General features: G+C 47.4%; 3 protein-coding genes and 1 long non-coding RNA gene across 4 annotated transcripts; 2 read left to right on the top strand and 2 right to left on the bottom strand.

The window, feature by feature from the left end:
• Positions 1 to 12715: 12715 nt before the first annotated feature.
• Positions 12716 to 13532, bottom strand: LOC125756280 (uncharacterized). The gene is made up of 2 exons (XR_007414323.1): positions 13339 to 13532; positions 12716 to 12934 (listed from the first exon to the last, which is right to left on the bottom strand). It is a non-coding gene; the product is annotated as an uncharacterized LOC125756280 (long non-coding RNA).
• A 19951-nt stretch (positions 13533 to 33483) lies between these two features.
• LOC119374815 (protease-associated domain-containing protein 1) lies at positions 33484 to 34243 on the top strand. Its single transcript, XM_037645007.2, has one exon. It carries the CDS (start codon positions 33510 to 33512, stop codon positions 34140 to 34142), a length of 633 nt encoding a protein of 210 aa, XP_037500935.1. The 5' UTR covers positions 33484 to 33509; the 3' UTR covers positions 34143 to 34243.
• Positions 34244 to 40400: 6157 nt separating this feature from the next.
• On the bottom strand, positions 40401 to 107485 carry LOC119373560 (homeobox protein SIX6). Its single transcript, XM_037643622.2, has 2 exons — positions 106019 to 107485; positions 40401 to 41266 (listed from the first exon to the last, which is right to left on the bottom strand). The coding sequence occupies exons 1-2, from the start codon at positions 106654 to 106656 to the stop codon at positions 40849 to 40851; spliced, it is 1056 nt and encodes a 351-aa protein (XP_037499550.2). The 5' UTR covers positions 106657 to 107485; the 3' UTR covers positions 40401 to 40848.
• A 30640-nt stretch (positions 107486 to 138125) lies between these two features.
• LOC119375020 (uncharacterized) lies at positions 138126 to 142233 on the top strand. Its single transcript, XM_037645220.2, has 2 exons — positions 138126 to 138488; positions 141462 to 142233. Exons 1-2 carry the CDS (start codon positions 138135 to 138137, stop codon positions 142221 to 142223), a joined length of 1116 nt encoding a protein of 371 aa, XP_037501148.1. The 5' UTR covers positions 138126 to 138134; the 3' UTR covers positions 142224 to 142233.
• Positions 142234 to 144179: the final 1946 nt, after the last annotated feature.

Below are 144179 nucleotides of genomic sequence, written 5' to 3' on the forward strand. Positions count from 1 at the left end.
ATTTTTATTTTTTGCTGCCGGTGTCTTACAAACAATCCCCCGATACTTCCCTTGCAAAAAAAAAAAAAGGAGAGAGAGTGACTTTGGCGACTATTCTTTGCTTAAAGGTAGAACTTCAATTTAACGAAGTTTCAATATAACGACGAAAATTGCCAATTTTACCGACTTCGCTATATGGAGTTTTCACGGAATACCGAAATTTCCATGGCTTGTCTGCGCCGGCGGGAAGACAACCTCCGAAGTTGCTTCAACTTGAACTCGACGCGAAACTTCCAACGTCCCTCTTTACTTTTTTTTTAATTTGCTATCGCACACGGCGACAAAGACGTCAGGCTCTGAGCAAACAACGTCCGCCGGCCACGCGTCGCGTGACCACTCTATACAAGCTATTGTCCCGCTTGACCAAACGCTGCAATACATCTCCAGCGTATATTTAATACACGATGCCCGCGCGCGCACTCCATGAAAATCGATGAAATATAGATCCGAGAGACCGCACGTATGTTTGGTGGTTGCTTGAGGCTTACTTAAAGGGCACACATGTATGTATGTACACCCGTGTCATGTTAGTCCGTATCTTCAATATAGATCCGTAATCGCCACCCCTACTCCTTTCAGCCTTGTTCCTGTGTTTATCGTGACTGTCCATTCCAATGGCGTAACAGGACCACGGCGACTTATTGAAAGCGGATCTCGGGAGTCGCATTGGCGATGACATGCCCCATAATCGATGCTTCTAAATGACGACGGTGAAAGAGACCTTTGTTCCTACGTTTGTTCTTCATTTAAACGCTAGCACGTAAGCAAGCGTGCAGCCATGCTGGCAAAAGCGGGGACGATCGAAGTACAAGGTGTGGCTGTGAGTCACGCCGTTGGTTGCACACAGTTCAAGAACACACACTGCGAACGCGCCATGTATTGTTTGCTGGCCGACACACAAGTCGGCGTTACGTGGGCTGTTTTGTTTGCCTGTCAGCCTGGTCTTCTGATCATGATTCTGTGTGTGTGTGTTTGAGGGGGGAGGGGGGAGGCGACGGGGAGTAGGAGTCGATGAAGTAAATATTACGATGACGAATACTAATGCTACACTTCCGCGGAGACGTATAGATTACTTGCTGCAGGTGTTATAGAAGGTATGGCTCTGATTAGAAGAGGGATCCTTTTGACTCCAAGCATTGTTCTTCAGTGCAAATATATGTTTTTTCTGTGCTGTTTCAAACTTTTTTTTTCTTTGCCATTTAAGGGCAAGTCTGTTGATTGGCGCTGAAGATGCTAGGTGTCGCACATTAAGACGGTTGCGGATAAGTTTCCTTTTCTTTTTTCTATTTTCTTTTTCTTGTTGTTGAAGAGCTGAATAGAACAGCCTAGCGCCTTCACATTCTAAGAAAAAGAAGAGCCTTAGACTCCTTTTTGTGAACGGGGAGGGGAGAGGTGAGGGGGAAAGGGGAGGGGAGATGGGAGTGGGGAGGAGAAGTGGAGAGGGTGTTGGGAAAGGGGAATGAGATGGGGAAAGGGAAGGGGAGAGGTGATGTGGAGAGGGAAAGGGGAGTTAGGGAGTGGAGAAGGTCTGCGCATGAGCAGTAAGGGTGGTCACGCCGCACACCACCACCACCACCACCGGATTGAACTCCGCTATAAGATGCTTCATATCTAAAAAAAAAATTTAAGCCAGTTCCACGCCTGTGAAATATGAGTAGACAGTGGAACTGGCAAGCAAGCGCCACCACGTGGCGAACGCAGGTTGCGGTCTTTCTTCGTATTTCTTCATAATCGTCTTCTTCTATCTTTCATCTTTCTTTATCTCCTTCCTATAGTTCCCTCTCCTCCTTTCCCTCCTTCTAGCCATCACATCAGCTCCTCACACACACTTCTCTTTCCCACCCCTTGCTGTACCCTACGGCACATGGCTATGCTTTTGCTTACCCTTTCACCTCCTCCTCTTCGTCCTCATTTCCCTTCTCCTCACCCTTGCATCAATCCTCATCCGCACTTCCATTTCCCATGACCTTGCTAAACTATGCTATACCAGACTATGCCATGCTGTACCCTCTCCCCTCTCCTTTCTTTCTTCCTTACCCTTCCCTTCCCTTCTCACCCTCTTTCTGTACTACACTATATACAATGCATGGCTATGCTATGACTAGGAGCTGCTTGAACATACCCGCTTAGTTTTTCTGGACAAGCAGCTCCTAGCATAGCATAACCATGCATAGTACGCAGGCCCGTAGCAGGAATTTTTTTCGGGGGGGGGGGGGGGACCCACTTGCTGAAAGCCTTGACTATTTGAGAAAAACGCCTATTTTCATTATTTATTTTCGGTAAAACACCATGTATCATAAAAATTTCGGGGGGAGGTCCGCCCCCCCCCCCTGGCTACGGGCCTGATAATATGGTAAAGAAGGGTGTGGAAAGGGAAGTGGTGTGAGGAGCAAAGTAAGGAGGAGAGGAGAGAGCAAAGCATAGCATAGCCTTGTATAGTATAGTATAGCAATTGGTGGGAAATGGAAGCGAGGACGAGGAGGAATGATGTGAAGGCAGTGAGGAGGGAAAGGAGGAGGGGAAGGCCATCAGCTCGCCTATTTTCTCAGTCTTCGAATCACTAGTTCGTAGCTGCCCCATCTTTTTTTTTTTTTTCGCTCACATGTATAAATCAAGTGGCATTCCGTTTCTTTCTTTATTATTTTCTTTTTCAGCGGTTGTCACACACTGCACCTCACAGATGGTACGTCTTTGACCGCATACACTTCATTCAAAATGTGCAGCACTTTTTCTTCTTTACCTCACTCTTTCCTTCTTTCTTCAAAGGTAGTGGGTTCGACCACAAGCTTACAATTTTCGTCTGTATTTTTAGACGTCTTCACTTTCGTCTATACGCTTACGTAGGTGAAGCCTCGCTCCATAGGCTTCCGCAGTGCATCATGTTCCTGGGACCAGCGTTACTGTATTGCACAAAAAACGATACAGAACAAATAAAAACTACACTTGGCCATTGTTCTGCTCAACTTGGCGCTTAGAGCTTCGGAACGAGGCCTGGAGTTGAAAGTTTGAAAGTTTCGCAGCTGTGATGGGTGGGGGAGGGGGAGTTTTCAGCTCTTCTCGCAAAAGCTACCTAAGCACACCTATGGCGCCACTGACGGAAATTGCGCGTAACACACCTCGGGGCAGTAAATAAACAGGTATAAAATCAAATAAATAATTAAGAAAGAAAAGTAAGGGAAACGGCCACGCCGCGGAACGCGGGGAGGTGGGAATATCCACGAAATACTTCCTCAAAAGAGCGGCGGCTCGCGTCTCCAAAAAATCAAGCGTCCAACAAATTTTTTTACCGCTCACACGTCCGCGAGCGAGCGCGTTAACTTCGCTTCGACACTTCTCACATCCGGGAACCGAGAGAAGACTTGGTCAATAACAAATAAAGCGTAACAAACAAATCATTTCTTTTTAAACGCGATTTTTGCCCGCCCAAACTTTTAATAAAACAAAAGCCCGCGCCTATAGCCGCGTCCACCTTCCTGCTCTCCCTTTTATACTCGCAACCTTTTCAAACAACTTTTTCTCTTCAATAGTGCAAAATAAAATGAAGGAATCTTGAGAACAATCGACTTTGGCGACGGAAGTGGGGGACATATTCTACAAGTTCCGGGTGTAACACGGTTGCAACAACTCGCTGTACGTATGTGTACGCACTCTGCACTTCTGACCGTCCCGGTGTTGCCAGAACGCGAAAAGCCCCTGCTAAACTTTTGGTATCCAGGCAGGCGACGAGGGCTGTCAACTCCACTCGGTTGTCAATTTAGAAAGACAAACACTGGGAAGGGTGGGGGGGGGGGGGGGGCTGAGGGCATTGCGTATACGCCATACGTCTTTCTGTGAATAAACGTGTTCGTATATTTTGTGTGTGCGCTGTTGTCGGGAATGAAGGAGAAGTTTATAGAACTTCGAGTTCTCTGCGTGAAAGCATCGGGCGCGCTGAAACACAGACGCGACGAGGATATGACTTCCTGCGTGAACTATATACAACTCAAGTGCGGATAGTTTGGGTCGTTGGTTGTACATACTTCGAGGAACAGCGCCAAGAAACGACAGGACAGCGCATGTGTGCGTCTTCTTCTGTATGTCCTGTCGATTTTTTGCGCTGTTCCTTGAGGTGTGCAGCAGAGCCCCCGGACCACTTCGCAAGAACTGACGCTGATGCGTTGACTTGTACGTACTTTCTGAGGTTGAAAGGCGCCGAGACGGGGACACGCGTGAGAAGCATGCACATATACAAGGTAAGTAGAGAGCCATACAGAACAAGATGTACAGCTGTGGCTGTACTGCAGCGCTTGCAACTATCCTGTTGTTTCGATGGGAAGGTTTTCTTCTTTAAAAAAAAAGTTATATATGTACTCGCGAATAGGAGCGAGTTTGGAAACAGGAATAAATGTAAGTTCAGGAAGAAGAATAAACAAACTAAAGACTGCAGGACGAGACGCTGGCTTTTAGGCGGAAAGTGTACATGGAAGCGTGCAAGGCGCTGTTTGCAATACACTGGTGTCTCAGTGGGAAAACTGCTGACTTCTTGGAAATAACTTGCCATTCTTTTTTTAAGAACGAGTAAGAGCACGAGACAATGAACAAGGGAGGGGTCGAACGGAGAGCTGACTGCCGGCTAGTGTCTTGCGCGGTTACTCGTTGTTCAGATAAAAAAGAAACAAAAGAAGCGTCGTTTATCAAACGGCCAAAAAGTTCGCACTCTGCGGCAATAACTCAACTAACGGTTGGAAAATTTTAGCGGAAGAACTTTGGAGCACAAGTCGAATAACAAGATGGGACAATGCTGGTTTTAGAGCAACCGAACTTGGTTCTTTTTGTTTTATGAAAAAAAAAGCGGTTCTATAGCAAACGAACCTTGTTTTTGGCCAAAAAGAACAAAGCAAAACAAAAACGTATAAACCCTACAGCACACTCGTGGCGCATGCGCGCGTGAACTACATTGCAAAAGAAGTCAAGTGAATTTAAGTACTGCAAGGGAACTTAATATTTTGGGCTGGACGAGTTGACGGTCAAATAGCGTGGTTATGATATTTTCTTACCTTCACGAAAGCTGTTCGAGATCAACTTCCGTTAGAACAGGTATTCTAAGTTGGGCGTATTTTGCTTAGTGTTATTATTATTATTATTATTATTATTATTATTATTATTATTATTATTATTATTATTATTATTATTATTATTATTATTATTATTGTGCGGAAAGGACTGGTAATACAGAGGAGTATTTTTTAAAATATTTAGTGCAATAACCTGTACTCATCCGTCCATTATTGTTTATTTTGCCGCTGCTCTATTCGGCTTTGCGTAGTTAATAACAAATTAATTTAACAGTGGATTATATGTACGGCACGTATATGGGTCTTGAAACTATCCTCTGCAGTCCCATTTTTATTTCACACATACAATACTAACAAAATCAGAGCTGCAGCGGCCTTTCGTTGACCACATGTCCACTGAAATGCACTATTTTACTCGTAATGTGTCACCGATTTTTTTTACTATGCTAATCCTGATGCCAAACCATCGTAACGACCGCAGTATAGTGTTCGCCGGGAGTCCCTTTAGGGGTATGTTGAAGCAAATGAAGAAAAAACTTCCAAATTCAACAATATCACGTGAGCTTATGGAAGGATTCGGCTTTTTATCTGCGAACTACGCTCTTTACGCCTCATGCAATAAAAGCATTTTTGAACGCCCTTAGAGACAGTAATGAAAAATTTTGAACAGAGGTTGTCGCTGGAGCTCCAGTGGCACCTCCTGTCCAAGGATTTTTCATCTCTTGAAGCTTCTATCTTCTCCTGAACTTCTTCTACCTCGTATGGATTTCCTTAGAGACAGGAGTCTCATAGAAGTGCTACAGCTATAGATGAGTGGTGTTCCTTTAACTTCATTCACTTTCTAATGCAGATATAACGGTGTTCTACCGAAGTCTAACAACTGTTCAAGTGCAGGCACGTTGTATACCATGTGTATCAGTCCTACACTCTATATATATAACTTCATTGTTATCCCGGTTAACCTAGAGAGACATTCTACGAGCCACGAACAAGGTGATAGCACCCATTCGCTTGCGCGTAGCCCGCGCTCATAGAGTGAGGCATCACTGCATTTTTTTTAATCGTACAGGTAGCACTCTGGAGTGGTATGCTATACGTCCATGGACTTGCCGCCAGTCAGACCTCTCTAGTATTCACTTAAGACTCTTTCCTCCATTCTCTCTGTATGCATGCGTTTTTATCGGAATATGTGATACTTAAGTGATGAAATGTTCGGGACCCTTTCCCCCTCTCTCTCTCCTTCGAGGTAGAGAAAAGAACACCAACGTGGCTCAAACAGTGTACGCATCGATCTAGCCACCCTTGCTCCCCAGAGGAGTGCACCGCGCGAGGGACAACAGTGTTCCGTTAAGCGCAGACTCCGGCTGGGCCACCCTATTGTCTCCCGCTGATAGCCTACAGCTCTTTCCGGTGTCCCGGCACTTTTCCCCCTTTCTCAGTCCCCTCCCCGTACGACAGCCAGCGTGCTCGAGCAAAAGGCTCGCTTGTTTGCACTCGCTTCTCGTCGAAGCGACGACGTTGTGTTGTGTGTGACGAGGAACGCGAGGCGAGTGTGGGCCAAAGTGTTTCGGTGCGGCGTCTCTGTCGTGTACCGTGTGGTGTGTGTGTGTTTGTGCGTGTGTGCTCTTTGGGAAAGAGGGAGAGAGTGGATAGAAAGTGTAGTAAGAGGGTTTCGTAGAACAAGAGGCCATACAAGCGAGAAGGGCCTGGGGCCGATCAAAGATTAAGTCCCGACCCTGGCTGGCTTCACGGGAATTGCTTCAATATGTTCCCCGGTTTGTTCCCCCGGGTGATAGGCTGGGGAGACGTTGACTGGCTCGTCGGAGTCGAGACGACTACGTCGACGGTTGAGTTAGACACAGCTAAGGCAAGGAGAAGTACGTGGGCCAACACGCTCTTCGTTTGAGGAGCCTGTCGCTGTCAACAGAGCCACGCCGCCTGTGACGCGTTCTTCGGTTCTATAGAAGGGCGACTACGTGTGTAGAGGAGTTTGTTCGGTGTAGGGAGATGCGTGGAAGGTGGCGTTGGCTTGGCCACGTACTGTACGTAACGTGGCTGTCTTCAGGCGGTGTTTTCTGGCGGTGGCCTGTGGCAGTTCTTTGACGCGACGACGAAAAGGGAAGACGTGCCTCATTTCAGGGTTGAGTGGAGCGTGTGTAAACAGCGTAAACAACGGGTGCGGAGAAATGGAACAAGACGGTTTATAGCTCCGAGAATAGTCTTTTTTTTTCAGCTTGTTTGATTATAACGCGACCAAGCTTTCCGCGTCATTCTCAGTCGAACATTTTGTCACTAACCTGCAAGTGGTACTGACCTGCAAGTGGGAATGACAGTATCGGCCTCTCCGATGTTTATCTGTCTCTCGGGCAGTAGCGAAGCCAGCAATTTTTTTGGGTGTGTGTGTGTGGGGGGGGGGGGGGGGGGGGGAGTTCTCATATGCATGTTCGTGTGTGTTTGTATGTGTGTGTGCGTGTACACATACACATGCAGAATTGGAAAATTTCGGAGGAGGGGAGCTTAACCCCACTGGCTACACCAGTGCTCTCTGAGGTGCTACAGTCAGGCGCTATCGTAATACGAGAAAAAAACTGTGCCTGGAAAAAGTTCATCAGAAGCATATATTGTTGCAATTATTGTATCAGTATTACTTAAATTAATGAATCTGCGCTGATACAATCCATGACTTGAGCAGTCATTTCAACTGCTCAAAATGACAAGGCACTCACTCCACGCTGAAATCCTTTCCTTCCGCCTCCGTCGGATGCGTAATGTGGTGCCATCCCCCTTTCTGGAACAAACTTTATAACCTTGCCTACTTGTCAGTACTAGATCTACATATGTGAAAAAAAAGAAACAACGGACAGCAATAAAGCAACCATGCGCCTAATTCCTCCCCATGGCGTTATGGACACATTCATTCACTCATTCATTTTTTCTTTCCTTCCTCTCACTTTCTTTCTTTATTATTAATTTATTTACTTCCAGTATATTCTTGTATCAGCTTGCAAAGACAAGCACAGAAGTGGCCACCTCCTAGCAGGGGCGTAGCCAGAAATTTTTTTCGGGGGGGGGGGTTCAACCATACTTTATGTATGTTCGTGCGTGCGTTTGTATGTGTGCGTGTATATATGCGCAAGCAAAATTGAAAAATTTCGGGTGGGGTTTGAGCCCCCCCAACCCCCCCCCCCCCCCTTGGCTACGCCCCTGTCCAAGCACATATTGAAGAGGTCGTTCTCAGTAATCTTCAAGCAGCTGTTTCATACCAATTCCTTCCATTGTACAGCGAGCACATATTTCGCCCAGCTGTTCCTCTGACGTCATCAAGATAACGGCAAGCTGATATACAAAATTCACCCTGTTCCCGACAATCTTCCATAGAATACCGTTTTATATAAAACTGCCTTTCTATCGCACCTTGAAGCCGCAAACATTCCTACAGCAAATGACTCTCTCCGTTTTAGTTCCTGAGATCTCGGCGTAAAACACGCATAGAGGAAAGCACCGCCCTCAAGTCCGACCGCATTGAAGATTCCAAGTGCCAACGGCCGCTTCTAACGACCTTAACACATGCCTGCTGTAGCCAAAACAAGAGAGCGCTGAACGACACAAGTAAAACCCTTCAATAGAACTTTCCAGCATAAATGCACATCAGTGTTGTTATACCGGTAGTCTTTCGCGTTCCTTCTCTTTGTTAAATCACACAAGAAAGGAAGAAAGAAAGAAAGAAAGTTTGCCGAAGCAAAAGGAAACGCGAGCGCTCCCTCGTACCCGCCTCCTACGTCTTAATCGGAACTCAATGGCTCCAAATTGCGTCCCGGGGACGGCGCCTCTTCCAATGGGCTTGCCGGGCCGTCGTTTAAGCCTCGTACCGCACACCGTGTTTATTATGCTGCGTGTACAAAATCCATGCGCAAGATTGTTACGCTGAGAGTGCCGTCTTCTTGCTTGTACAACTGCGCCGCTTCTTGCACCGTCATTCCTTTAAAGAGAGTCTAGTTCCCCGGATCTGCACCAGAGGGCGCACAGCCGGGTTACGTGCTCTGCCGTACATCACAAACACTCGTTTAGCGTTGTATGCATGTCGCCTAATGCGGCCGGCTTTGTTTCTTTTTCAAACGCGTAGCCCTTCAATGAAGTGGCGAACGGTCTCTCAATAAGGGCGCCTCTCGCTAAATCATCCCCGCCTCGCCACACACGAATACATCGGCACGCTATCTGCCTATTTGCGCGCGGGCGAGCGGCTAAGTGCGGGCCCGTGCTGATTGATTTAGCCGCAGCCATATGCAAACGCTGGTTGAACCTTTTCTTTCTTCATTTTTTTAGCGTTATGCTCTTGCACTGCTTTCTTTTATTTTTACTTATTTTTCTCTTTATTCCTCGTACGGCTGTTCCCGGTGTAAACCTTGAATCATTTCTTTGATTCGCGTGTCGTTACGCGCCCAAAGAAATACCGAAGAAGCAGAGGAAGAAAAGCCGAAGAAGCACACGACGTGGAACACCAAAAATTCAAAAGTGTATGCGTGTTTTTAGGGGGGGGGGGATTTGATGATTGCGTTGTCACAAGAAGCAGCTTGTGGAAGACGACGAATGCGTTGAAAGGAAGCTTTTTTTCTTCTTTTTTCATTGAATGTATATAAAGAGATGTTGGTTCTCTTCCCTTGCGTAATGGTTGCCGTCTCAAAGCAGTGAACAAACGCATAGGTATATAAATAGGCACATTGACGAGCACTCAGGCACTACAGTACCCAGTTCTTTAATACAAAAAAAAAGTGTTTATTCAAGGAAGTTCATAGAAAGCTATACAGTGAGATACAGAAAGAATTAGAGGTGCGAAGAAAATGAAAGAAAAGTAAGCACAAGAAAAGAGGGTGCACGCGCGTCCAACAATGACATGATTACGCGTTCTCAAAGTGGTGGAGGATAGCGACGACGCTATTCCTGTACAGATAAAACAAGAGACGGCTGCGTACAGCTATTGTCGCTTCGGAATGGGTTCGTGACTGCTTCACTTCTGCAAGGAAGGTGGACTTGTGTACTGGTGTGAGAGACAGACGCGGAGAAGCGAAAAAGAGGAAAAAAATATGTGTTGTTCAGCTCGAACATCCTGTCTCGTAAAGGGACACTAAAGAGAAACAATGAATCGGTTTAGATCGATACATTGTGCACTGAGAACTCTATTGTGGTTAATTTCGCCATCACAGGTTTATTAATAGAGGAGAAAATCAAGCTCAAGGTTTCATCTCCTCGCGTGACATCACGGATTTCAAAGTGTATCTGTCGTATTTTGGCGCCATTGACTGAACAAAATTACCCCAAAGTTTGTATGTTAAGTCTATGGCTCCCTCAGAGGACAATGTACTCCATTTTTACCGATTAGGAACTACGTAGTAGGCGCCGTCAAAACATGTGACGCCACGGCGAATGGTGCGGAAACTTCTAGGTGGTGTCGCCATCCACATTTGTTTTTGCGCGTTGTCTAGATTACTAAGCGTTTTCTCACAGCATGCGTGGTGTTTTTGGTGTCGTGAAAGAGTACTTTACTAATATGAGAAAAATGGTTTTGCTCTTTAGTGTCCCGTTAACGAATACAAAAAAAAAAAAATCACAGCATATCCACGAAGTGAATGATCATGACGAGTGGGCGAAGCTCCGGGGGATCAGTAACCGTGAATCCCCCCGTACCTTGCCCGCTCGATCATGCAAAGACGTGACAACACGTGTGTACAGTATATACAAGGTTGTTTACTAATCACACTGCGTATATGGTGTTGAGATGTGGGCGGCGTTTTCCTTTCATTATGATCGCCTTATGATCGGTGAAATATAAAGCCAAAGGTTTTGTATGCGTTCCAACCTGAAATTTGAGAAGACGAGGTCAATGCAAGTCCCTCTGATCGAGCCTGAAGGAAGTTCGGAGCTGGGCAGCCTTCTTTGTTTATCTTCCGTTTTCTATTTCTTCCCTCCTCTCTTTTTCTCTTTTCGATTTTTCTCTTTATTTATCTTTATTTCTATTTTTGTTCCTTTTTTTTATTTCTTTCTCTCTATTTCTCGCTTGCTTCCTCTTTTTAAATTCTTATGTGTGGTTTTATATGTGGCTATGATCATCATTAAGGCGCTCGAAGAACAAGAGGAAGAATACTTCTCTTTGGCACGAGCGCGAGAGCGAGCGCTTCCAGTACTAGCGTGGCTACAACGGACAACGGACAAGCCTCGACCCTAAGGAGCTTCGCCCCTAAAAATCTGGACTTTGGAGGCGACTTTAATCCCTGGCTTAGGTGCCAGGTAGCGGCACTCGGACGTCGTAGTTCGTGTGCACTGATGTATTCCTTGGGGTAACTGTATGTTTCGTCGCGCTGCCGCGGGGCGGATCTCTGAGGCCACGTAGAAAGAAGTGCGCGGTTCAGATCTGCTCCGCCAGGGGCCGCAATGATCCTAGCAGCTCTCAAGAAAAGCCGTCCGCCCTTTCAGTGAACTCCTTCGATTAATTTCCATTAATTAACCTTACTGGTAATTGGCCCTTATCTTAAGTAAACTTACGCGAGGAAATCATATGCATCCAATATAGCGTTCCACTTGAACAACAACCGTCGATTCTGTACCAGTTGTATTTTTTTAAACAAATTGTCTGAATATTCGGAAAACCGGAAGCAAGCGCTGGACCGGAAGTGCTCTGAAGAGAAACGAGACTGTCACTCGCTGCTCGAATTGGTCGCTCGTGGCGCTCAAGAAGCGCTCTTTTTAGGGAGTGTAACCAGGGGGAGGTTACTCCGTATACCTCCCATAGGACGTCTTAATTCATGACGTCAGCGCTGGCAGCGCCAAACGTCCCTTCAGTTACTATCCTGGCGGCTGGGATTCAGAAGCTCAAACTGCAGAATGGCGGCGCACACGGTATGCGTCGTCATGGCAACACCAGCCGCGCCTTGCACCTCCTCTCCTAGCTCTCTCGCAAGAGCCGTTTTTTATTCTCTTTGTTTTGTTTGCGTGCGCGTGCTGCGCAGCCTCCTCCCCCACTTTTTTTCATGAACCCGCTCGCCCGCCCGCTCGCGCGTGCTGCGCCGGCGTTTTTTTTTCTTTTTTGCATCCGCTTGCGCGTGCTGCGCCGCGCGTTCGTTGCGCGTTTGAATGTACGCAATTTGCAATCAAGCATTCTGAACACACTGCAGTCGTGCAGCATGTGCCAGAACGCAAAAGAATGAATTGCACTCACAACACAAAATATCTTTGGTCTCGTTTTATTGTCCTCGTTTCCGAAAATCAACATTTTCATCAAATGTGGTGCGACAGAGGTTCAGGAGATTAACAGAAGTGATGAACAGGAGATTCACATAGACGTGTTCATGACCACTAAACAACACAAAAGGTATCGGCAAAGTTAAGAACTTAAAGAAGAGTGGAATAAACAAACAGCATAACATTAGGGCACATAATAAAAAACAATTTTTATACTGACAAAAGTGCAGAAGAGCTTCTGATATATGCGCACGATATTGCACAAAATTATCATAACTAACAAAATTGAACATTCACTGCAATGCAAAAACAATGAAAGCAGTTGAATACCTAAAAATAGAATAATCATGTAAAGATCATTTTAAAGATGTGAAAACGAACTCCACATATACCACAACTAATATTGGCCGCACTTTATTGACTACATTTCCAAAAACGTTGATTTTCATAAAACTAGTGATGATAAACGCGAAGAAAATGAACAGATGGTATCGGAGGATTCATGGCATCTCTTCTTGAAATGCGCCGATTCTGCAATTCTTCAGCTTTTCTCTGGGCGCACCAATCAGCTGTTTGGCGTTCCGGAGTACTTTAAAAACGCTTCCGCCCTGAAGAAAAGGAACAAGTTCCAATCAGATGAAGAGCGCCGTCGACTCGTGCAAAAGTGAATTCGTTTGTTCGTCTCAGAGCAACACAAGTTTTTATACATTTACCTACAGCCTTAGAAACGCGGTTATAGGCGATGGCGAGTAATTAACCGGAGATAAATGCAAAGCACACATTCAAGCACGCGGTTCTGTGAGAGTTGTAAGCCTGTAACTATATAGTTACGTCGCATGGGCTTCATGTCCGCTGCTTGTTCGTATAACGATTTAAACGCAGCATCGTGCCCTTTTCGAATAAGTCATTTTTGAAAACAATAACTGTAGCCCCACTGCAGAGAACAGCTACTCGGTATGGACGTCAATTCAAACTGACACAATGAAAGCCGCAACTCAAAGGGCACGCTCACCTGTTGTTCTTTTGGGGGCCGGCACATATATTCCGGGACGTGTTCTGGAAGTATTCGAACAACAAAGCACTATGCACGAACATCCCGAGTCGTAAAACATCGCGTCGCACAAGCACACAGCGAGCGCGCACCGTCAAACGGACGAGCGACGACGGCTAACGCACGCCTTACCAACGCCAGACACGAAACTTTCCAACGGATTTCAAAGTCGGCGGCGCCAGCAAGGCGGCGGAAAGCGCGCCTCCCGGGGGAGAGGGAGTTGATCCCGCCAGAGAGGGGGTTGAGGAGAGTTGGGAGAAAAGAGACGGAACGCAGATTTTAACTCTGATCCCACTCCATAGATGGCGGGTCAATTTGCCATACCAGTCACGTGGGTTTCTTTCACTAGCCTGGTGTAACATTAATTTAAGTACAAGCACAAAAATTAGACGTGAGCTACTGCAACATTTTTACGTGGCGCTTTCGTGCCCTATTCGGTAAGTAAGAATTGGGGCACGTATACCCAAATAAAGACTCAAAGCGTAGGCAAGCTAGGAAGCCCATGACAGGAGGAACAAAGAAAAGAGCTATTACGCGATTAAATGGCTTTGAATCGCGGGTGCTTCGTCCACAGGAAAGTCTGTAGGTTCGCGGCCAACACCTTCATCGCAAGAGCGGGCATTAACTGCTTTCCGGAAATTTAGCGGTACTGTGCTGTTTTCTGCTATTTCTCGTTTTGAGCCACGTCGCTCCTAGTACTACCAGTGCTACCTAAAGTCCCTCTAGTGCTACCAGGGCGACTTATTTTCTTTCCCATACTCCCATTTACCATACCAGGGAGCACAAAATTAGGCATCGTGGTGTCTCTTTTAGATGCGAAGCATCTTATAGCGGAGTTCAATCCGGTGGTGGTGTGCGGCGTGACCACCCTTACTGCGCATGCGCAAACCCTCTCCACTTAATCTCTCCCCTTTCCCCCTCACCAATCCCCCTCTGAAACGCGGGCTCTACATGCCGAAACACTGCTTCGCATCGCCTCATGGTCCCCTTTAGCGGTAGATGGTGTCATTTTTTATTTAATTTAGCACTGGGAGGTAATTGAAAACCACCCTTGCAAATATGTATCCAAGGGGCAGTGTTGCCAGTTCCGCTTATAATAAGCGGATTTGGGCTTTCTTTTCTTTTTTTTGCCGAGTCGCTTGCAGAATTTTCTAGTCGCTTGTCGCACTTTTTGGGCTTATTTGCATTCTTCCAGGAAATGTAGTTATTTTAGTGATCATCACGGTCACCAATAGCGTGATCGTCGATGATTCTGAGTAGTTGAGCTTGAAGACAAACATACATTGAGGGAATCAACAAGTAACGTTAATCATGTATACTAGCAAACGTGCATTCAACCGAATGGAGACTACCCTGGAGACAATGTTAAAAAGTAAATATGTGCTTTCGTTCATAGTTGCGCATATTGTCGCTGTACAAGATAATTGAAGTGATTTTTTTCAACTCCCCTTCGTATCTGAGTGATATTTTCATTATAATTAAACCTATTTTCAAGAAGGGGAAAATCCCTTAAGTTACCGCGCCTTTTGGTCTTCTGATTGTCGATGATTATTTGCTTGTTAGCTCGGTAGCATCTGGCAACTCTGCCAAGGGGGCACAAAGCGAGACGATCATTATCGCTGTCAGCAGCCATATATAACTACTGAAAAATACCGACAGGTTCCATTCATTTTGGGATTCGATGTAATGAGCAACAATAGGCGAACAGCAGCCTATATCGCATTTTTTTTATTGCTTGTAGCCAGGCGTTGCGAGGTGGACCGACATCTTTGTGCACTTTCAGTGGTTATGGCTATACCACGGGCTTACCAGGCACGTTTACTACGCTCTCACCGAAAGGGTATCTTATGTTACGACGTAACGTCGGAACTCGCGTTAGAGCACAGATGCCCCTTTCATCGAAACGAACTGCACGCTACAGTGTGACGATGGGCATATCGTAATAAGCAGAGGTTATTGGCGTACTCCTCCGTGCTCTAGCGATGGTTGATTATAGCATGGTGAGATTATGGTGAGTCACAGTTCATATGTAATGTTTATTACATTATTATGAAAGCAGACAGTCAACAATGCAACCACATCTGACGTTGCCCCGACATCACGCCTGCAAAGGGTTTGTTTTCTCGACGCAGTTCTGAGCCCTGGCACGGCTCTAGGCGTGACTGCCACACAGAATGTCTTTGTTGGATTCTAATTTTTTTCTTTGCGCCCACCTGATTTTCCGCTCGCCAGCAACGTTGCCCACGCCGGCACCGGATTCTCTACAACACAGGCTCCTTAAAGCTATCGCGTTAATGCTTCCAAAGTCTGTCATCACTATTCGTGGGTTGATATAAGTGTGAATCACCTGTGGCTCATGGTCGCATTCCACGGTTGTAACCGACTATATATAGTACTCAGTAGTCGGTCACAACCTAACAATAAGTGTAAGTCCCGCCCACTGCCACCGTCTTACCAATACAGAATTTGTATAGATGCCCTATCCAATCACATTTCCTCATCAAGCATCCTTGACTTATTTCAAGCATCAAGCATCCTTGACATCAAGCATCCTTGACTTATTTCAGGTAAGTGATTTTCACATAAAGACACATGTTCGTGTCGCTGGTTTTCGGCCAACTGGAACTTCCTGCCCAATGCCAGCAAATATTCCGACGCCACTGCTCAGCCAAACATCATATTCTAAGTATGGACGACGAACCTTATATTTTTATAAGCGTGGTAGTTACATTTGCATAGAAAAATAACTTGCGCAGATCATGCGCTTTCATTACCGCGCAGCTCTCCCCGCTATCACACTAACGCAGAGTTCGGGAAGATCCGGTGCTGCTAATTTCGCTATAGCTGTGACTTCACTATATCCATGTTCGCTGCAGCCGGCTCCGCTACTAGATGTTAATCCTGCAATACTTTCGCCGTTCGTGCACTTATATCCCCCGACTCTCCCCACGTTATCGCACGATCGCGAGCAGAATTTGGGAAGGCCCAGTGCTGCTAGCTTCGCTATAGCCGTAACTTCGCTATATGCATGTTCTCTGCAACGGGTGTGCTAATCCTATACAACACCTGCGCAGGCCGTGCACTTTCATCCCCCGACTCTTGGCACGTTATTGCACTAACGAAAACAGAATTTGGGAAGATCTCGGGCTGCTGCTGCTAACTTCCCTGTATCCATGTCCGCAGCAAAGTTCGCCGCTAGTACTAGAGTGCTAATCCTACAACTAGAGTGCTAACCCTTCATTACCCCCCTCCCCCCCTCCCCAGGTTATCAAAATAATAATAAATGTTGGGGTTTAACCTCCCCAAAATCCTCCCCCCCCCCCCCGCTTATCGCGCTAACGCAAACAATATTGGGGAAGAGCCGGTGCAGCTTGCTTCGCTACAGCCGAAAATTCGCTACACGCAGATTCATTGCAGTAAGCGTCGACACTCGATCGCCAGTCGTGCAACGCGTGTGCGATCGCACGTTTCTACGTCTCTAACTTCGCGCACGAAGACAAAATGGCGGTGGGGGAATATTGAGCGCCAATCCATAAACCAACCACAGTATTAGGGAAGCACACGCCATTTATCCCTTTTCTTTTTCAATCTCTCATTTTTCTCCCGCTCTTTTTTTTTTTTTCGGTAACCATCCAACGTTTAGGTGTATCAGACCGAACATCGTTGCCCAAGAACAGTATAAGCGTGCCGTGCGTGTTATCCCTCCATACATCTGCGAACTACTTGCTTCAATAGAAACCACACGTGGATCATTTCCCTCCTCCTCTCCCGCCCTCTCCGTGTATCATACGTGTACGCTGGCCGGTGAGTGATTTGGCAGGCATGCAAGTACGCATATATACTCCGCTCCTTTTTTTTTCTCGGTGCCAGCGTTGCATATCCCTAAAATTTTTGTTTCACTGTGCGAGGGAATACGGGGATTTCGACACCTGGCAATTAGGGAGGAGCTCTCGCGTGCCTCGGCTTCAAAAAAAAAAGTTTTTTTGCTTACTTCTTTTTTCTCCTCTTCCACTTCAATACCTCTCCAACCCCAAAACGCTCCGTTAAAGATTTCATAGCGGGTACCCTTTGTATGTAAGCGCGCGTTTTTGTATCAATAAAAACAACCATGTATTCCAACCTCCCCACGTATCAGAGTGTGTCGTCCCTATAAAGCTAACCTAAACTTCGGTGCAGGCATTATATATATATAATGGATCGGACGCGGGGCTCCCTAATTACCCCCTGAAGTAGAACGCCGCAATGCATATCGGGAATAGATTACGGGACGGGTAATTGTTTTCGCATAGAGAGCGTTTTCGAAACACCTCATCTAGGTTTGGGAGGCGGGGTTCCTCTCCTGTCGAGAAACAAATCCCCAGGTTTAAGCACGCTACAAGGCGCTTTGCTATGTTCGTTTGTGCGCTCGCTGTTTTCCTTGTAATCATTTAATTTGCCTTCGCAGCGCGTCGCTCTTCGTGTTTTTTTTTCTTCGTTGATGGGGTGGCCGTGGCGTTTTCCTGAAGAGACGGTTTAGTAATGTCCTTTTCTTTTGTTTTAATCCGTGTGGTTAGTGTTTTTTCTTTATGATTAATAATAGTAATAATAACCTTTAGGCATCTCACCCTTTTCAATAATCACCTGTTTAATAATAGTGTTCGTTGGGAATTTACGTCCCCAAAACCACAGTTTGTTTATGAGAGACGCCGTAGCTCCATGGAGGGCTCCGGAAATTTCCACCACCTGGGCATCCTTAACGTGCTTTAAAGCACACGGGCCTCTATAGTATTTTGCCTGCATCGAAATGCGGGCGCCGCGGTTGGGATTCGAACCCTCCACTACTACCTCTTTGAGAGCACAGGAGAATAGCATTACCGCAGTCATATCGAACATCTCAAATACATTTAATTTAGGCGGCTGCGCGATCTCTGAGGTGAGGCCTCATTCTGGTATGTCCGAGTTAATTATACAGACAACGAATTGTAAAGGCATGCGTCACGTAGTTTGCCCTCAGTGACTGCCTGCCTTCCACGCAAGAAGCCGGTTCAGTGATTTACACCACATCGAGGCGACTGCGTGCAATGAACGCTCACTACACGTATTTTATAAACAGGTAACGTCTGGAAACAATTCTGTGCTTTCTCTGTGTCCAATATTAGTATCTAACTGTAAAATGTTCTCTCTTATCGAACTTACTTTAAATAAATGTCGAGGAGAGCTCCCGCGTGCTGTTTTCAGAGCGCCGACAGCCAAACCTATAAGGAGAGTGCTGGCATTCATTATACACAGCACACGAGCAAGGCTCCTCCGAGAGAGGGCGACTTCTCCTCCCCAAATTTTTCAGGACAATCTCAAGTCCTTCCTTAAAAATCCTCAAAGTCTCGGTAAATTTTAGTGGAGATCAAGTCATCAATGCCCATCTCGATGTGTTACTCTCGTCGGTAGCACGATGCGCTTATATTGTAATTAAGCTATCATTTAGATCAACACAGCAAAAAAAATAATAAAATAAAAAATTGCGCAGCTCGGACTATAGTGGCGCAAGGCTGGAACCAAAATCGGCGCTGGGGCCATTCCGTATTTCTCTTTGTTTCCTCCTCTCTGTTTTTTCATATCGCTCTTTTGTCTCTGTTTCTATTCCTTCTTATTTCTCTCTAGCCATTCCTTTCTGTCTATTTCTCGCTATCTCTATCTTTTTCTTCTCTTTCTTTCTCTCTCTCTCCTCTATTTCTTACGTCCGCTTTCTTTCTGTATCTCAGTCGATTGTATTGGACCCGCCCGAAAAGCTTTCCGCACCCAATGTGGTTTTGCAAAGCCTCCGGGATCGGAGGAATTGGAAGCTTTACGCACACATAGCTTTGCAGTGCCTCCGCGATCGGCCCACCTTTGACCAAGCGTCGATGACACGCGATGACGTCACACACTTTGGCAACCTGTGACGTCGCGACTGGCGTCATTACATGGAGATTTCTTTTGCATCACTCTTGCTGAAACCCCCGACGCCAACGGTCATTTTTCGCGTTTGACGAGGCATCTAAGGCTTTCGCCTTAAAACCTCGTGTGATCTGTAAGCGAGCACCACTCGAAAAGGGCATGTTTCCGAAAAATTACACCATCTCCCGCTAAGGGGGACCATGACGCGATGCGAAGCCGGAACACTTGCACGATCGCGTTACGTTGGCGTTCGTTGGACATGCTACCGACCTCGCGTCGTGGAACGCGAAGAAGAACGCTACGCGCGTCGTGTCTTCCCTTTAGCCTGGCCGTTAATTCTTACAGGGCGAGCGGGGAACGCGGTCGACAGGCGCTCATCGCGGCGTTGCGCAGGAGAGAATGAGGCACGCGAGTGGGGGAGGGGGGGCGTAGGAAAGGAGGGGGGGGAGGATGCGCATGCGCAGTAAGGGTGGTCACGCCGCACACCGGATTGAACTCTGCCATAAGCTGCTTCGCATCTAATTAAACGGGTGGTCCACCGCTGGCTTCTCTTTGGCCGGTACACTCTAAGCCGAAAAGGACTAAAATGGGGTATGGCATTGGTCCTTCAGGGCTCTAAATGGGCTGCCACAGATTTTGAACCATTTTTGGGCCAACTGCGAGAGTAACCACGGGGGTTCAACTTTTACTCTCCAGCACTTACTCCAGTTGGTTTAAATGTTGGTCCCCGGAGAATGCTCCAGAGGGTCTAACAGTTGAACCGTCTGGACTAACCGAGAAAAAAAAAAGATGGCGATTCTTCGCCATGTCGGCCTCATTCTTGGTATTTCCAACTGAATCAGCATTGAATGATGCAGTATTGACAGCACGTGCACAATTATACAACCACACACAACCGAAATGTAACCATTGCAATCGAAACACCACACACAGCTACCACCCGCGCTACACAGCCGAAAACCAACCATCGGCTATATATAGGCACAGTATCTTGACCTCCCATGTAGTCCCGGTGGCAGACTTCTGTTCGGCGTAATAAAACAATAAACTTTCGCAGCGTACGTGTAAACTTACGTGGGCTCAATGGTAGCACCGCAACACACCGATCTTTTAATATGAACCCGCAGTATGTTTAACCCCCTTTCAGTCAGTGAATTCGCATTATCAGCTGGTACTCTATCGTGTCGGCCGAACCAGCGTTAGCAATGCTGCACAAGTCCGTAAAATGCACTTATGCACACACAAACATACAAGCGGCACTTATGCAGGAACGCCGGCGAAGCAGTGAGGCGCCCCGCCGATGCCGGCTTCTTGCCGACAACGTCGCTAGGCCTTTACGAGGAGCACGGCTATGAGCTAAACGACCGCTGGCGATCACAACGTGCGTCTCCTGTGCAATTTTCGTCGTCGTTATTTTACATACAAATGAAAAATAGATGTCCGCTGTCGGCGGCGTCTTACGGAGTGATGTAGATATATGTATACCTACAACGACGAGACGGCGCGCAGGCACGGTTCTTTCACCGTGATCGTGAGTCGCTCGCTGTACACCGCCGGCCACACGTTGATTCGTATCGGCACTCGCCTTCACGCTAGACGTTTGACAACAGTTGTCGCATGGAGAGACAGACACAGATTGAACTGTGCTTTATTCCACAAGACATTATTCTCTGTGAAACAAATTCTACGCAACGTTTCTTTCACCTGCACCGGCAACGAACTCGCACCGGCCGCCGGCCGGCTTGGTGCCGACGACGTAGCGAAGCCTACTTCGCTATGGTACATCGTGCCCATTTTGCGACGCTCCAATCAGCGACGTAACTGTCACACACCTATTGTGGACATGCACGGGTCTACAATTAAGCCGTCGTCGTCACCTACGTGCAACAGGCCTCAGGCCTGGCCGACCACCCGACCTTGACCGCTGGATTAGTGGACCTCACCACCGCTCGTTACTGGACTTCATACACGAAGCAAATTTATATGTGTATTTCTGAATAAATATTATGCCTAAGGGCAGACTTTCGAAAAAAAAAAAGTATCGCTTCGTATATATAGTTGTAGCCGGTTACTCTGCGGGAATACAACCGCTGGCGAACACCTTACTTTTGTTAGCGCTGGCAGTGTACTTCGTAGTTCTTCCTAATTCGGCACATTGAAGCGAGTTATCCGCGGTGTCCGGGCTCGAAGGCTTACACTTGTTTGGGTCCGGCAGCTCGATCGGGAAGAAACGTGGGTCAGCGCGCTCGCTCGCTGTGTGCGCCGGTGCGAGTTGAACTTGACTCTCATAACTGCTTCTATTTGTTGTAACAGTGCTTCGCTTTCACTCTGGCGTGTAACCGATATAACTCGTGATCGTGCTAGCCGACAGGGCCGAGAAGTGCAGCGCGGCAGCGGGCGATCGGTGCGCATGCAGTTACACCCCCCGTTGGTCCCCTTCTTGCCGGGCGTTTGCGCACGACACGCACTGCCTCGCATTTACACCCTGTTGGACGAACCGTTGATCCTTTGGTTTAACGACTGCAGTTAGTCCAATTTTGCCCAGTTTTGGCTTAGAGTGTAGGGCAATGCGAGAGCTTCCAGTCCCCGACATTCTTGCGTTTAGAACAAAACGCGAAATATTAAGTTCCATTCTCTGTCTTACTATGGGAGAAACCCTCCACAGCGTGCTCGACTGATCCCTGTGACTCATCCAAAATATGGTCACTGTGCCAGAGTTGAAAGTGTCGTTGCCTTAACGTCAAGCTTTGTGGCGTTGCTGGTTACTCTGGTTAAGGTCGCAGTTTTTCCGCGTTTATACGTGTTCGTCACTGCCTTATCGGCGCGAGTGTCAGCAGTTAAAGGCGCTGTTGATGTCCGCGGACGCCTTTAATCCAAATATCGCGAAAGCTGTAAGTCACTTCTAATAATGGCACTATGTCGCTAACAACTCTATAGCTTAAATTCCTACTTCTCTGTCAAACTTCTTATATTAAGGCGAAAGCCTGAGATGCCTCATCAAACGCGCCAAGTGACCGTCGGCGCCAACACGAGCGATGAGAAAAATAATCATCGCACGACGACGTCACAGTGACGTCGCAGGCCACTAAAACGTGGCGCCACATGAGGACATCATCACACGACACCGTCGCTTGGTCAAAGATGGGCCGATCCTGGAGCCACTGCAAAACCACGTGAAGTGCAGAAAGCTTCCATTGCCTCCGATCCCGGAGGCGGTACAAAACCACGTTGGGTGCAGAAAGCTTTGAAGAAGGAGGGGGGGGGGGGGGGGAGATGAGATTAATAGCATCGGCACAGAAGAAAAAAGAAGAGGAAGATGGCTTTCGTCTTCGTGTCGTCAAAGGCGAATGCTTAAAGGACCGTGCTAATTTTTGTTTGAAACGCACCGCAAAGCTTCTTTCGCAGCAGCCTAATGCCTTTTCAAAAGTTCTAAAATTGTTAGTTTCGAGCGCGTAGAAAAAAAATGAAAAAGCCACAGCTGATGATTTTTTGCATCATTCGTGTTGACGCCGGCGCCAGCGGTGGTCTGTAGAGTGTGACTCACTTGGAACAAGAAAAGAAGGACCGAGGAATGAAGAAGCGAGACGCGCGCTCCAGGCTGGTCGTCACATCACAAAAGCTTCCAGACTGCTATATACGGCGTGCCCTTTAGAGGTACTCTATGTGAAGGTGGGGGGTGGGAGTAATTGCTCCCAATCGAACGCCTCTCGGGCACCACCGGCATTTTGTTCGCGAAACAACCTCGCGAGTCGTGCACGTGCGGGTCGTGAAAGCAAAACACATAATATAGCGTGTACGCGTCATGGCGGGCCGCGGTGCCATGCTGTGCGAACCCGTGTCAGCGCTTAAAATGCCCGTGGACTTGCAAATGATACTCGCTGACACGACACTGCAAGCCCACTATATAGCACGTATAACAACCATCCAGCCCACGAACTGTTGCGGTCCTGCCGAGACGGGTACGAATAACACGGATGGGTGGATATGTGTGTGTCTGTGTGTTCGTGTCTGTCTGTCTGTCTGTATGTATGTATGTATGTATGTATGTATGTATGTATGTATGTATGTATGTATGTATGTATGTATGTATGTATGTACGTATGTATGTATGTATGTATGTATGTATGTATGTATGTATGTCTCTACATGTGTGTATGTGTGTACATACGAGTGTAAGCGCGTGTGTAAATGAATGTATAAGCACAAACGGCTCGAGTGGCCTCATTCGCGCGGGCAAACTCTGCATGTTGTGCACGTATATATTATAATAGATCGCTTAAACACGGGTCTCAAGCAGCTCCCGCCCCCCCCTCCCCGAGCCAGGTGCTTGAAACACTCGATGAGCCTTTGCCGTGACCACCGGGCTCTGGAGATGTAAAAGAGCAAGATGTAGACGATGTGTGTTTGTGAGAGAGAGAGAGAGAAATAAAGGGGGACGTAGCACGACTGCGCACAGTGTTTGAAACCTGCAGTGGATCCGTTCATTCAGTGCTTCTCGAAGAAAGGCAAGAGATAATAAAACGGTGCAGGTAATGGATTCTAATCGCCACTTTGGTATTGTGCGCACGCAAATGCGAGCTTATAGTTGTATACACACACGAGGGGGCGTGACGTGTGTGAACCGAGAATCTGTTTCGGCTGCGTATCGTTGCTGTTTACAGTGAGACGGTTATACCGACTACCGATATCTCTTCACAACGCTGCTTCTGTAAGCGCGCGCGAATTTGGTATAAAGGATGGGTATGCATAAATAAGCGCCTGTTAGCGCGATAGCGTTAAAGAGCTCGTTTCGCAGAAATTCCGGTGTCGGTGTCGGCGGCGTTGGTTGTGAGCGAGAAATCATCGTCTTGTCTGTGACCTAAACACCGAGAAAGATACAAACAAAGTAAATAATAAAAACTTTGGTTCGAGTGATAATCGAACCCAAGTCGTCTACGTGGCAAGCAGGTGTTCTAGCACAGAGCAACGCTGTTGCTTGAAACTATTTCAAAAAAAAAAAACACTATATGAATGACATGTAGTGGAAGGAGTCTCCTTAACGCGTGTAATATTGCGTGGCAGAAGCGTATAGAATCGCGCCAGGCGTCAAAACATGTGAACTGAGTAACGAGCGGGTGTTTTAAAGGCCCACCCTATACAAAACCCTCAGACATATTTAATCATCATCATCAGCTGCAAAAGCACGAACAAAGTGAGCAGTTGCGTAGGTTCACGTGTTGCCCTACGGACGCGTGGTGGGCCCTTCGCTGATTCGCAAATGGAAGAATTATGGCGTAGTGGGCACTTAACAACTGTACTTGCAGTATATAGGCATTCTAGGACAGTTTGAAATGGCCAATGTTACGCGCACAGCGATTCGTTTCCTCACGGCACAGTTGAGGCATGCACCGAAAACCGCATCCAGGCTAGCAATTGAAAAGGCGACGTGCATGGGGACCGATTACGCAATCTCGTTCCACTCTCGAAGTCGAAGCTCAAGCGTCCTCCAAGTTTTCAGGTTTTCGAGCACGCGCGTTCGCCGTCTCGTTTTCAACAGACAGTCTGCGTGTGACGTACCTGGCACGGCACTACACCGGACTAGTATCCAAATATGGTAGTCATCATGACGTCATGAAGCATTGCATTTATTTAAGTTAAAGCCACTAACCAAGTAAAAAAGAACATTATTGGCGTTTCGGAACTTGTACAAACTTATCGTTCTCGATTCAATGTCCACTAGTACACTAATGTGCGCATATACTGTGTGCCTAACTGGACAACGTTGCTACGTCCCCAAGGCTGCAATTTGGGCCCGTTGGTTTGCCATTAGTGGCTCTAACGCGTTGCGCATAAAGGACACGGACACAAGAAGAGACGACGTAACACATAGGGCGCAAACTTTCAACGGTTGAAAGTTTGCGCCCTGTGTGTTAAGTCATCTCTTCTTGTGTCCGTGTCCTTTAGGCGCAACGTTATACCCACTAAGGTGCTACGTCATCTGTATTGTGTAGAAGGAAGCTGTATAGGTTTCCAAATGTCAAAACCGTTCCTTTTGACTCGGTCAGTGACCGTTATTTGCATAAGTGCAACATGCTACTTTACCACACGAGCTTTTATGCAACTATTCACTATGAGCATACCACATAATAATATGTGGGGTTTAACGTCCCAAAACCATGATATGATTAAGAGGACGCCGTAGTGGAGGGCTTCCGGAAATTTCGACCACCTGGGGTTCTTTAACGTGCACCTAAATCTAAGTACACGGGCCTCAAACGTTTGCGCCTCCAGCGATAATGCAGCCGCCGCGGCCGGGATTTGATCCCGCGACCTTCGGGTCGAACATACCACATAACCACGCCCTAACCCGCATCTGCCAGGAGCCCCCCCCCCCCTTTCTTTTTACCTGGAGTTTGGGGCTATGAAAAGTTCACCCAACAATTTGCGTTCTTTTTAACAAAAAATAGAAGTAGATTGGGTATTGTGCATATATATATGAAAAATGAACTGTAAAAGAATATTTCCGTGATAAATAATCACTAGAAGTCGTCTGCTATAAACATAAAACAACAAAACATGTACTCACACCAAGGTATGCACCCGCCGTCGCATCCACACGGGGGAAAAAAAAGTAAACGAGAGAGGTAAGAATTTGCGTCGACAAACGTTTCAGGCAACACGCTCGCGTACAGTGTGTTTATATCTAAACCTGGCCCGGCAGCAATGAGTGGTGGGCGTGGCGAAGGTACTCGTTTGCACTCGTCGTGAGATCAGCCGGCCTCGCGTAAAAGTAGAAAAAAGATAAAGAAAGCGATGGTGCGTTAACGAATAAATAACACGAACCCAGAAATTGAAACCGAGCGTTTGGGATTACAGTAGCAGCCAACGCTGCTCTGCTCCTCTGGCAACATGCACGCCCTCCCCGTGAGCGCCCGAAAGACGATATTCGTCTATTTTCTTTCTTTTTTCTTCATTCCTTGATACTTTCGGTGGCGGCGTGTTGGGTGGAAGAACGCCCAGCTGACTCACATGCGCGATATTCGCTCCGTTTATTGAATATATAGAGCCGCTAGTCACGCTAGTGACGAGCGTTTTGAGCGGCGAGGGAACGCGTAAGCACGCCATATATAGTATATATTATAGCTGGAAATGCCACTCGCGCGGCACCCGCATTTTTTTTCAGGCGTGCGGAACCATTTTACGTGGTGGGATAAGAAACTACCTTTGTTGAAATATTCCCGTAGTATTGCTCAAAGCACTGTCGCCGTCCTTTTCATGAGCGAACTGCAACAAATCTTTTGACGCGCGAAGGAAGAAAAGAAAGTAAAAGCCTGCGTGCAGTTTCGACCAAATCCCCCTCGTGGGTATGAGCGAGTTTCCGTAGGTGACAAAAAGACAAAATGAACGCTCATAAAGGATCTGCCACTGCGTATTAAGTGCGGAGCACTTAAGGGTCCCAGCCTGTCGTATGCTGTCGTATGCTGTCATCGTATATGCTGCCGTAGCTTGGCCTAACGCATGCAAAACCACGAATAGCATAGCCATCTCTAGCATATTTAGAGGGGAAGAAATAAACAGAATTAAAGAAAGAAAGAACACAAAAAACGGGAGAAGTGAAAAAAAAAAGAAAGAGAGGCGGAAGGAAAGAGAGAACCGAAGAGAAACAAAGATGGCTGCCCAGCTCCGCACTTCCTTCAGGCTTGGCACCCCTAGGGCGAAGCTGCCTTTATTTTTATTTTTTTTTTTCACTTTCGTAGATCGAGTGGATTGGTAAGGTAGAAGGCTTAGACAAACACAGATTTGCCACTAAAAATTAACAAAACGCGCTTTTGTAAACGTTTGCAAGGAATGATGCAAACCCAGAATACCGAGAACCAGCACATCAGATGGCATAAAGAAAGCTGGGATAGTTGGCCTAAGTATATCCTTACGTACTTGCAGTGCTGTAAGAACGAATGCATAACACGGAGGTGGGCAGTATGAGCACTGACCAGGGAGCGTCCCCTCTTTTTCATTTTGCGTTGCAGCCGCGGCAGGGATCGCACACGCAACCTCAGACTCAGCAGTGCGGAGCGATATAGAGAAGAAGCTGTGGAGCCCGCGCTGCCGCGGGCTGACCTTGATGAAGCACAAGAACTCGAGCCAAAGTTCGACCAATAGAGCCCGGTAACTATAGAGCCGGCGTTGTGCCATCATAGCCCAGGAACTAGAGAGCCAACGGTGGCTCAACGCATTCCAGTTACTATAGAGCCAGCGACGGGCCAATACAGACGACGAACTATAGAGCCAACGTCGTGCCAATACAGCCCAGAAAACAGAGCAGACGTTGGGTCAATACAGCTCATGAACTGGAGCTATCGTTGGGCCACTACAGGGCGTCACGTTGGGCTAAAGCCCAAGCGACGCAGTGTTGGCGTTGGGACTTGTGGTCACATGACTCCACACTGAACAAGTCAAACGTGTCCACGCTGACTGAACCCGTGACTTGTGCCACCTGAGATGAGCAAGAAGTTGAGAAAAATGTTCGTGGACAGCTCCACAAGAGACGTTTTCTAGAGATCCAGAATCACGTCGAACAAAGAACACTTCTTAGAAAGGAAGACTGTAACACCAATGCCAGATCGCATCGTAGAAGGAATACGTTGAACTTACCCAGGCATTCATCCCGACAGTAAACGGGCCATTAATAACAGCTTAAACTTAGAACTAGTGACGTGAGCACGTGTTGTGATTAGAAGTACAGAGCACGAGTTTCGTGTAATAGAAAGTATCCCTTCAAATTGGTCGCTCGCGTGCCTGCCAGCCAGAAAACGTTGCAGCCAGCGCTGTCGTACCAATCGACTGACTGTACACATATCTCGGAACGTATCCGCAAAAGACTGGCGTGTACGATCATTTTTAAGGCGAAAGCCTTAGATGTCTCATCAAACGCCATAGCTGATCGTCGGCGTCAACCCGAGTGATGCAAGAAACCATCATCACGTGATGTCGTCACCATATGAATTCAGCATGACGTCACAGATTAGCAAAATGTGTGACGTTACCATGACATCACTTAACGAGACATCGCATGATCACGTGATCACTGACATCGTCGCTTGTTTAAGTGTGGGCGATCACGGAGGTAGTGCAAAAACATGGTGAGATGAAAAAAGCTGACAATGTCCCAGATCTTGGAGGCAATGCAAAACCGCGTTACATGCAGAAAGCTTTCGAAGGGGGGTCAGAGACGGATTATTACATCCAATGAGAAGAAAAAGAAGATGGCTTTCGCCTTCTAGTCATCTTAGGCGAATGCATAAAGTGTGTGTGTGTGTGTGTGTGTGTGTGTGTGTGTGTGTGTGTGTGTGTGTGTGTGTGTGTGTGTGTGTGTGTGTTTGAGCTGCAGTGAACTTACCACGTTGAGTCATTTTCCAACGATCATAAACGGGGAAATGCCTGACAGGCTTTTTTTTTTTTTTTCTCGTCGAATGCAGGAGCCAGAGAAAGCCATTTCTAAAAACGATTTTAGACCTTTTTCGTCGCTGGATGATGCACGCGGCATAACACACAGGGTGTATTTTCATAGTGCACGGCCGTCACGCAAAGGTGTAACCCGATATCGCCGAGGAAGGGCCCGTCTCTTCCACGAACAAACCGCGAAGCTCGAAGAATCAGACGCCGAAGAATGGCGCGAGGGAGCAGAAGAGCGCTTTCATTCTTCTTACTTCTTCTAGACGTCTCCGGCGAGACCTCTCAGAGACCTCTCGTTTCGAAGACCACGTGTTTTTCCCCTCTCTCCTCCTCCTCCCGGCATTTCTCAGCTGTCAATCAAGTAGTGTACGTCGTGGTGTCATCTTGTCCGCGGAGACACGCGCGCAGTTTCCTACCGGCGTTGTCATCTCTTGCATGCATAGTCCTGTCAACCTCTTATACAGGTTTCGTGGAAGCTTTTTCCCTTGCCTAAGAGGTCGCAGCATTCATCTGGTCTTACGACGCCGAGATATTCGCGGAAAAGAAGCCCCCGCGGGGGTATCCCCGTGATCCCGCCCCTTCTTAGATGTGTAGGACGAGCATTTGGTCCCATTGTGACGTAGAAGATACAGCGGTGGCAAGAGGGTGTGTTCGACCTCAGCCGTGGAGGCATTGTCGGGAATGAAGCATAGAGACATGTAGAGAGATAGAAAAGAAAGGTAACGAACATCAACGAAATGGCGGGAACAAAAGAGAGGCCCCCGATTGTACTGCGGGGTTATCGCGTTCTCGTTAGACTTGCTCTTCGGGCGCGACAAAAGGCACCGCCACCGTGTGCAGGGAGTGGGGCGCATTAATCCGTAGGCCTCTCCATCGCGGTGGCGGATATGGGTGTCTGTACAGAGAATGTGCTTCGTAAGGCTTGAGCAATGGCTGGAGAGCGCGTATACGAGTCCTCGCGAGGCATTATCGCGAGGCTCGCTCACGGTTCTCGTAGTCGAAATAGGTGCACCATTCTTTCGTTCCTTTCACATACGGGGTGTTTAACCTCACTAGCCCCAACAGCACTTTTTGATTTCGTGCACTCCAAGGAAAAGCTGGAAAATTATTAAAGGTGCAATCATCTTATATAGCATAGATTAAATAATACGACGTCCCTGAGCAAACGTTACAACTTTTCTGTTGACCTTTTTCCGTTATGCTTACTACTTCAACGGCTAATTAGGTAATGTTTGTAAATTACCCAGCTTATAAAATTGGCAGTTACCTTAGCATGAATGAAATATTCCGACGTTTCAGAACAAGTGTTGCAACTTTCGCACTCAAAATGTTTCGCTAAGTTACTAATTAAAAACGTAATTAAAAATCTTGGTTAATTAGCCAGCTTGAAGGATTGGAAACAACACCCTGACGCGCTGCGTATGGCAATACCGGATGAATTAGACACGCGTAGCGCTTATGTTTGATTTTGTAATACCAGGCGCAGGTTGGCTCTCTTAGGTTCGATGCCTTTAGTCGGCATATCTTAGCTTATATCCTTAGCTTATCGAATCTTTCCCTACTACTGTATACGCAACTCGACACTGACTGTGTCATGACCGAATCTTTGCATATTGATTTGTTTTAACTGCGAAACTGTTCTTGGTCGAGCATTTCATGTCCGGGATCCGTGGTAATTACGCTTGTGGGCATCATAAACGGGTACGCGCCACAGACATTGAGTAAATCCCAATACTTGCCCCTGATCCACTAAAAATGAAGGCAACAGTTAGCCCAACAAACGGGTATGTGCCACAGAAATAATAATAATAATAATAATAATAATAATAATAATAATAATAATAATAATAATAATAATAATAATAATAATAATAATATCGGCGGTTAACGTCCCAAAACCACGATATTGACCCGTGACGTATGCAGTTGGTCACTGAAGACGCTATCTTTATAATTTGTTGCATCCTTTCATTTCGTTGCACGCGTAGAACTATGCGCCCAGTGTGTCGGAGTTTGTGTTACTGCTTTCTTTTTGTGTATCAGTTTACTTGACGTACCGATAAGAAACGTCACACATAGTCCACGCCTTGTTTTAAAAGAGCGGGTAGCAGCGAGGCGCATGTATTCTTTACGCTTACCAACAGCCGCCCCTGTCGACGTTACCGCCGAGGAATTCGGGCACATGTTCGACAAATAAAGTGGTCGCCTCCCAGACTGTCTTCGGGTTGCTACCGCACTAGTCGCAAGACTACGTGACAATGCGATTAGCCGCAGGAATTGGGTAAATCCCACTGCACACAACTTCCACTAAAAAGGAAGAAGGCAGCAGTTAGCTCAACAAATGACGTGCGCGTTACCACAGTCACACCACTGTTACGTGATACGTTGTGGTTATAACAGGTAGTGACTATACTACCATCTCAAAGCTTAACAATGAGTGTTTAATAAAGAGCAGTGATACAAGATATCGGAGCATCTTAAGCGAATACTTCTTTGTAGACCTGTGTATAAGAGTGGTATGGTCAAGATGCAATGAAACTATACAGCCGCCTCAAAGCTTAACGAAGAGTGTTTAAAGAAGAGCAGTGATACAACATATCTGGAAGACTTGCAAAACATAGAAATGCGTTAAACTGACGAAGGGAACGCCACCAGCTTCGTTCTTTCATCGGTGTCCGCAAAGCTGAGCTGGTTGAATTTTTCTCTCGTGTTTTTTTTCGTCAAAATGTCGTACTTGTATAACATGTCAACTTAAAGCATTTGTTTCTTTTTATCGTTTAATATGTGTTTCGGTGCCCAAAGCTCTTTCTGTGTTATCTTTGGCACTGTTGTATTAAATAATGCTAAATTTACATAATCTTTGGCATTGTTGTATTGGACGACGCTAATTTTGAGTAATCTGTTACACTGTTCTCTATCAAATGCTATGGTCAGTGAACATTCTTATGTGCCACTCTATTTTTCGTATTATCTTTGCTCTGTTGGATTGGACAATGTTAATTTTATATACTTTACGTCGTTTTCTGTCAAATGTGCTGCCCAGTGGACACTTTCAAGCCCAACTTAGAGGCTTTTTGTTCACTGCAAACATCATCATTGTACACCGATGCTAAAAATTTTTAAAAATCTATTGTGAGGCAGGGCTGGAACAGCGGTATACTGGGAGGCCCTCCTTGTTTCTCATTACGTTTGCCTTTCTTTCTCTTTCTCTCTTTGTTTGTGATGACACTGGGGCAAACTGAAATTCTGAAAACAGCGCTAAGACGAGACATAGAAAGAAGCGACAAGACCAAGCGCTGACTGACAACAACGAGCCGTAGCGAAATATATATACCGTCAGAAAAACAAGAACGAGTAGAATGATATGAAGACAAGCACTCCTTTATAATGAGTGGTCAAGTTATTCACGCTCCTTTTTTTTTTTTTTTTCAGCAAGTCTACGGAAGCCATGCTTACGGATGAGTCATTGCGCGTGTGCCTCGACCGTCTCTCTCGTGCATTGGTTCTTGTATCTTTTCAAACGAAGCGCCGTGCTTGGTTTTTGGAGCAAGATTTTGCAAGAACTTCTGGCACATTCACTTTGACACACAATCCACTTGGTTTGTTCGGTGCGCAAAAAAAAAAAAAAAAACGACAGAGACTCCGACTGGAGCTGCAAGCCTTATTTTAATCTATGGGAGACACCACGAATGTATGGGATGACTGCCAAGCCTCCGTTCAATGATATCGCGGTCGTTCACAGGTTTTCGCGTACGAATTTCTTTCAGAAGCGCGTCACAGAGACTGAGCAGCATAAGTGCGGGAAATCCCGCCTTGGTCAATCGAGCAGTCTGCGCAGAAAAACTAGCGCCTATTTGATGCGAGCAGGATCGGCTGAGGGTATTCCTATAAGCGCTGATATTGCAATACGGCTTCCGACGACCTTTGATCGGGGTGAAGAAACCGGCAATAAATTCTTGTTTGAGGGGGGCGAGTACTTCCAGCACAGGTGTCCGGGGCGCAGGGTCAGCTCTATAGGTCGAGGAACCTGGGGCGGTCATCGTTAGGCTCTTCAGTTGTCAATGTCGTTCGGAAGTATAATGTACATATACCGCTATCTTGTGGAAAGTCATACACCGGGCAATCAGGGCGTTGCCTTAATGATGCACGCACCATGAAGAATGGAACGGGCAGTCATCTTGCTCTGCATTGGGCAAAGTGTGGCTGCACCACACTTCGATCAAACGAGGGTTTCGAAAAGATGCAAGAATCAATGCACGAAAGAAATCTTCGAGGCCCGCGTGATTCACACGTGCAATGACTTGTCCGCAGGCATGGCTTCCGTAGACTTGCTCAAAAAGAGCGTGAATATCTTGACCACTGTCTGTAATCTTCGCACACGCCTTCATATCATTATATTTGTTCGTGCTTTCCGAAGATATATATACTCCGATACGGTGAAATAAACTCATTGTTGTTAGTGTGAGCTTTTTCTTGTCGTTTATTTGTCTGTCCCGTCCTAGCGCTACTTTCAGAAGTTCAGTATGTACCAACAATCCCACATTAATACTCTATATCGGGGCAAAGTTTGGCGTGTCTCAATGCGGTTCAGCCAAGTTTGTCGAGCGATGTAGCTCTGTGTTTCTCGGCACTGACGTTGTTCGGCACCATCATCGGCGCGAACGCGCAGGTGCTGCTCACGCGAACGGCGCATAGAGGATGTGGACGATCTATAAGCGCAGCGCAGAACGCCTCTTGTATCGCCAGGTGATGGTGACGTGTGGTCGTTGAAAGGCAGAATCTTTGCAATGCGCGAGTGGCTTTTGCGGAGCACGGCGGGTCTACCGCTGGCGTATCGTTGCTTCCTCGTGGTTGTGCTGGCGAACTTGGTGTCATCCGATGGCCCGGAAGAGGACATCTTCTTCGAAATACTTCATCCCGAGAGCCTGCGGTACACGTTTCGTGTGAGGCCAGCGCGCGAGTTCGGTTCGCCGTTTGCCGTCCAGCTATCCCACGTGGGCCTAGTGTTGTCCGAGCCGCTGCAGGGCTGCGGCAGCTTCGTCAACCGTCTCGAGCTTCGCGACAATGCGGTGCTCGTCGAGCGCGGCGGTTGCTCGTTCCTGACCAAGTGCGTGGAGGTGCGCCGCCAAGGAGCGCTGGCCCTCATTGTGGCAGACAGCGACCCGTTCAACGCCGATCGGTACGTGGACATGAGGGACGACGGCACGCGGCGTAACTGTAGCATACCTGCCGCGTTCCTGCTGGGCAGGGACGGCTACATGATTCGCCGGGGCCTGGAGGCACACGGCCTTCGCCGAGCGCTCATCAACATCCCGGTCAACGTTAGCGGTGTGTCTGGTCAACGGCTGCGTCAGCCACCGTGGCTTGGATGGTTGGCTGAGTGGGTGGAAAACGCTATTCGGTACCTGCACGGCGAGTGAGCGCGCAGCGGGCGGCTCCCACGCCGGGACCTTCAGACCAAGCCTGCCGGCAGCTCCGCGGGCATGCTGGACGACCCAGAGTTGGTCGGCCAGGAGGCGCGCTCACGTGTTCTTCTTTTAGCTTTTCACTCGCGCGACGCCGCAAAGGCAAATTGGACGAAGTACACGCGTCGCGCGAACTTGGCTCAGCTTGAATGTCAAAAGCATCCACAAGGCCGTTTTCCGAGTTTTAAAAGGAATTCTCCACATTCGCTGCCATGGCCGCGAGTGGCGTTCGGATACCGTGGCACCGACACCCCGGTTTGTGCTAACATCTTGATATCTGCTAGCTTTTTGTCCTGCCTTCTTTTTTCAATGTGAAAAAAATAAATGAAAAAGATTGATTGATTGATTGATTGATTGATTGATCTAATTAAATTTGTACTGAATGTCAGCGTTCAACGTGACGATCAGAGCCCGAAGCATTTATTTTCATGCGGATAGAAGTTGATGGGTGCAGAGCCGTCTGTTCGATGTTTCGACAAGAGGCAGTAACAAAAGCACATGTGGTTCGCTTAAAGGAAACACTTTTTATTTAAATAATAATTATTATATAACATATATTTCTCTTTTTTCTTCTTCTTCCACGCCTCCGCTTTCCTTCCTTTCGCAATTTGCGCGTCGCCATTTCGTCACACAAACACTGGCACACGCAACACACCACCACGTAAGATGTGATTCAAACAAAGAAAAAAAAACACAGGTGCAAGAAGAAAGAAGACAAGCGAAACAATAGTTCGTCACCGCCGCAGAAAAAAAAAACAATAAAAAACACGGAGTGAAATCCAGCAGTGACGAAGCACCTGACTCAACGTACATGCTTGTGCACTGAGTGACTTTAATTATAAGCCCTTGACATTGATAAATTTCATAACTTTGCATGCACCTGCGTGGACTATTTCGAGAGTCTATTCAATTGCAGTGCCATTTTTTCTTTAACTAAGGCCGTGTTGCACCTTTTACAGTTTCTGGGAGTATAGCATACGGCGAGACGTTCGCAGCATCACATTCGCGCACTGTGCGCATGCGTTACGACAGCATATCTAAAACCGTTCGCGCGCTGTGGATCTTATCGCAAGGAAGTTCCAACCTTATCCAAGGTGCCATACCATACAACAGGGAGGTACTGGAGACGATTAGATTCTGAAAGCCGCGGCTGCTATATTTATCAGATGCGTAACAATTCAATGCGGCGACGCAATTACGGTTCATGAGAAAACGTGAGCCGGCCTATAACCTTGAAAGTCAAACACGGCGATCCGCAAAACTTCGATGAACAATAAAATACTACCAAAACAGCTACTGGCTGGGACATTGCCTCCGAGATCGGTACACCCGCAGGTACCACCACAGGATCTCTGAGGACACGTTTTATGTACTAAATTCGCAGTCACTGAAAATAACATAGGTGAACACAGTGCCAGGGTTTGTGATTGTGGACCGTGTAGGACATATGGTAGTTGAAGCCAGTGCGTTCTTTATGGGTAGCGTGTATGTATACAGTAATGCTCAATTACACAGCAATTGAACTACGTAACGTTACTACATCTTTCTGGCCGTAAGTTACAATGTCGACTACTGCGTTAAACACTTCGAAATTCGTTCATTCTTTGTTTTGACAAAAAGTATCTTGAATAATTGGAGTCATTTAACTCGTATTTTTTCTTTCACGCTATTTCCTTCAGAGCCTCGCGAACAACTGTTTGCAGAATTAAATAATTATGCGCACTCAACCGTACTTACACAAATGCCACTCTCGTACAGAAAAACTACTTGCGAAATTCGTCGGCGGCCCCTTTAAGAAGCTGGTTCATGTGAACAAAAGTACTGATAAAAGAAACCGAGATGTGCTTCGCCAACAAAGGTGTACCAAATTCATGCGTCAGGCCTATCCCAGGAATACCTGCAATGTTTAAGCGAATGCAGCGCCACTTTTCCCTCTAGCCACTCTGGTACGAAATTCTAACGGCCGTTGCGATGAGCTCACAAAGGAAGGACAGCGCCATGAAGGAGGTACAACTTAAATACAGAGTAGCAGCCAAGGATCTCAAAGGCTATGCTTTTAGATGCTGGGAACTACCGGATTCAATAGCGGACGCCGGAAACACGTCATGGACGCCATGTTCTAGGCACCACTTATCGATCATAGCCCACATGCGAGGGATTAAACCCAAGCTCGCGCAGCGAAAATAACCTAAACTTGCACTGAGGACAACTACAGTACCTGGATGCGTAGTATACGGGTTCGAAAATGTCCGGTGAAGCTTCGCGTTGTCAGATGACGTCACGAATGCTTCCATACGCGACACTGGTAGGTCTGAAAACCACGCCCCCTATACGCACTGCCGCCTGGTAGGCGAATGAAAACTTCGCGCTTGGGAGTTATTTACAGAAAAAAAATTATTTCAACGCACTCTTCTTACACACTCCGGTCACCTACGTTATGTGTATACCTATATTTACACGTGGTTGCGCATGCGCTGTGCGATCAAATGGTGCTGCGCTTCGCATCGCGATTTCGGCCCTGATCACATCGCACATTGTGAACCTGATGCCTACTTCAGAGTCATAAAACGACTGTTGCAAGAAATAGGACGTTTCGGCCTTACATAACATGTACTGTGAGTTAGCAAAAACAAAATAAAGCTTAATAAGCTAAAATGTTTGCACGCCACAGCGCGAAGAGCCACGAGCTGTCGTCGGAGTTATCGAATGATAGATGGCAGCACAGCCTCAGATATGAACAGTAAGTGTTTAAGGAGCGCTTTAATGATTTTTATCTCTCGACATTTTCAACGCAGAGCAATGTAGAAATTGTACGAAATGCTTACAAATTTCTTGTAGACACCTTTGCATTCTCTTATTGGTATCGTTTTGTGCCTCCCTGCCTTTCTTCTATTCTTATTCTCACTCTCTCTACTTCGTAGACAACTAGTCAATAACAAATGTAATTCGTCGGGAATATTGTAGCTTGTGCATGTGCAAACTTGCGAAAGAGATGCCTGCAAGAAGACCTGCGGGATCGGTCTACAAAACAGGTTAGGACTTGCCCATGCAGTGAAGCTTTTTCTTTAGGAATAATAACAAGAAGTAGCACGCGTAAAAGTTTAAAGGAGCTTTTCTTTTTCGTAGGCCTCTCTTTTTAGCGAGCGTTGATATGGTCGAGGGACAGAGTGAGTGGTCTCGACAAAAAAAAAAAAAAAAGAGAAAGAAGAAGCGTAGTCACCAGCTATTATTTTCGTGTCGAGGAGTCATCTAAAGCACTGCTGTCTCACTCGCTATGCGGCTTCGAAACTTTTGACAAAGACTGTATATTGCAATACTTTCTTATTCCACGCAAAGAGAGCGGCAAGAAAAAATACAAAGTGTTGCACTCGATAAGGTTCCGTAAGCACTATAAAGTATTATAACATCGCCGCCCAAGCGACAGCCAATTTATATTTTTATCTATACAAACCCTTCTGTACAGACGCGGCAAGGCCGCCTCGCAACACAGTATGCGTGTTTATTGCACTTATCTTATCTGCCCTACATAAATTATAGATAAAAAAAAGGGGCGAGGAAGGGGATGATATGTGTACACTCTTCCTTTCGCGTTGTCATCTTCACGCAGAGCGAAAATAAACGCTTCCAAGAAGCGGTGCGCATTATCTAGGCTGAATGAAATGCACCTCAAATATTCTCTCACTCTGCAAAATTTAAAAAGCGTACTCACTGCAACGAATAGCCTTTTCAAAGTCTTATTTAATTATTCCAACCAGACAGTCAACTCTGTCGAAATGTTCATCCTTAAAGAATGCTTTCCTTGATGCATTGACAATGTACTGAAAATTCCATTCCGTTCAATCTCGCTGTTTTTGGTTTTGGCTAGGTGCAGCCGCAGTGAAAAAGGATTAGCACAAGCGACTACTGTGCGCAGCGGCGAAAATCGCGAAATGCGGAGCTCTTTCAACCGAGCCTGCCTACAACGAGTGGCAGGCGCGATCCATTGTTTCGAAGCCAGCCTCCCGCCCCCTCTCCCCTGCCCAAATGTAGACTGCGCAATTGAGAAGACTCGGACACATAAAAACAGAAGCAAAAGCGCACTGAACTGCCGAGTGCGCAGACACACACATACACTTTCACACACGCACACTCGCGCGCGCAGTTCATTACACTGCAAAACACCTCTCACTGTTCAAAGTTAGCGCTAAGGTTTCGTAAGAGGGTTCGCAAGCATTTCACGGTGCGTTGGATCCGCGTGGTTGTGCCGTAAACGCGCACCGACTCTCAAGGCTTTCGAGAAATTCGCAACAATATCCATTTTAAAGGGACCCCAAAGTGAAACAATAAACCAGTTTGCTCCGACAAAATTATTTAAGAAAATTACTGTCCCTGAATACGTCATGACATAATCATTATTAGGAGGCCAAAATAGGCCAAAGTTTCGTTTTTTTTTAAATTTCACGCCGCAATTTAAGCACCTGAATGTTAATGTGCGTCACAGATTCCAACATTAAGTTGTTTCATTTTCTGCACTTTGGCCACATTGCCTAAATATAATATTTCCTTAAACTTTCTCAGTAAAGTCCCTGGCTCCCGTAGAACGCAATGCAATTCATCTCTACCTATAAATAATTGCGTAGGCTTTAGCGGGTGCCTTCAAAATCTGTGACGTCACGTCGACTTGTTGCGCGAACATCACGGAAGCGTCGCCATCTGTACTGTCTTCTATGCGCGTTCTTTGACGCACAAAGCATCATCTTGCGACAAGATCGGTGGTTTTGGTATTGCGAAAGAATAATTCCCGAACACGAGAAAAATCTGTTGTTCTCTTTAGTGTCCCTTCAATGGTGGCGTTACTACGGCACAAAAAAAAGAAAAAAAACAATTTTCGCGGAAAGCGGGGCCTCACTGGTGCCTATCGACAAAAGGCCGACAGTCTTTCATCGTCAAATAAAAAACAAATTGACGATCCTCAAACACTTATCGGGTGGCGAGAAGCTGCTCTCTTCGTAAACCGCCGGGCTGAATTTACACCGGTATTTAAATAAGCAGGCTCTGCTGGATTAAAACGACCCATAATCGCAGTCGCGTTATTATAGTCTCGAATTACATGCTAAATCTGAATAGAATAGACGATCGCCTTCTCGGCCTCTCGATTAATGTCCTGAAATCTTTAGGAAAAACAATTTTCAAAACAGAATGCATATTACACCTCTTCGAGTTTACTCGAAGAGGTGCAATCTCGACTTAAACCCTCACAAAACACACCGAGGAGCTTTCGGAATCAACTCGTAACACTGGCACCGTAATATAAGTACAATCACGGCCACCTATACAGCGTCAGATACATAGTATACATAAGAACCCCCATGACTATACACGGAAGCCACATAGAATATGATGTGGTGGCAACCCGCATCTCGAGTTGCCAAGTCATTTTTTTTTCATCGGTGGGAGAGGGCAACGTTGAAGGTGTTCAATCGTCCGTGATATACGCGAAGATATAGGCTTTCACCCCGCGAATGTAGGTCTCTTTTTTTCTACACACCCTTTCACACGGCGACAGGCTGTGTGTTCGCTAGAGATACCGCGCGGATACACACGCACATACACAGCTCAGTGCGCTCACTCGTTGCAAGAATGTCCCTTTCCGCTAGTCGAGCGTTTGGGGAAACGTCCGAGTGTCCGTCACAGTCAGTTTAGTTCAGCACAAAGAAACTAAAGCAAAAAAAGGCGGGATTGCCGATAAGTCGCTCGTCCGGTGAAGCTCTATAACGCGCACAGAGACACGTCACAAGCGCGTGGTCGTCCCACATTCTGGGGTTCTCGAAAACCGTGACGTCACTCCGGAGCACGGCTCACGTAAGACTCCAGGAAGCTGGGACGGCGCCATCTTCTTTCATTGGGGCGAAAGGTGGTACAGATATCACAGCGCAGAAGACAAGGACAGACGGGGACCGCTTCGATGCTGTCTGGCAGTCCAGGACACAAGCTGATGTCCTGGCGGTCTCAGCCACGAAGACTGCTGTCATGTACCTTGTATAGTACAAACTTCTGCAGCATTCTAAGGTGGTGAGGGGGTTGAACAACTGGGGAAGTCAACGTAGGGCCGCAGATTACACGGACGCGGGGAACAGAAGACAGGATAGTAACGTTCCAGCTGTCCTGGTCTTCTGTGTGGGCTTCTGGTCTTGCTGTAACGGCCTGTCCATCATGCGCGCGCTGCGAGGACTTCTCACAAGGATATACGTATTCGCCTACTTGTCCAACAAGAGTGTTGTCTCGGGCTTCACTTCTCTTCATCCGACACCGGCTCTGGCGTGGAGGACACCACGTCGACTTTCTCTTCGACGTCGTCTACCGTCGTTTCGGCCACGGCTGCCTGCTTCTTGAGCAGCTGCTGCTGCTGCTGATGCTGCTCCTGGAGGAACTGCTGCTGCTGCTGATGCGCCGCGGCGGCAGCGTAGAACGCCGTCGGCGGCGGCGGCAGGGACATGAACAGATACTGTAGGTACTGCTCGAACGACGGCAGAGCGTCGGCCAGTGGTACGGCCGTCGTGGTAAGCGGAAGTCCTCCCGTCGGCATGGGCACACCGGGAGCCGCGGGTCCACCTACGAGGCAGCTGGGATTCAGCGCAAGCCCACCGCCCGCCCCGGCCATGAGGGCGGGCGGGGCCTCATGTCATTGGGGCCCCTGGCGAGGGCTCGGACTCCGGCTAGACTCTGACGTCGTCGACAGAGGCGTCGGCGAGCTCGGGGCCGCCGAGCTGTCGCCGTAGCTGCCACAGCTGTTGTCGTCGGCGACGCCCCCTGGAGACTTGGGCCCACCGCCGCCGCTAATGGACCTCCGGTTGTTGTCCGCGGTCGCCGTCGAAGAGGAAGAAGTCCGGTGGTGATGGTGCCCAGTTCCGCCTCCGGATCCTCCGCCGCCCGCCGCCGCCGCCGAGGATCCCTGGTGGTGGTGCGAGCCGCCGGAACCGGAAGTGCCGTTCTTGCTTCCGTGGTGGTTCCGGTTGGAGCCCGTCGAGCTGGTGCTGCTCGAGCTGCCGTAGCCCTGCTGGGCGAGCTGCTGTTGCTGTTGCATCTGCTGCTGAAGCAACCTGCGACAGAAATGAAGAAAAAAAAAATCATGTGTTATTAAATAAGTGGACGCATGGGACGAAATTAAACAATGTATAATTGACACGAGTTAGTAAGCAGTTGGCGCGGAGATATTCGTGAAAGGAAAGGTACGGATTAAGTTCGTAATAATTGTTGATGTTTTGAATGCCAAAACCATGGCATGAGAAGGAGGCACGCCGTGTAGTGTAACACTCTAGACTACATGGAGTTCTCTAAAGTGCGCCTCAACCCGAGTACACTGGAAATGCGACCCCTCAGGCTGGGACTTGAACCCACGACCTCGAGCTTAGCAGCGATACAATTCAGTCTGCTAAGCCACAGCTGTGGGTTAACGCATAGGGAACTTAACTAGAACGGTATAACTCGCTGCTGGCCAGGTGTCTTAAGCATATTTGAAAGAAAAAGGTTACGCGAAAGAAACACTACCCCACTCTCTTCCTTGTGAACGTTTCTCGTTTCGCGCAGCCTTTTGCCTTTAACTAGAACAAGTATCTGCTTCGCTACCCAGGTTATTTTCTGTCCCTTCAAAGCCTTCCATCCCTGAACTTCGGTCTTGTTCAGATTAGTATGTCCATGCGCGTTTACTTGTTTTGTATTATTCGGATAACATGATTCCTTCGACCTGCGTTTCCTACGAAGAAAGTGCAGAGCAGGTAATTAATTTGCACTTTTCTCTTTCTGATGTTCTGTAAAGCGTACATATATACAGCGAGCCATTATATATACATTTCCCCATGCGAGTGCGACCACATACAGTTCCACATCTGAATGCGGAAATCGAACAAACGACCTGTTGCTCAGCATGTTCAGCAGGAGAATGTCATTACATAACGCGATAAGCGCTTGCGTGCCTCCTCCATTTTAATCATCCGTTTCTCGCTGCGCATTAAGCCGATATAGAGTTTACCTTCGATATATACCATGCAAGTTTCCTGCGCGGAAGCTCCGCCGCGGGACCATGCCCCCTACTAACCGTTCACTCACGCATTCACTCGATCAATGGCTTCGCTAATCGACAAGCGAAGCAAGCGGTGTACGTACGCCAGCGGCGGCAGTTGACCGGTACAGCGCATGCGCCACAAAACGACGAGACTGGATGGAAAGTTCAGCTGCTCATTTGCGTGACCGGCTCGTCCATCTCGTCTTGCTTTGTCTGTTTCCTCCTTCCATGACAGGTCGCGCGCATGCGCACACGCGCATGTCATTTAGCCGCTCCTTTTTCCGCAGCTTCTGCGCATGCGCCTGTATAGCCGCTACCGTACACACACGGCGCGTCCAGCAGCGATTACGCAGATCGGCGAGTTCGATAAGGCACGCGTCCTCTGAGCGCCTCTTCTTCTCTCGGACGGTTTCCGGGTTTCCACACGATGGATACACCTGCGTCGCCGAGGTCATAAGCGCGGAGTTCCTAACGTCCGCCGGTAGGGGAAGCATATAAGCGCCTATCGACTTTGGGTATCTACCAAAATCGTCCTGTCGTGTATGTGTGCGCAACGTCGGTGCGTCCACGGACGGTGAACACTATAATATTACGTCTGAACAGCGCGAAATACCGGACATTGAAACACACAACGCGGCGGTGTGTCCCGTGTGTGTCGCCGTCCCGTGTTTTGCGGTGTCCTGCCATAATGTTAATAAAAAAACGAGCCCAGTTAAGAACCCTTGTAATAACCGGCACACGTCCCTCCCCCTCACTGTGCTCATTTGCTGCGAAAGCAACTGTTTGGTCACAACGAGCGCAAACGCCTTTGCAGTAATAATATACTCAAAATTTCGGTATACAACTCAATCGTTGGATTCAAATCCAATAACAGCAAGAATTGAGAAAATGTTGATGTTATAACATCGGACAGTCAAAATTAGCTAACAGTTACAGCCATCTAGTCTACACAAGCCGCCATGCGCTTGTATAGTTTCCCGATTCTAGCCAATACAGGCAATAATCATTTACCCGTCGTAAGGCGTCACTAGCGAGCACTTGGCCAACATTAAAGCAGCAGGGTATACGCCGGGTAATTAGAAGTGATGACTAGTGCGTAAGGCGAATTTCGTATGAATTAAGGTGAATTGAACGGAACCACGTGAACAGAACCAGCGGTGAATTAAGCTCATAATGAATCAAATATCAATTACTAGTTCATCAAATGTTAAAGTGAAGTAAAGGGTGACTATAGTTAAACAATGAATATCGGTTTAGATCGATAAATTGTATACTCTGAGAACTACAATCTCGTTAATTTCACCATCATAGGTTTATTATTACAAGCGAAAATTGAGGTCACGGTTTCATTAATAAATTTCGCGCCGAAATCACCGCTAGTGACGTCACGGATTTCAAAGTGTATTTTTCCCATTTTGGTGACATTGGCTCAACGAAATTTCCCGAAACTTGGCGCGTTAAGTCAATGGCCCCCTCTGGGGACAATGTAGTGGATTTTTACTGATTAGGATCTGCGCAGAACCTAGTGGACACCATCAAAATGTATGACGTCGCGACGATTTGCGCGGGAATTTCAAGGTTCCGTTACCACCCGCCTTTTCTTTTTGCGCATTTTCTCTCTTATCGAGCGTCTTCTACAGGCATGAGTGGTTTTTTCGGCAGTGTGAAATCGTAATTCACTAAAAGGAAAAAAAAAAATAGTTCTCCTCTTTAGTGTCCTTAAAGCACCGCCGTCTTCGGCCTTTAAATTTAACGGTAATCTCGATTTCATCATTGCGAGCTCGCTTTTTCTTTTTCATTTTTGTTCTTTCTTTCCGAATTGCGTCGGATCATTCCTCAACAAATGGTACTCATGAAGAATAACGCGCGATCAACAAATAAAAGAGGCAACAAAAATATAAACAAAAATAGCAGGAGTTAGTTTCGGTGGGCGGGTCACCGGGACTTCCGGCCGGAAATCCTCTCAGAAGCCGAGATTGTCATCACGTCGACGAGGCGGGCACAGCCGAGTGGAGAGTCCGTGCGCTCACATACGCGGCTCTGCGTGCCCGTGTGTATGGGGAGTCACGTGACTACACATAGAGCGTATACGGGCATTATATTGTGTGTAGCACGCATTGTTTGCAGTTGCTCACACGTCACGCAAGTCGTCGCCGTCGCTCCTGCGAGATTTATGTGCGTATGCTTTAGATGCGCGAAGTTTTCACAAATTACGGCGTTGCGAGGATTGCGACCTTAGTGATGCTGGAACGACGTCACATGATGTAAAGCTCGCTGCCCCGACCGTTGAAAGTTATCTGTTTTTGTTTTGTTTTGTTTTTTCATATCGACGATTGATACTTGTAGTTACGACGTGGTAGTTTTTAGCGCGGCATAAATGTTAACGAGAACGATGGGTCTGGAGAAAGTGCCTCAGAGATGCAAAATATAAGTTGCGTATTCCGAGTTCCTTAGAGTGATTGTCGGCTGAGTGTCAGCAGGTATCTGTGCGCGGACGCTGGTTCAAACGCACGATTGTGTTCGATTCTGGGGTGTTATACGATACCCCGATATTATTACGACGTGCGCCGTGCAGTTGTTGGGGGACCATCGGCGTATCCGTGAGGGGAAGTGGGTTGGGAAATCAACCTCCACAACCCTACGGGCTACGCATGTAATATGGACATTTTGCATATTACATGCGTGTGCGTGTAATATGCACATTTTGCATGTGCATATTACACGCACACATACAAACACAAGCACGAACATGCATAAATACCAGCCTCACCCCCCCCCCCCCCCAAAAAAAAAAGGTTTCTGGAATGCCCTTGTGGGAGAGACTGGATTAATTTTGACCATCTGGAACATCATGTTGAACATCTGAGGGTAAAACGAATGACTGATTGATATAATAGGACAACTGTGATGTTTTAGACACATAAAGAACGTGTGTGAGATGTGAGATTTAGCGACAGTAAAAGAACTTTTGAATTAAGATAGATAGATAGATAGATAGATAGATAGATAGATAGATAGATAGATAGATAGATAGATAGATAGATAGATAGATAGATAGATAGATAGATAGATAGATAGATAGATAGATAGATAGATAGATAGATAGATAGATAGATAGATAGATAGATAGATAGATAGATAGATAGATAGATAGATAGATAGATAGATACCTCTACCCGGACTACAAAGGGGCAAGAACGAACATCGTGATCAAGCCGCCGGCTCACGGCCTATATAGCAACATCAACGACTGAGAGGCACTCGTAGTGAAAAACCTACAGACACGGACGGCGTACAAAAAGGCCAACCGACCGGTTGCATGCATGGCCCCCGGGGGCATTTGCCGCAGTGTTATAGGGAGACGGGAACGCGGCATACGGGAGGTTACACGGTCGCTCACTCATGGCTGCTCTTGATATATTGCGCGGCAGCGGTTGTCGGCGTCGGCGCTTGCTGCGGCCATTCAGGCGTGAAGGCACACATTATACGTGCAAACGCGAGCTCTCGCGCGGACTGCGTTTCCAAGAAGAAAGGGAAATGACCCCTGGACACATTGTCTATAGATCCCCCCCCCCTCCACCACGCACGCACTCACACACACGTGCGCACGCACGCACCCTTTGAACTTAGCTCTTGACTCAATAGCCTGCAGTATCGCATGCATACGTATAGGAGACGCCTCGGGCTGTGGACAACGGATGCGCTCGCCACTGCAAGCCGGCTAAGCATGTGAGCTCTTATGCCCAGCCTCCGGTAATACTGATTGCGTGAAATGGGCGAAGTGTTGTTTGCCGTGAAGTGCGTGGGTATATATGAAGAGCTGGAGAGGTGGGTGCGTTCGATATAGGTGTAATTCGCGGCCTGGGAACACACACATACGAGAGAGAGAGAGAGAGTGAGCGAGACATACAAGGAGGAAGAGAAAAAAATGGTCGAAGAAGACAGCGTTCGGCAAACGGATGTTCAGGTGCTCTTTATTTTTACTATTACTTTTTAGAAGACAATGCATGTCTGGATCGCTTCCACCTTATTTTTTTCTTTCTATTTTGTAACGCAGTATGATGGCGATTACTAACCAGTAGCAACTTGGTCCCAGCAGGGCCTTTCCATAGTTAGCCACCGTATTTACTTGTAGAACCAGCACGGACTATTATTCGCTAATGTTAGCTAAATTGTGGAGTATATAGGTTGGCTAAATGTTCTCTATATATACTGTTCGGTAGTGTTGCCGGTGCGGGGTATGACCAGCTATAATGCTTCGCACTAGGGACAGTTCACTTTTAGATACATTTGCTGCGATATTTGTAATGGGAACTAATTCATGAACTATTTGGTATCTTCTCTATGACACCGACTTCAGCCTAGACATAATACAAATCTAAAGACAAGTGAAATCGCGCATATGCCTGCGCGCTGCAATGTATGCAAGCGTGAGCCGCGGTTTTGCGAGATGAAGATACTCGGCAGAAGCAAGTATCAGACAGCGTGTCATGTAATTGGAGCCTTTTGCATGAATATATAAGCTGGATGTCGCGTGCATTACTGACACGTCGATGCAATTGTACGATTTGGAACAGATTCAAAGATCCCTTACAACGATTCGAAGTCCCTTACAGCGAAGTCGTACACGGCTAGGTGATGGCGGATCACGCCCGCGGACAAAACGACGCGTTGAACAACAATTTTCGGCGCCCCTCGTGACAGGTGCCTCTCGACCACTCGCCACCGCCGATGTCTCTTTTGCAAGTGTCGCGACACTCGGCGGCGGCATCTCCCAACAATCGCTGTGCCTCTTTGTCATGTGACGTAGAGATCGCGCTAGCGCTGTTATCAGCAGTTGCCCATTGGACGCGCTATGAGACGGACTCTCGGAGGAAGAAGAGCGGCAATTGAAGGAGTGCCGAAGCGCACAGAAGCGAGAATGGGCGCGAAAAGGACGTGAAGCCGCTGCCGCAGATCGTGCAGCCTCACCCGCTGGCGTCGCCCTCTTTTATCTTCACGGTATAGTGGAAGGGCTCTGAATTTTTTTTCTGCGCTTGCGTTTCAATGTGTACTTATTCTGTGATTCGCACCTGGAAGGACTGAGCAAGAAATATGCCAACGCTGTGGTTGTTTGTGTTGATTTCAAGCGTTGTGTGCGTCATGTTAGAGGCACTTGTGTCATACAACATTTCGCATACTCAACTGAAGCAAATGAAAGGTTCAACAGCCTCTACGGTCCTCGAGAAGAGCCTCTAAAGGGGGTGATGTAACGGGCCCCACTATTAGACTATCTTTGTTTGTGCTTTGGCTTGGCGCTAAACGGAACGTATACACGAGCGATACACCGTGCATCCATTACATAGCTAGCCAGCGGTTAACCCGAATTATCCGTATATCCGTTCGCGCGTGCGTGGTGTAGGCAGCTCATTTGCAAGCGTAATCCGAAAAGCCGGCAACTTACTGCAGTGGGGGCTCCGCCGCGAAACCCCGAACGTTCAATTGGATTGCGGAGCGGGCGTTACGATATAACAGGTTGAACACACATGAGGCCAACTGCGTAACGAGATTTGCGGCAAGTGGGGATGAGAATGCAGTTTTTGTATATAGTGTATGAAACACAGCGGATTGACTGCGGCCGATCAACGTAGCTCTGAAATGTTACAATGAAGATAACATAAAGAAATTAGTGAAACACAATAGGGGTACTGAAAGCCATAGGGAACCCAAGCTCAAGTTTGGACGCGACGCTCGCGCGGCTGAGCTATGCGTTACTGGGGGCACACGCTGCCCGCGAAGACGGTTTGTCGCCGGATTTGCCAGCGGCGGCGGCAAGGAAACGTGCGCGCATGCGCTCCTCACTCGGCCCAAAGCACTGCTAGTCAGCAATAGTTACACTGTGACGCACCACAGATGCAATCCGAGAGCTCTGCGCGTGCGCGGAAGCGGCAGTGTTGTGGCCATCCATGGATGCGGTCCCAGTTGCGATAAGAGCAGTGGCGCCGCTCGACGTTGCTTTGGAAGCCTATATAGAGCTACTACTGCGTACGTGCGAGCTCGTGAATGCTCCGAATAAGCTTTATAGCTGCGAGTAAACGCTTGCATCGCGTCATCTCCGTTATCCCGTCTAAAGCCTGCGTTTATCGAATCTGTAGGAAAACCTCATAGTGGGTCTTTGTGAATTACCTGGCTTTGAACTGCCGTTTTGCTCCATGTATTGAAATTCTTGTTTTCAGAAATTGAGGTAACGTAACAAGGTACGTTTGGTATGTCGTTATAGCGTCTTGAATTGGGCTGGTTGGTACACACTGATTTTGGAACAAAGAAACAGCGCTAGAACAGGACGAAGACGAGAGAACACAAACACGGCGTTGACTAACAACCATATTTTATGGCGTTTGCACGTCAATATATATACAGGGGAAACACAATCAGTATACACATCTGGGAACAAGATATCGCTGTAACGTTGCTAAATCAGCGTTTTGAAAGATACAGCATTTCATTTGTTGAGAAGCGATAGCGAAGCTGCGCTATAACACAACAATCTCTGATTTGGCAATGTTTCAGCGATATCTTGTTCCCCGATGTGTATACTGATTGTGTTTCCCCTGTATATATTGACGTGCAAACGCAATAAAATAATGTTGTTAGTCAGCGCCGTGTTTGTGTCCTCTCGTCCTTGTCTTGTTCTAGTGCTGTTTATTTGCTCCAAGATATGTCGTTTATTGCTGTTGTTGTTGTTGTTACTAGCTCAGCTGATTTGTTCAATTGCTGTTGTTGTTGTGGTGGTGGTTGCTAGCTCAGCTGATTTGTTGAAGAAGTAGAAGATTTAATCGCCTTCTCCTTCTTCCTATTCTTACTTTTCGGCCGGGAAAAGCGATCTCACAGTCACGATCGATGCCATCGCAGAGAAGGCATCCGAACACGCCGCCTACATATACGTATACCTCCGGTTCGTGACTATACATATACGACAAGTGCATGCATGGGAAAAGGATCGCAAGGGGTCTGTTCCGCGCGACGGAGATACACCACCACGGAAACCGCGTTGCACCCGTTCCTGCAAAACCAACGAGTCGCTCGCTCGCGCCGCACACTCCCTTCATGCGCTAATCCAATTTAAAAGGAACGACGAGCTGTGGAAGCGAAAGAAATTCGTGAATGCAAGGTACTCGGGGCTCGCTTCGCGTAGGTTCGTTGCGTAGGATCCAAGCACCTCTTACGTGGAGACACACGGCGAATCATGTATATGACTACGTATAAAAATAAAAAAAAGGAACGGGAAAAACGGAGACGGGGTTGAACCTCTACGGTATGACATGGCCTGTATGGCAGGTTTCTGTGGCTCGCACGAGTGTAGACCGTGTAGTATATATAGACCTGCTCCTGTTTCCTCCGGGCGCTTAATTTTCGAGCAAACAGCGCGCTCGGGCTCGCTGGCGATGAGGGCTCTATATGCAGAAGCAAGCAGAGGCAAGCCGCCAAATCCCGTTAGCGACATCGGACGCGTATTTTCATAGAAAACTAAAACGGGGGGGGGGGGGGGGCTACGATGAACTATACAACACGCTCAAACGTCCTCCGTTCTGAAGTCTACGTAGCGATGCCCTCTCCTCCCTCCTCCCCTTTACTCCCCAAACCTACTCGCTTCCCTGCAACGTTCCATTCTTCCCCTCTTTTTCCAACGCCCGCTACCCGATCTCGAGCGCCGACGCCGTACCCCTTCAGCGAGAGCGTCCAACTCATTTGCATGTGTGATGGGAGTGGAACGGCTCCACGGGGAGCCTGTCTTTACTCGTTATACGTTTATCCGCGGTAGCCTAAAGTTTCCCTCCGGGTAGCTTTTTACGTTTACTTTTTTAATTTCGCCACCGTTAACGGGAGTTAAAAGGCTGTTTGAAACTCAGGTCACTGACGTCCGCTGTTACATTCATGCGCCACCGTGTTGCGTCATTAGAGTTACTGCACAGATATACAGTGACTGTACGGGTGTCGTGTCTTCGTCAGGCCACCTGGCGATCAGTGTTCTCAACTCCCGCGTATGTGGCGAAAGAAAAAAAAAACATGTTGCCCATATCAGCCGTTACTTGTACGCGCACTCAGTGGTGATTGAACGCATACCCTTGCGGAAACGAGTGTACGTACGCCTCGGTGGTACAGTATAGCGACGGTGCTCGACCGCTCACTCGAAGGTCACGGGTTCGATCCCGGCCGCGGCGGTCGCATTTCGATGGAGGCGAAATGCTAGAGGCCCGTGTTCTGTGCGATGTCAGTGCACTTTAAAGAACGAAGCTCATCCGGAGCCCTGCAGTCCCTCGTAGCCAGAGTCGCTTTGGGGCCCCACAAACCAACCAAGCATTGCTTCTTTTCAACGGCTGCCTGCTTCAAACCAGCATCTATCTTTGCTATTACCAGGAGAGGGAAACGCGTGTCACGTGATCAGCTCTTGAAAGCCAAATATATCGAGTAACGAATAAGGAAAAATAAGAAAAGGCGGATCCGTATTTGGTCTTCGATAAAAGAACGATAGACTCAGTCCGTACGCGAGCATTCTGCGTAGCAGATATCGTAAAACGATTCCAGAGCTATGGATCGCATACTGCATGCCGAGGTGCGGCATCTAGTGCAGGTCCTCCTATCTCATGCTGCATTTCCAGCAGGTGCAAATGGGCTGCCAGGAATACTATACGCGTCGAGACCAAAGACTAAGAAAATGAGAAGGGGAGAGGGCGATGGTATAGTCGGGCGTGACGGCGTGATCATTTTTCACGCGCCATGATACCGACACGAACCATGAATCCTCCGCGGTGGTGTCCAAAGCTATATACGTGGCGGGACGTGCTTTTCGCACGGATACACACCGCGAAGTAAATGAAGACGTTAGCGAGTACGCGCAGTTCGTGCCATGTTATACGAACGTGCGTGAGCAGGCAGACACCCGGGAGAGGTGTATATATATGCAAAAGGCCGCGGATGGAATTGCGCGTCGTTTATCTATGGCGAGCGAGTCGTCGCGATTTGCACAGCTTGCATAGCGCGCACGTGTGTATGTGTGCATTCGGGATGTTTCATCATGTGGTATATGCTGCGATGAACGAGACGCTGCGTAGTCGTTGCCTGTTTTTCTTTCCGCGTTCTCACAAGCAGTTCCTTGCATGATAGACGCAAGTAACTACTTCAGTACTTCTTCAGTCGGTCAATACAATCGACTAAGAAAGAAATTCAAGCACCTTCACTGACTTAACGTCGCGAACAGTGGTTAAACGGAGGAACTGGTGGCATATTGCTATTTGATCGCTTGACTTTGCTCTGTAGTAGTTTTGACCCCACTGCACTGCTGAACTAGTCTTCGCGACGTTAAGTCAGTGAAGCGGCTCGAAATTTCAAATTAATAACATTTAGGCGGCCGGAGGTGTGTAGCTTGCCGAATTCCCGTGGCACATACCCGCTGCGTTACGCTCTGCAGGGATTCACCTCGACCTTAAACAGCGCGGAGCTGTTAAAAGAAGAGGGAAAAGAAGATGATGGCTTTCGCCTTCGAGTCGTCTTAGGACAATGCGTAAGGGACCGCACGAGTTTTTTTTTCTTTTTTTCATAAATGCTTATACGTGTACTGCAATCCAGTAAGAAGCGCACACGGCTATTAATTCTCGCGTGATATACGCAATCGTGGGCACCTACAGCTTCCACTTTAGTCATCAAAAGACGACTCCGACCCGCTTGCTACAGAGCTCTTTATAGGTCGCCCGTTCGATTTCCAACCACGGCAGTCGCAATCCGATGGGCGCGATGTCTGCAAATACTGGCCCTGTACTTAGACTTAGGTGAACCGTAAAGAACCTCAAGTAGTCAAACTTAACCCAGGTAGAGTCGAACCCGTATATATCGAGTCTAAAGGGATCACAAAAGAGTTCTATATGTAGGTAATTCGATATATAAAATATATCACATGTCGAAAATATACTCAAGGGAATAGACCCTTTTCATAATCCGCAGGCACGCTTCCCTGCGCTGCACATTCGCCCCACTAATGGCGGCACCTGTTGTACTTCAAGTGGAGAGGAGGTCATAGTCGCACGTGCTGGGGCTTGTCTATTATGCGTGCTTATATAAAAAGAGATGAGTCTACATTTTCCACGTCAGAACGCAAGCAAACTGCACTTGAACACGCTGTTTGCAGAAGTGACTAGCCGCCATTAGTTGGGCTAACTGCATCGCCGGAAAGCTAGCTTTACAGTTATGAAAAGGGTCTAAACTGTTCGATATACGCAATAATTCGTTATATGGGGTTCGATATATGCAAATTCGACTGCATACCATTTGCTCCCGCTACCGTACCACTGGTATACATAAGGCGTGCTTCATAATCAGAGCGCGGTTTTTGCACGTATTGGGACGGTAAATGTTTGGAGTCGCTTCCAAGAAGTAAGTAGCTGCTTAAACAGACAACGCCTTTAAGTTAGCTGCTACCTTGAAAAAGAGCCACTCGTAAGTGAATATATTGGACGAAACCACCCACGTCGAGATGATTGAGTACTCGCAGCGGTAGCTTGCACACCTGGTCTTGCACAGTATCGTTCTGTGTAGGAACACGTTTCCTGGGATTGTTTAACGCATATACAAGGCCTTGCAAAGCCATGGAGGTCCGTTCCGCGGGTCTACGGACGTGTACAGAATGATTTACCAGGTGATAGTGGTCATTAGGTTTCTCCCCAAGGCTGAGGCATTACAAAGGCCTTATAAGGCCTGAGTATAGGCTAATTCGATGACTAGAGTCAGAGAAGTAGCTTGGTAGGATTCGCGATAACGTTGAAGCTTTCTCCCTGTGTGCTATTAGGTGTGAAGCGGCCGTGCTTGTATACCATACGTACAGTCGCGTTCCATGTGACTTGCAACACAGGAGCGCGTGGCCTCACAAGCTTAAAGATCACCCACGGCATCCACTATTCCTCATTTCCACAACTAAACGCTGTTCATCAAATCAGGGGATGATCCCAAATAAGAAAATATAATTTTGTCATGGAAATTAAGGCAAGTTGTTGCTACGCGCCATCTTCGCGCCAACACGAGCTCCCATGTTGCGAGTCATATTGAGCGCGACTGTACTGACACTCTTACGGCACCCAACCACTTCTAAACATTAAAAAAGGCAAAAACAATACCGAACAAGAAACCCGCAGTGGTGATCGAGACATTATGTGGTATTGCGCTGATAAGTATGAAGGTGCGGATTCGACCCCTGGTCATTCGGTCGCGCACTTCGATGGGTACGGAAATGCAAGAACGCTTTGCAGGCAAAGAAAGAAAAAATTCGGCTAATTGACAGTAATATACAAAACTGTAATAGAAACCATGTTCATTTTCAGCGCGCATCTACCGGCTACCAAAATAAAAGTTATGTCTCTCTCTCTCTCTCCTTCTCTCTCTTTCAATTCGGCTTTTGGTGCTGAACATTCTCAGCCAACTCGCAAATATCTTCATCAAGGTTGCTCACCGGCAGACGCAGAAAGTCGTGTAGGTGTTCATCGGGTAGTCGGGAACGCAAGTTTGATTTAGTGAACCTCATTCTCGAGAAAGTCTGTTCGCACACCTATGCACTGCCGAACACTGCTGTCATGGCTGCTGCTAGTTGCTTCAAGCTTTCTTTCTTTGTTCCTGTAATTCCTCTTCGTTTGTTCCTGTCGAACCTCATTTGATGTCAAAACTGCCATGTCTGCCTTCAGATAGGAAGTATATAACAGGTAGGAAGGGTGTTCTGACGTCGTGCCGGGGGCCGAATAATACTGGGTGAGGGGATCTACACAATCGCCTGAAAAAGAAAAAAAAAAAGGAGATGGTTTTCGCCTTCGAGTCATATCAGGCGAATTCATAAGCGACCACGTGATTTTGTAGAACAGGTGAAACCACAACACGGCGTATACACAACGCACAACACGTGGCCACACTGTCTGTGACTTCCTTCGCGGAGTCACATGGCCGCGGCGCCGTCCAAGTCTCAATTTCAAGGCCATATAGCTCTCTACACACTCCGCAATAACACTCGTACCAAGGGCATATAGAGACATCCCGGGGAGTGGCGCATCCCTCTGTATATATGGAACCCCGAGCCATGCAGCGAGAGCTCGTTACGCACCGAGGAGTCCATTACTCTTGTGTTTCCCGGTGTCTCTCTTTCCAATGGCCTGGTGAGAAGACGATGATACCAGGGGGCCTCCCACGGTGACATGATATATGCCCGCACTCGAGGCGTCAGCGGACGTGAGAAGGAATTGCTTCTCTTAGAACGTGTGCAACTGCTTACAGGCATGCCGAACGAATGAAGCTATAGAGTGTGCTATACAGCCTTGAGTCAGCAGCGCATAGCGAGGGTCTCGTTCCGGCAGACTTGATGCCTACAGGTATTATGCGAGGGCTTATTGGTCCGCTGTCAGCTCGTGTGAAAAAGATCACGTGATACGGGACGCCAACTGGCAAAAAAAAGTGTTCCACACTTGCCGTCATGTCTAAGAGTGGCGCTGGCAAACACTGTGCAGGTTTGCATGCACAGAAATACCCGGTGAAGTGGACGGGAGGACGACCGCCGCCGTAGCTCAATTGGTAGAGCATCGGACGCGTAATCAGAAGGTTGCAGGTTCGGTCCCTGCCGGCAGCAAGTTGACTTTTCGTCCGCTTTAATTTCCTCACATTTATAGCATAATTACTACAATACAGTTAAAAGACTACAGACAACGCCCCCTATACCTTGCTTGGATTCGTTGTCTGCTTGTTTTCATTATGTGCCTAACAAAAAAGAAAAAAAAACGAGCCCTCAAATATTCCCTTCTTTCGTTCAACACATACGTGTAATACGTGTAGCTTATATATGCATGTATACGGATGGGGGGAAAACAAATCGCCTACACTACATCTGTCTCCGCGGGGTGTAATAGAGTTGCCCGCAAGACAAAACGCGTCCGGCAGTCACCGCGGCGATTGAGGCGATGTGCATAGGGAAAGAAAAAAGGTGTGCACTGGCGGTGTGCAACTAAATACATGGCGACTTGATTTCTCGGCTGAGACGTTATCCGGGTGTCGATAGAACCACTTGCGGGAAACGTGTGTACAGGAAACAGGATGTGGCTGCGTAGAGAAGTTATTGGACGGGGCAGTGTAGGCTGGAGTGGTGTTAATTGCTTGTACTTGCAGGGAACGGCACCATAGAAGTAATCTGTAGGGCTGGCACTCAGCGACATTTTGTGTTTGTTGTTCAGTTCTGGGTATCGCTGTAAAATATCGTGTATTATGCAATATCGCGCCAGTTATGACGCGTGATTATAATCAAAATGCGTAGAAGAACGAATCCGAATATATAAAAAAAAAAACTCACAGGGTTTCTTCTGCATTCGCCTAAGACGATACAAAGGTGAAAGTCGTGTGCTTGTTATTCTCAGTCCACATATTCATCCTCCCCCGCCACCTTCCGAAAGCTTTCTGCACCTAACGTGGTTTTGCACGGCCTCCGTGATCGGCCCACCTTTGACCGAGCGACGATGTCGTGTGATGACGTCATCGTATGACGCCATAGTGACGTCACAGACTGTGGCGACCTGCGACGTAATTATGACGTCATGTGGGGGCGTCATCACGTGATGATGATTTCTTGCATCACTTGTGTTGGCGCCGACGACGCGGGACGCCGACTGTCAGTTTTCGCGTTTGATGAGGCATCTAAGGCTTTCGCCTTAATAAGCCCCAGAATTCGCACTACGCACCGCTGAGAATCTTTTGTCATGTGGTCGTTACAGACGCGGGAGCTGTGAAAGGTGGGAAAGTTAATCAGGCGCACGTCCGGTTTGCTACCCTGAACTGGAAAAGGGCAACAAAGGGGCGAGGGAAAGAGAGAGAGAGAGCGAGAGAGCGAGAAAGTAGAGAGAGAGAGAAAGAAACAACACTGTGTAATCGCGCGCACATCTTCAAGGCGCACATCAAGTCCACAGGTTGTTTCGAAGAGCTCGCTACTACCTGTACAGTATAGCAATAACGACTTGGTTGCTTTCTGCGTCATCAAAGAACACGGCCACGCAAGCTTGGCCAATGCCGTATAGAACGTGGTCATTCGCCCATTAGGTATTCCGCGCGTCGGGCACTTAACGCCTTCGCCGCAATGGCAACACTGTTTCTTCGCTACCCGCAGCGAAAACTATATACATATACGAAGGGCACGAAAAGCAAAATCAGGACTGAGGGAAAGTGGTTGGGGGAGGGGGGGGGTGCGGTCGTCCGGCTATATACCTTTGTGCGCACCGACTGAGACAGAGGGAGAGAGAGAGAGAGAGATACGAAGGTAAGAGAACTCCCATTCGGCGCATGCCTTTGTATTATAGACTTGTGACCTCGACGGCGGCTTTGCAACCGCGGTGATGGATCCTTCCCAGCGGTTGGCAACTCCGCGGGTCTGTGCGCACTTGACGTTGCTTAAAACCACGAGGGAGGCTGGAGGCAACGCGAAAGCGGTGCCGGATCAAAAGGTATATACCCCTACGCACATGGCCGTCATGGCTGCCCGTGGCTACTATATTATGCATATTGCGAGGGTCCATTCGTGTGTATATATACGTTTCCTTCCAGGATGCGCATCGGCTTCGTGCACAAGCTACGTATAGGGGAGTGCTTAATATGGACAGCACACAGATCCACTGACCACCACGAAAAACGCAAGTGGTTGCGTCAGATGCGCACAACGTGCGAGGCATATGGGTTCGTATTTATGCACACGAAGGGTCTAAGGAAACGCGGTTAGTATACAGTGTATTATGTATAGTACGGCGATGCAGTCACAAGGACACGTAATGAGGGGAAAGAGCTAACCTGTTAAGCAACACTGTTACATAGCCAGTGGGCACAAAGAGCGAACACCGATTGTATGTTAATCGTGTGGTGCAAAGATTGAAACACTGTGCCATGGGACGCGTATGCGTCGGAATTTGAACGTTGCTAGCATCAAAGGATAGGCGAAGAGAGGTAAAACGTGTTCATAGTGCACGTATAGAACGCTAAACAACATGCGGGCTAAGTAGCGACCAACTGAATCGTTTCCAGCAACAACCGGACCTTGCGAAGGTTTTTGGTCAGTGCCCCTCCAGCGCACCACATATCAAGCGCGCAATGCAGCGAGAACTTCCTCGCATCTCAACGATATGCTGCGGTTGAATATTACACGTACTCTTCGAATCGTTCGTCAAAAGCTCGAGTAAACTGAGCATTTCTTCGGCAAAACATTTCCCGCTCATCTGATGAAACCTACAGGGTCTTCCCTAAAGTAATGATGCTGAGTCTGGTAAAAATATTGTTTTAATCCGATCGGTACGCATTATTAAAATTCCTCAGTACAGTTTCCTTGGGCGACGATAAGCCGCTTCCAAAACGCGATTGCGACGCCGCAAGGGCTCCCTAAACGTCGACTGGGCCTCTTTCGGAGAGACGGTGAAATCCCGTTGGCTGGCGGGAACACCGTCGAAACGGTGGCCTTTCGGGCGTCTCTTGAGCTCTGGGTACAAGAAGAAGTCTGCCGGGTTCACATCAGGACTGTAGCGAGGCTGCACCAGCCCTGATATACACCCCGTGTATTTTGAGGGCAATACAAGGGCAATCGCCTTTGCCGTTGTACTGCCCTCGTGAGCACTAACAACGCATATTCAAAGTAGCACCCTATTTATCTAGAGCTACGAATAATTTATACGTCTCACATATTTCTCAAAGTCATTTAAGTCCGGTTCATCATCATCAGGCATAAAACCGCAACGCATAAAGCCTAGTACAAAGCGACCTCGCGGACGTGTTGGGCATCTACCGCGAGAGCTGTTCTCGCACGTGGTGACCGGAAGCGGCGATGATTGAAACGACGTTTAGGAGTCGTGAGTCCGGGACGCTCTGGGACTACTTGCACACGCAGTTGCGTGCAAAAGAAAACCGCCCGCCCACACGGAGCGCCGCCGTCGACCGTTGGCGCGCGCTTCTGTCGGACGCGCCGCCCGCCGCCGCCCACGGTTGAGCGCCGCTGAATGTGCTGAAGACACCGCCGCAGCCACGCCACCCTTTCATTTCCCGTCTCCCGCCTGGGGGAGGTATAGATTACAAGCGCGGAGCGGCAGCACGAGGAAAATCACATTGTCTGAATGAATTGAATTACATTTTACCGAATAAAGTGCACAGTGCGAGAGAGAAGTAAATGTGGGAAGGGCAGGGAGGTGAACCGGAAGACAGATATTCATTTTGTTACCCTGCATTGGAGAAAGCGTAAGGAGAAAGATAAGTAAGAAAATGATGAGACAGAGAGAAAGAGAGAGAGTCTGAGGGAGAGAGGGAGGGAGCTGGTTATAAACACACACACACACACACACACACACACACACACACACACACACACACACACACACACACACACACACACACACACACACACACACACACACACACACACACACATGCGCGCGAACACACACACAAACACACACACACACGCGCGCGCGCGCGCACACACGCACAAACACACACACAAAACACACAAACACGCGCGCGCGTACACGCGAGTGTCGTAGTCATTCAACAAGGCGTGCTGCCCGCAGGGAATCTACAGCAGCGCCTTCGTCGGTTTCTTATGGGAACCTCGAACGTTAATTCCGGTATTGCAATATCGACTGCTGGGCAAGCGGCTGGTCGTCGAGGCGTGCTAACACTGTTGTGAGCGAATGTCTCTGGCAGCAGAAATAGGGACAAGTTTTTGGACGGGTCTGTTGCCGTGTATAGATAAAGCAATGGGGCCAATTAAGCAAACGTTACTCACAGAGCAGGGATTTGCTTGCGTCTCACATCAATATTCTGCTGTTACAAGAGAACAATTGACTAATAAAGCTTAAGTGGGTATTCATTAATAGCCTTACTGTAATGTGCATCGCTCTCTTAGCTGCCCCGGCAAGGTGTATATAGTGTTCAATGAAACACCAACAGTCGATACGGTTCCCTATTACGGCATAAATGATACTCCAAAGGTGGTAATAGTAATTCTGCAGTGTATTTGCTGGCTCTTGTTGATATCAGTGTACGTTCAGTCAACAAGCAATAAAATGCTGCTCACTAACTTTGGAAAGGCGCACGCTGCGAGTTAATGAGAACTCTTTACTAAGGATCACACTTCGCCTTAATTGGGAAGAAGAGAAGGACGATTAGGTGTACGATGAATAAGCCCGGTTTTAGTGACGAACACCATTAGCGACTGCAGCACAATCTTGCGGAGCCCTGAGAAGCCAGCCCGGCGGACCCCTATATACGCAGTCATCGTATAGATTGTGATGGTACAGTAGCCGCATGAATTGGACATGTGCGTATGTTGAATACAGCTGGTGCTTGAGCATAACAGTCTCGGCTGAGGTATAACAGGCTGCGGGCACATGATGTCTTCGTGGCAGTCGGCACAGGGGGGTTATCGCTGTCTCGTGGTATACATCATACGTTGATGACGAGGCACGTCTCTGTGACCGCTCTCTACGGCACCAATGGGAGCCAAGTCGGCACATGGTAGGACGAACAGAAGAACCTCTTGATGCTGTCCTGCAGCTCCTTCAGGCCTTTCGTAAACGGCATACAAAAAATGGCGTCACGAACTAACTCGAAGCCGGCACTTAACGTTTAGTTGACGTGACCCATATAACTATGGCAGGGTGCGTGTTGTCCCACACAAAGACCTAACCATATACTTGTCGACTCTGCGTAAGGTCACACATTCTGGACCCCGCGTTTAAAGCAAACCACCGCTTTAAGATCTTTTTAACCCTCTCCCCTTAATCCACCTTTCCTTTATCATTTATCCCGGATACGGTCAAGCTCTCCTCCTGTTTTGAATGAACGTCCGTTTCACGCTATACGAGTCCGGCAAAGAACGGTACAGCACTATACATTCGAGGAAGAAGTCGCAGCAGTTTTGCGGACTGCTTGTCACCACGTTTATAGTATAACTATATCCTGCCGTGACACGAAATAGATTCTGTCGCCCCGACTTCATACGCAAAGAAGGACGGTGGACAATCCAGCGAAAAAAAGGACAGTTTATACCGTCGAGGAAGAGGTCGTATAGCAGTTCGCGGACTGCTTGTCACGGGGTTCCAGCATAACTATACCCTGCCGTGACACGAAACGGATTCTTCATACGGAACACGCGACAGCTTCCTCGAGCAAGATGGCGACCAAGGAAGGGCTTCCACGTACGTTTGACCGCCACGCACGCCATCTATCTATACGCGTACATAAGCCTCGCACGCGCGCCCATTGACGCCTGCGTTATAATACGCCGGCTCTGTGCGCAAGAGGGCGCGACAGTGCGGGAAGTGTGCGATTATAATATACGTCAGCGCGAAGGGGGCGTGGAAGTCTATAGTCACGGCAACCGGCCGTCCAGCTAGAAGCCAAACGCAACCGAGCTTGTATACAATGCTGCTGTTCTTTCTTTCTTTCTTTCTTTCTTTCTTTCTTTCTTTCTTTCTTTCTTTCTTTCTTTCTTTCTTTCTTTCTTTCTTTCTTTCTTTCCTTCCTTCTTTCTTTCTTTCTTTCTCTCTTTCTTTCTTTCGTTCTTTCTTTCTCTCTTTCTTTTCCTGCTTTCTTTCTTTCCTTTTTTTCTTTCTTTTCCAGCTAGAAGCCAAACCTAACCGAGCTTGTATACAATACTGCTGTTCTTTTCTTTGTTTTTTTTTTCTTTCTTTTCTCAACGTTATGTGGCGTGCGTCTGAACGCTCGAAAGAACCAGCTCAACACATTGTGACGTGAGGAAATGCGAATAGTAAAATTCTCGAAAGCCTGTACGTCTTATATGTACAAGGAAGATACGTATTTTTCATATGAACTATAGCAGTGCACGAAAACTCTCGAAGCATACTAGGTGGACAATGGAACCAGAGTCACAGGTGAGCATTACTTGACAAGTCAGCGCGAGGTGGAGCGAAAAATGACAGGCGTCACGCTCAGAGATAAGAAGAGAGGAGGAAGGAATAAAACAAAAGTGTGTAGGCAGGGAGGTTAACCAGAAACATGTCCGGTTAGTTACCCTATGCTGGGGAATGGGAAAGGGGAACAGAAAGATGAGGGAGGGATGAGAGAAAGAAATGAGCAACAAGTGCGCTGTCACGTACCTGTGGGTCGCACTATCACAGAACCGTCGTCCTCAAAAAGCACAGTAGATCTGAGAGCAAATTGTGGTCGATATTCTTGTTAACATTAAGAGGTCAAAGGAGCCGCTGACAGGAAAATTTTGCATCTAGCTTTTTCTGTTGTAATAGGTAGCCAACGACCCACTTATAACGGCTGGAAAGCTCGTTTGCACGAGCGCGCGATGGTTAATTATTTGGAGACGGTTTCATAGGCGCTCACTAGCAGTTTCGGTTTCAGAGAGTGCCGAGTGAGGTGGGACCCAGAGTGTTTTTTATGTAAACATAGCTGGCTACGTGAGCACCGTGTTGACAACTCTGTCTAACGAAGGCTTCCTGGGTGTTGCTATAATCCCCTCTGAGGCGTTGTAAATATGCGTGACCCGCCTAAAACGCACTGCCGGGGCAAGGACGTCAGCCTTTGTACTCCCGTGCAAGTCTGCTCCCTCTTTCCGCAGAAAAGTCCTGTTAGGAGAGAGCGCTCGCAAGGATCATGGCAGCCAACACAAATTCGTGGCGCAGGGGGCGGTTACACGGAAACCAAAGCCGTGTTTCGCGCGCAGTGGCGTGACACGCGCTTTAAAATTAATTTTAAATATGTTCAGAGGCTATGTTATCCGTTGATGCTTCGTATATGATGCGTGTGTGTCCACACAAATGTATCCCACAAGTTATCTCGCCTTCAAAATTTTTTGTCAGTACTCCGTTAAAGAAGTAGACTCGGGCGGGTAGTGTAATCCGTATTGAAAGCGACGTATACACATATATGTACCAAGTTGTGGGAAATGAAGCACAGGACAGCAGTGGGTTAGGCGGAGTGATGAAAAATGAAAACAGCAAGTTCGCAGGCATAGAACGGTACGAGATGGCGCAAGACACAGTAACAAGCCTTCGTCTTGCAGTGGGCGTGAAACAAGCCGAAGATAATAATGAGGCCTCTGGCAGAAAATCTTATGCCCCTTTTCTTGTAGTTGCATGCAACTTTTGTTCAAATCAATGAACGTTCTGTTTAGAGCCTATTGAAATTCACAGTGACTTTCGTATGCGCGTGCACGAGGTATATAGGCGCACAGAGGACCAAAAACTCACAAACAGGAAACTACTGGCACGATTAATCTTCCTTAAGGCGTATATCAAGATCTAGCCTTAGAAAAGAGACTACAAGGTAATCGGGCACGTCTTTAGATAATTGTACTACGCATCCCCTAGCCGAAAATCTGAAATTAAACTGCATCCTCCTCTGCCATCTGGCAACAGCGCGCTTCATTGGCCGAAAACACTGTGCAGATACTTCACCAGGGTGTGACAACGGGATTCTGACTTGTGCGGAGTTGAGGGCAGCGGCTGGTCGCACGCCGCTGCCTTTTTGCGGAGCCAACTATGTATCCAAGCCACGCAACCAAACTGTATGATTGAAGAAGCGAATTATTCGACAACTGTAACTTCTTTACCAAATTAAACGAGAGCTTTGCAAAAGTTCGGTCATTATCTGTCAGGAAGGAAAATGTGCTTGGACTTCTCCGAGCGCTGCCTTCCAGGCCTGAACAAGAATGTTAATCGAATGCATCAACACACAATGCAAACGCAATGAAAATTATATATCATTGTTTTGCCTAAGCGGAAGAAAGACTGCATAAATTTCGCGAGACGAATGTTTAAAGTAACAGCGACGAGCTACATGACTACGCATCGCTGAGCGTGCCGCTGCAGTTCAGTCTATAGTCACGCAAGAAATCGGTTCTATACTTTCAAATTCCTTCCTCCTTTCAGCGTGATTCATCTTTATTGCTTTCTATTTTGCAAAAGACTATCCGGGTCTCACTCTGGGCAGGATTATATGGTTGCATCGACGCTCTCATGCGATGATCACTTCAAAAACACCTTTTTTTCTTCCTCCTTATATACCGCTGAGAACACAATACCCCGCAGAACGAACTGCGCAAGCGGTGCGGTGTGGTGGGAGCACGCACACAGTGCGACCCTGAACCGCCCCCACGCCGCATCAGCTGCAAGCGTGGCCTTCCGTGGAGGCACGCAACAATATCACGAACACACGTATAGCGTACACAGCATATACGCGCCACGTGAAGTGCCGCTGCAGACACCAACGACGAAAGCACGATATAAAGAGATTATAAGAAGCGCGATATAGCACCCATACTCTTTTCAACTCACTAACACGGAAACTGTATAGTAGCATCAACCAGACGAGCGTGTTGGAAGTGAACGACATCTCCATGAATTCTCCTTACTTCAATACCAGGGCCAAGTTGTGACGTGTCCTTCTCCGAAGACAGGCTTCAGCATGTCGATGTACTGCAGGTTCGACGAAGACAAGTTTTAGCAGCGAAGCTGCCGTTGATGCGATTGTTGTTGTGATCGTCGTCGTTGTCATTTTTAACGACGCTGTTGTCATTGCTGTTGAGACCATCGTCCCTGAGAGCATCATCATTACCGCCGGTGTTGCGATGGAAGACGATGTACAAGGCCCGACATCACGAAGAACGAAGCTTATCGAACCCGCGAAGGCGTCCCGTTTATTAAAGGAGCACCTATATAAGCATATCCACACCACCACTGCATAGACAGGACGCTCGCCGAAGTGCGCCGTCGATCAATTAGACCTCATAGCTAGACTGAAGGCGTACACGTAGAGTTATCAAAAAAAGATATACAGAAAACACCAGGAGAATAACCTCGCCCGCACGAAGCGTCCGGGAATGGCTTCTTCGAAAAACTTTCGATAGACCGGCTAACAATATTAGCAGCACCCATCTCTCAGCATCTCTAATCTTATACCAAAAAGTTATTCAGGGAAGCTTACACAGACTCGGAGACGTTAACGCGGTATGCGATGAAAAGGACCGGCAGGGTACAACGACAGCAGACAAGAACTCTTCCTGCAAGGACCCCTTCTTTACGTAAGTTATTCCTAGGAAATTCCAGGCGCCTGGTATATTTCGATAAACTAATTCTGCGCAGCACTCCTTGGACATCTTATAGGAATTTCCAAGGCCCTTTATGCAGCGTTCATGTGCAAGATGTTACGCAGTTCTTAACCGGGCAAGATTACGGAAAGTAGTTTCCATCGGTACACGTTAGCTGAGGCACAGTGATTCATCTATAGCAAGCTATAAGAGAGTCAGTTGCGACTTCGGTGCAACGTGCGGCCTCACCAAATACATGACACACGACTATTTCATCCTGCTCTGCCCGCATTTGTACGTGCGGTAGCCTTCCGTACCAATGCATGTAATTAGGTAACGAGGAATGCGAGAGGTCCATCGCTGGTACCAGGCACGCGCGTAGCAGACTATGAACTCGGAAACTTCTTCAATGTCTCCTTTATATCGCAAACCCTTGGCCACGCGCATAAAATGTCGGCTCCTAACTATATACGGTCGAAAAAAGACCGCCGAAGAAAAGAGACCTGTCCCTTCACACGGACCTGCCTGCCAAGTGCCCGCGGTTGGCGAAGCACCTCTTCACTCAAGATCCCCGCTTGCTCCAGGAGCGGGACCACTTCTGAGAAACTTGTCTAGTACCACCCTCCCTGCGATTTCTGCGTCAATCCCTCTCACTTTCCCTCACGCTCTCTTCTCTATTTTGTTCGGGCCTCTCGTTCTGTAAACGTGCGACGCAACGAATTTCGCGCACAACTCGTCAAAGCGCTTTCAATGACCAGGGACTCTCGCAGAGTGCCCATCGTGCAGGAACCGTCGGAATTGTCAATTGCGCCGCCTAGCGGTCACCGCGAGTACTTCGGGAGTGAGGACTCGGAGAAATTATGCACGGAGGTTCAAAAGCAGAAGAAGAAGTGGTATACGCTCTCCGCCGTAGCGTTCGCGGAAGGTTCTTGGAGTAAGTTTTTGATACCGCTTCGTACCTATCTTTTTTCGTTGTGTGTGTGTGTTTACACAAACACACACACACACACTTTTATGTATGTATGTTTGTGCGCACGAGCGTATGTATGCACATACAAAATGTCAAAATTTCTGGGGGGGGGGGATATGGAGGCAGAATGCTAGAAGCCCGTTTGCTTATTAAAGGTGCACATTAAAGAACACCAAATGGCCGAAAGTACCCGAGCCCTCCGCTACGGCGTCCCTCATAATCATATCACGGTTTTGGGATGTTAAAACCCCCCATTATTATTGTAAAGAGCGACTGCTCCAACAAAAAAAAAAGGAAAATAAAAGAAAAGAAAGAAAAGAGTCTCATAACTGCTATACGCAGGTATATCACTGAAAGGTGTTAACATTATTGTACAGCTGACAAACTCAAAAGCTGCGAGCTGTGTAAATCGCCTCCTCTCTCAAAGTACAGCGAAAGCTGCATAACTATAGCAGACAATACGCCGTACGTGACGTCATGCAAATAATGCATCATCTGACGCTTCCATGTGGCCAATTCTTCTTCGTCAACACTTTGACCCTGTCCATGCATCTAGCACTCATGCATGGAAAGGGTGAGTCGAAAGGGTCTATATTAAACTGCACTTACGGCAGACACGCGAAGCCTCATAATCACGGAAACCAAAGAAGAAAATAAAAGAACAGACCAGAGGTAACGATCCGTGTCACGATCGAGGGCCAGCTTCCCATGCACGTCCGCGTACATACAGAAAAGCGCCCGTGCATCGTACACGAATGTCCTGATTCATCAACAATCGCCACCTTTTCTCCAGAATGTTGTGTCAACGACACGTCGATTGTTCTCTAGTCTGTCTCTCTCTCTCTCTCATCAGTTTGGCGTCAGGCGAGTCACGTGTGAGACGACCCACCGCGAACTATATCTGCGGCTTTAGACGGAGACTAGTGTGAAACAATAAATTAGTTTAGAACGATACTTCATACCCTAAAAGCTCCAGAGTCGTTAATTTTACCACGATAGGTTTATTAATAGATGAGAAAGTCAAGGTGAAATGTTGCACTTTTTAATTTCCCGCCCCAATCTCCGGTGGTGACGTCACGGATTTTCATTGGTTTTTTTTCGTATTATGGCCATATTGGCCCAAATATATTTCCTGAAACTTGGTGCCTTAAGTCTGTGGCTCCCTCAGAAGACAATGTACTTCATTTTTACCGATTAGGAACTACGCAGGCCCTAGTAGATGCCGTCAAAATCTATGACGTCACGGCGACGGGCACGGGCACTTCAAGCTGACGTCGCCACCCGCATTGTCTTTTCGCACGTTTTCTCGCTTACCAAGCGTGTTCTCGCAGCAAAGAGTGGCATTTTTGGTATCGTGAAAGAGTAATTGACTAATATGGGAAAAATCGTTATTCTCTTCAGTGTCCCTTAAAGACATATACATGACCCAGCTAAAGATAAGAACAGAGAGCCAAGATGAGCAGGATGGATGCCTTCACCCTGCCTTCTAAGATGCTCTCAAGAAAGGTATAGCGGTCAAGTCAGCGTCAGGGCAATGATGGGGGGAGGGGTGGGAGTAAGGAGGAGGAGGTGATGTTTATTCTTCGGCCCAAACGAGGCGTGATAAGCAGACAGAAGAGAGGGGAGCGACAGAGCACGGCCACGAAGGGACGCTGCACACACACACACACACACACACACACACACTGCAGTGACGGCTCGCTCCTCTCCGACAATGGTCCCTCTATACGAGGTCGTCTCTGTTTCAGCGCCGACTCCCAATCCCTGTATTAGCGCACCGGCTTCCCGCTAATGAACTTTTGACATGCGAAGCGTCAGTGTGTATACGTGCGTGTGTGCATCTTCTACGTATACGAGCACGACTGTGTGTGTGTATGGAACAGCGTTCATTCCGCGCCGCGTCTGTACTCCCTAATAGTTCCAAGCACGGCTACGATGCTGCTGCTGCTACACCAAGAGCCACCTCCTGGCTATCCACCCCCCCTCCTTATCCCCCACAAGTTATCGTGACCCCCCTGCCACCCCTCGCGCTACTTTCCTTCGCCATTACGTTTTCATTGGACGCACCAGAGAACTCCCAGTGTGGTCGTTCCGTCGCCACACAGCCACACAACACACACGCGCTGCTAGCTGCCGCTCCGTATATATACAGGCTTCGTACACTTTTTACCCCCCTCGTTCTCATCTCCCGCCGGGTTAACCTCTCTAGCGGACGGAGCGCGCTTTCCCAAGGCGCGACTGGAACGCCGCCTGGCGGAGAGGAGAGACCTCGCGCGCGACAAAACCTGGCATTAGCGTGCGCAGATCGTTAACTCACCTTTCTTTTTTTTCTGTCTTTCGCCTCGGTTTTCTCGCAGTGACTCGCGACTCTCCATGCGAAGAGCGGCGCCCCTTAGAAGCTCGTTTTCGCTCCTCGAGAGGCCTTATTAGGGTGGCTAGAATTGGGAGGTGTGAAAACCGGCCGCTCTAAGTTGGCCTCCATTCGCGATCCCGCAGCGGTGGCGCTGTAGTCGGAGGCGCTGCCAGCTTGCGCTGTAATAATGCACTCGCGCATGGGCGTCGGCAGGATTTTGTCTTCAGGGGTGCAAACCCGTGCTGCATCGCGTATGGTGGAGCGGGGGAACGTTGGTGTGGCTTCAGGGAGGCGGGGGAAGTGCCCTTTTTACGCCCCCTGCCAATGACCATGCACTCGCGTCGGTCGTTGCTAGATTTTCGCCAGTGAAAGAACTTAAAATTTATCAACATAAACATTTTTACGAATTGCCAATACACTTATGTCTCACTCAAGGATCACGGCATTAGTGCGAACCTTTCTGCAGCCAACAGCCAGGCGTAATTCGAGCCTCCATAATGAAACCAATCTTCGATCCCGTGAGCTGCTTCTCCGTAATGTTCTTTGTCAGTGTGTCGATGAAGTGTTATTTCGAATGAACCAACGTTTACATGTTTGATGAAGGCTAAACTATCTTAATCTTCATAAGATTTATCTACACATTTACGGAGTAAAAAAGAAAACTTCTTCCTGCCGGAGCGTTATATCCTTGACGACGTTTTCTAACATTATCACGCGATAACTATTGATACATTGTAGTTACTCGTACTACTAAATATACCTCGAGAGTGCGCCTTGCATTGTCCATTTGTTCCTTGTCATTTACTCAATGCTCAATTTGCATTACACTCGAGGTCGCGCCGTCACGGAGCCAGTACGCTCAAAGTCGAATAGAAATTGAGACAGCAATTAGTTTCATGGCTTTAACAAAATTTAATTAGCATCATTTTCTGAGCAATACACATGTGGATATTCTTGTAGGTTATGCGCATGTATTCAATTTTTTTTTATTTGTCCTCGCTTTATGCCTTGTTGAGCCCCTTCAAAGGAAAATGAACCCTCGATCGTGATGCAAAAGAATTTGACCACTTATTTTGTCAATTCTTCACATGTTCGACGTAGCCAATTTCTGCAGCACGCTCCTTACAGAGCTGCAACAAGCTGCCTACTATCTTTGAATGCAAGCGCACTGTGCCAGCCTGCTTTACATATATCTGTGTCAAGTTGTATTGTAACTTTGATTGGTACAGCAGCCCTCAAATATCCCATTTTCTAGTTATCTGACTTTGCAGCTCTCATGCACTGCTTTCTATTAGCACGACCACGGCCGGTCTGGAGGCGCGCGCTCGCTCCTTTCCTAGCGAGCGCGCGCCTCTAGACCGGCCGTGGCACGACACACGCATTTTTGCAGTGTGTGCAGCCCGATAGCAGAATGCGCTTTGTAACTGCGTAGCGCGTGATTAAATACACAAGGTGAGCATCGCTGCGGTGCTCTTTATAGATGATGAAAGTATAATAAATAAAATAAAACAGAAGAAGAAAATAAAACGTTCAGATTAATTCATTTATCACTTGCCCGTGCTTGTCACGTACACGCACGCAAAAACCTTTGTAGCACTTGAACGGGTTCAGTACATTTACCTTTTGTCAAAATGTTTTATCACAGGTGGCCGAATTTTCAGTGTATCGCTCTGTCGGCCTTTGGGATTGCCCGCTTCCAAACTGTGAATCTGTCTGCATGCCGGCGCACGGAAAAGTGACACTTTCCGCCCGGCCCGTAGCCAGGAATTTTTTTCGAGGGGGGGCCACTTGCTGAAAACTTTGACTATTTGAGCAAAACGCCTATTTTCAGTATTTATTTTCGATAAAAAACCATGTATCACAAAAATTTCGGGAAGGGGAGGCGGGCCCCTCGCCTCCCCCCTCTCCCCCAACCTGGCTACGGGCCTGCTTTCCGCACATGTTCTGTACACCAAATTGCAGCGCCTGGCACAAAACACGGTCCTTGTGTATATCTTCTTTGTCTCCGTGCGTTTGCGCGAATCCGTTAATATGGTCGCTGAGTTTCTTCTTTTCTTGTACACGTCATTCCTCTCTAGGAACGCTAACACAAGGAATTCGTAAAAGCACGTGCACGCCAACGAAGCTGACAAGCTTCCGCCGCAAGCGGCTTACACTGCCGTCTCCCCCATCCCCCGTGCGAGCAGGCAGCGCCTCCGACTGACGCGCTACACCTCGACCTAGCGGAGGGATCGCGCAACGCGGCACCTTCGGGCAAGGGAAACACGGCTCGTTTTTCACACCTCCCCATTCTAGCCACCCTAGCCTTATTAAGCAGGGGGAGGGGGGGGGGGATGCCTTAAGCCTCGTCTCCTTGGTGCCATCCCCTCTTTCTTGCACAAAGATCGAGTCTTTATTACGGAATTAACGAAACGTCATCGACTTTTCATTCAGAAAGTTGGGTGTCAAAGTAGGAAAGGCAGCATATTGAACGTTATACGTAACTTTCGACGCAAAAAGTTGGGGGTTGCACCAGGCAAAAAAGCTGTCTACGAACCCTTCTTATGTCTATAAACCTATCATCTATTTTTACAGCCCAGCTGTATGTGGCTTGAAAGTGAGGAAATGTGGTGGTCTGTGAGTCCGTGAGTGCGCGGACACTATACTGAAGAAATAGTGCTAGCGTACGCTACCTCGAAGGGCCTCCGCGCTTGCACTGGTTTATATTCAGGTTTTGTCAGCATATATAGCTGGGGATGACACCTGCCGCCGCATAAATCGCTACCCACAAAATCCTTTAGGCGTTCCGGATATGCTGTATAGGGTAACTTCACCAAACGCGAAGTTTGAAGTGTTCATTTGTCAGCCGTGGTGAGATATAAACCAAAAGCTATACGACAGAAGACACTTAGATTCCAGCTCGTGATAAACGTTTCAGCATCGCTGGTGAACCGTCCGTACGGCGTGCTTAAGTAGTGGTTTTTCAAAAAGACAGTTCTCTCTTTATAGACCACTCGCTTTTAAAGTTGGTCGCTGTGTGACAGTGCCAAATGGTTAACGTATAATCCGCCAAATTGAACGTTTCTATCTTACTTCATTTTATCTTTTCTAAAGGCACTCACTCTTTCCGAACTCCATTCGCTATACGGTTTCTGAAAGCAAACGCATGCATTGCACCGTCTTCTACAACGGGAATAGTTCTCTATGCTGAATAGACCAGACGACAAAAAAATAAAGAAAAAAAAGAAACGGAAACGCGGCCGGATTCGCAGTACACAGATAGAACCTTCTGTAGCACACTCTACGGTGCAGGCTCGCGCGTCGTCTACTACAGTTCGAAATGTCGTCTGTTGCAGAGAAGCAGGAGGAAGGAAAGAACTAGCGCCTTCAGTCAACTGCACATATATGTCTATCACAAACCGTATACGTATGCTCCCTCTTCAGCAGCAAGCAAGATACTATTCCCGACTAGATTTTCGTTTTACATTCTTCGGTTTGTCTTCCGTGTACTTGTGTACTTCGTACGGCGGGGGGATACGCGGTTCTTGTACCTGAGAGCCGCGTATACAGTGTTTGTGTTCGTATCGACTCGCCCGGTCGCTCTGCCGTCTTTTCCTGTCTCAAATGTAAACGGACGACAGGCGAAACAGTCCACGTCTAGAAAACCGAATCGGAGTCTTACTCTTCCGATGCAGGAGCGCCTCCATTGTATACTGCACTCGCGTCCGCTTTTGAAACAGCATATCTGCCTGTGCCAGCGCCCCCCCCCCTCCTTTCGCCGACATTTTCTTATAGCCTGCTTCGACTGAACAAATGTGTACCGACGCGCGTCACAGACATGTCATATTGTGTTTCTGCACCCGCTCCAAAACGAATAACACTATAAGCCCCCCAGTTCCGAAAAAAAAGGAGCGCGAAAAAGACCCAGAAATCCTACACACGCCCAAAAGAACGCCACAACAAGCAAACAGTGCAACAATGCGACACAACCGCGCACTTCGGGGCGCGACCACTAGGTGGCGTGTTTGGCGCTACGGGCAGCCCAGGAAGTGCGTCTGCACGCGATGTGCCCCCTCACCGGAAACAGGTCGTTTGGTTTCGTTTTCTGTTTGGCGCGTCGCCATTGTTTGGTTGATTCACGTAGGGCCTAAGCGAGGACCTCGCGTTAATATACGGCCTCACCGCGTGGTGGCGTCGAGTGTAATACACGCGTGTGTAAGGGTCGACTTGTATCTGTCGTGTCGCTGTTATTGAGTGCTGCGCTGTTACGTGGTCATGTTTGTACAAGGGACCGCGGGAGCTGTTCGGAAGCTTTGTTTCTTTATTTGTTCTTGTTTTTCCTTCGTGCGAAGCTATACAGCTCACAAAATAGCGTGGTTGGCACGAATGCCAGCTTGTACCGTATTGTTGGAGGAGGGACCGTTCACCAGAGTCATTTCTCTTTCGCCAACACGAATTTTGTTTCTTGTTTGTTTGGTTTGCGCGCTCGTAGCCATGTCGAAGGTGCGCGAAAAGCAGCCCATTTAGAGGTGTAAAAAACAAGGCTCCGGCTCTGTGGGCTAAACAAGGCACGGTACAGGAAGGTATCCATTCTGTTACCAGGTGTTTGACAACCTCTAATCAGGGCTTGGAGCTGTGCCGCAAGTCACTGCGGCACAGAAGCTAAGACGGTGTCCACAACATGCAACGCTTCTGCCGCTGTGCAAAGGGAACCCTTAAAGAGTATCAATAGTAGGCTTATAGCGCCGAGGTTTATACAAAAAAGAACAAGCAATTCGTGTTTTGACATTGATTGCAAATAAGATATGTTTGAAGGGCCTGAAGGCTGCTTTCTTGGATATGGAGGTCTGCACGTCTAACGAATCAGGTCACTGCTTTTTTGTCTCTCTTTTTGTTTTCGACATAGTGAACAAAAATGTGGCGATGTTCACGTCATTATAATGAGTCAGGTGATGAATGATGTAGTGTACTGCCACACGTTTCGAATGCCAATGAGTCCGCGCAGTGTATGATGTGCATTGATGCACCTGTATGTTCGAGTAAATCCCCACCATTCACGCAACACAATAACGAAACGATAGGTGTTTTTTCTGGCTCGGAAAACTGACTCGACCATTAACTATACGGAACTACCGCGCGACCATCTGAACGCACGGGCACGTCAGTATTGTTGAGAATACTACTGGCTATATACAGCGGGTAGGCATGAAATAATATAAGAAAAAAAAAAAAGACACCCGGATCTCTAAATACTGCATGGCCATCGGATTCGAGGACATAATCGAATAGTCGAATCAAATCGAGTCGAATCCCCGTTTTATTCGGCAATTCGAATAGGCAAGACGTGAAGGGGCAGTTGGGTTCGGCACTTTGAATTGGCACACCTCGAGAAACGAATGGGATGTACAGAAACGCTATTAGTGGAACGAGCAACGAATGAGACTCTTGTCTCCCTTCAAAGCACTGCCCGTCGAGTACTTACTCCCAATTTTCCGAATATTCGGAAAAAGTCTCGCAAAAGATAAAACCCGTGTGAAATCTCTGGGTCTGGTTCAGGTTGAGAATTATATTGGAAACACGTGATACCGGAGAATAAGTACACTTAAAGGCCAAATAACAGTCATGAAATTATTGAAGATTAATGGAATGAGTTCACTCAAAGAGCAGACGGTTTTCTTGTGAGCAACTGGGATCTTTGCGCCGCCTGGCGGAGCACATCTCAACCACGTGCTTCATTCTACGTGGCCTCCGAGATCCGCTACGGCAGTGCCCGAGGAAAGGCAAAGTTCACCCAAGGAATACACAAGGGCACACGAACGGCGAGGTTTCGCAGTGCAAAAACCTAGCGTAGTTTTTGCACTGCCTCCAGGATCGGAGGCATTGAAAGCTTCCTGCACTTCTCCTGGCTTTGCACTGCCTCCGTGATCGGCCCGCTTTTGACCTAGAGACGATGTCGTGCGATGATATCATCTTGTGACGTCATGTTATGTAAGGTCATAGTGACGTCAAATTTGGTGATCTCGGACGTCACTGACGGCGTCATGTTACATTGGGGACATGCGACTTCTGGTACGCCGACTACGCGCACACATTTACTTGAGTATCACGTGACTTTTGACCGACCTTCGTAACTTAGTTCTTCTTTTCGTCATTCGCGCTGATGCCGACGCTGGTCTCGCGATGTATCGTGCCAGGTCTCGCGAACAAGTATCGTCACGTACGTCTCGACAACTTTCGCAGACTTCTCGACTCATGAGACGTATAAGGGCTTTCGCCTGGATAAACGAAACTCACGAACAACCCCACAGGCACGTCGCAAATGACAGTGTTCACTTTTTGGTCCAGAGACGACCAGTCGCACACACGCACAAACTCACGCAAAAAAACGAAAAATAAACGCCCGTCGTAATCGGCCCCTTAAGCGACCACCGGTCGTCCCCGCAACATGCGACAAAACACGAACCTACCCCGTAGTTTACGCCAAGCAATGCCCCCGGCGCGTACATAATGACAATCTTGGGGCCCCACACAAGAACCACCCATGTACGCCACCGACGACTCGCTATATATATATACGTACAGGGGGGGGGGGGGTGCACTCACCCGCAAATTGTCACCACATTTGCACGCCTCATACCGTCACGTAAGAAAAGCAAAGAAACACAGGCATGACAAAGTAAGCATAAAAAGACACTACACCTATATTTTTCTCTCCGTATAAACACACACGTATACTCATCGGTGTGGACGCGTAGTGTGTTTTCTTCCGTCTTGACTTCGCTGCAGCGTATCGCCGGAGGCATCTTGTGACATTATACGTATCCACCTCATTAAGATCTCCACAGACCGTTTTCAGCCCGGATAATTCATTTTTTTAGCCTCTTATTCTTCTATCCGTTTCGTTTGTGTTTTGTTCTGGGTATTCGAACCTTTTATTTCATCTTTCCTGACCGCATGCGGTCACGGAAGCATGGCAATTAAAAAAAAAAATGAAGCTTCATGTCGTAGTAAGCGCAAATTAGGTATCTCTACAGGGGCGTGTGTCTGTGGGGTTTGCGCGAGGAAAGCCATAATTAAGCGTCCCTTCCTCTCACCCCCCCCCCCCCGCAACTCGCGTAGTGATGATACAGCGTCGTACGCGCGCGCGTGGTGCGCAGTTGCTCGGCGACATGTTGACAAAAACACACGCACATGCATATACAGTCGCACAAACACACACATACTCGAGCACACAATGACAAGCAGTCACACACACACACACACACACACACACACACACACACACACATGCACACGCACACACACACACACACACACACACACACACACACACACACACACACACACACACACACACACACACACACACGCATTTTCCTTCCAGTTATTTTTGCACAAAAGGGGGAGAAGAAAGCACATTCACACGCACACACAAAAGACAGCCACGCCCGTGTGTTTGTGCAACCGCGGAACACACACATGTGTTTAGCGACGCCCGCAGGTGATGTTAAATCACCTCCTCCAGCGCGAGCCGGTCACCTGATCCGGGCACTTTTTGAAAAGGAGTCCCGAGCGGCTAAATACAGGCCCGCCGCGTGTGCGCCTAAGGCTGTGGACAAGAAGAGGAGTCTCGCCCGAGAGACAGAGAAACGAGAAGAAAGAAAGAAAGAAAGTGAAAATTAGCCGTCCCGTGACCATGTCATCGAGACTGCAGAATGCAGGAGTGCGCGAAGGCGGAGTGCCGGGCTGGCGCGCCCGGGGGATATTTGAAGCCGAGATGAGAAGCAGCGCGAAAAAAAATATATATATATGAAAAAAAAAGACAATTAAGGAAAGTATAGAAGGATCCACGCGACTAATGAAGATGACAAGGGCAAACAAGATGTTAATAATAGCCCGTCTCATTTCCCAGGCTTAGTCTTGGTCTTTTTAACTTTGCCTCTTGAAAAAAAAATGCCTCTTTCTTTTTCTTTTTGGACTGGGGAATTCTTAAATGACCATACTTGAAAAGGGACAGTCTCGGTTGGGTGTGTGTGCGGGTGAACGCGCATGCGATCACGCGGTGACTTAGGCTTAAAGGTGACATCACGTGACGTCGATACGGCAGCGCGTCAAATCTTGAAACAAAGTTTCTTACGAAATTTAACGCCTTGATAAAATCTCCTAGTGACGTAACTTAACCTGTCCGGAAGTGTAAGCCACTCAGCCTAGATGTGTGTATGGTCGACTACAATGAGTTATTATTGAAGATGTATTTCCCGGCTTTCGATCCAATGCTCGTCACTAGTCGCCATATCAGGTATTCTCAGTCGTTGGGGTTTACCATCCAAAAACCACGGTATGATCACGAGGGACGCCGTAGTGGAGGGCTCCGGAAATTTCGACCAACTGGGGCTCTTTGACGTGCACCTAAATCTAAGTATTCACGTGCCTCAAGCATTTTCGCCTCCATCAAGAATGCGGCAGCCGCGGGCGGGATTCGGCGGTTACATACGGCGATTTTAGACAAAAAGATTGATATGTAATGATTAGGTTAATTAAAACACCTATCCGGAGACGCATATCTCAAAAAAGTTTATGTTCTCAACGACGCTGTAATTAGTGATAACGTAAGCTACATTGAAGTATACAGACTATGTTAAAAATTGGCGACAAGTCAAATGCGAAAACTTGGAGGACGCTTGAGCTTCGCCTTCAAGAGTAGAACGCGATAGCTTAATCGGGCACCGGGCGCATCGCCTTCTCAATCGCCAGCCTTGGTTCATGCCTTAACCGTGCCGTGAGGAAACGAACGACTGTGCGCTTAACGTTGGCTGTTTCAAACTATCCTAGAATGCCTACTGCAAGTACAGTTGTCAAGTACCCACTACGCCATAATTCTTATACTTCTGCGATCTGCTAAGTGCCCACTGTTTACGCGTTCATATGGCAACACGCGAACTTACGCAGCTGCTCACTTTGTTGATGCTTTTGCAGCTGATCATGATTAAATATGTCTGAGAGTTTTGTCATTGGTGGGCCCTTAAAACACCCACTAGTTGCGTAATTCACAGGTTTCGACGCCTGGCGCGATTATACGCTTCTGCCACGCAATATCACACGCGTTAAGGAGACTCTTCCCCGACATGACATTCATATAGTGTTTTTTTCCGAAGCAGCTTCAAGCAATAGCGTCGCGCTGTGGTAGAACACCTACTTGCCACGCGGACGGCCGGGGTTCGATTCTCACTCGAACTGAAGTTTTCTGTTAATTATTTTATTTGCATCTTTCTCAATTTCTCGGTCAATTTCTCGCTCACAACCAACGACGCCGTCACCGACACCGGAATTTCTGCGAAACGAGTTCGTTAACGCTATCGCGTTAAAACATTTTAGCAAGCTTCGCACTAATGGCACTAAGCCTGAAGGTAGTGCGGAGCTTGGAGGCCTCCTTTGTTTCTATTTACTTTTCTATTCTTTCTTCATCTCTTTTTTTTTTCTTTTTCTCTCTTCTCCCTATTTTTCTATGTCTTCTTTGTGTCTGTTGATTTCCATTTCTTCCTTTTCCTATATATATATATATATATATATATATATATATATATATATATATATATATATATATATATATATATATATATATATATCTTTTACTATTTCTCCCTTCCTCTTTCTTTCTATCTCTTTCTGTCAACATGCAAAAAACATAACGTAAGCGCAACTGAAAGAGATACAAATAGATACGCCGTAACAGAGTCGCGGCAACGACTGGTGATAACGTAGTGACTGCCGAGTTGTAACGAAATTCCAAAGGTCAGCCTTTACCCTGTAGACAACCGTTATTTTTCTTCAGCTGCACAAACACGTCACAAAAACAGGCATCGTATTCGTTAAAGCTATAGGCCTCCTTTCGCCAAGTTTCCTTGTAATAACGTGCAAGGCTGAGATGCGGAATCGGGTGGCTCTCTCCGGGAAGACACCCGAACCCATTTCGTGCAACCTATGACCTCCATTCCTCGGGCACTAAACATCAGTGCAGGGGCGGTAGTTTCGGAGGTTCCGCCGTTCAGTGTTATGGCGACCCCGAGGCGCTGCAAACAGGGCACGTAACGTCGCTTCGCTAAAGCGCCATCTTGCGGAGGTTCGTTAAGCCTTGTTACGGAATATTATCCCTCGCGCCCATCAATGGCGGGTGTGCGCAGTTGGCAGAAGATTATTTTCTGGGAGTCGTCAGCTATATATACGACGAATGCCGCGCGTGTCTCTTCTGGGCCCACACACGCACACCACCGAACACGCAGAAGCAATTCCGCGAAGCCGCAACACCCACTGCGCGTTATTTAGGCTTAAGCTTGAAAGACAGACAGCGCCCCCTGGCGACAAGTCGACAAAGCTTGGCAAAAAAACGCGGACCAAATCGTGTGGGGCCCCACGTGTAATCTTGTGCCCATAGACGGAAGGAATGTGTATTATATGTGTACGCCTGTATACGCTGTGTATACGCCGCTGGAGGGCGGCCTGAACGAGGCATTAATTTGGGGTTTCGCGAAGTGCAAACTGGCGCCGATGAGGCGGTTCCGCCGCCATTTGCATGATGGCGGCGGTTGTGTTGGGCACATACATACGGTGCGAATATGCGCGTGCCCCAAGCCATACCGAGATGTCTTTTAGACCACTAACGACGACCAGTGAGCTCGCGTGACGTCTGGCAGTCGTCTGGCAAAAGACGTCTGCTAGAGCTTGAAAGCAGACGACGAGTTGGGACAGACGGAAAGAAGTGGACAGTGCGGCAGACTCCGGGACGGTCGCGAGCTACGGCGCCCATGTGTTGTTTGTGAGCTTGTTTGTCCCGAATTTCTTGATGTTGTTGTCGTCGGTTACTGCACAACTGAGGTTGCAGTGTAAGGTAGACGTATACCCATATAAGAACGCGAATCCAACGCTGCGGGGTTAACGATCTTCCGCCATCTTATTAGCGAGCTAGGTGCCCTGACAACAAGACTGTCCTGCCACGCAACATCATGGTGAACGAATTCGACACAACTTTTTAAATGAGAAGCGAACACACCTGTGAATTGTCATGTTGGTTCTACAGCATGTTGGTTCTCAGGGCTTAATATGGGAAAAATGACGACACTATTTTGGAAGCAACGTTTAGTATGTATTCGAGTGGTTTTACATTTACCGGCGGGTAGTATTCACAACATAATACACCGTAACAACTCCGAGTTTAAAACTGTACCCACTAGTTTTCTCACGCGCGCGCGCGCGCGCGCGCGCGTGTGTGTGTGTGTGTGTGTGTGTGTGTGTGTGTGTGTGTGTGTGTGTGTGTGTGTGTGTGTGTGTGTGTGTGTGTGTGTGTGTGTGTGTGTGTGTGTGTGTGTGTGTGTGTGTGTGTGTGTGTGTGTGTGTGTGTGTGTGTGTGTGTGTGTGTGTGTGTGTGTGTGTGTGTGTGTGTGTGTGTGTGCCCCCCCCCTCCCTTGAGATATAACTTTCAAACATCATACAGCATGATAACTATGCTAGTCGAATGCATATTTTGGTCTCTTAGCTGGTTATTACTCACACTGTACAGCACAGTTCGTAGTCAACTTTGTTTTACTTCGGTTAACTTCAGTGGTGAGTGTGTTCGATACCCTAACTTCTGTAGGACTGTATTAAAATATTACAACTACGTCAAGCGTGAACCCACGCTCGTTTGAATTTTTATATAAATAAAAATAAAACCTATACTTATAAAGCAAAACGTCCACCGTAGCAAGATCTGTGTCCCCCCTTGTAATTTTTTCGGGAACAAAGAGCTCTGGCTCGACTCGCAAGCAAGACGCCGTGGTATACGGGACTTCGTCCGGTTCACCAAAGGAAACTGATCTTGTCTTCAACGACCAGCCGACGTGCGTGACGGCTCGAGAAGCGTGTCTTCGTGCCATGGGAAAAAAAACGAGAGAGACCCTTTCCATATAGCTACGGCTGCTGCAAGAGATCTCTGGGCGCGATCTCCTACCATAGTCCCTAACCTTGCGCGTCGTTACTTCCATCAGGGTCTTTGCAGCGTGGCGTGCATGGAAGCATAGCGCACGTCATACACTCCACCATGTATACATGCGTGGCGCATACGGGCATCTCGCCTTGTCTGATGCCGGCTAATGATACTTCGTGCCCATCTCTCTCTCAACTTACAGCAACTGCTAGGAGCGGCGGTAATCAAGGCAGGCTGAATGCAGATACAGAGACGTTATTGAGTCAACGGAGGAAGGAGCGGTGTACAGACAACAAGTGGGGCTCTGGAGTGGCACCGCTTGCGTCGAAAACAAGAGAACAGGTTAATTGGTGAGGCGTACTTTGAGACCGTAATGAGACTTGGGAGGACAGCGATGGAATTAAGGGCTGAGTGGAACACCACGGCCGCAACGGGACTTGGTGTCTGGAAACGAAGATGCAACTGCCCCACTTGGGCTAACATTGACCTGACGTTAGGGACAACGCTGGCCTGTGTTGGTTGTATGCGCAGAGGAACGCCTAGACAAGGGATACTCAGACATTAACACATGCGATACGCTTCAGTCGAAGGCGAGAGAACTATATTTACGGTTATTTATTGAAATTTTTGATAAGAAAGGTTGTTGCCTTTATGGCGGCACCGGCCACTCCTGTTTGCTTAGCAAACGAAATGTGCCATACTTAACGCATATAAAAAGGGCACAAAACATTTGGAACACAAAATGTGAAGACACAGTACAATCTAACAGAACATGCGTCACAAATATTTGAGCACGAGTTCAGGTAGAATAAATTCTCATGTTTTTATGACTTCACATAAGCAGGAAAAACCCAAAAGCCAAATAATCACACATACCATAAAACACACGATCACAACATTATACGATTCTCACAACGAGTTAATTGGTAACGGGTACCTCGTTCGGAGGTATAGCGAAGCAGAAGGCTGAGTCGTACACTATATATATGTAACAGGACAACTGACGACACCTCTAAGTAAAGATACAAACATCATTTGGGCCAACATTGGCCCAACGTAATGGACAGCTCTAGGCTCACTTAGTTCTACACTGGACAATGCTGGACCACAAAATGGCTGAAATTACACAGTGTTGCTCCGCCACGCTTGTGTGCAGGTACGGTTGCGTAAAAAAACGCTCTTTTCAAGTAAGTATGTCAGTCTGATTTGGGGCAACGTTGGCTCAACTGTTCGCGCAATACTGGGGCTACCTAGTCCTCCAATCTCTTTTATGCTTTCATTCTCTGCGATTCGGTTTCGCTTATTGCCACCTGTATCCTTGTTATATCGTGGAATACGAGAGCATCAAGGCTTGTTTCCTGTGAGTTGGTTCTTGCCACGTTCTTTAACGATGATATTGCACTTATTGCTTACACAAGGAAATGAATCCACCTTAAGCTTCCCCAGCACTTTCCCTTCCTTAGTTAATCCCTTTGGACACCTCAGCTGTAATTATCGATGGAGGAACACGAAACTAAATCGCAGATTGACACATCCTACCAAACAATGCCCGCGCCATACTGATTTCGAACGGCCGAAGCAAACGCGTATACGTGTGCGGCATGTAACGCGATGTAACAAAGAAGGAAAGAGGAGGGATTGATCGAGGGCTCGTTTCTTTTGTCAGACACAGGCTAGTGAAACCAACAGACAATGTGACAAGGCAATACAACCAAGGTCAGCCGGGGAAAAAAAAAAAAGAAAGACACTCTCACATTCTGCAGACGACCGGCATCATTTGGAAATGAGCTTGCCAATTACCGTCGCGTCGTCGTGGGAGGTCACGTGCCCACAAGCCATTCCAGGCCGGAGATATACGGACATTATATCGTGGGCCGCATACATACAGATATATATACGCAGCTATATGTACCACTTCGTGTTCTTACTCGCGCGCATTATACAGAGATCCGGAGTGCGTGCACGTATGCATATGAGCGACGATCGCGACGATGCGTCTCTGCATACAAAGCACGGAAGATGACGGGTATATTGTACTTGATCGGAGGCTCAAGGTTTCCTTTTCCCATGCACGATTCTGTTCTGTTGCTGCTATTGTTTTCAGTGAATGACAAAAGCCGGAGGTCACGGAGGCTATAGTTTATGTATATTTAAAAGTCCGGGGTTCCCATAATCACGAGGCACGCCTTAGTTGGAGGCTCCGCGTTAGTTTTGATTGCGCGGTGTTCGATAACGTGCACCCAAATTTAAGTACCGCAAGGGTGTCCTTGCATTGCGCTCAACGCCGGGACCGGGAAGCGAACCCCCATCCTAGCTTGGCGGCGGTATACCTTAGCTGCCAAGCTCAACTGTCCTTATTTTCTGCGCTAAAGTCTATTAAGATGCTGAAGCAACTCGCCCAACTCGCCCAACAAGCTGCTCTTCTATAATAAGGCATATACTATACCATTAAGATGTACAGTCGCGCTCAATATGACTTGCAACACCGGAGCGCGTGGCCTCTCGAGTTTAACGACTGCGCACAGCTTCAACTTGCTTCATTTCCGCAACCTAATACTATTTTCTTAATTGGGAACATCCCCCAGTGAGAGAACAGCGTTTAGTTGTAGAAATAAGGGCTAGTGGATGGAATGCGATGTCTCTAAACTCGTAAGGCCACGCGCTCCCGTGTTGCAAGTCATATTGAGCGCGACTGTACAGTATCAACGGAAAAAGATTGGCACAAGTGAGCGGTTGCCGGAGCGGCAAGACTGCGACACGCGGCGCTGCGTTCGTCCCGAGCGCGCCGTTATCGAGAGTGCCAAGCACATTCCATTTTCCAAAGCAGGGGTGGCCGGCGGAAAGCACTCCAGCAAGCAGCTTTTTCTGGGCAAATGCGATAAAGATACGGTTGCTCGCAACTTCAGCGAAAAAAGAAGAACAAAAAAGGATATCGTGTGCATAGCCACACCTGGCGATAAGCAATGAACAAGCGTTTCTTTAAGATATGGGTTTTCGGATGGCCTAGAAGCAAGACGGGCTGCTTTCCGACTGTCCGCCGGCCACCCCTGCTCTGGAAAGTGGAATGCGCTTGGCAATCTCGCTGTCGGCGTGCTTCGTGAACAACAGCGCCGCTTGTCGCAATTTCGCAGCTCCCGCGGACACCGTTCACTTGTTTACTGAAAAAAGTTAGGCGGGCAGATGAGATTGAGAAGTTTGCGGGGATAACGACACACGGGAACGGGTTGATTGGCCAAGCATGGGAGAGGCAAAGCAGCGGGTCTAGTCAGACTGATGATGATGATGACCACGATGATGACCGCAGCTAAGACCGCTAAATACACCACCGTCGCCGACAATCCTATATCAGCGGACCCAAAATACTCGCCTTAATTACATTCGAACGCCGACGACAGATCGCCACGCCCATGCGATACATGTTGAAGATGACACACCCAAAAAAGGTTTCAAGCTCGAGCGCGTGCACCGTATAATTATGCGTATAATATGACACCGCCAGCGGGAACAATTTTCCCGCAAGGGAGCATCTGGAGGCAAGGTATGTACAGCGTAATCCGGAAAGCGAAAAAAGCGCGCTAAAATTAAACAAACAATGAAAACAAGGACGTCAAGGTATGCCTTTATATATAAGCGAGGCAGAGAGCACCCTTATACACCACAGCGCCATATCATACACGGCAGCACACTCCCGACCACTTAATAAAGACGATGCCCCCATCTTCCTTTCTTTCCTTCTTTCTTTCTTTCTTTCTTTCTTTCTTTCTTTCTTTCTTTCTTTCTTCGCTTTGCGAGTGAAAATTAAAATAATCCTGAACGCGGCGTATCCAGTGAGCCTTCGCTACGCGCAAAATAATTACGAAAACAAGGTGACGCCGGGTAGACCTGACAGCGTATTTCTGGCTCCGCTTATCATCGTATAAATATCTTTCTTTCGCGCTACGCGGCGCGATGCTCGAAGCGGAAAAAGGCCTAATGGCGACGAGCTGTTATCATCATTAGCGAATCATAGGTCCGCGGAGTGGCGCCCGCAGCACTGAGAGATTCCCGCTCCCGATAAGCGGGGATGTCAATTTCGGCTTCGACCGCGCGCTTCTCCTTAATCGGTGGGCGTTTACTCAAGCTGAGCCAAGACAAAACCGAGGGGAGCCAAAAGCGACACGAACGTATATACACGCAGGTACAGTATATATATGTGTACACCTGTGCAGCAGACGACGCGCTTATACGTAGCAGACGACGTAAAACTGAAACCGGGAAAAGCGGTTGACAGTATATGTAATCACTGCGTAAGGGGAAAGAAAGTAAACGTGGAATAAAGTGTCGCCGACATCTAAAGTGGCTTGGCTTGTCCAGTCTTAGGTGCTAGTTGCTTTCAGCAAATAAGTGCAGTGCAGCAACTGAGTCAATAATTGATACGCGTCCACCAATCACAAAAACCGCGTCGATGCGGAATGCATTCGCGGATTCGCCGTCTGTTTGTGAATATACAACAAGCAGACGACACTGTAAGAGCCACTCTATGATGTTCAAGCGTATGTTTTTAATTTGCAAAGTTTGTCTTTAGGTATAATTAAAGAAAGGCGTCGATACGCGAACTAATTTCGATTCGTGAAGAAAGTCCGGAAGAATGATATTGCACACGATTCCCAACATTCAGGGGCAGAGGCCATGTTGCATCGAAAGCGACGAAGAAGGCTTAGATGACGACGCGAGATATTGTCCACAGCAAGTACATGCTGGATTGTGACGTCACAAAAGGGGTAGAATATGCGCGCTATAGCAGGGCCCGCGCTATAAAGTAGTGGCGAGACAGCAGTCACAGTTCGGTTGCTTTGTCTCATGAGAGACAGTATAACGCGCAAAGTCGACGCCTTTTGACGGGTTCCTTCTAAAGGTGCTAAATTCTGTGGGAATCCCCGTGTCGTCTTAACCCGCAATGCGGCACTGCTTTAACGAGACCTGCTTCGCGAGCTGTCGCAGATGCTATCACCAGATACGCCAAAAGTACTCCTAAAACGTAATTAAATTACATTACTAATAACTTCCATAAACTTTTTGAAAATGTAATTGAATTACATTATCAATTACAGTTGGCCGAAAATAATCACATTCCATTACTATTATCTTTGCAAAGTAATGAAATTACTTTGCAATTACTCTAACGAAAGTTTGTCATTCATGCAGAACTTGTGTACACTTTGTTTACAACAGACATAGAGTGAAATTTCAGAGATATTTGTTCAAATTCCCACGCTTGAGGTTGGGCACTCGGATGAACTTGTCCTTTTTGGTCAATTTTTTTTTATTCCACAAGGGAAGCGGACATGCCACACGAGTCTTCCTGTGTGTGTGTGTGTGTGTGTGTGTGTGTGTGTGTGTGTGTGTATATATATATATATATATATATATATATATATATATATATATATATATATATATATATATATATATATATATATATATATATATATCTTAGGGTAAATGGACAAATGAGTAAATTTCTTCAATGTAGTACAGGGGCGTAGCCAGAAATTTTTTTCGGGGGGGGGGGGGGGGGCTCAACCATACTTTGTGTATGTTCGTGCGTGCGTGCGTTTTTATGTGTGCGTGTATATATACGCAAGCAAAACTGAAAAATTTCGGGGGGGTTTGAACCCCCCCAAGCCCCCCCTTGGCTACGCCCCTGCTGTAGTAGTTTTGAAGTACTTCATTACATTACTGATTACAGCGAAAAGCACGTTAACTACTGCAACCTCATTACTGCCAAGTCTGATCGTCATGCAGCGAGCCACTGTCGACAACTCCTGCAGAAGGAGTACGACAACCATGGACTACCGTAATACTGCGCAGTTTTATAACCCGAACGTGCTCCAGCCGTCTCAGACACTATCTGCCAGAGATCGGTTGCGACTACATAGCAGCGGACAGCACGCATTTAGAATGCGGAGGTGCTCTTTAATACATGGGGAAGACGAAAGCGAAAAACACAAAAGGGAGATCTAGATATTCGATAGCCACGCAGCTTAACACCCTCCCTTCGCTGCGCACCGGCAGCTGCCGGTGCGCAGCGAAGAGTTCTTTCGCGGTAAAATAATTATGTCGATGCGACCGGCAGAGCGCGTGCGCGTGTGGTTCGCGACCGCAGCGCCGAATATCAATGAGGCGGCGGTGGACGAAGGCGAGCGCTGGATCAACTGGTCGGTGTGTCACCCCATCTGTTGCTTCCGCGCGTGTCACTGGGTTGCCCACACGCCCGCGGTGCTTCTAAGCGATAGTTCCAGATAGGAGCCGTTAGGTGCGTATCATTATCGTCATCATCATCAGCCTGAATGTATGTATGTATGTATGTATGTATGTATGTATGTATGTATGTATGTATGTATGTATGTATGTATGTATGTATGTATGTATGTATGTATGTATGTATGTATGTATGTATGTATGTATGTATGTATGTATGTGCGCAGATTACGCTTCGCATTAACCTAAAGGCCGAGTTCACTGTAGGGGCAAAGTGACATCGGGCCAGTCCCCTTCCCCTTAGCAACATCTATATTTCATTTGTGCTGTCGCCACGGGGGCAGGCGAAAAATTGAGAAGGCTGAAGGGTGGAGAGAGTGAGTCAAGAGGAGAAAGAAGGGCAATGCGAAAAGGAGGCGCAAATTCGAAGTGTGAGGACCGCGCATCGCGAGGCGAAACTGGTTTTTCCACGCTGTCGGCAGTAGCAGCGCGCGCAGCGCGCGTATGAACCTGGAATACGCTGCGAACGATTTGCCAGGCGTCCAGGAAGACGTCTTTCTTTTCGCACCGCCGCTACATGCAGTGTCGATCGACGTCGAATTCCCTTCGAGTCAACGTTGCGACGTCCCAACGTTAACGCCACGCGCGAAGTTGTGACCTGCAGGCATAGGTCGGCAAACTCACCCACGAGTCGACTTAGACTCACTCAGACTCAGACTGAGTCCGAGTGAGTCCGGCTGAGTAATATGTTAGTGAGACGTGAGTCCGAGTGAGCCGTAAGAGCAAAATATATTTCATGAGTGAGTCTGAGTGGGCTGCACATTTTTTGCCGACCTATGTCTGCAGGTGATAAAAGTTGTTGAAACTCATCTGGCTTGGTATAAACCACATCGCCCAAACTGTCATCCTCTTGATGAGCCACCGCGCTGGTACAGCCGACCCGAAAGTCGTGGGTTCGATCCCGGCCGCGGCCGTCGCATTACGATGGAGAGGCGAAATGCCAGAGGCCCGTGTATCGTGCGATGTCAGTGCATGTTAAAGACCACCAGATGGTCGAAATTTCCGGAGCCCTCCACTACGGCATGCGTCGTAATCGTATCGCGGCTTTGACATGTAAAACCCCAGATATTAGTATCATTATTATTACTATAACTGTTCGGGTTTTACGTCCCAAAACCACGATATGATTATGAGGGGCTCCGTATAGTGTAGCATCGGAAATTTCACCCACCTGGGGTTCCTTAACGTGCACCTAAGTATTATTATTATCAACATCATCACGCTTGGTATATACCGTGAAATCCAAACAGCCATTTTATAAAACTCGGCTGAAGAGTAACTTTAGCCGCGAACCTTCACGCTTACAAGATTGACAAGAGCGGCGTTTATAACCGAGCCTCACATAATTTCTTCTCTCAAAATAGCGAAGCCCAGACAGATCGAACGGAATAACAGAGAAACAGTGAGAGACAAAAGAGCACCGTATGCAACCACGGCCATCGGGTGTGAAATTCGCCGTACATCCTGTCCGCTATAAAGAGAGTAAACAGAGAGAACCGACGCCGGCAGCTTCTATATGCACTTCCAAGCCAAGTTCGCCAGCTCGGCGTTGCAGCGTTTTGAAGGTCTCTCACGAGGAGCTGTGTCTATAGACAGAACATCCTCACGGTTTGACAGCGCGGTTGCTGTCTTCATTAAAAGCCAACCCGTACATACGTGCCACATAAGTACGTTCGCATATATAGATATATATACAGATACGCGGATGTCTCTATCCACTGACTGCAGCAGCTTGTACATGTATATAAGGCATCCTTACGCCACGTAGTGGACGCCTGCGCGCGCGCATTGCGTGTCTGTATGCTCAAGATCACCAGCAACTCAGAAGGTGGCGAGAACATTGCCGCGCATATATATATATATATATATATATATATATATATATATATATATATATATATATATATATATATATATATATATATATATATTATATATATATATATATATATATATACGGGTGTGTAAGTGTGTGTGTGTGTGCACGGACACAGAAGACTCACTTTTCTCAAGCGGTGCACCAGCAGACATTAAAAGAACCCGCGCGGTCCGGTGGTTATCAAAGGAAAAGAATCAAACAGAAGAATGCAACGAGAAGAAAGGAAGAGCAAACGAAGCAAAAATGGCCGGAAAGAAAGACGGAGTGCGAGTTCCAAGAATGGACAATGGCTATCGAAGGACAAAAAGGCGCTTGCGTCATTGCCATACACGTTGCCTATAGACTCCTCATATACCATGACGCGTCGTCTGCTGCAGCAGTGTGCGTATAAGTGTTATAGCCGATAGGGCGGCCATGTTTCCAGAAGACAAGGCTTAGCGCAAATAAAGGAGGGAGAGAGGGAGAGAGAGAGAGAGAAAAGGCCTTATATCGACGTCCATTCTTTCTTGTCCTTTATTTCGCGAGCGCTTCTATAGCCTGCGTTTCGACATCGCGCCTTCGGCGTGATCTGTGTGAGAGGAAGAGAGAGTTCGAGAGCGCGGAGTCTCGGATCTTCAAAAACGATAAAAGAAAGAACAGGACGCGCGAGGTTGACGTCGAGAGAGATTATCGTTTCAAGATGAAAAATGGATTCGGTGTCAACAGAGTCAAGTCACACCGTTCCCTCCCCTTGTACTCCTGGCTGTTACAGCATTCGCTCGATTCGTTTTGTGTGTGTGTTTCGTCTGCTGTGGGTGACTCGAGCAGACGACGAAGCGAAGCAGAAGAACGGCGTGCATGCCTTCTTGGAAATGTGTCTTGGTAGCGAGTCAACAAAAACAACAAGAAATCCCTTACGAAGAAGCGAATTGATAAAATTAAGAAAGAAAACCAACTCAGTCACTCACGTTCAAACTGAGTACAAAGACGATCTTGCTCTTATGAGTTGGGGCAGCCATAATTATCCAAGATTAACCAGTAATTAACATCATTTAGCCAACAACAGTCATCGCTTGGTAACGCTGGCCTATATTTACGAATAGTTAGCCAACACTATACAGGCAGCACTATCGATTATTTATCCACCTTTAGACATCACCAGGTGGGACTAAGCAGCATTGAACATCACATAGCCAAGACTAGCCGTCATTGTAGCCAGTGATAATTAGCGCTGGTACTATACGAGAAAATGCGGTAGTTAAGTTTGGTCAGACGTATTCGTCGCAATATATTACAAAATGTGGGTAGGAGAGCGTGGCATGAAGGCATGGTCTTTAAAAAACAACCGGTTTCTCGTTCTCGAGCTCAATGAAGGTTCAAGAAATGAATACAAGAGGTGTACTTAGATAGATAGATAGATAGATAGATAGATAGATAGATAGATAGATAGATAGATAGATAGATAGATAGATAGATAGATAGATAGATAGATAGATAGATAGATAGATAGATAGATAGATAGATAGATAGACAGACAGACAGACAGACAGACAGACAGACAGACAGACAGACAGACAGACAGACAGACAGACAGACAGATAGATAGATAGATAGATAGATAGATAGATAGATAGATAGATAGATAGATAGATAGATAGATAGATAGATAGATAGATAGATAGATAGATACATAGATAGATAGATAGATAGATAGATAGATAGATAGATAGATAGATACTATCTCTTCTCTCTGGGCTTTTCACTCAAGGTGCACAGAACACAGAGCGCCAGTGTCGGCCCACTTAACGTCAAAGCAAAGCCGCACTTATTCGCGCCAGCGCGCGTGCAGGGCTTCAACATTCACGTCCATTTGTTCCCGTTCCAAGAGCGCGAAAACAAGAACATTTACGGGGCAAATGGAAGGAGCACAGAAAAAAACATAAAAACGAATAAGGTCTTTCTCGAAACCATCAGAGAGCACAGCTGTACTGCGCGACCTTTGATAGCGATGAGACCTCGTCCAAACGTAATACATAAAAGTGTACGCGCGCCCGGTCAAGAGGGTCCCTCGCGTCGGCTTCGAAGCAGACTCGGCTTGGCTAGATTCAGTATATAGTATAAACGCGGAGGGAGAAAGCGGTCGGGATGCGAGCGAGCGAGTGAGCTCTTTGAGCTTCTATACAGCCAAGGCGGGCTCGCGTCAGAAATTGAGTTTGACGTTAAAAAGCGCCCCGCAAACCTTTTCCCCGACAGCCGGCTCGCTCGGCGAATGGATATTTTGCGACGGTGCTGGAGCCGCCACTTCAAGTGCGCTGTATCCTCGCTGGCTGCGGGTCGGATGGCTGGGTATAAGCCGTCACTTTAGAACAGCCCTCTCCCTCCCCCTCCTTTCCCGGTCTCGCTCTTATGCCATCATCCGTATATACATACGTACATACAGACTGCCATGGAACAAAAGAAGCTTTCAGCGAGCGAGCCGCATAGCGTAACTACATGCAACGGCGTTCGCGCGTCGGAGCGCGTTGAAGCGTCGAGACGCGTATGGGTGTCTGTATCGCGCGAGGTGGCGGCGTGAAAGTGCGCAAGCGAGACAGAGAGCATAATTGAGTTTTTAAGCGATGCCGAGCGGCGGGCGCCGCAAAGAGTTTGGTGCTCGTGAAAAAGATTGCGAGGAAAACAAAGTGTAACGAAAGGGAACAGAAAACTCATCCAAAAGCGGAGCCGGTGCCGGTTCAATCAATATCACGCGCGCTACGCACCGACACCATTTGTCACGGGTCTGATCTTTTCGCAGCCGATCCGTTACCTCTCTCCCTGTCCCCTTACTTTTTCCCCATTAGTTAGGTTTAACCTGGTTTGTTTCTTTCTTTATTTCGCCCCTTCCCAAGATCTCAAGCGAAAGACCCGCCGCGGCGGTCTAATGGTTACCGTGCTCGACTGCTGGCCCGAAGGTCGTAGGATCGAATCCCGGCCGCGGTGGCCGCCTTTCGAATGGAGGCGGAATGCTATATAGAGGCCTGTGTAGCTTAGATTTAGGTGCACGTTGAAGAACCCCAGGTGGATCGAAACTTCCGGAGCCCTCCATTATGATGTGTCTGATAATCATGGTTTTGGGACGTATAACCCCAACAATTATTATTATTACATTGTTATGGGAACGACACAGACTGGAATATGTATAGATGTATTTATAACTGGTTAGGCGAGCAGCGCTGCCGATACAAACAGCTGGAGCCGGCCCTTGCTCTTGTTCTTGTTCACCTTCAACTCTGGCCCACACCCACAGTGGGGATCGGCCAAGAATTGAGTGGATTTATATAATGTTATAGTACCTTAGAAGGGAGGCTACAGAATAGAAACATTATAAATTTGATAGGAAAGTTTGACGCTTGATCCTTCTCTTCGTCTTCTTCATCGCGATTCCCCTGGAACGTAGCAATATCTTATGCGAAAGCGACCAGGGGCGGGGGTGGGGGGGTTCAACCATACTTTATGTATGTTCGTGCGTGGATTTGTATGTGTGCGTGTATATATACACAAGCAAAACTGAAAAATTTCGGGGTGGGGGTTGAACCCCCCCCCCCCTGGCTACGCCCCTGAAGGCGACGACAAAAGAAGAGCTGCAGCTCTTCCTTAACCAACTAACCACGGTTTTTTTGTTATAGTTAACGGGGTTTAACGTCCCAAAGCGCCTCGGATTGTGTTTCATAGGAAGGTAATCATTTCCGGGGCTTCGTGAGAGGCGCCTATCCAGGGAGTATCTTGTCGTACGTTGAGACCGGCCGAAATGTATACAGATGCCAGATGAGGTGAAGTTGGAGAGCTGTAGTGGAGGGCTCCGTATAATTTCCACGCCATGACATCGACCGGCGTACACCGTGGAAACTTGCACAAGACGATTGTCGCCTTTGTTGTTGACGTCATTGTCACTGCTGCTGTCGTTGCTGTGATCGTTGATCTTGATATCGCTGCCAATTGTTGTTGACATCGACGTCACCGTCCGCAAGCAAATACGAAACTATAGGCCTGTAGACTAGCTTATAGCCGGTCGGCTGCAGAAAGCCACAGCTAACAAATCGACATATCATCCATAATGCACATACGTTTTACCTCCAGCTTTAACGCTTTCGCTGTTAAAATAAAATGACGTATTCCAGCTTTGTAGTGACCAAGTGTAACTTCACTCTCAATTCATTTTTATCTTTCTTTTTGTGTTTTTGCGGGGCATCATTCGTAACTTTATGGAAACTCACTAGAAAAGCTCTCACGCTAAATACTCCTCCCACTCGCTGTTTCTGGTAGCGAAAAAGTAATACAAAAAAGTAAATAAACTCGCACGAAAAAAAAAAATCAAAGCTGCCTGCTCCTCGGTATACCTGAGTATAGGCCTTAACTTAACCCTAATGCGACACTGAGCTGTGATGCCGCTTGTATCAGCTCACGCGCTCGGATACCTTTTTCTCCCGACACCTACAAAGAGGTATATAGCGCCACTACACTCTCCGGTAAAAGCCATCAGACACACCTCGCCTCTACGGCGCCGGTAACTAAACGAAGTTTTGCCATTAGGGGGTCGTGTCGTTGAAACTCGGCGCCACTACACGGCAAGAACATATGTATGGACACTGCTCTTGTTTTTCCTTTTTTTTTTGTTCCAAATGGGTGGACTCTTCCCCGCCCTCCTATCGAATACACTGCAGTATATAGACCTTTCCAAGAGAAACAGCTCCTTCTAGGAAATGTGGCGACAATACCATGACGCGGATGCAATTTTCTATCCGTCGCCGAGGGGAAAAAACATGAAAGGACACCGCACTCTCTTGAAAGACACCGCGTCAGCGATACTCTCCTTGTTCATACACATACTGCACGTAGACAGTTTCTTGGAAGGGGGGGGGGGGGAGGGGGTGATCCGATTTCACTTTAGGTATGTTCGTGTGTGTGTGTGTGTGTGTGTGTGTGTGTGTGTGTGTGTGTGTGTGTGTGTGTGTGTGTGTGTGTGTGTGTGTGTGTGTGTGTGTGTGTGTGTGTGTGTGTGTGTTGGTGCGTACGTACGTGTATGCGTGGACGTATGTACAACAACGCGACATCGTATGTTTAACATAACAACTGCTACGAGCCATTGCTCGCGAAAAACCGCATCACGCCGCTGCAAATCTGGAGGTAATGGCTCTGGTTTAAGTGTTCGAGTCAAAACGATGACACGAACTGTAGGCGCTGGAAACGAAGGTACGCGCATTACGTAGCCCTAAATTTTCCGTGATTACTGTACGTATATAGAAGACGAAAACATTTCGGGGATGAGGGCGGTTGATCCCTCAACTTCTCCACTGAGTACGCCAGTGAAAGCGCTTGTAGTATGCGCTGCCGAAAGCAAACAGTCAGCATCATATAGTGTGCTACCAGACGCTTGTATATAAAGCTCATTCCAAGAAAATGGCTGCATGTCCTGATGAGCGAGTTGAAAGTCCCAACCTGCAGTTGTCTATACTGTATCCAAGACCTTCATCTGCTTCTAAAAAAAAAAAACCCCACTAAAGTTCAGCGGTAAACAACATCTTTCACGGCGAGGTGTCATTCCCGTATGCATATAATGCTGCTGCGCGATAATCATCGAATAGCATTTTACTTTCCAATATGTTATCCTATATATACAAACTTTAGAGTGGTTACCTTATGGCAATTGTGGCGATTGTATATAGGCGACGAGCTCACCGACATCTATTAAAGACTTGTAATTTAAAAAGCTAGCATTTAGAGACATTTCGAGATCTTATGCTGAATTTACTGGATAACTGGCTATGGTGTATTGAAGAGGTATACGAATAGGAGAGACATTCACACAGGAAAGTATCAGACACAAAACACGCGCACACATTCCTTACGTGAATGCATACAGGACCATTGAGCGCCCATCGCCATTAAAGCTTTGCGTATACACAGCCAACTTCGAAACGCTTTCTAAACGATTATTTAGTGCGTTTAGCCTTTATTCCCAGCGTTGTGGACACAGACGGGCTATGCGTTTGTTGTGTGGGACACTTGCACTCCATGTAAAGAAATACAAGGGGAGGGAAGGGGGGGGGGGGGAGGGAGGGTCGAAGGTTTTGCAACGCTAACAGAATCTGGCGTCACGCTAAAAGTATACATACTTTCTGTCGACAAAGCAATCTACTATGTCTTCTATATGTCGTCCACGGTGCACTGATGGATACAGTCGCTTGTTTGATTGACTCAAACAACTCTCGCTCTTTACGGAGCCCTGCCGACACGACCCAGTTTCTTCATCTCCGCAGTAAGGCATACAACCCATGTACAAACACAATAGGAACGCGCGCGAGAGTTCAAGGACAGTATTCAATTCACGTAAGGCTCGTGGCCTGTACATTTAAAAGGTTGCACGCGCGATAAACGTTAGTTGATGACGTCGTCTCTTCTGATGATGTGCGTCTAGTGTACTGATGGTGCGCGTACTGAGGGTGCGAACAATAACGATGCTGTGCGCTGAGCCAGAACATAGCGCCACCTCCATTCTATAACTTCAAGCACACGCCCCAAATTATAGGCTATGCTTTGTGTATATACACGCATCTGTGTGCCGTTAATTATACGCCATCGTGTTCAGGTCATCTTTCAAGCCTCACATTCGTTAACCCTGACTCACACGATCAAGTCTATCGTTGTCATCGTTTGTATACATATATGGGCTTACATATCACATGTACTCTAACACTACATTTCATATGTATTACGTCATCGTTTATATACTAGGGCAGACAGAATTATTAACATGATCAAAAAATAACAAAAGTTAATTTAGAGGGAATTAGTTATTAGAAGTAGTCGAGGAAAAGAATATTTCGGCCATGAATATTGCTCTATAGGCACATTGAAACATCATGCTTGTGTCGTGTATTTGGACGTCATATTGGTCGGGGCACAACAGCGGAACGGCATCGTCGAAACTTGGACGAAGTCCTCCAAAGACTATTCGATGCCGGATTCCGATTGAACCGAGAAAAATTCCAGTTTCTATCGGCCGCGATCTGTTACTTGGGACACACCATTTCTGCAGACGGTGTTCAACCTTTACCTCAAAGAATAGCAGCAAACTTCCCTACTCCAACGTATTTGAAGCAGGTGCAGTCATTTTTAGGCCTCGCGCCGTACCTGCGCATGTTTGTTCCCAACTTCACATCGACAGCTCCAGTCACCAATATGCTTAAGGAAGTGTCGACTTATGCGTGGGGTCCTTCACAAGATGCCGCCTTTCAAGCCCTCAAGCACCAGCCGACACAGCGGAGATTTGTATGGCGGGGTAAAGTCAGCTTCGAAAATTGGTGTCAGAAACCGTTTAAGCGTGCACCTCAGTCTAAGTACAGATGTGTCTTCCCACTTCGCGCGGCCATCGAAATGAAGCCGACCTGGCGACCAATCGAACCCGCGTCATCAAGCTTAGCTACGCCACACATAACCCCTAAGCTGTATGGTGCGCCGACCAGAGGATGGTAACCAGACAGGGATACAAGTTCTCCCCGCCGTCACGTCGGCCTTGATGTCAACTCATCCACCAACCGGACGGTCGAGGTGACGCGCTTTCTTTTAGGTCGGCACTTAAAACACGCGTCATCACGCGCCAGCGCGCGCTGACACTCGTATATATATGTACATACACGTTGTGTGCACATGCGACTGCGCAAATCCCGGCGTAGTGTATACGTGGTCGTCGAGATGACAGCTTAATTGCGCGGCTTTTTTGGAGACTATGCAAGCGTACAGATGACGTTTTCGCGCGGTCGTGGCGTTGCCGAGTGCAAAAAGAAATGCGTCGTGTCTACATCTGCGTGCACGAAAGACGCGCGTTGATGAGACGTGCGCAAATTATTTTCTCGCTCGAGGTTGACACTTGAGGCATTACTTCAAGAGCTTTCCTTTAGAAAACAAAAAATTGAAGCAAGAGGTCCCTATACATGGGTCTTTTTACACCATGCATTATTCTAGATGCTATATGACGCAATTAATATATTATGGATTAATTATTCTCTGTGTCTTTCTGAATTGTGTATAAACGATTACAGTTTTATGAAAGAAGCCTTCAGGTACGTGCATACGTAATTATAGCGGATTCTAACATTTACATAACGCAATAAATAAAGTTTTGAATGTGATCGCTTGACAAACTCGTAAAGTCCTTTTTTTTTCTTTTTACGCTTGTCAGTGATCTCATCAGCTCACGTTACTGTGATTGTGAGAGTGCTTATGCTGGAGGTACGCAAGCCAAGAAGTTAAAGCAAGAAAAACGGGCACATAGTGTGCAGTCCTGAGCATCAATGTGCTACCATTTAAAAGGGTGTTTCAGATAGGGCGCCAAAAGAAATTGTACAGTGAAAATACAAACAAAATCACCGGACAGCCACTGTGCCATTCCACTGTGCTAGCCGGAACCCTGGCTGAAATTATGACACGGGAAATTTGAGAACATGTTATATGCAAAATAATAGTATTGGTGTGTGTGTGTGTGTGTGTGTGTGTGTGTGTGTGTGTGTGTGTGTGTATGTGTGTGTGTGTGTGTGTGTGTGTGTGTGCGTGCGTGTGTGTGTGCGTGCGCGTGCGTGGTGTGTGTGTGTGTTTGTGTGTGTGTGTGTGTGTGCAGATACTCTGAGCGTTGAACTGCACGTCTGAAGACAAGAGGAGATTTAAGTACGCGTGCATAATATAAACAATCAGAACTTGTACAGACATCAAAACTTTAGACACGCGTTATCTATGCGTGTATATTTATACATTGCTATAAAACTTCCTTTATGAAAAAAGATAATAGCGCCAGGTTCCCGCACCTGAAAGCCTGAATATCAATGTGCATTTTTTTTTCGTACGCTGAATAGATGAAGGTTCCAGAATGCTTCACACCGCAATCAAAGTACAGAACCTTTCTTCCTCACTTTTTGCCACTCACTTTTGCGATTCGCCGGGCGAAAAACGAAGCGAACCATAATGGAGTTGACTTTGTAGAACACATTCGCTCGTATACACACACTCAACTTTTTAGACAAATCTGAATGTGAAAGAAAAAAAAAAACCGAAGCAAATAAACACCAAGCCTACATATCCGAGAAATAGACGATTTTTTTGTATTATGCAAATTACACGCGGTAGTCCATTCTGAGCATATAAAACACGCTTTCTAAGCCAGAAACGGTTCATCGTATATTTTATATATACATGTATATGCGTCAATGGTACTTGAACACACACGCTCTCGTGGGATGCATTTGAAGTTTTCTCGCGAGGTGACACGAAGTGTGTGTATGTATATATGAAGATATCTATATGTATAGACTGGGGCGAAGTAATAAAAAACTCTGCGGACCCGTATCACGAGCGTGCACGCATACATATTCACGAATAATAAAAAGTCTAGATATTTGAGGGTCGGAGGAAACGATATATAGAGAGAGATGTATAGAGTTGTGTTCGGGTCGCTGCCAGGGCCAACGCCGCTCAAACACTCGGGCCGACCCGGCGTCACCTGGGTACTGATTAGGAATACACTGGTACCGGGTAATTCCCCAGAGGTGCATATGGGACTCAAAACCTCCCGTTATTGTACATTTAAGCTTTACAGAAAAAAGGCGGGGAAATGGACGGCATATATGTACTGTATATAGAATGTGCGTGGATCTATATCGGTGAGAAGTTATAAATAAATAAATGAATAATAAGAACAAATGGAACGATTTTTTCGCATCTGCAACTGAAACCGCCATACTTTTAAGGAAGAACTTGCGGGTGCCACGCGCGATGTATAGACTCATGTATGTTCACACATGCAGCGTGGTTTTGTATATCACTATGCTTGCAGCGCCTGGGGCGTATTATTTATTTATTTACTTATTTCATTACGCCATCAAGACCAAGGTATTACAGAGGGGAGTACATGGGTAAAAAGAACATTCAGAAATAATTAACAATGCATCAAAAATGATTGACAATGGAATCAGGGAGCGATGATGTCGGATATACGGCTGAAAGAAACTGAGTTTTCAGGGAACCGGTCAAATTTCGTAACCAAGAGCAACCGAAGTGAACATTTATCGAACTGCTGCAGGTGTATACCTATATGATATGCGCAGCGCTCGAACATGAAAACGCTTGGATTTACGAATATCGCGGTCGCTTCTTGGGCATGCACATCCTCGTTCGCCATACATGTTCATCATCACGTGGCGTTCTTTCATCGTCATCGGTTGCGGGGGCTCGTCTGGTATGTGATCGGAGATGCATCACTATATACAACTAACGCACATCTTCAGCACCGTCTTCGCGTGCACATGTCTGTGACGTCATACCATCCAGTAGTATCTGGGACTTTAAAGGGACACTAAAGCAAAACGATCTTTCTCATATTAGTAAAGTACTCTTTCACGATACCAAAAACACCACGCTTGCTGCGAGAAGACGCTTAGTAAGCGAGAAAACGCGCAAAAACAAAATGTGGCTGGCCACGCCGCCTTGAAGTTTCCCCACCATTCGCGGTGACGTCACATGTTCTGACGGCGCGTGCTAGGGACTATACGTAGTTCCTAATCGGTAAAAATGAAGTACATTGTCTTCTGAGGGGGCCATAGACTTAACATACGAAGTTTGGGGTAATTTTGTTGAGCCAATGGCGCTAGAATACGATAAATACACTTTGAAATTCGTGACGTCACGCGGGGAGATTTCAGCGCGTAATTTATAAATGAAGCTCTGAACTCGATTTTCTCCTCTATTAATAAACCCATGATGGCAAAATTAACGAAATTAGATTTATAAGAGCACAATCTATCGATCTAAACCGATTCATTGTTTCTCTTTATAGTGTCCCTTTAAGTGCCAAAGACATGATATGATTATGCGGCACACCGGCTTCGGAAAATTTCGATCATCTTGTGTTCTTTAACGTGCACTGACATCAAGCCAGTACACGTGCATCTACCATTTCGCCTCCATCGACATGCGACCGCGGCAGCCGGGATCGGACCCGCGACTTTCGGGTCAGCTACCGAGCACCGTAACCAGTGTACCACCGAGGCGGACGTCACACCATCCAGTTTTGTGTACACATGTGTTGTGCTCATATATATATATATATATATATATATATATATATATATATATATATATATATATATATATATATATATATATATATATATATATAAGCAGCGAAACGTGATATAGCCGTTACAAGCCACCACGGCGCGGGTGAACACATGACATATAACGCAAAACGCGATGTGAGCACGTGACGGGGCGAAAATCCGTTGGGTGAGATGGCAAAACCTGTACATATGTAAGCGTGCTTACACAGAACACGCTAAACTCACGTTCACAAAACCAAACTTCAGAAGAAGACAAAAATAGAGGGACGATAGCAAATAAATAGAAAGTGACACGGCACGGTCACGAGCGAACGGAACACAACACAAAGGGAGCGGAGGACTGAGAGAAGGAAAAAAAAAGAGAGAAAGAGGAAATGGAATATATAGATGACAGGCCGGAGGGTGTAAGGGAGGGAGGGTACACATTATTATAGATAACGACAACGCCAGCTGAAAAGTGAAGCCTCGCCGGTTTAGGAGGCCTTCGGGAGGCTAAAAGGGGGAGAGGGTGGTGAGGGGAGCATGTGAAGGGAACGAATTAATGGGGCGGGCTTACGTTCGGTTCGCGCGGCGTCGTAATGAACAGCGAATTGAGCGTAATTTGACGACGATGATGTTGAAAGGAAGAGGAGGAAAGGAGGAACTGTGATGAGCGAGTGAGAAGGGGCGCGAGGGTGCACGTTTTCGTTTTGTGCTTTATAATCATTTGCTGTATGCTTGCACTATAGTGCGCTTCATAGATTGCGTTGAATGACTTCAGTATGTGTGTGTGTGTGTGTGTGTGTGTGTGTGTGTGTGTGTGTGTGTGTGTGTGTGTGTGTGTGTGTGTGTGTGTGTGTGTGTGTGTGTGTGTGTGTGTGTGTGTGTGTGTGTGTGTGTGTGTGTGTGTGTGTGTGTGTGTGTGTGTGTGTGTGTGTGTGTGTGTGTGTGTGTGTGTGTGTGTGTGTGTGTGTGTGTGTGTGTGTGTGTGTGTGTGTGTGTGTGTGTGTGTGTGTGTGTGTGTGTGTGTGTGTGCGCCCTCAAACATGTTCAACGAACAAAACGAAGAATGTAGATAGTGTATAGTATAATTCGATGGTGCCTCTTTGCTCCATGCATCGCGATTCCATACGCCGTCGTCAGCATTACTAAAGAGAACACTCGTGCGTGCGACCAACGGGGTGATCAACGCTCATTTGTGTGCGTGCGTTCCCTCATAGTTCGCAGCTTTCCTACCCTCGTCATGATTCAGTTCCCTTTCCCCAGTTCAAGGTAGCCAACCGGGCAGAGCCTGGTTAACCTGCCCGGCTTTTTGTTATGACTTCTCCCTCTCTATTTATCTGTCGAGTTGACTTCCTAACATTTCTTCGCGAAGTTGGCTTCTCAGAAGTATATAGGTCTTGCATTCTTTCTTTGTTTTTTTTTGTTTCGTTTTTTTTTTCGTCCAACATAGTGACCCACTGAGCATCTTATATTGCGGGACGTATGTGTTAAGACACTCTCAAAACGCAATGTGGTGCGTTCTCTTCTCTATTTCTTCAAGAGGGTATACGTTACGCGCACATCAATACGCATGCGCATATCGCATGTCACTGGCGCCATTTTGGTGACGAATGAAACGGTAGAGATTTCGGAGAGAAATAAGGGATCCGACGAAGATAGACGCAAAGTACAGGTAATGATGCGCGCACGGGAGCGAAGTAATAAGACACCGGAGGGGGATTGGCTTCCGTTCCACCACGCAGATCTACAGCCCAGACCAGGCGGGCGCAGCGATTGTCCATTGTTGCAGCAGGCTTGCACAGCCTTATACTAAGCTCGTTCGGGCAGCGGCTCCGTGCCAGCAGGAGGCGCTGCTGACAATGCGAGAGGGCATATAATACGCATAGAGAGATAAAAGAGGGGGCAGGTGGTGGTAGTGGCGGTGGGGGCGATATTATGGACTCCGTTCTCGTACTCTTTGTATTATAGGCATTCGTTTCTCTGTGTTCGTGTATTATACGACGAAGAGAATACGCGAGGGAAAGGCGACGGGGAAGGTGGGACTGGGCTGTATGGTGGAAAGCACGGTATAATCTCGATTCCATCGCGTTACATATACTCCACAAAAGATGCTTTGCATTTTTCGTGTTTTGCTTCTCGTGGCAGTGTTATAAGTACGGGTATGCGACTGCCGACCGATGACGGTACTGTATAGAATACGTAATGGAACCCTATGAAGGTGAAACGTCAAAAACACGTGAATATGTATTTTGACATGAAAAGGAAAGATGGACAACTCAATTATTGGAGTGCGATAAAAGGTAACGACAGCGTATAACCAACATTAGTTGCCACTGACCAACACTAGCCATCGTTCAGCAAAGCTATAGCCGGCGCTAACAATCAACGAGCCATATCTAGTAAAATTTATCAAGCACTAGCCAATAGTCCATCATTTAGCCGACAGTAAACAAGAATATAGACGACGAGAGACAATAATGGCCTGCACTGACGTGCGCAGGAAGCGTACGCGCAGGCCTATGCGAGCACCCTTGAATGTGCTGCATTCCTTTACTGCATATACCAACTGAGCACACCTCGGCGAGCGTATATTGATCGTCTCTGTACAGTTTTATTCCCATAAGACACCAAGAAGCATGAAAAAGTATCAGAACAGTTCAAATGGAAACTGCCGGCCATGCCAGGAGTGGAGCTAGTAAAAACACATTGCGTGCAACATGCAACGTGCAGGTCAATGTATATACTCAGACTGGTACCTCGATTATATACGACCTGCACGGGAATCTGGAGATGAAACGTATCATTCGAAAATCGTATTATCCATACAAAGCTCTGATAAGTGTGAGAAACGCAATCGCAAATGTCCCTGTGGAGTCGAGTGATACTGCTCCGCATAACATCTCACACTTAGCGCGGCTGCTGGCATATAAGACGTTCGTCGCGATCGCTGGAACATTTTTGTAGGCTAGTATACACATGGGATGAAAAAAGCTGTAAGCTTTAGAAACACTGATAATACCCGACTTCTCACTCGTACTTTCCAATTTCATTTGAATACTCAATCGCATATTTTAATACTTCGTTAAAATACATTCCTGTATCGGACCTAGGTAGGAGAAGAAAAATACAGAGTCCTTCAATTATCTGTGAAAATGGAAGCCAGCGAAACCGTGATTATTGTAGGTCTTGTATAGTGAATATTTTTGTAGTAAATTTATATATTATGATTACTGACTATATCGAGCGAATCAACAGACATACAATACAAATATCCCAGTATTTCTCTTACGAATGACGCATATTATCTCGTCAACGGTGGCCTCAAAATAAAATTCTGTAGTCAGGCCCGTAGCCAGAGGGAGGGGGCCAAGGCCCTTCCCCCCCCCCCCCCCCCCCCCCCCCCGAAATTTTGATGACACATAGTGCTTTATCGAAAATAAATAATGAAAATAGGCGTTTTTCTCAAATAGTCAAGGCTTTCAGCAAGTGCCCCCCCTCCCCTTGAAAAAAATTCCTGGCTACGGGCCTGTCTGTAGTACATATGAAACCCCGTTGTTTCGAAAGTTATGTACATACATATATGGCGTGGCGTTCGTTTCTCGTGCAAGGGGTCTTGTCTATGAGGCGAAATTGTTCACGTCATTCTGCCACGTCGGCGAGATTCCACACTCTTATGTTTACATTTACGCCATGCGCATTTTCTCGACGCAAGAACGCTGGATTAGTCGAGTTAATCGGTTGAGCGAAAATTGTTTTTCTACGAAGCTTTTGTCAGCGGACGCGATCCGCCAGAACCTACCTCCGCGCAGCATCGCTATAAAAACGTGTCATCCGGGTTAACGTATTACGCGGAAACGTACCAACGAGACTCTAATATACATATCGGATTCCACGTTCTGGTTGAACTCCCCACACTCACCCTTTGATAGGGGTGTGCGAACAGTGAGTTTTGGTGATCGGATCGAATAGCACCAGAACAGCGAATCGAATCGAATACTTTCTGGAATATTTGCTTTGTTTTCGAACACTGAACAGACAACGTAACAACAACATAAAACGATGCTCGCATCCTAGTGTTCGAAAACTTTAGCATTAAATAACAAAGAATAATCGGCTGCGAGAAATAAGCAGCTTTTTTCATGCGCACAACTCTACTAAATTTAAAGGGAATGCGAATAGTCGTTGTATGAACATCCGTTAAACACCGGGGCCCGTACTCACAGAAACGTCTTACGCAAAAAAAAAAAAAAATGGTAAGAGGATATTTCAGCCAATCACGATGCGGGACGCATAATTAGTGAAGTCCGCTGACCAATGAGGGAAGCGCACATATGAAAGACAAGTTTTGTAAGTTCGGGCTCGGCTTCCCGAACGTTACGTATTGCTACTTGCATTGTGAAAGCTATCACTTTTTGGTGCACACGCTATTCCCGTTGGGATGAAATTTATCGTGCTAATGCCTCAATTTTGTGTTTATATTCGGCGAAGTTAAGGTTTGGAAATTTCTGATAATAAAATACTCAAGACCGAAGCGAATGGAGTCCTATTCTAATCAGTGGTGGTAGTCATGCATTTATAGTCGGTTAAACAAAAGACAATTTTGTATCGTTCGTCTCGCTCGCAAACCGTGGATGTTAATTGTCACAATTTTCTAAAAAGTGTGGGCTATACAGGATATACTGCGCACATATGTGCGTGTCCTTGTATACTCTTATGTGTGCATTTTTCGAATCATGTGCAGAAATACCCTGTTGTAGGTCGACTTTCTTATACATTCGTTATGTATATCTACTAACACCAACATGAAACAATCAGATTAGAGTGATAAACTATTAGAGAACTATATATATATATATATATATATATATATATATATATATATATATATATATATATATATATATATATATATATATATATATATACCGTGCCTAATATCCCCATTACGAGTTCATTATGAAACGAATAAACGAGTGTCAAAATTTCATTTCTGCATTTCGTGCCGAAACACTCACACTTATAAGTGTCGCGTCACGGATCTTACAGTCTGTCTTTTTTGTTACATTGGTACGTCCTTTTTATAAAATTTCCAGAAAACTTGTTATGTTAAATTGCCGGCTCTCTCAGAACGCGGTGCAATATAATTTTTACCGATAAAGAGTTATAGACATACATAGGCCCTAGCAGACAGCGTCAAAAATCTATGACGTCACGTTGAGTACGTGAGGGAACCGAAAGAAGTCATCTCCCCTGTATTTTTATGTTGCGAGTTCATTCGCTTACCGAGTGTGATTCACCGATACGCATCCGCAACACTTTCAATACAATAAATATGTTTTTCTCATTTTGTGACAGAACAAAACGATACTTAATGTAACATATATAGAGTTACATAATGCGTGAATACAGTTCCATGACCTATAATGCTTTTGCGTACACAGATATACCCCTACGCAGTGCAGTGACATGTCTATATATTTACAGTGTTCATATATAAATGAAAGAGAAATGACATGATACCCGCTTATGACTCTCTTTCTGAAACTACATGTAACGCGTTGTGTGGTATGCGCTGCTGATTTGGCCCACATCGGAACGTTGACACGTGACCACCAGGCGGACTTTAATGTAAAACATGCGGGACACCTCGTGTATTGTGTGTGGCCTCATCTGTAGAGACCTTAAGCAAAGCAGTTAAAAGCGGCACATTGCACCGCGGTTCTTGTGAATACAAAGCGCACTTTCTGCGTACGTTTCGAATTATGTGTCCGTCTGAGTGCCACCTTATAGCCATGTCGTACCCTACGCAGCCATGTCATACACCAAATATAGCCCCCGTTGGCATATTCGGTTGAGCGTTGGTCTCTGTAATATACTACAAAGCTTTTCTTTGCCTGCTGCCAAAGCTGATAACATGCATCACCTCAATATATATACTTTACTGACACTCTATTGCACGTTTGCGTGGAAAAAATATGTGATCAGCGTTTGCTTTTCAATATTTTCGTCAACAAGTTATGCCATCAATGTGTTTTATTGACAATTATTGTTACGCATTAGGCGTTATCAGGCTTATGCGTATTCCTAAAATTTTCAGTGTAATAATTAAGCACTGCAAAATTCGGTACACATAATTTTGTAAGAATATATGTATACAATTAATTTCAGCGTACGGGATTCGTCGTTTCAATGCAGCAGGAACATATTTGTTCCGAGTGTTTCAAAACGAAAAGAATTCACAGAAGCTGTTTCAATGGGAACAAAATTTTAAAGACAGCAACGAAAATGGTAGGACTATGAATGTTCGTGAAGTTATTGCACGCTTCCTCTTGGACGATTTCACGGTCTATGATGAAATTGCCACGTGGCTATCTCCTATATACTGCCCGAAAACTCGTTTCAACTGTCTGAATCAGTCAGTTATTCACTCAATGAACCAAGCAGTTAACGCGACTAAATATAACGCAAGTATTACTTTCACTATGCTTGGTGACATGTGTTCAAACGCACACACTTAACCGTATAACTGCCATTTCAAGCTTTCGATGTCTGTGTAATACTTTCAGCAGGTTTACCCAACTTGAGAGAATATATGTGCGAAGAGCTACATTTTTGTTCCTCGCAACGATGCGAATGCGCAGACTGGTATGCATGCACGTTTTCATTATTTCGTTTATTCTAAACGTAACATAAAGAGAAATTAATGTTCAGATAAATACGGGGAGCAAATTCCCATCCTCCACATTACATGTGCCATACTTGAACGATATACAGTGCATAAAGATATTTCATCTGAAACAAAATACCCTGAATATGACTATACAATTATGGTTGGAAAAGAATATGTGCTTTGTTTGTGCGTGTGTGTTCATTCTCTCGATTTTCTGACGTTCTGCGGCGCAGCTTATGAACATTTCACAACCGTTTTTCATATATACTATATGCTCTTCATGTCACGTACCCGACTTGAATGCAATTTTTAAAAATTATTTGAGGGTTCGAACACAACTCGGCGTATAACATGAGAGTTCATCAGTGAATCGACGATAGTACAACTGAATATATCATCGACGCGATTAACGGTCCCGAGTTTAGAATCTATAGCGCGTGACAAAACGAATCTATAGAAATGAAATAGACCGTGCAGGGTGCATATAGACTCACCGGTTCTTTGCGGCCGCCGCCCTGTCCCTCTGGCGCCGGTTCTTGAACCAGTTGCCCACCTGGGTAGGCGTCAGCCCCGTAGCTTGCGCCAGCTCCCGCTTCTTGGTCGGGTTCGGGTACGGGTCCTGGAGGTACCACTCCCGGAGCAGCGACCGGGTGCGCTCCTTGAAGCAGTGCGTCTTCTGCTCGCCGTCCCAGATGGTGCGCGGCAGCGGGAACTTCTTGCGCACCCGGTACTTGTCCACGGGTCCCAGAGGCCTGCCGCGCAGCTTCTCGGCTTCTTGGTAGTGCGCCTCGAGCCACATAGCCTGCAGCTTGGCGTGCGAGCCTCTGGCGAACCGGTGGCCCTCCAGGATCCGGTAGAGCTCGCGGAAGTTGCCCGCGTGGAAGGCTACCAGCGCCCGGGCGCGCAGCACCGCCTCGCTCTTGTTCAGCTCGGCGCAGTTTGGGTGCGCCACGGGCAGCGACCACAGGAAGCGGCCCAGACGCTCAACGTCGCCGCTCTCCTCGAGCGTCTCGCACACGGCCGCCACTTGGCCCACGGAGAAGTTGAGGGTGGGAAGCATCAGCATCGGCGGCGGCGCAGCGGCCGACGCGGGAAATACGGCCGCAGGAGCGGGCGCGGGCCCCAGCGCCATCGCCCACAACACGAAACACACTGATCTACAAGTTCACTGCGGAAAAACAAACACGTCGACTGCTCCAGAGAGGGGAGTAGCCAGATCGTTGGCTACTCTCGGGAGCGGCAGAGTCAGCGTCGTCTGCTCTCGATGGCTACTCGCGCGCGGCGCACACCAAGTCAACGACGTCGTCTGCTTCTAGTGAAGATCAGGAGGAGCACAGAATCACCGTGCGTCGTCGCCTGCTCCAGAGAGGGGGTAGCCTAGCCGTTGGCTATACAGGGGAGCAGCAGAGTCAGCGCATCGTCTGCACTTGATGACTACTCGAGGAGTGGCGCGCACGAGTCAATGACGTCGTCTGATTCTTGCGCGGATCGGGAGCTGCACAGAATCACGGTGCGTCGTCGTCTGCTCCCGGATTGCTGTGGAGCGATGCATTCCAGACGATATAGCCAGCCGGCAGTAGTAGCGCTACTCTGGAGCGGTACATGGAGTCTCACTCACTGCGAAAGGCGTCGTTTGCTACGAGAGTGAGCAGACGGGACTAAAAACCAAACGGCGGCTCACTCACTCACTCGCGGAATGCGCAGCGCGCGCGCGCGCGTGCACACAGTGTGCGTTGTCGAACCGACTGGAGGAGTCCGAGGCGGCTCAGTTGCGGAATCGACGGCGCGGAGGGAACCATACTTTTTTTTTTCTTTACGGGCGGGGCCAATCAGCTCATGGCCGGCTCGACGCGCAGGCGGCCCGCTCGCTGGCTCGCGCTCCACTGTGCCGGCGATGATAGGGCCGGGCTTGGGGGTAGGCGAGCCGGCTCATCGAGGCATCGGTGGCGCCGCCCCTCTCCTCTGGCTGAGTCGCGTACAACCGGCGTCGCCGTGGATACCGGCCCCCCTCCTCCTTCTACCGCCAATGGCATATCACACTGCGTAGCGAGATGACCCCCCTCCGGTATACCTTCTTTCCACGCGTCTCTCTTTCCAGCGCTGCCGAACCGGCGTGCGCCCTCCCCGAGGTAACACAGACCGCTGCCTCGCAAACTGCCGCGCCGTAGCCGTTCCGTACCGGAATGCGAGATGCGTACTGCGCCTGCGCGATGCGGTGTTCTGCGCGCGTGCGCAGAAGAGGCCGGCGATGCTCCGCTCTTCGTTTTCGATGAGGCGCGCGCAACATGAGAGCAGACGGCTCAGAGCCGGCGGCCAGTGTGGGTCACGCGTGTCGTGCTTCGCGTTCGCTGCCATGTTTCTGTATGTGGCGCCTGGCCTCTCTAATGTGTGAAGAGAAGCGCTCGCCTAACAGCTCCCTGCCTGTGGCGTTACTGTGCTCCACGAGAAAAGAACAGGTAAGCGACGGTTTGTGAACAATATTCCCGATATGGAGTCTCTTGAGCTGACTCTTTCCTAATGGTATCAAGGGAACGGAAGGCCAGCACTGCTTCTGACAGACTACAGATCATTCCATTAAGGACGCCAGTTCTTCGTATCAAAATGTGCCTCATAATTAATGTTAAAAAGTTCATTTCTCAATGGAACCTTACAGGCATATGTTTTAAGAAGGCGTGGCCGTTTTAATTATTCGTCCACTTCGCTAGCGAAGCTTAGTAGTAACGTAACCTCAGTGCCCGATGGTGGCTTGCGCAAAAGACCTCACTTGAAGCGTTCCATGGCGCACCTTGTTCTCACCTTGACTATTGTAACTAGCATCTTTCTAGTTTATCAAAGTGTGTCTTCACGCATGGTTTTGGTAACCACGTTGTGGCATGGTGAACGCGCTAGCGGATAGGCTTCCTAGCAGTGAATGAAGTTCATGTAGGATCTTGTTTGAGCTCGTTGAAGTTTTTCCGTATGGGACCTCTGAAAGTTTTCTCAAAACGTCTGTGTACAGCGTACCGCCAACTGCAGAAGTAGGCTAACCGTGGGATAGAACGGCTCGCCGTGGGGTAAAAAAAGTTCGTTATTCTAGTACACAGCCTCCCTAGCCAGCTTGGCAGCTAGTACTTGTATATAGCATGTAACATTGCACATGAGAGTAGCACATGTACTACTTTCGCGTGTTTTATATGTGGTCACAACATATTCATCTTAACATCAAGAGTTTTCACTTGTGTGGTCTATATTCTGTTGCCGAGTGTATACACGGAATGGATTGTGTAGATTTCATTAGAATGTGTCTAACAAGAGAAACGAGCCCCTCGAACTATTCCCCTTCTTTCGTTCTTGTACATACCAGTCACATATAGAGAAAGAATACTAATACAACATTATTGATTGTGACGTAATGCGGCTAATGTTTCAAGAGCGCGAGCAGATATATACCGGTAAATACCAATGTTGGTCATCGTCTTGCTCGGGCAATTCATTTCGTTTACATCGGTTGTGACATGTGTGTAGAATTCTTACAGCAAGGAAAGCAAATACTTGAGATAATCTTGCCACTGAGCGCTCGATTACACCGTATATTTTATTTATTTTTATTTATAGAATACTCGAGGCCCTAGCAGGAGTGGATACAAATAAATTTGACTAATACATTTCACATGATATACAGTTAGATCAACACAAAAATGCCAAGCACTGGAATAGAAAAAAAAAATAGAAACTAAAATAGGGTGCTCATATGCGCCTATAAGTTCTACAATAGATACCAACACAGCCGAATACAACAACTCTCTAAGCAACTATATATTAGATTAGGCTAGTATGGAATGAGACAAATACTGCATAGAAGCGAGGAACCAATGTCCAAATAGTGGTTCTCTCGCTTGAAGCTAATAAGCCATATCGGACATCTTCCACGAGCAATACAGCGTCTTTTCATGTAGTTTTCCGTCATTTTCGAAAGCGTTGAACAGGCATGCGTATACCAAAGGGTCGTTATGTAAACAGAACATGAAATGAGGACAATCTATAGATACGTTTAAGGTCCATATATGTTATCTTTCGTTTCACTATTTGTTTTAAGCGGGGAAGTGGGTTTTTAAAACTCATCAAGATTCCCTTTACCAAATTTAATGAAACTGCACAGCCTTGCTTAGTTTTCCTTGCTGATTCCAAATATGCAATTATTCTTCAAATATGTCAATTAGTTCCGAAGTTAATTAAAATTAATTAGCATTGTTTCCGGGAACAATGGAGCAAGAACTACTCATCGAAATCTTGCTTTAGGCACATAGCCGGATACTGGGAAACATAAGCTTCACAGGGGTAGGAATACTTTTTTGATGTGCGAACTATTAAGAATTATACAGCATATCAAAGCTTTCTGTTCAAGATGTGGCTAGGTAGTTTAATGCACGGACAATTGAAAAAACATTAAAACTGAAATTCAAAAGTCTCCTGCTACCCCTGTGGGCAACACTCATGTAGCTCAGTAGTACAACAAGAATTACAATTCTAGGTGCTCTGATTACTGAAAGACCACTCCCGAAAGGTAGCAAGGAGTAAAAAACTCAGGTTTTGAGAAAATGCAGAAAAGCAAATAATGCCGATTTTGAACCTCATGCAACACAAAATGTTAAATTTTTTTTTTTGTTAGATGATCAGTAGCCACCAGGGATATAACCTGCATGAGTACTGCTGCAGCATGCATCATTCAACAGCCTCATAGCATCAACAGCTCCATTTTCGTGCTGTTTTTTTCATTTAGAATGTAGCCTGTTTATGCGGTATAAATTGACGCTGTGGCCGAAATATCAATCCAAGGTGTAAGAAACTTGATCAGTACTTGCGGCAATGCCTGTATCTTACAAAATTGCTGTTTAAAAAAAAAACTGATTTTTTTCATGATTTTACATCTTGAAAGACCAGTGTCCCCCCTTAAACGAGGCGACAGAGGTGTATACTTTGATAAGCTGAAGATGATATTCCGTATAACTGATCACCTGTAATAATATATTCCAAGCGCTGAATAATAATTATTGCAAAGAGATCAAATCAGAGCATATACAAGCTGTATCATACAACATGCTTGAGAAGAAACCTATTCACAAGCTTGGCGACGTTAACACAGAAATGACTCGTTATGAACAGCTCTTGTGAAGTTATTTTTAATAACAGAAAGCTGTGGTCAAAGAAACAGTAAGAGATCCAATAACCACAACGAGTGGTCAGGCGATAAACGAGGCTAACATCTCCGGGGAACAATTGATATCTATCTTTATATGTAAACGTGCATAAGCTTAAAAAAATAAATAAATGAGAAATCGACTGGTGTTAATCATCATATAATCAATGCGAATATGAATGAAGACGACTCCACGACAACTAGACTGTTGCGGAAGCTGGCGATGCGTCTTAACGTGTTAGTTTGCTCGAAGAAGATTCCTAAGGAAACCATCAACGTTGAGGAAAGCGCGCCAAGCGTCCGAACGCGTTTGCTTGCACGCGGTGCAATCTTTGAAATGGTGCTTTGTTCCTTCTGATGCGCCTGGTGTAGTGGTCACATTAATCATGAGACTTCCTTACTGTGCAGGGCCGAGTTCGAATCCCGCCATCAGAATATTGAACGTGTATGTTTACCACGCGGTATATAAGTAAACGCTGACGTTTTTTTGTGTCCGTGTACGACGTCACACCGGAAGGTCGATCGCCTAACCGTATCCAGAATCAGTCGTCATAACCGACGAAATGCAATTCGCGTATAAAAGAGAAAATAACATAACAGATGTATTATACCGACCTCCAGCAACTCTATACGTCAGGGATAACGGATTTGTGTAATATCTTAATCCTTTCTACGGAAGATACGAACCTCTGGTCGAAGTCATGACACTTTTTAAGTGTTCATTCCATCTGTCATGCCGCCTTCAATAATGATAAGTCTAACATGAGTATCAGCACAAGTTCTGTATATGCAATTACCATATGTCGTATGAACACTTTGCGAATAGCGGCCCAGCTGCTTGCTGGCATTTCTTCGTTATAATTAATAAGCAGAATGTGGTAAATAATTCTTAATAAGTTGTTTTTCAACCCGTTAATTTTCTTTGGATTTTTCCTTGGATTTTCCAGCGATGATAGGCATCCACACATTTCGCGCGAGCGTGCGCATGCTACAGTTAGCTATGCTATATATGTGGTTTTGCCTGCGTTAATATCATCATCAAGGCGCTCGAAGAAGAAGAGGAAAAAGACTTCTCTTTCGCGCGAGCTGCGCCGGTAGCGGTCGCGTCTGAAACTAAGGTTATGCTTACGACGCGGGACTTTGCCCCAGCTTAAGAACCTGGCGAGCCAGCTCCTAATATGATTATGAGGCACTCCGTATACATGGAGGGCTCCGCAAATTTCGACTGCCTGCTGCTCTTTAACGTGCACTGGCATCGCACAGTACGCGAGCCTCTAGCATTTCGCCTCCATCAAAATGTGACCGCTGTGGCCGGGATCGAACCCGCGACCTTCGGGTCAGCAGCCGAGCACAAAATAGAGTACAGGCTTGCCGTTTGTGGCGAACGGACATGCGTAATTAAGACGCGCCTAGAGTATGAACCGCATGTCATAGCTGCATGTATAAAGGCCGCTGAAGCGCATTAAGAAGTGCACCTCGAACACAGCGTTGCAATGTTTAAAAAGAAAGCAGATTGTGCGTACACACACTGCACGTTTCTTAAACTTCTTCGGCTAAGACGAGCCTCACTACTCCGTCCGAATTTCCCGATATAAGGAACGTTCGCGAAGCACTGAATAGACGGCAACATTTTACAGCTTACACCACACACACACACCATATATCCATATATATATATATATATATATATATATACACACACACACACACACACACACACACACACACACACACACTGCCACGACAGTATGACGGGTGATCCTGTTTGTTCAAAATGACATACTACTGAAAAGTATTGTTAAAGCAAAATCAGATAAAACGAAGCTGACATTGAAGTGAAAGTTACACGTATACCCTTGATTCATCAACTAAGGATTGATCTTAATTATATTTTATTTAGTCATCACCACACGCCTTGTATTCATATCGCTGTTTCGGCACGTATAAAGCTTTAGAGCTTAATATAAATTAGCATGCCGTTAGCATGCAGACCAGCGACTATAGCAATGACCGCTGGGATGCGCGTCCAGTATGCACGCGACGCGCGCTACAAATTAAGAGGTGTCCATCGCACGTTCTGAAAATAGGTCGAATACACATCTTCGGGCAATATAATTGTGGTCATACACAATGGGCGTTCTCCGCTGTTCGCATTTCGGTTATATAGACATTGCAAATGTGCACATGATGTACACTGAACCGTCCACTGTTGACGAGAGCTACATTCTGTCATATTCTACATTTGATTACGCCGCCGACAGATAGAAGTGTACAAAAGCTAGATTGTAGATACATCTCGAATGCTTTCCCTGCTATACGTGCGCCCGCAGAGCGTGCGTCTAGGACCGTACGCATATTGCATCGTACCCATTCTGCACTGATAGCCCGCGTATTACACTGTATCATATATAGATGTATTAAAAAAAAGAAATATATGTTATTTAGGAGATGTCAGCGCTGTTCTATAGCACCGGCTACTCCATTTCACCGATAATTATATTTGTGAAAGTCACAGAAATGAAAAAAAAAACATAAAAAGCACCCATAGTTCATGTAAGTTTGTTCTGTTCTAACATGTTTACTTTAAAGAAGTTGATGTTTATATCATCTCGCCTACTCCATTTCTAGAGGTCCTGCAGCTCAAGAAAAAAAAAAAGATCAGTCAAACCGCAAAATTTATCACATATTCACGAAGTCCATTCACGTATACCGCCGACAGGTCTTCGTTATGCTGCAGCGTGAGTCCCTCATGCCATCTCTGCAGAGGTACACGCAACTACACATGTGTGATAAGCTACGGAGCAATATTATTACTTACCGTAGTTGGGATCGGAGCAGTGGAATGGCAACGCCGAGGAGAGCGAGGTGTCAAACACAGCGCCATGTTCGTTGTGTCTGTGTGCAAATAATTGAACGTATCGATTATCGAAGCAAATAGTTGTCCTATGCCACATTCGGTATTCCGATCGAACAGACGCCATTGGCACACACTAATGTATATTTCCATGATGGTGAATCACTATAGAAAGACCGGAGACTCTTGAAGAACACGGGACAAGGCGCTATTAGCTACTGAAGGTTTTATTTTGAAACAACGCCCCCATATAGATAAAATAAATGTACGTCATGGTTAAAAACCAGAAATAACCGCATGATCACAAAAGGAACAAACAAGAGATAAAAACCGCGCATGCGCTCTTGTTTGTTTGTTTCTTTTGTGATCACGCAGTTGTTTCTGGCTTTTAACCATGACGTACATTTATTTTATATATATGGGGGCGTTGTTTCAAAATAAAACTTTCAGTTGCTAGTAGCGCCGTGTCCTGCGTTGTTCAAAAGTCTCCGTTTTTTCTAGTGATTCACCATGATGAACGTTCACCTACACGCCCAACTGGCAGTCATTCTAAATGTATACTTACAATGGCTTACAAATATTTCAAATCGTCAACTGTTGTCAAATAAACCCTCATACCTGGTGCAAATATACAACGCAAGTTATCCCTGAGGGCGTGCATTCTTATAGACTATATTCTACGGATGAGTTTCAGAGCCGCCATACTGGGCTAACCTTGCCGTTTTATATATTTAACAACTAAACGGACATCGTTATACAGTTGACGTATACAGGCGAAAGCGGTTGGTTGGCGCATTCGGCGTTTCGTGACCTTACATTAATTCATGTCGCGATATACAAAAAATATGGCAGCTTCAAGCTAATGGTGCCAAGCGTGAAGGAAGAGCGTATCTGGGTGACATTCCCTGTTTGTCTATTTTTTCTTTCTTGACTTTCTTTCTCCTTCTCTCTGTTTCTTGTATCTGTTTCTTTTTCTATTTCTTTCTTGCTCTCTGTTTTTTTCTATCTGTTTTTCGTGTCGGCGTCTTTCTATCTCTTTCAATGTCTTTCTGTTTCTCTCTCTCTCTCTCTCTCTTTTCTCTTTCCTTCTATCTCTTTCTTTCTCTCATTCGCATGTTTCACGTGATGCGTTTCGAAGAACAGAGTTCTCGTTTAACGCTCGCACTTGCTGTACTATAGTCAGGCTTGCCCAATTCCTGTGGCTCATATACTCTCAAGCTCTCATGTTTCATGGATATATATATATATATATATATATCCATGAAACATGAGAGCTTGCTTATGCAGTGCAGCAGGTTACACGTCGTTCGATGAGCCCCCGACTTTAAAACCACGCTGCATGGATATAGGGAACGATTATGCGCACTATGTCCGAAGAGTCGTCCGCATGCGGAGAATCAGCTTATTGGTTCTTGAGGCTGAATTTCCGGCTTTAACGCACTGCAGAAGTATAAAAGCTGGGATGTGAAGTTAGTTTTGTACGAATTGCAAAAAACTTCTCTTCAATATTGAAAATGCACCGTCGACTCGATTTGAACTAAGCACTGTTCAATTGGTTCTCATGCGTCAATATTCCCACTTCCCCATTTCGATCAATGCGTCGTTAATTGACCCATACGCTTCTCACAAGACTAAGTACCAAAGATTATTGACGCTACAATTTTGTATCCTGTTTCTTTTTTGTCTGTTGAAATGAGTATAGGTAGCGACTCAGTTAGCATGGAGCTGGAAACCTGGTTGGCCTCAGCACGCGATGGCTAATTAATCGGAAGCTGTTTTTATGGCGCTCACGTCGCAAGTTAATCGATTTCAGGGACCACGGAGAAGGGTGCGGGTGCAGCAGGGTGGCTTGACTGTAAACGCAATTTGCCACGTTAACAATACTTCGCGAGTCCAGAGCCTCGTGACGTCATCTAGTCGTATAGATTGCTGTTTTTTTACATTCAAAGCAAGTAGTTGTCGATGTCGCGAGATGCTTCGTTCTGAGCTACATTTGCAGTTTATATTGGTGTGTCTGCGGATGTGTATTATATTTGCAGTTGACGTGATGTGTCTGTGTGTGTCCATCCCAACAGGTCTCACAAGTTATGTCGCCTTCAAAATATTCTGTCATTACTTCAAACGACTTGGCAAATTCTATGCTTTTTTCAACGTATCATTCCAGCCACACGGTGAATCAACTACACTGTTAATCAGGTCCTGGCTAAATGCTGGCTATATCCAGGAAACTAGACGAAAGACGTCCGGTTTCCCGGTTATATCTAGCACTTTAAGCGGCACCTGATTAAGAGTGTATAAGAGCCTAACGTTATTCGCTCAATGGTATGTTTACTGGTTTTTCTTTGCATTTGTGTTGCAGGCACACCAACCTGAAGGAAGCAACACTCTGCGAATTAGATGTGGTGCCACACTACGAGCTATACGCTTATCAGAAGGTATAAAACGCTGATCGCACAGCGTGGTCACGAATAAATATTCTTAACTTGTCTGTCTCGTTCATTTATTTCCTGGTATTTTCGTGCACAGCCTCGATACAACTCATATTCGCAGATTTTTGAAAACATATAGCCGGTGGCGCCAGACATTAAAGCGTTGTAATGTCTGTATAGTTCGGCGGAAGCTTGTTTGCTTGCTTGTTCCTTGATTCTTGGCTCTCACGCCCACTACGGGGGATTGGCTATGAAACTAGCGGGTAATATAAAGGGAAAACGTTTTCATTTGAGACTACTGATGAACAATAAAGAGAGATAATAAAATGAGAGAAAGGCAGGGAGCTAAACCAGAATTCTAGCATTCGGATGGAAAGAGGAGAGAAAAGCAGACACGCCTATAGGGCATGAACAAAAATTGTAGTCACTAGTTTATATAGCAGTAAAGATAAGCTCTAATACAATAATATGAAATGCAATAAACTAGTCAGGTGAATTCCGAAGTAGTAAATTTTGATTGGGAATAATATTAACGAGGAATTATTATTGTGTCACTGAGACAATCGCACATGGCCAGGCAGACGCTCCTGTTGCTGTAGGCCAGAGAAGACGCAAAAAAAAATAATATTTTGAGAATTCAGAGTAATTTTTGAGTTTCGGAATAAAATTTCAAGCTGCTTTTTCCTGCGACTACTTGATATTCGAGCGACCGACGTATTGAGAGGGACATCTTCCTCCCTGTTTGCTTGCCCTTTAGAGGGGCCCTGCCACACTTTTCTTAGTTATAATGGAATTGTCTCACTACTAGCGCATGACGTTTCACGAATCACATGCCGCAAAATTTTTGGAATCCGTCAAGTACGAGCGGAATTACAGGGATTTGTCGCATGCTCCAAGCGCTTTCTCTCTCCTCTCGTACCAAGCGCGTTGAAAGCTACGCAGGGACGGGGATGACAAGGGGACAAGAGATGCGTCCCTTCATTAGCGCGCATCACGACCTTGAGCACCTTCCTTTTTTTTTTTTTTTCTTCGAGCGCGCGGCTTACTGTCAGTCTGATCGCGAGCGAGCGTGGGCACGTGGCGGCATCCCGCGGCTGCCACGGTAACTACGCAGCTCAAATAAGTCAATGGCCGCGGACTTTGGTATACGGCGCAGAAAATTGGGTATACGGCATCATTTGTAGAGAGAAGAGGGAGCGATTTATAGCTGACTTTGACAAATAATTTTGAATTCCAGGTCGCGTGCAGTGCTATAATATTTGGCTCGTGTGTTCTCGGGAGCCTCGACTACCGATCGGCAGCGTTTTCTGACCATGCTAAAAATGTGTTGCGCAGGGCCCCTTTAAAGCGCAGCTGTAAATAGCCCACCTCCTTGCATTTGGACCATCCGTCCCCGAACAAAAACAAACAAACAAAAAAACCCACGTGACCTCCTTCGAGCAGGCGATGACGTCACATAGCGACTTCACAGATCATATTTCTTTGTGCCGTCGTCATGACGTCACATTATGTCACCAATTGACATCGTGGATCGATCGCAGGTGCGCCGATCCCGGGAGCCTGTGCAACACCAAAGTCAGGTGAAGAAAGCTTCAGTGGAGCGGTACGCATTTCGCACGTGTTTCGCCACGTGAGTCGAGTCTAGGCGCTGCGTTGGCGTGGTCGTGCTTCGCAAGTGCGGGTCGACCGCGCATTGTGAGGATGCCCTATAGGAGCAGCGCGTTTACAGCAGCGTGCACCGGAGTCAGCTCTGTTGGTCGCCCACATTCGCAGAGTGGAATGGCTCCAACTTTTATCGTTTAACACGCACGCAGAAGGAAAGTATGTTTCATTAATATGTGCTCTACCATGCAATCCTGTGTTTCATTCTTAAATCCCAGCTCAGTACCTGATGCCAAAACCGGGGGTGCCAAGCAATTGCGTCTGAGGAGACGCCGATTTTCGGATAACTGAGCAAGTCAACCACTTTTCGTCGCACGTCAGCCGGAAGCCCAGGAGCCAAGCAGAGCCTGCATTACTACAAAGCTCGCTGTTCTCTAGCAACAGGTAGCGGGAAAGAATACGACCGCCACAAAGCAGTGGAGCCTTGCAATGCTCCCCTTGCACTGCATACAGAGTTAGAACAATGCTGACACGGATTTCGTTACTTCATTATATAAAATTAGGCGTGGCTTTGCCATCGCAAACACCAATGAGCAGCGGAGCTGAGGGGAAGCCACAGCAAAGTTGTGCGAATCAAGGCGAATAGCGCGGTTTAGCCAAGCAGGATCAAAAGTTAAGCAAGGTTCCTCCTCTCCCTCGCCTCACACATTCCTTGACGTGACACTCCATCGCTCTACTATGATTTACCCTTGCGCTATCCCTTCCTCCAACCCTTTCGCTTTCCCTTGCCATCGCCCTTTCCCCTTACATTTCTCTTTCCTTCACCCTTGCTATGCTTATGCTTTCCCTCTCGCTATACACTTGCCTCCTCTCCCGACTTTCTATGCCGCGAACATCGCTGCTTACAGAGCAAGCTTGACTTTAACACCTCCGCTCTGTTAAACTGCGAGATTGTTCATTCTATTACGCAAAGCTATATTACGTCAACCTGAAAGAACGGCGAACGGTAAGCGCAACGAGACTTTGATTTGTTTCTGTGCGTTCTCCCCGTGTATGCTGAAAACCACAGGCTTTCATTCATTACGTCTAGGCGCTCGATAGAAACCCTTATATTCACGCTGTCCGAGACACTGCTTGCTCTCTCCCTCCGTATATATATATATATATATATATATATATATATATATATATATATATATATATATATGCATCAGGCCCCTAGCCAGGGGACGGCCCTAGGGGCCCGGGCCCCCCCGAAATTTGGTGAAGTAGGTGTTTTTACCAAAAATAAATAGTAAAAATAGGCGTTTTCCTCAAATCGTCATGGTTTTCAGCAAGAGTCGCCCCCCCCCCCCTGAAAAATATGCCTGGCTACGGGCCTGATATGCATATATATATATATATATATATATATATATAAGAAGAGAGAGAGAGAGAGGATCTTTGTCGCTATATATATAAGTGGCGTATAGCCAACGCGTGATTTAGCTACCGCCTATGGACACCATGCGTGGTGTCCATCACGTACAGTGCAGATCAAAAGTTCACAGACCACTATTTCGTGTATTCCATATGGCGGCGTACGTTCTCTCTCCTTGAGCAGACTAAACTATATAGTCTGATGTTTGTGGCTGCTGTCCGGAGGAAACCAACGCGTGGGGTTGGTGGGGGCTTGGAAACCACATGCTGGCGGAATACTCGCGAACCTCCCGCCATCTGGCGTATGTTTACTACAACTGTACGTTCCACTCTCGCCAAAGCGGGAACACTGTTGTACGAGGCTGGCTCAACTCAACATGCCTCAGGGTTGTTCAAGCGAAGCTGGTCACGAGTTACAGATTACGGTGGCGGCGGCGGCGGCGGCGGCGGCGTAGTAGCGAGAAACCCGGCGCCGGCAAGTGTACGGAAATGCGGCCCTGGAGACGTATTTGTATGCGCCGTTTTGTTATTGGAAAAATAACTGGTGCTCTCACAAATCTTGCGGCCTTGTCGGCGATCGGCCGCTTCCGATTTTCTTTTTTTCATGGTGACATATACAGATTGTCTTTGCCATACATTGTCCCGTTTTGTTTTGTTTTCTCCCTTGAACAATGCACCGTCACGAACAAACTAAAACTCGAACAATAAATTGCAACGTATAGTAGGTTTCGCGAGTCATAAATCGAGAGGAGGAGGATGAGAATGAGAGAGAGGAAAGACAGGGATATTAACCAGTTTGGCATAAGCAGTATGCTACCCTGCACAGGGATAAGGGATGGGGGAGATTGATAGAAGAGCAAAGAAAGAAAGAAAGAGAGGGGAACGCACACACGCACACACAACTTCACAGCGCAGAGCGGCAGTCTTGTGCGGTATGCGGCATCATTAAGAGTCTACAGCCGCTCGTGCAAGTCTGTTGTCCTTGGGAATTTGAGCAATGCCTTGGTTGTTCGAATTCTCGATGACTTTTCAGGATGACATTGGAGAGGAGAATCCCGGATCACCAATAACGCGGTTGCCAAGGTTGGCTTAGACCTCAAGGTAGGGTCGCAAACCGAAAGCATGCCTACATGAAGCGCACTGGATATTGCCAATCAGTTCTGCGGAATCCCGCAAGGTGGTAGAGGAGTCAAGAAACGCAAATTGACAAACACCCGCCTGTAGAATGAGGCTACAAAGTAATCCATACGAATTCGTCAGAAAGAAAGCGTCTTACTTGCCGAAAAATTCATCCGGGTCCGGGGATCGAACCCAGGACCAACGCCTAATCCGTATAGATGCTGCAAACGGGTGCATGAAGCGCGCTGTTTCGATTGTCGACGAAGGTCTAAGCAGCTTCCGCATAAAGCGTCGCGTTCCTATAGCATGCGCTGTAAAACGAAGTGTAGAAGAAGCCGAGGGCGAGACCCAGCCACTCTTTCCGTATCCCAACATGCCCCGCGGTCAAGAGAGTTGGTGAAACAGACTCACAGCCTATCAAAACACAGGTTCGCTCTTCGCATGCGGACGCACGCGGGGCATGCCGCAAAAGCGCTCAGTGAACCACCGCGACAAGGGCTCCACGACTTAACACGTAGGCGGGTGTCAGTCGAGGTTCAAGAATTGCTCGAGTGAACAAGTAGCAGCCCCCTTTGTTCCCCTCTTTCCACCTGGAAAGAGAGACGCAGAGAAAAAAAAAGAGAAAGTAAATCGTGCGCGGTGTTTCAGGAAAGGAACGGCGCCAGCAGCTCCATCTATAGATCGTGTCATAACCGACGCCTCGGGCGATGAGCGGCGAGCCACTGTTTTATTTATGGGGGCCGGCGACGGATATCTCCGTCGAGAGCAGCGCCCCATGCGGTGCGAGTTGTCGTACTGGAGTGGAAGTGCGCGCGCACGGACGATTTGGGATGTGCGGGTAGTGCTTAAAGAAGTCACCGTTTTTTCAACTGGGGTCAATTATGCAATGTCCTAGACATGACGCCGATTAGAAAGCTAAGCGAACAAAGGACCCATCCCAAACCCCCTGCAAAAGACCAATCCCAAACTCCCTGCAGATTGGCGGCCAATTCCTCAAGAAGTACTGTAGTAGTGTACGAAGCATTTTATGCAGTAAGGCGTAGTTGAAGGAGTTCACATGTATCATTTCGTGACTTCGATAACAGAGTGGCTATCCAATATTATCTTTCAGTGCTCCCGTAGCCCGAACATTGGAAGCAAATGACTGAAACGAGGAAGACCATGGATATTTACAATTGTTGAAGAAAGAAATAATGAAAGAAAAATAATGGAAAAGAAATAAGACACGAAAGTCTAATACGATAACACAAGAGGTGGCGATTTACCAACTGAAGCCTTAGTTGGTTTCCTGAGGACAAAGACATACCGGAGCGAACATGGGCAACAAGGTAAGACATCTGTCTGTTAGAACAATAGAGAGTTTTAGTTAGTCCGCAAACTTGTTTGCGTTAGCGATATAGCCGATATCGTAGCCGTAATCATGACAGGCCGGATAGGTGGCGTCACCTGGCGGGGCCGAAATGAACCAGGCAAGCATAGAACTGTTATTGCAAAAGCCCAGCGCAATGCGCATTATCCTTCTCTGCTGGTGTGACCCTCGGCAGCGGCCTAATACCGAATGAGTTGCATTTTTAAATTTCTATTCTTCAAGGACACAAGGCGCGGGCAAACAAAACATGCCTATAATAGTGGTTGCACGAAGAGTCACAAGATGTCAGTGCAGCTGTTCGGTAAACCGGTATTCCGTAAACCCCTTTAAGTATACCAGCTGGTATACCGGAGAAGTTAAAGACCTCTAATCTCAACGGAAACCACTAAAAATGTACTAGTGGAATGCGCGGGGTCTTCATCCAAGATCATCCGCAGAAGGTTTTCATCCGTACAAGGTGTTTATGTTTCAGTAGCAGCGGGTTTCAAAGTGAATGGAAGTGTTTAACTGTTCAGCTGTTGAATGAGAAGAAACACAGGGACAAACAACAAAGAACAGGGAAGAGACAGATTTATATAGAGCGGGAATCGTAATATATGAGCAGATAACAGCTATTCACAGAGCGTGTATGAGATGAGACGTATATGATGCACGAGATGAATAAAATAGACGCATGAGGTTATATGTATTCATAGAGTATAGTGAGGAGAAAATAAAATTTTAAAGCAAGAGAAATATACGTCAATCTTATCTCTGAAAATTTATGTCCAGCAGCTCGAGCGAAATAGATGGAACAACACCTCACTGTAAAGAAAAAGTTAACAAGAAAGTCGAAAAAAAAAAAAATCATGGGCTCCCTTATACATTCGCCTAGGTCAACACGAAGTCAGAAGCCTTCTTCAATTTTTTCTTCTCATCCGATGTATTGATCCCTCCCCGTCCACTCCTCTGAAAGCTTTCTGCACCTCACCTGGTTTTGCACTGCCTCCGTGCACGGAGGCAGTGCACGTCGAAGGTGCACGGTCGAAGGTGGGCCGAACATGTTCGGCCCACCTTCGACCAGGCGCCGACGCCACGTGGCGTCACGTCACGTGTTGTCATAGTGATGTCATATGGTGACGTTATCACGTGATTTTTTTACATCACTCGTGTTGACGTTGCCAACCACGGTAAATTTTCGCGCTTGATGAGGCGTCTAAGGCTGTCGCTTTAAAGCAAGCCTCGATGTCGCTACTGGCTACTTCTACGTTTCAAAGGGTAAGGCAATAAATATAGTAATCATCATCATTACAGTATTACGCAAACGTTATGCTAGACGTATCTATAAAAAAATTCTAGTTATATTAGTAAACACACTGCCACTCTGTCACGACGCATCTATCCTTTCGAAACGGACAGAGCGATCTAAAAAAATAAGCAAAAAAGCCGTATGACAAAGGCGAGAGAGCCCGCTGCACGGTCGGGTGGTGTCGGCGACACGTCGCAACGATCGAGAATTCCGCCTAGCGGCGATGGTGTCAACTACACTGCGTGTCAACTCTCTCCCAAGAGAGAAAAGAGCGAGACACGTTGGAAACGATCAAAAATGCTGCACGAACCGCCGTGGGCGCCAGGTTGTGAACACCGATACGCGCATACTGATGCAGATACAACAGGGCTCTCGTCCCGCATAACACCCTCCCCGTTCCCGCGTGGTAATACGCGCTCCCGCGTGGTAATACATGCGAGGCCAGCGCCACCGCGCGGACGTGTACCTCATACACACCTGCGGCGCGAGCGATGCGGTCGATTTCGTCGCGCCGTTCGCCCGAGGCTGAAAATGATAATGATGCGACGCCGGGCGCGCTCCGGTGAAACTCCATTGTTCGACGCCGGCGGTGTTACTCTTTTGTTTCTTTAGCTATACCGCTTTTTCATCCGCGCCGCTTCTCGATAAGCGAGCTGTCAACACGTACAACGTTAAATACTGCACACGTATACGTCTATTCATGCGTGTATGCATATATGGGCTTTTATAAGCTTCCTCACTGCGGACTAGATGTAATAGACGCAGGAAAAGGACGGCGAAGTTTTTTCAAATTCGTGTTAAATGAATGTTTTCGGCTGGTGGACGAGCCGAAAACGCTAAAATATGCATGTTCAATAAAGTTTGCCGTAATTTTCGTGCGTATCTATCTATCTATCTATCTATCTATCTATCTATCTATCTATCTATCTATCTATCTATCTATCTATCTATCTATCTATCTATCTATCTATCTATCTATCTATCTATCTATCTATCTATCTAAGAAAAGATCGAGTAAAAAGGGCGTCTTTTTGTCCCACAACAATAATCGTCATCTGGCTTGCTTGCGTTTCCTTTCTTGAAAACTCGGCGCTGGCCACTTTCCTGCCAAGAATACTATGTCACGCTGATAGCGCGCATGTCGTTCGTGACCGGAAAGTGCCGGGCGCGCGGCGATAGTGCAAGGAAACGAAGGCAAAATAAATGACGATTATTGTTGTGGGACAAAAAGACGCCCTTTTTACTCGATCTTTTCTTAGAGTCTATCTATCTATCTATCTATCTATCTATCTATCTATCTATCTATCTATCTATCTATCTATCTATCTATCTATCTATCTATCTATCTATCTATCTATCTATCTATCTATCTATCTATCTATCTATCTATCTATCTATCTATTACATGAGAACAGTCATACCCAAGCCAATAGACAGCAATGAGGGAAATTACTAAAATTTCACTAAACTGATTTACAGGAATGATTCAAAGAGCAAATATCAGCTGTCACAAGTTTAATGTCATGTGAATATATGTTCATACCCATTGATTTAATTAAATGTGCTGCTTGCATTCCAAGTTGTTGAAACGCTACAAAAAGTAGCAAATTGTTCTATTTCTATCATGTCGTGCTTGCTTTGTTATGAAGTAATTTCTAGAGGAGGTTCCATTGCAGATTGGACCATGTACATAAACACTTCGAGAACTTCGTTACTGCCTGAAAAAAAAAATTCTGATTCCGAAACATAAGAGGCAGGAAAAAGACCAACTCGCTGCAACTGCACGGAGTTCGAGAGGTCGATATACCATGCTCTCGTATTTCGCGTGCAGACTGAGCTACCGGAACGCACTATTCCCGGCTACATTTTTGGGGTGTGCATTTATGTGTGCTGGAACTGATTCTGGGTGTGCATATACCAATGGCCACGAAGCTGCGTCCAGAACCATGATGCAGCTTATCTGTGTCCCATAGGTTGGAGCAATCCACGTACTTCTCTCCAGCTGTACTTATATAACTATAGTTGACACGATAAAAAGGTGTACAGCCGTTCTGGATGACGTTGGACGAAACAGCGACTGGAAGACGCGGCAGTGTGTCGTCCTAGTCAGTCACAGCAGCAACAATGTCCAACTCCAGCGTTTTAGTTGCGTAGCGTTGGCGATCCGCCCATATACAGCATGCGGAGCTCGGCAAGGCGCACTTATTAATTACAATAGCGATTAACAAAAAAATTGGACCATCTCCCAGAAGGGAACCCTGATGGGATGCGAAGCAGCAGCGTTGCGCACGGGTGGCGTCACAGGTTGAACGGCGCTAACGCGGGTGCTGCGGTGAGCGCTGGAAGATTCGTTTGAAGCGAAACTCGGTGTAGCGTTTACTGGTGTAAACGTTTGTTTGAAACGCAGACACGGGAGGCGAGCGGGCGTTGGAGCCGGCAGCTGCGGGCGCTCCGGCGGGTGAGGGAGAGAGTGACGTACGCGCGCACCTGCGAGGGAAGCGTGCGAGGGGAGCATGACGTCAACGCCCAGCTGCGGCGTGACCTACTTGGCACCGCTCCAACACCTGCGCCGAGGGAAGCGCGCTGCCTCGCGTTTGTGCGGACGGAGGGACAGCGTTACACAGGCTAGTCAAAGAGCTGCTTCGCATCTAAAAAATTACAGCATATCCACGGGTGAATGATGAAGAGCTTGGGCGAAGCTCCTGAAGCAATCATGGTCTCGGGATTCGCTTCTCGTTGAGCCCATTTCGCAGCGGCGTCCTTGGCGCGCACCGTCACGGGATCCGCCTGGCTGTCGCCAAGCGAGCGCCCGCCGCTGCGCATCGTTCATGCTCCGCCAACGATTCGACACGTACGGCGACGATCCAGGAGAATGAGAGAGGCGCTCGCTCCCCGCGCATTTCCGCGCAGCCCCGCGCAGCAGCCAATCGGAGAGCAGCGGCACTTCCATCGCCATCTAGTGTCGATTCACACAAGCGCCATATTGCACACAATTCTATTGGACCAACGCCATCTAAGAAATGAGACGACAAATGGTGATGACGACACAGATTGTGTACAGCGCCATCTAGAATATCGTCCCTGAACTGCAGTTTGTATGTGATGATGATGATGATGATGATGTCTGTGGTCTTCCCCTTTATACCGGGGGGGCACCTTTTAGTGTCCTGACCGGAACGAAAAACAAATAAAATAAAAAAAGAGAGAAACAAAGAAAAATCACACCAGGTCCATGAACATCACAATTGCTCACTGTCTCCCTGACCACCACTGCAGAAGCCTTGCTTTTGTTATTGCTGTCGCTGCCAGGGGGTGCACGTTGGTATCGCGGCTGCCGCTTTCACCCGATGCGCCACAGTCTTTCACAAAGCCGAGTGCCTCCGGTAGTGTGGCGCCATCTGTCTGACGAGGCCAGAGGCGTTCGCAGTGAAGCACCAGGTGTTCAATGCTCTCCTCGTCTTTCCCGCATGTCCTGCACTGCACAGTGCCGTCAGCCAACGACGGGTCGAAGTGACGCCGATACACCCGAGTGCGGAGCGCTCCAGCACGGGCCTCAAACAGAAGTGCACTGCCGGCACTATTGTCGTATAAGCGTTCGGCGGAGATGGTGGTCTTGTGGGCTCTGTATAGGGCTAGGCTAGGTTTCTGCTCCATAGCCGCCTGCTTTTCTATGAGACAGCGCCATCTATTGCATCATGCGGGAAATACGTTTACGCCGGACAACGGAGACGTGACAAGATTAGACTAAGAGGAGCTACGCCCCTAAAAAAATCTGATCAAAAATACTACGAGTAAACGTGTCACTGACAATCCTGTTACCATTCCGAAAACAAAACATCTCATCCAGACGTCTACCAGTCAGTATACATGTACCGTATGTATTGAATATAGGTGTATCATTACACGACAGGCTGGTGCGAAACGCAACACTGACGCAGAATATGTTCTCTAATGCAAGCGCCGGTGATGGGGTTTGAATGGAGGAGCCAGAATATGTCGGTAAGGAGTGAAACTTAGTGAAATATCATTTTAACATATGGTGTAGTAGCGCAGATTCGACGGGGACAAGCGCAGATTCGACGACGCTACTACACCATATGTTAAAATGATATCTCACCAACTAGCCCAGCTCTCAACCCTACGAAACTTAGTGAAACTCATTCTTGCGGCCGCCTCCTGGTGGCTCGGAGAGGAACTACTTTTACGGTGATTCGATGCGAGCGCGACAGCAACGCCACTGATCATCAGGAGAGGGCGTAAATGGCTTGTAGCTCCTTTCCCATAAAAACTCGCAATATATAGCAGTACATCCGAACAACGCTTGGGGCGATCGGAATTGCGGTAGAGACGCGCGCTGTATCACCGGAGCTTGTTCGAGGTAAGGGGTGGTAATGGAAGCCGCGAGAAAACGAAGAGAAGAGACGAGTGGAATTGGGACGACAAAACTTATTGGATCAGAGTCAATTTGCAATCAGAAAGGTAATTTCTTCTTCGCCAGCTCGGGCTTCTTTGCTATCCTGAGGCGGGGGGATATAATGTACGGTGTACTATCCTATATACCTCGGCCGCAGCGCATCGTCGTTGTATACGCTCGGAGAATATCTGTATAGCTATATCTCCTCGTTGCCTGTAATGTGATGGTGTCGGTGTTCGTGGGCCTGTTATATATGTTTTGCTGACTTTTTTTCTTTTCTGAATGCTTTATTCTTATATAACGCAACATCTCGGCTGTGGAAGAAAATGAGATGAGAAAGGCGCTAAAGTGGGCGCTTTGTGTGAACGATGACGTCATTAAGGATTTGCGGAAGCTGAAGATATTGGCTCGGGGCTAAAAACGAGAACGATCGCGTCTCACACGCTGCTTTTTTTGTTGTTTTGTCTTTTGGGTGTTTTTAAGTTTCGGGCACAAATTGCAACAACACCCCCTTCTTATTCGTGTTTTTTGTTTGTTTGTTCTGCTATAAAGAGGAAGAATTTGCAGCGTCACCACTAAGATCATTTCTAGCGGTGGAAATCGAAAATGTAGACGCATTTTTTTAAATCTTGCCTTCATTTCTGAAACGACTTCGACATTAAAGCCAATTTCCAACGTATGCATATGAAAAAAAGAAAGAGATAGAGAGAGAGAGAGATAGCCGTTTACCGTGGTTTGATCTTCTACGAAAATTTAGTTTCTGTATAAGAAATTATACGCGGATCACTCCATCTCAAGTGAAACAGGTGATTTCCCGTGTATTCCCAATGCTGCTCAAAATAAAAATTCCGCGATAAGCGAGAAAAAAGAAAAACGTAAATTATGTTGCACCATGCTGTGCGAACTTTGGGTACACCAAGGCATGTGATGTGAAACTGTATACACAGGGCAGTAGCATGCAGCGGCGCCCAGTCAGGTGTTGTGATCCTTTACCCATACTCTATATATTCCTTTTCACATGCATCGCGGAAAACTCTATAAATGCAGTAAACTCTCGTGCACTAAGTACAACAACATTAAGACTATAGCGCAAACAAAACAAGCACAAAAAAGCGTGGGTGCACGAACACAGCGCTGAGTTGCACGAACACAGCGCTGAGTTCCAACTGAAATTTGAACCCAACGGGACAAATATTCTATACATGTAAGAAAAACACAAAAATGCAAAATTGGAAAAAAAAAAGCAAGAATGTCCACCCTTGTTCATAATGCTTACACGTGCTTCCTTAAGATAAGCACTTTCCTTTGGGCTGAGCTAGGTCGAAGCTATACACAGACACAGTCACAGTTACTTGCCTTGTTATTTTAACCATGTTGAACCAACAGGACTGCTGCAGCGTCACAACCACCACCACCACCACCACCACCACCACCACATTTTTCAGCCTTACTAAGTACAACAGGTCATGACGCGTTCTTCCAATATAGGTCTGCGTGCATCTAATTTCGTTGTCCGCGGTCAATTCTTAACGTAAATGCTCCTTAGTTGATAATTAGATGAAATGTGCAAAAGAAATGTGCAATTACCACAGATAGATACACTGCTTTAGCGACACCTGACACGTCTATTGCACCATGTCCGCCCAGGCAATGAATAAGGTTAGGACCTCCAAGCAAGAGGCTTACTCTAAATTTCAACGCGGCAATACACACATAGCGCTACAGATGCTTGCAAGCGGCGTTTGGCTCACACGAACGCTGCAAATCTCACCGATTACGACGATATAACCGATGCCCCCACGAGTCGACGACACGTACACATGGCAGCATGGGATAAGTCTGTTAATTTGCATAGCGAAGTAATACAGCAGCGCAGCTATACCTTATAACCGCGAAAGAAGAGGCATGCCAAAAACTTTATGTACGCCCAAAGGTGAGTATACCACCGCCTGAGGGTCGCGCAAAAGGTGTCGTGGGCATTAGGCAAACTATGTATTAGATCGCCCACACAGCCATGAATGGCAGTAGACGGACGCCCACGGTGAGTGCGCGATATAAAAGATGACTACCGGTTTTTAAGCCAGGTGTTAAAAAGAGGGCGTGCAAATCCGTGGCGCTAAGAAGCTGCGTCAATGATCTATTAAGGTTACGTAACCATTGAAAAAAAGAAAAGCGAAAAGAATATCAGGAAATTGGGACAGAAGGCAGAGTCTCGAGCAGACGACACCCGCGCAGGCACAATGCCGCAGTGTGAAATACGAGCTATAGAAACTAAGGAAGAAACAAAAAAAAAGTAAAGGAAGCAGCGTATATGAGACCGCGTTGGATATGCTTTGGTTCGAAAGGCCCCGTAATGCGAAAGTGACACCCTTCGCACAATATACATATGTTCCTGAGAAGATGGTACGAGATTGTCACAAAAGCCACCCAGCGTGCTCTTTGCTGACGCAACAACAAAAGGAAGAGATGGGTCCAAGAATACAAAAAAAAAGAATACAGAGAAGAAACGTAGTCGATAGCTACACAAAATAAACAAATTCTTTCAGCGCTTTATGTTCTAAACCACCCACCGAGACCACGGTGATCTGTGCCGTTATAAGCGGATCTACAGGCCACGTTATCATACGCAGAGTATAGGATGAGACCGCAGCGCCATCTACTGTGGGGTAATAAGCTCTCACGGCTTCATGACGATACTTCCTATTCATCTCACGCTGCAGAAATGCATCCGCGGGCGCCATTGTTATGGTAAGTGATATGCGCGCGGTTGGAGCTGCAGGCGTGATACGCATGGAGGGCGCTCGCGCGGGATAATCCTGGTGGATTACCAGCTTCTGACATTTCTTTGTATATTTTACTTTTTTTGGGGGGGAGGGGGGGGCGCTTTTCCATCTTGCTGCTTCGAGGAAGCATGAAGCTGCCTGTGCGAAGAGAATTGCAGCCAATTTCCGACGTGGGAATTGGGGTAGTGTGCGAAGCATTAGCAGCTCATGCAGCGCAGCGAATGCATCAGCCAACACTGGTTCCCATTAATTAGCCAACAATAGACAATATTAGCAAAGAGTCAACAGACACTAGTTAGAACACGTTATTATGTGTCGCGGAAGCTCTCGATCTACAGTTCCGGACAGGCTTCCTAAACATGTTCCCGTTCCAAATAAAATTAATCCAGTTTATATTTCGCCCTGATTGTACTTTTATAACATAGCTTCATGTCCTACTATATTGGAATGATAGTCCTTTCTTCAGTTGTAGTCCTCACAAGCACAAACACAAAATGAAGAGCAGATCGAAAATGGTGTAAAACAAGGCAGACAGAAGTAGCAATGACGAGATTGCGACGTAGGATCCCAACTCTTAATTTATACATGCATAGAGTTGGTCTGGCGATCTCTCCTACATGCTTCTTTTGGAAAGGTAGAAACAATGGAACACTTCTTGCTGAACTGCCGACGCTTTTCCTCTCAGAAAATGAACTATTGAAATTGTAATGCGGCACCTTGGTCTGCCAGTTACTTCAACTGTACTGTTTTCATTTGGGGCTTCGGTGCTGGGGCATTCGGACGGGAATATATGCAGTGCTATAGAGAAATTCACATGCGAATCAAATCGACTATAATATTTAAATTATGCCTTGATGACATAATGATTTTTGGTGATTTGGGAGCTTATGCAACGTGGTCTAAGCTAAATCTAGAATTCATTACAAATAACTCTTTATTCTAATTGATTATGTAGCCTCTATGAGCACATTAAAATTTCAGTCTATATGATCCGCACGACTCTTGACCGATCCCCCTGAGTGGGTAAGTGCCAATCATCCTAGGATCATCATCATCATCATCATCAAGCCCGAAAGAGAACACGCTTGTCAATACAAGCAAAAACGAAAACGAAGCCTTAACGTGCTTCTCAGAACGGCCTGCCTTTGGTCCCCGGCTTACCAGGGACAAATGTGAGGAAAAAAAAAAAAAACATTCTTAGGATGCAACATCAGGAGTCGCCGGTCGCCGCTACCGTCTAAAACCTTAGCTTAAGAAATTAATTCACTCGCTGAAGCAAAGGGTTTTTAAATGAATTGTTTAGCCGTTGCAGCGGAGTTGCTCCGCTTTTCGTTATGCCCCGTGGCGAGACCTGAAAACCATCATCATCATGAAACGACCCGCGCTCTCTTTGTCCTCTTCTTCGTCTTCTGCTTCGCTCCCAGAACACGTGCGCCGATGTGCCCGGCGCGGGATGCAATAAATCTGAATAGCGACAGAACGAGTACAGAGAGAGAGAGAGAGAGAGAGAGAGAGAGAGAGAGAGAGAGAGAGAGAGAGAGAGAGAGAGAGGAGAGAGAGAGAGAGAGAAATAGACAGAGAGAGAAACAGATAGAAAGAAACAGATACAAAAATGGATAGCAAAAAGAGAGAGCAAGCATAGCCATGTATAGTATAGTGTCACGTGGTCGTGACGTCGACAAAGACAGCAGTCAGCACGTCCGAGATGAAACTGTTTATTTGGCCGAACTTGTGGCCGGGAAACTGAAATTCAATCTACAGCAATACACTGATAGCGGCGGACAGAGCGTCGACCGTCGATCAACTGACAAGCGGTCAAGCGCGTCGGCTTTTATACAGGCGCTATCGAACTTTCCAGCGATATCGCTGGTGGCTGCGCAATCTCTAGAATGAGCTCGAGCGTTCGCGTCTTGCGCGCAATCTTAACAAAATCATCTACAACAATCATGAAGCTTCTCGAAGAATGAGGCGCGGTTTGCGCTGAGCGTTGCCGACAGTCTTTGTGGGCGAATGCAGCAGAAGTGATAAGAAACATACGTGGCAATGCCCCCCTCTGAAAAAGCATCGTCCCGATGCTTAAAAACAGAACATGAATACATGCAATACTAAAGAAAACTAAGCACACAAACATTAGAGTCCTCAGGTGCGTTAACGAGCATAGTACGGTTTAAGGCGCACCACATGCACGACCTCGGGTCGAGCTCGGCGCCTCTGAGAGTTCGTGATGCCGTCGGGGACAACCTCGTAGTCGAGTGCGCCGAGACGTCGAAGTACCCTGTACGGTCCGAAGTATCGTCGAAGAAGCTTCTCGCTCAGTCCGCGTCGTCGTATTGGCGTCCAGACCCAGACACGGTCGCCGGGCTGGTACTCCACGAAGCGTCGTCGAAGATTGTAGCGACGGCTGTCGGTGTGCTGCTGGGTCTTGATGCGCAGGCGGGCGAGCTGTCGAGCTTCTTCGGCACGTTGTAAGTAAGCGGCGGCGTCGAGGTTTTCTTCGTCGGTGACGTTCGGTAGCATGGCGTCGAGGGTCGTCGCCGGGCTCCTTCCGTAGACCAACTTGTACGGCGTCATCTGCGTCGTTTCTTGGACGGCCGTGTTGTAAGCGAAGGTCACGTACGGAAGGACGGCATCCCACGTCTTGTGCTCAACGTCGACGTACATGGCCAGCATGTCGGCGATTGTCTTATTTAGACGCTCGGTGAGGCCATTGGTCTGCGGGTGGTAGGCGGTGGTGCGGCGGTGGCTCGTCTCGCTGTATTTGAAGATCGCCTGAGATAGGTCCGCAGTAAAGGCGGTACCTCTGTCTGTGATGAGGACCTCTGGGGCGCCATGTCGCAAGACGATGTTCTCCACGAAGAATTTGGCTACCTCTGCGGCGCTGCCTTTGGGCAAGGCCTTTGTCTCGGCGTAGCGGGTGAGGTAGTCAGTTGCTACGACGATCCACTTATTGCCGGAATTCGACGTCGGGAACGGCCCCAGTAGGTCCATCCCGATTTGCTGGAACGGCCGGTGAGGTGGTTCGATTGGCTGCAGAAGTCCCGCTGGCCTAATCGGCGGTGTCTTCCGTCGCTGGCAGTCTCGGCAAGTCTTAACGTAGTGGGCGACGTCGGCAGCAAGGCGTGGCCAGTAGTATTTTTCCTGTATTCTGGCGAGCGTGCGGGAAACACCAAGGTGTCCAGCCGTCGGGTCGTCGTGTAGGGCCTGGAGGACTTCTGGTCGCAATGATGAGGGCACGACAAGAAGGTAGTCGGTTCGAAGTGGCGAGAAGTTCTTCTTCAGGAGAACGCCGTTCCGTAAGAAAAACGACGGCAGTCCTCGCTTGAATACCTTCGGAACAACGGCGGTCTTGCACTCGAGGTACTCCATAAGGCCTCCCAGTTCCGCGTCGGCTCGTTGCCTTTCGGCGAAGTCATCGGTACTTATAGTTCCGAGGAAGCAGTCATCGTCGTCGTCTTGCGGCGGCGCATCGACGGGGGCACGAGACAGGCAGTCGGCGTCGGAGTGTTTTCGTCCGGACTTGTACACGACGGTAATGTCGAATTCTTGAAGCCTCAAACTCCATCGTGCGAGACGACCTGAAGGGTCCTTCAAGTTAGCTAGCCAACATAAGGCGTGATGGTCACTGACAACTTTGAAGGGCCTGCCATAGAGGTAGGGGCGAAACTTTGACGTAGCCCAGATGATGGCAAGGCATTCCTTTTCTGTTGTGGAATAGTTGGCTTCTGCCTTGGATAGTGACCGGCTAGCATAACTGATGACCCTTTCCTGCCCGTCAATCTTCTGCACAAGGACGGCGCCGAGTCCTACGCTGCTTGCGTCGGTGTGGATTTCCGTATCGGCGCAATCGTCGAAATGCGCAAGTATGGGTGGCGTCTGCAGGCGTCGTTTAAGTTCTTGAAAGGCTTGCACTTGCGCCGTTTCCCACCTGAATTCCACGTTAGTCTTCGTGAGAAGCGTCAGTGGTTCGGCGATTCGTGAAAAGTTTTTGACGAAGCGTCTGTAATAGGCGCATAAGCCGAGAAATCGGCGCACGGCCTTCTTGTCGGTGGGTGGCGCGAAGTCGGCGATGGCAGCTGTTTTCCGCGGGTCTGGGCGCACTCCAGACTTGCCGATCACATGACCCAGAAACAAGAGCTCGTCATACGCGAATCGGCACTTTTCTGGCTTCAAGGTCAGTCCCGAGGTCTTGATTGCTTGAAGTACTGTCTCAAGCCGCCGGAGATGCTCGTTGAAGGTCGAGGAAAACACGACGACGTCGTCCAAATACACAAGGCACGACTGCCACTTCAATCCGGCCAGTACGGTGTCCATGACGCGCTGGAACGTCGCAGGTGCCGAGCAAAGGCCGAAAGGCATGACCTTGAACTCAAAGAGGCCGTCGGGTGTTATAAATGCGGTCTTTTCTCGGTCTCTTTCGTCTACTTCGATCTGCCAATAGCCGGTCTTGAGGTCCATCGACGAAAAGTACGTCGCGTTGTGAAGTCGATCCAGGGTGTCGTCTATCCGTGGGAGGGGGTACACGTCCTTCTTCGTGATCTTGTTCAGGCGCCGGTAATCAACGCAGAAGCGCAGTGTCCCGTCCTTCTTCTTCACTAACACCACGGGTGACGCCCAGGGGCTCTTGGACGGCTGGATGATGTTGTCGCGTAACATCTCGTCGACTTGTCTCTTTATCGCGTCGCGCTCTCGAGTCGAAACTCTGTAGGGGCTCTGACGGAGTGGTCGAGAATTTTCTTCTGTTATAATGCGATGCTTAGCAAGGGGCGTTTGTCGGACCCGCGATGACGACGAGAAACAGTCCTTGTATTGCAGGAGCAGCGTTTTGAGCTGGTCTTGCTTGACCTTCGGAAGGCTCGGGTTAACGTCGAAATCTGGTTCGGGACCTCGATTCGTCGAAGCAGGTTCGGCAGCATCGAAGAGGGCGAAAGCATTGCTGGCGGCCACACATTCGTCGATGTAGGCAACCGTCGTACCAATGTTGAGGTGCCTATATTCGTGGCTAAAGTTCGTCAACACTACCTTTGCTTTGCCATCACGCAGCTCGGCTATGCCTCTTGCGACGCAAACCTGACGGTTCAGGAGTAGGTGCTGATCGCCCTCGATGACACCTTCAAGGTCTGCGGGTTCTTTGGTGCCGACGGAAATAATGACGCTGGAGCGCGGCGGAACGGTCACCTGCTCTTCTATCACATTCAGTGCATGGTTCCGTGGCGTCGCGTGGGGCGGTAGCGCTTTGTCTGAGGTTAGTGTTATCGACTCAGACCTCAGGTCGATGACGGCGCCGTGGTCACTTAGGAAGTCTATTCCAAGTATCACATCTCTGGAGCAGTTTTTTAGGATTACAAAGCTCGCAGGATAAGTCTGGTTATTGATGGTGACTCTCGCCGTGCAGACACCAATCGGCGTTATCAGATGACCTCCAGCGGTCCGGATCTCGGGGCCTTCCCAAGCAGTCTTAACTTTCTTCAACTTTGCTGCGAACGGCCCACTGATGACGGAATAGTCGGCTCCAGTATCGACGAGAGCGGTGACGTTGTGGCCGTCGATCAGAATGTCGAGGTCGCTAGTCCGCCGTCTTGCGTTGCGGTTATGTCGCGGCGTCGGGTCACGGCTACGTCGGTTTGCACCGCTGCTTCCGCGTTGCGTCGTCAGGTCTGTTTCCGGTCGTAAAGTTTCGTCTTCAGGACGTGGTTCGGCGTGCGGCGGGGGCTCAGAACATCGTCGTGGCGTCGTCGTCGACGGCGGAGGATCTTCAGCATTTCGTCGTTCAGCAACCGCACCTCCATCGGTTGCTGCCCTTAGTTTTCCGGATACGGGCTAGGCGACCGGCTCCGGTTTGGGCCAGTGTACTGCCGGCGGTGCGGTGACATGTAACGGCCGGGCGACGGGGAGCGGGAAGGTCGTCGTTCTTGCCACTGTGTTCCGGTGAGGTAGTCGTCGATGTCGCGAGGCCGTTCGCCTGGTTGCGGGCGCGGCGCGTTGACGGCGAATCCGCGTAGCCCCATCTGACGGTACTGGCAGCGGCGGTACGTATGACCGGCCTCCCCGCAGTGGTAGCAGAGCGGGCGGTTGTCAGGGGCGCGCCAAACGTCGGTCTTCCTTGGGGCGTAGCGCGGGGCATAGCGCTGGGCGACAGGAGGACGGTAGGGCGTTGGTGGTGGTGGCGGCGGCGGCGTCTGGCGGCCGAACTGCTGCGGCGGCGCGGCGTCTTGACGTGGACGAGGAGCGGGGGCGTTGCGTCGGGCAGCTGCAGCATAGTTCATTGCTTGCAGCTGCGGCTGCGCTGCATCGGGGGTGCCCAGCGACTGCTGGATTTCCTCGCGGACCATGTCGGCGATCGAATCCACTTGAGGCTGCGCTAAAGGCAACAGCTTGCGCAGCTCCTCCCGCACTATCGCTCTGATGGTTTCCCGTAGGCCGTCGGTGCCTAGCGAGTGCGCTTCGGTGTAGCCTGTCGACATGGTTGAGCGGTTGTACTGCTTCGTCCGAATCTCGAGGGATTTTTCAATTGTTGTAGCCTCCTTTAGGAATTCGGTGACAGTTTTCGGTGGGTTCCGCACCAATCCTGCAAAGAGGTCTTGTTTCACTCCCCGCATAAGGAAGCGGACCTTTTTTTCCTCAGGCATGGCAGCATCGGCCAGGCGGAAAAGTCGCGTCATCTCTTCCGTGTAGATAGTGACCGTCTCATTCGGTAGCTGTGCTCGTGTCTCCAGCAAAGCAGCGGCCTTTTCCTTGCGGACGACGCTCGCGAAGGTATTAAGGAACGTCGTCCGAAAGAGGTCCCAGGATTGAAGGCTCGATTCATGGTTCTCGAACCACGTCTTCGCGGCGTCTTCTAAGTAGAAGTAGACGTGGCGCAGCTTCTCTTCGGTGTCCCAGTGGTTGAAGGTGGCGACTCGCTCGTACGTCTCCAGCCAGCTCTCCGGGTCTTCAAACGACGATCCACGGAAAGTCGGTGGCTCCCTTGGCTGTTGCATCACTACCGTTGTAGGTGGCAGGGTGTCTGTCATCGTCTCGGCGGTCGATGTGACGGTCTTCGGCTGTCTGGTGTTTTCGGGAAGGAGCCCGTACTCTGGTTGTATTCCCTTCTGCCGGCGGCTGGTTCGAGGATCCTGGTTGTCCTTAGAGTCGTCTTCTTCTCGGCTTGGGCTTGGGTCAGCGCCCCGCGGTGGCGTCCGGATCATGAAGCAGCACCTCCACCAGATGTCACGTGGTCGTGACGTCGACAAAGACAGCAGTCAGCACGTCCGAGATGAAACTGTTTATTTGGCCGAACTTGTGGCCGGGAAACTGAAATTCAATCTACAGCAATACACTGATAGCGGCGGACAGAGCGTCGACCGTCGATCAACTGACAAGCGGTCAAGCGCGTCGGCTTTTATACAGGCGCTATCGAACTTTCCAGCGATATCGCTGGTGGCTGCGCAATCTCTAGAATGAGCTCGAGCGTTCGCGTCTTGCGCGCAATCTTAACAAAATCATCTACAACAATCATGAAGCTTCTCGAAGAATGAGGCGCGGTTTGCGCTGAGCGTTGCCGACAGTCTTTGTGGGCGAATGCAGCAGAAGTGATAAGAAACATACGTGGCAATAGTATAGTATAGTATAGTATAGTATAGTATAGTATAGTATAGTATAGTATAGTATAGTATAGTATAGTATAGTATAATACAATATGATATAGTATATAGCAAGGCGTGGGAAAGGGAAGTGATGGTGAGCAGGATGGAAAGGAGGAGGTGAGATGGTAAAACATAACATAACCTTGCATAGCAGGGAAGGAGGTTGCTGAAGAGGGAAAGGAGGAGGGGAACGCTACCAGCTCCGTTGCTCCTCAGTCTTCTCACCGCTAGTGCCTATATAGCTGCTCCATTTTTTTTTGTACATACTTACGCCTTGATGGGCTATTGCAGGAGTGGGTGTGAATACAGAACACCGAATACAGTACACTAAACAATAAAGACAATATGAATATAAACAAGCAATATGAAATAAATGTTTTTATTATTCAATTGTTCATAAGAATAAATCTAAAGGAAGAGAACGAGTACACCAAGGCAATGAATTCCCATATCACCTATAGTGGGCATGTGCCACCCTGTGCAAACACGCACAAAAAAAAAAACAACAACAATAACAACAACGACGACAGCAAAGATGGGCGCCGTGGCCGAGGCGGCGCTGCGCTGCTCGACGGTGGTGCGCGCTGTCCTCCAGCGGCTGCCCGCCGAGGACCTCTTCCTGTGCGCACGCTACGACGAGCTCTGGGAACGCGTCGCCGCCACGCTGCTCAGTCGGAGGCTCAGCTTCTTCGCGTTGCTCCAGGACGGCGACGTCGGCAGGGCCACCTCGGAGGAACGGGAGCTCGTTCAAGAACTTCGGTGGCGCCTCGGGCTGGCCGAGAGGGCCTGCCGACGACCCGCCTCCGCCATCGTGTTCAGCTGCTGCGACAAGTCTTACGAAGCGCGCGCTGTGGCGTCGTGCTTCCCCGACGGTACGAGCGTCGCCCAGGTAAGGGTCATATAGGTGTTCTCTATATATAGCATATATGCTTATAACATATACTTCTATATATATATAAGCGATATGCTGATAACCGACATTTCTTGATCATTTGTCATCTGGGCTTGACTTGCTCATTCCTGTTCTTTAATTTATTGGTTTTTGTCTTCTTTCTGCACTCAGCCTATTTGTCAGAGCAGACTGTAGGTCTATAGTAGGTTGCAACTTAAGGAGTCCGGAGGGACCCCGCCCAGACGACCGAAGCGCGGCAGCCAACCGCCTCCGCGACTGAAGAAATAGTCCCGCTCATGCACTCGGCAACGTTCTCCGCAGGCGGGGTCACCGGCCGTCCGGCTCATGACGTCAGTCTGTAACGCGCGCCCATTGGTGCAGGCTTGTGTGCATCCGCCTTTGAGGAGTTGTATCCGACTGTAGTTTGTTATCCATAAGCACTAAAAAGGGAAGCAGACAGCTGACTGGCGCTAGTCCGCTGTCTGCTTCCCTTTTCACGTGTTCGTCGTTTTTTTTTTTTTTTACGCTATTGGCCGCGAGATCGACCTATAGGTGGCAGCACCGTCGCCGCGTTAATGTGGAGAGGCCGTCGGCAGCGCGTATACAAATGCACAAAACGGCGCTTCGTTGTGAGTGGTTTGAGCCTATTGTCGGCGAATAAAATGCGTTGATTGCAGCTTACTGGTAATATATATGCTCTTTATTGATGAATCGATGCACAAAGATTATCCAACGTTACCATTACTAGTAAGATAAGCGCAATCTGCTGATGAAAGGGACGCTCGCCCTGGATGACAGTCTGCGCTTACGCACTATATGACGTTTTTGGTTGTTTTCTCTGTACGTGTTTAGCTTGTGTTCTGTGTACTACGCACTGCTGTAGCACGACTGAACTATTTAAGTGTTTACTTCTTGTTTATTTATATACCAACCCATATTCCTGTGCAATGAGTTCAATAGCACTGTTCGCGCGAATACGCATACGCATTTTTTTCTATTGTTCAGTTCTCCATGAAATGTAGGAAAGTTGATGAGTTTAGTCAACAAAGCTTCGTGATGGACAGCGCTTTAGCGTCACGGAGACGTTCAACGCGTACGCACTTGTTCTTGCTCCAGTAACAGAATAAAAACAGGTAAGGGTTTAGCACAGAGCTTTCATCGATTGATTACGTGTACGACAGTGATGCAACAAAGGTCCGGTTATTTCATGGAATAAGTGCCTTTTTTTTTTTCAAACTAATGTCCGCTCCGCTGCCTTCCACCTTTTTATAACAGCTCCACACAAACGCTCAAGATAATGTAAAAAAAAAGGATGAGGTTTCGCGTGAAATTATACGATAGAAATGTAAGGCACGCCATCGGGATTGATTTTGAAAACTTGGATTCTTCAAAGCGTATCTAAATCTAAGCACACGGGTGGTTCCGCATAAATTTCGTACCAAGTTAAATTGCGCGCGGCAACTCCGTTTTATCGCTGCCGTATCATTCCTTTGTCTGTTTTTTTTAGGGGACAGTTTAAGTAACGAAGTGTCAGATTTCACTTGATAGAAATATTTCGCTGTAGCGGGTTCACGACCGTACAATAAAAGGACATCTTAACCACAATTAAAGCTCACTGCATAACCGATGAACTACAGTGCCACAGTTATACACCTAATAACAACGCGAAAGTGCATGGCCTAGATCCTTGTTTTTGTTTACCAACGAGTCGCTAAAACGGTGCCTTCACACACTGTTTAATGCTCCTCATGTTTGGGACCATGCCAAGCGCACTTTAGGATGTGCTTGAACCAGAAAGCCGCACCAACACTGAAATGATTTTGGCGATCGAAGGGTACGACACCAATACACAGCCCTCTCGAAATTCGCATTCACTGATATTATTATAATGCGCATGCAGCCGAGTAAGCCCATTTGCTTCTGTACACCATGTTAGGTATACGTACGAGCAGTTAAACTCGCGCTAACACAACAGAACAAACCGCCCTTTGAGAACGTGCAGGACGTGCGCGCACATGCAAACACGACGTGGCTACCAGACGACGCAGGGAGCAATCCACGCTAGGCGCGCTTCAGACAGTAGCCGCCAGGCGGCGACTCCGCTCGATCTCGCGGCCAATACTCATTCACCCACTCTGTCGTTATCCGTGTAAAAATGTAGCCTTTAATTTTAGCGGTGTGTCTACGAGTAGTGCAAGTCGAACGTATGTTAACGGAATCACTTATTTCGATTAATGTATTTCATAGGCTGCAGAGCCGAAAAGGTGTACGGCAACGCCACAAACGCAAACAAGTTGTAATGGAAAAACGAAAATATGTATATTTTAGATCCAGCGGACAACCCTTACATGCGTCTAATGCAGCGCCAAGACTTGCGGCCGCGCAACGTATAATAAGCGCTGTAATACCAGTGCCTGTAGCAATTTGCTAACAATATATAGGCTGGCAACTTCGGCGTTCATTACTCTTTTTATTCCGAAACAATGTCAGGACATGAGGGAAGCATGCAGGCGCGTGTTTGTGTTTGCAGTGCGTTCATCAGTGTTTGCTGCATCAGCTATGGACTATTACATTCTACGCATGGGCGCTGCCATCTTGGGCTGTGAAACGAATGTTTTCTTATTTTTGCATGTCGGTAATTAACAGGGTCATGAAACCTCGAATGAACCAACCCAACTGCTTGCATGTGTCAGTTTAGTTTATATATATAGTTGTCAAAGATACAAAACGGTAAAGCTAACAGCCCGATATGGTTCCACGGAAGCCCACCCGTACAATAGTCTATCTGCCTCTGATTCAACCGCCAACGCCGATACCGGGTTCGGCAGGGCGTTCGCACCTAATTCAATTGGACCTGCAGCAATTTCTCGCCGAACATGATTGGCGCACATAGCAGTCCACGCTTTGGACTGCAAGTTCTCTCGGTGCAGATATAGATCAACGAGCCGTTTCACCTCAATTTTTACCCAGGTCGATGTCCTCTGCCCCGTCCACTTCCAGAAGCGCGGGGTCAAGGAGAGGCTCGCGGCTCGCCTCTGCGTGCTGGTGTTGTTCGATAGGCCCGGCACCGAATTTCAGAGCGAATGGCTCCCGTGCGTCGGAGGCCACTTGGTGGAGGACGTCGAGGCCGCATCGACGGCCTCGAGGGACGTGGCGTCGCTCGACAGCGTCAAACGTCGGCGTTGTCACTGCGGCCCGAGGAAAGTCACGTACCGTCACCTGAGGACGGGCCAGGCGGCTCGGTTCGCCCTCTATGCAAGTAGCGTGTTCAACCGGAGAACGTTTCGGAGGCCACCCAGTTTGTACCATGTTCCAAGCTGCGTTCTGGGCACCACGCGTGTCAGGGTGCTCAAGCACTCCGCCGGCAGCTGCTACGGAGTTCCTATCTGCTGGGGCACCACTCTTTTCGGAGGCAAGACGAAGGCCGCCTCCGTCAAGTACCGGGGCTCCGCGACGGACGTCCAGGTGTCCAGACACTTGTCCGGCGTTAGAAGAGAGTTCGGTAGCGTCAGAGACGCCCTGGTACTTTTCTTTCAAGAGGATGCCCTCAACGCTCCCGCCACGGAGGTCATCTGGAGCGTGTTCGGTAACGCCGCGGCCGTTCTGGGAATGGCGGCGAGTTCACTGGCTCTGGACGTGAACCGCGTGGCGTTTAACCTCGATCCGGTCAGTGACGCTGAGTCATCGAAACGCCTGGAAACACCCGTCGTTGTAGCCGTCCTTCGAATTTAATGAGCTAGAGGTGTCATCAAGTTGTGCTATGACAATCTATGACTGACGTGGTTATGTGTATACCACAAGGCAGGCGTTCGTAAATACCTTGCAGTCGGGCTCACACAAAGTTAGCATGAACAGTGATCGAGCAAAACGGGTATTCAACCTATAGCGTAAAAGCTATTCACCGTTACCAGCTTCAGAAGTCGGAGTGCCGCGAATGGAATGGCCAAGTCATGTGTTAAAACGTAGCTTAAAACTATATCAAATGGCCGACGTTGTCAGCTTCGGAACAAGTCGAGTTACCGCACAAAAGTGACCAGAATGACCAACTACGAATGAACCGACGCTATTTCAAAGACGGGAGCTCCACCTGAGACACACAGGACTTCCAACACTGGTAATCTTGAGTAAGGACTTTGGCTTTGGCTATGTCGCAGTACAGGGACGTTGGCATTCTATCTGTTTGCCACTTGCTAAGCTCCATACGGGGTGCTTTAAGGCTGTATTTAGATAAGCCAGTGAGTAGTTTCCTGCAATGAACATGAGATATTTCCATTGAACTCGAGTGATGAAAGAATATGAAAGCTGTGAAAGGTAACGATTCCGGGCCATTGGATTGCTTGAAGACATCAGTCAGCGGCCAGTAGACTTCCCACTCCTACTTACAATCAGACAGACATAACAATGTGCGCCGATTTTCATATGCTGTTTAGATGTCATCCGTGTCGTCGGCGAAAATGTGACTTGGGGCGGCATACCGGTGCTTACTGTCCCCGCAAATGTAACCTACAGACCGCACTCCAGAACCAGCGACCACGAAAATACCAGGAGAAAAAAAAAAGAAACTGAATATAAACAAAAGGTCCCGCTTATCTTCTTTGACGTTCACAAGTCATCTTTATGGGCTAATCGTGCCTGCAGGTCAGACTAATTGCAACTAGTCGTGTACTGGCGCTTCACTGCATGAAAATATGTCACGCGCGCATTTTCGAGCGTCGTGGTGACCGTATAACATCTATGTGCTGCGCAAGGACGAGTAAGCGGCGCGTAGAGGTTACAAAGTGTCTTTGAGGATATTTGAGAGCTTGAGACTCTCGCTTGCAACGCAGGTGCTCTCGCAGCTTTTTTTTTTCTTTTTGTTAGAGAGTGTGCTTGTGATCAGTAAGGGGCAACCGGACGATAGTTGCTTCTGCACAAATACGAAACCTTATCCGCATGAGTCACCCAGATACACGCATATAAATATATTTTAAAGACCCTCTCATCCTGCGGAAATCGATACGCAAGTATAGGTAAGACCGAACAGTCCTTAAATCCTAGTCCCAAATTAAACTAGGATGCCTAACGGAGCAAAGTGAATTATGACACGCTTCGCAAATCGCATTACAAGGCCACTGTGTTTAGGAGGGTCGTACACCTCACGAACCATTCAAAAGTAGCCGCAAAATAAATGCCGATTTTTGGACCTCGCGTCGTCAGGAAGGAGGTGGCATAGACAGCGATGATCATAGTGATGGTGCACGGTAACGATTATTATACCTCAAGCAACGAGTGTTGTGTACGTACTGCGTGATATTCGACGAGATACGGGTGGGCTTCGTAAATGCACAATAGAAATAGCCAGAGATACAACATTGCGCTGCAACTAGATGAATATAAAGGCAGAGAGACACTCCTTTTCAGCTTAACGTAAGAATAGCGCAAATGATCTAAATGAGAGAGAAAGGAGCGATGAAACAAGTTACAAATATGATTACCCATGGCAAACCCTTGCACTGGGTACGAGCCACCATTGCATGTAATGGTGGCTCGTACCCAGAGGTAAAGAAGAAGAACCATCACTTGGACAGCTGCCGTCTCAGTATCCGTTACTTCTTCAATTCATGTTGCTTTGTTTCGAATAGAAATGCGCGAGAAGCATGCAGCATCTTCTTCATCTCTCGCTCTTTCTCCATCTCTCTCTCTTTCTCT

This window comes from Rhipicephalus sanguineus, chromosome 11 (genome assembly GCF_013339695.2).
Source record: "Rhipicephalus sanguineus isolate Rsan-2018 chromosome 11, BIME_Rsan_1.4, whole genome shotgun sequence".
NCBI lineage: Eukaryota > Metazoa > Arthropoda > Arachnida > Ixodida > Ixodidae > Rhipicephalus > Rhipicephalus sanguineus.

Coding starts and splice junctions, on each gene's coding strand:
- LOC119374815 (XM_037645007.2), top strand. CDS start 33,510: ATGCGCGAGTGGCTTTTGCGGAGCACGGCGGGTCTACCGCTGGCGTAT.
- LOC119373560 (XM_037643622.2), bottom strand. CDS start 106,656: ATGGCGCTGGGGCCCGCGCCCGCTCCTGCGGCCGTATTTCCCGCGTCG. Junction 41,267..106,018: donor GCGGCGGCCGCAAAGAACCG/GTGAGTCTATAT, acceptor TTTCTGTCGCAG/GTTGCTTCAGCAGCAGATGC.
- LOC119375020 (XM_037645220.2), top strand. CDS start 138,135: ATGGGCGCCGTGGCCGAGGCGGCGCTGCGCTGCTCGACGGTGGTGCGC. Junction 138,489..141,461: donor ACGGTACGAGCGTCGCCCAG/GTAAGGGTCATA, acceptor ATTTTTACCCAG/GTCGATGTCCTCTGCCCCGT.